The 144,179-nt window shown below is 48.5% G+C and overlaps 1 protein-coding gene, 1 long non-coding RNA gene and 1 other non-coding gene across 4 annotated transcripts; 1 reads left to right on the forward strand and 2 right to left on the reverse strand.

The window, feature by feature from the left end:
* Positions 1–5,518: 5,518 nt before the first annotated feature.
* trnag-ucc lies at positions 5,519–5,590 on the reverse strand. The gene has a single exon. It is a non-coding gene; the product is annotated as a tRNA-Gly (tRNA).
* A 5,902-nt stretch (positions 5,591–11,492) lies between these two features.
* On the reverse strand, positions 11,493–104,446 carry LOC119971899 (uncharacterized protein C11orf24-like). 2 transcript variants are annotated; one of them, XM_038808189.1, is made up of 5 exons: positions 104,258–104,446; positions 86,342–86,441; positions 20,513–20,761; positions 18,402–18,524; positions 11,493–13,520 (listed from the first exon to the last, which is right to left on the reverse strand). In XM_038808189.1, the coding sequence occupies exons 3-5, from the start codon at positions 20,721–20,723 to the stop codon at positions 12,175–12,177; spliced, it is 1,680 nt and encodes a 559-aa protein (XP_038664117.1). In that variant the 5' UTR covers positions 20,724–20,761; positions 86,342–86,441; positions 104,258–104,446; the 3' UTR covers positions 11,493–12,174. The 2 variants fall into 2 exon arrangements, with proteins under 2 accessions (XP_038664117.1, XP_038664118.1); XM_038808190.1 differs by lacking the exons at positions 86,342–86,441; positions 104,258–104,446 and adding an exon at positions 27,825–27,845.
* Positions 104,447–104,466: 20 nt separating this feature from the next.
* On the forward strand, positions 104,467–106,392 carry LOC119971900. Its single transcript, XR_005461942.1, has 2 exons — positions 104,467–104,530; positions 106,128–106,392. It is a non-coding gene; the product is annotated as an uncharacterized LOC119971900 (long non-coding RNA).
* The last annotated feature ends 37,787 nt before the right edge of the window (positions 106,393–144,179 follow it).

Below are 144,179 nucleotides of genomic sequence, written 5' to 3' on the forward strand. Positions count from 1 at the left end.
GGAGCGTGGTCTGATATCACAATTGCGGAGTATTCCACCTTGTCTATCTCTGGAAGCACCGTTTTCCCCACCACAAAGAAGTCAATTCTGGTGTACACGTTGTGTACTGGGGAGAAGAAAGAGAATTCTTTCTCCCCCGGGTGGGCGAATCTCCAGGGGTCTACTGCTCCCATCTGCTCCATATAGTGGCTGAGTTCCCTTGCCATGTTTGAGGTTTTCCCCGTTCTGGGGTTTGATCTGTCCGTCGTTGGGTCCTGTACACAGTTGAAGTCCCCCCCCATGATTAGTCGGTGCGTCGCTATGTCCGGGATTTCTGCCATGGTCTTTTGGATGAAGCTCGTGTCGTCCCAGTTGGGTGCGTACACGTTAACTAGAACTACCGGCGCCCCATCCAGGGCCCCGCTGACCATGACATACCGTCCCCCTGGGTCCGTAACCGTCTTTGTCGCCCTAAACATTGTCCTCTTGCCAATCAGGATCGCCACCCCCCTGGCCCTTGCCCCATAACAGGAATGATAGGTTTGTCCCACCCAGCCCTTTCTTACCCGCAGTTGGTCCCGCTCCCTCAAGTGCGTCTCTTGGAGGAAGACTATGTCGGCCCTCATGTTTCTAAGGTGGGTGAGGACTCTAGATCTCTTCACTGGGCCGTTAAGTCCCCTTACGTTCCAGGTGACTATTCTGGTGGGGGGCTTCTGCCCCCTTGCTCCTGTGGGGTTAACCATATTTGTCCGGTGGACGCGCCCCTGCCCTCTGGGGTTTCCCTATGTTAGGGGGCCGTCCAGGATGTCCACTATCACTGCTCTCCCCATGCGGTCGGGTCCCTGCGCTCCGGGGTTCCCCCTTGTCCCGGGGACACCCGCCATGGCCGTCCACTTTGTGTCCGCTACGCGGGTAGTCCCCTGCACTCCGGGGGGCCCCTTCACCCACAGACCGTACTGGGTGGGTGCTTGCAGCAGTTCCCTGTTTCGAGCCCTTGTCTGTGGCACTTTGTGGCCCTATTCCCTTACTGGCCTCTTTTGTCCCTTCGTCCCTGCGTTTCCCCTCCCTGGTCTCTCGCCCCCCGGGTGCCCCCCCCCCCCGCTCTATCCCTTTCGGGGATACCCCTGTGTACCCCTCCATTGCCCCTCTCTCCCCCATTCCTGTCCCCATTTGCTCTCCCACCTTTGATGGGTGATCCCCCCCCTCCCCTGCCTGGCGCCTTCCCCCCTGTTGGGGGTGCGCTGCGGCCCTGCTCTGTTGCGCGCCCCCTTCGCTAGCTTTCCTGCTAGCACGGTGGCTCCCCTCCCGGAGGTTGCTGTCCCGCTTCCCCTCTCCCCTCTCCAGTACTCCCGTTCCCTCGTGCCGGGGCCTGGCCTCCCACCTGGAGCGGGCCCTAGGGCATTGGGTTGTTTTCCGTTCTGGGTGTTTCTGCCAGGGGGGAGGGGGCTGGCTTTGCCTCGCCCCTCCCCACCCCCCCGTCGGCATGACGTGTCTCCTTGCTACAACACCAGGTTAAAGTCCAACAGGTCTGTTTCAAACACGAGCTTTTGGAGCGCAGCTCCAGACAATCACCAGACAATGACTTAATTCCCACTCTTGCCCCCAAGCATCTATCCTTGGCTCCTTCCTTGGCCCCTTAGCAACATCATCCAAAAATACACCGGGTTACAGATCAATGCTAATGCCACCATCACATCTCTTGACCCCTTCACTGGCTTTGATTTTTCACATTGCTCACTACTCCCTATCACTGTAACCTTCCACAACCCTCTAACTGTTTGATATCTCGGCATTCCTCCAATTTGAGTTCCTTGCGCATTTCCAATTCCAGTTATTTGCGGCAGTTTGTTTTTCATCACGCTTATGGTCATCTACCTTACTCACTCCTTCTGTGACGCAATACCAAATTGTGTTTCATGTGAAGCATTGTGGGATGTTTTACATTAAAGGCACGACATAGATGCAGATCATTGTTACTATCATATGATTTGGAAACCAAAATACACCAACAGTCGACAACAGTGTTTTTCAAACCTTTTTGCTTGGGACCCATTTTTTGAAACTAGCCATCCCTCAGGACCCTTGTCGGCCAACTTCTGCGACCCATGCTGGCTGAAGATCTTGACCAACCATTTTCACTTCCCTTTAATGTGACAGGTCGGCCTGTTTGGTCCTCACGATCTCACTTGCTTTGTCATTCAATGTTACATTTCTGCTAAGCTGATGCTTTAAGATCTCATAACATCCTTTGAAAAAAGTCAAGAGGTTTGTCCTCGAACAAGCAATGCTTAGTATTCAAATGCCTTTGAAGTATTGAGGGTTTAATCTTTCATTTGCCAGTATTTCTCTGTATATAACACACACGAACTTTGCATCCTGATTTACAGTGCCATAATTAATAAACTCACACCGCAAGAAACCATCTTTATCCTGCTTTGTTCCTGTTTTCAGCTTCTTCTTCACGGGTTGTTCACCAGAGGCCCTGAAGCTCACACTAGCACTGCTGGCAGCTACAAAATGGTGGAATCTCTCGCACGCCCAGAGCACGTGACGTTAGTGTACAAGGCGCGTGACCTGCTAACTGCCGCTGCTGCAGGCAGGAAGATTGTATCAATTCAAAAAGAGAATTTGCTACTGGGCCAGCATGCTGTCGTCAGGAGGGGGCTGTCTGCTTTGCTGGGCTCCGGGCCTGCGCACTGCTGAGGGGGCAAGCATGCGCGGAATGGTCGGCATTCTGAAAGCCGGATTCGGCTGGCATTTTAAAAAGCTGGTCACGGCCATTGGGCATTTCTTGGGAACGCTAAGACAGATGGCCCTGCGACTTTACCGACACTTGCCTGCGAGCCACCCGTGGGTCACGACCCTGACTTTAAAAATGATTAGTCTACAGCAACTATGATAGCAACTTTATGGGTACCATGATGGCATTGTGGTTAACACTGCTGCCTCACAGCGTCGGGGGCCCAGGTTTGATTCTGACCTCGGGTGACTGTGCGGGTCTGCACATTCTCGCTGTGCTTGGATGGGTATCTTCCGGGTGCTCTGGTTTCCTCCCACAGTCCAAATATGTGCAGGTCAGGTGGGTTGGCCATGCTAAATTGGCCTCTGATGTTGTAGAGTTATAGGGTTATGGTGGGGGAGTGGGGCTGGGTGGGGTGCTCTTTCAGTGGGTCGGTCCAAGCTCAATGGACTAAATGGCTGCCTTCTGCATTGTCGGCATTCTATGATTCTGTACCTAGATATTCTACCAACTGTTCAATTTTGAACAAGTGTCTTCCTGGTCTATGTTTTAATTTCACTGGGGAATGAATTGCAAACATACATTACAATTTAGTATCCGTTTGAAATATTTCCATTTGCCATTTTTCAGTCAGCCTAATACATTTTTCCATCTTAATCTTGCTTTAATTTTCAATTTTCTCCGATTTTAATTGAATTTGAACAGTAAACTAAAAACTTATTACAAAGGACAGGAAAACATTGTGTTACGAGCTCAAAGACTACAGTCGGTTCAGTTAAGATGCTATGCCAAAAAGAATGTTAACTGGCTGCCTGTAGGGAGTCCCTCCTGACAGAGGTTGCATGACGACGGCAAGCCACATAGGACATGGTGCAATGAATACATTTCAAAACCCAAACTATTCCCCGTTCCATGATTAACAAAATACATAAACATCCCCCTTTTCCTAATGAACAACAAACAAATTTGCAGGCACTATCATGTATGACTGAGTTAGCCAAGTTACCCACTATACCACAACTGTCCTCATGCATTAACAAGCTGCTTGTTATTCCAGTCAGTCTCTGCGCATGCAATGCGTTCACAGTCATTAAATCATGCATGTCTCTTAATGCTACATGTGCACATTATCATTGGCTGTTCATCTAGGTAATGTTCCTGTCCAGGGAGTGTCATTTACATGGCACTTATTGTTGCTGTGGTAACTGTTGATATTTCCATTGTTGGGAACCAGTAGACCTCTGGGAGTGATGGTTCTTCTATACTCTGTGCAATTGATGAGATCACATCTTCCTGATTAACAACCTGCAGTGAAGGAACCATTTCTCTACTTGCTTGTATATGCTCGTGGTTACACCAGCATCTTTGGTCATTCCACCACGTACAATCAAGGTGACAGCTGCTCTATGTATGCCCCAAGATGCCATGTGGGCTGACTCTTGTTAAGAGCATTGAAGGTTTGTACCCTGATGGGCTCTCTAATGCTCATCTCCGACAGTTATTTGGCAGTCTTTCCAAAATGAAAGTGGGCTTTCTGCTATTTCACCAATTTTTTTCATTCATGCTGGTTACAACTTCTGGTTTCAGTAGCTTTTTTTCAATTGGAAGGGTAGTTTGTGTGCTGCATGTCATTAGTCTTTGGACTGGACTACTTTCCATGCCTGCAGTTGGTATGTTTCTCCACTCAAACATTGTCTTGTATGAACTGATGAGTGGGAAGAGCCCGGATAGGGGAGGTGAAGAGAAAGTGGGAAGAAGAGCTGGGTGCGGAGTTGGAGGCCGGATTAAGGGAGTTGGTGGCCGGATTATGTGAGGAGGCCCTGTGGATTGTCAATGCATCCTCATTATGTGCCTTCGCTCAGCCTGATACAATTCAAGGTGGCCCACAGGGCACACATGACTGTGGCCCGGATGAGCAGGTTTTTTGAGGGGGGTGGAGGATAGGTGTGGGCGCTGTGCCAACCAAAACCTTATGATACAATGATCACTGTTTCCTTAAATGCTCCCCTACAGTCACATTATTTATTTGGTTCACCTCATTCCCAAAAAACAGGTTCAGCAATGCCTCTTTTCTCATTGGACTGGAAATGTAATGCGATAGAAAATGTGAATTTTCTGAGAACTCTTGACCTGCTCTACCCTTTACAGCGGAGAAAATCAAATTCGCCATGGGCGGATCGCTGTAGGGTTTTGCCCGGAGGTGGCAGCCGTTGATCAACTTCAACGGGAGACTTCATCAGGGAACACAATGAAGTTCTCAGACAGATTTTCACTAACAAATCCATGCTGACGCCCCTCATTGAGCCATACTTCTCAAAATGAGAATGAGCTTTCTTCTTATTCTGCTTTTGTTGTATCGGAATCATAGACTGATTGACACCCATATTCCACCTGTATATATGCACCAGCTTAACTAGATATGATTGATGATATGGTCACCCTGCTAATACATTGTTGTTTTGGGAACAAAGGTAGTTTTTTGTTACCGCCGGAGGGAACTGGGTACTTATTTCTGGCAATTCCCACCAGTCCATTCCACAGAACATGAAAATGAAATGAAAAATGAAAATCGCTTATTATCACGAGTAGGCTTCAATGAAGTTACTGTGAAAAGCCCCTAGTCACCACATTCCGGCGCCTGTCCGGGGAGGCTGGTACGGGAATCGAACTGTGCTGCTGGCCTGCTTGGTCTGCTTTAAAAGCCAGCGATTTAGCCCAGTGAGCTAAACCAGCCCCTAAAATTGTTTGTCTTCCTCAGCTGAAATTCAGGAAGTGGCGCAGAAATTTCCAATTTGTTATTGCGATGGCTGGGAATCGAACCCGGGTCAACAGCTTGGAAGGCAGCTATGCTCACCACTATACCACCATCGCTCACTCGAACTCACTCTTCATCGAACATGGTCAGGCTTTGACAGTTATGTAGCTTTTCCACTACTGACATTTGACGAATTAGTTTGCTTGCACCATGTTTATCCTCCTCTTTTAGAATAAAGATGGAATATTTACAATCTTCCACTTGTATTCAGAGAGAACAAAAAGATCTGTTAAAATAGCTTTCCTCGGCAACTGAGGATGCATCCCACCTGGACCAGGTGACTTTTTAAACTTTAATTGATGCATTTCCTTTTTAAATCTATTTTTATCCTATTTATTAACTCCACTGCAAAACTATCACCCCTTCCATTGTCAAGGTGGGTGCAAAGTACTCATTCACCACTGCAGTCATGCTCTTTGCCTGAACAAATGCTCTTTGTTCCGAAACAATTTGGCTATTCCTTCAAATTATTCTTCCAATCATGGAATGTTACAGCACAGAAGATGGCCATTTGGCCTGTCCTGTCGGTGCTGTCTGACTGAATGAGTAGCCAACCTTTGATTCCAAATTATCTGGATCAGATCGAATCTTATCCGACTGAAGTTGATTTCCCCCCAATTAATTATTCTTACTCTGGCTTTTTCCTTGTCCTTTTCCACAGCCAACCAAAACCTTATGATACAATGATCACTGTTTCCTTAAATGCTCCCCGACAGTCACATTATTTAATTGGTTCACCTCATTCCCAAACACCAGGTTCAGCAATGCCTCTTTTCTCATTGGACTGGAAATGTAATGCGATAGAAAGTGTGAATTTTCTAAGAACTCTTGACCTGCTCTACCCTTTACAGCACTACTATCCCACTCGATATTTGGACAATTAAATCCCCCATTATAACTGTTCTATAATGCTTGCGCATCTCTGCAATTACTTGTACCTTTGTTCCTCTACATCTTCCCTACTATTTGGTGACCTCTAAAGAAAAATGTTAACGTCACCACAGTCTCAGTGTTCTGCCCTTTGAGAACTGACGGGTGGGGATTTAACCTGAGGGTCACCACACCTCAGGCAAGTAGTAACATTGAGAAGGCAGGGCTTTTACGAATAACCTGAGTCTGTAAAGCAATTGAAGCTGCGCTGTTGGCGTGTCTCATATCACAAACCAGCCACCGAACCAACTGAGCTGACCAACTCCCTATAGACTACAGCATTGTAATTGAACCTTTCCTGTTCCTTAGCACTAGCCATATAGATTCTGTCTTTGACCTCTCTAGGATATCCTCATTCTTCAGCACTGAAATGTTTTTCTTCACCAATACCTGTCCGTCTTTTCTTTCTTTCCTGAATATCTTGAGCTGGATTCTCCGTTTTTGGGACTATGTCCCCACGCCGTCGTAAAAACTGTGGCCTTTCACGACAGAAAAACGGGCGTGAGAGGGCCACGTATTCCCAGCCCAGCAGGGGGCTAGCAGGTCTAGCTGCAGATACGGGCTCCTCTATGTCCGGGTCGGAGGCCGCGCATGCGCACGGTGGTGGCCTCCAGCGGCCGCGCTGTGCTCCATGGCGGATTCAGACCGCGGAGCTGGACCCTCCAAATAGTGCCCAAGATTGGCCGTGAGCCCGACCCTGACCGCTCGCCCTGCCCACAATTAGTCCGGTGCCGGAGAAGGCTCCCCCTGCCCTCCGATGAGTCCGCAGCCGCCACGCGAGTACCCCGAACAGCAGGACCACATTAGATCCACGCCTTCGGGACTTCTGCCGGTCAGGGGCAGAGAATGGCGGGGCGGGCCTTCAGCAATGGCCGCAGGTAGGCGATATGTGGCGCGGCGTACTCGCCGTACATGTGTGTGGAAGAGGGAAAGACACTTTTTGTGGAGTTGCCTGTAGAGAGAGGACTGAGTGGAGGCACAAAGCCTGTTTACCGGAGAGGAGGAGTGCAATGCAGGAGAAGCTGGGCAAGTCAGACTGTGGGACTGAAATGTAAAATGCTCACCAGCCATGTCCTCTTGGTGTCCTGAATCCAACTGGTGCATTGTCTCCAGGTTGAAGCGGCCATACTCCTGCTGATGACTTCCTCGGCCACTTCCATCCATTCCTGCTTGGTTGGAGAGGTTGTCCTCTTCCTCCCATCCTTGACGAGTTTAACGCATTGTAGCTTCTCAACTGGACAATGGGAAACTTGGGGCGGGGGGGGGAATGGAAAGAGGGTATGGAGTGGGGGAGGGAATGGGAAGAGGGTACGGAGTGGGGGGGGGGAGGAGATAATAGGTGTGGGCAAGGTCAGCCATTCCAGGTCAACTCTCCATTCCTATCAGTGTTGCAGCTTGAAAGCTCCAGGTGCTGTTGAGCCTTCCTGAAACAGGTCATATTTCCTTTAAATAGAGGGCGCGATCTAACCCAATTGCTGCGTGTTTCCTGGCACTCGCAGCACCAAGTAAGACCACGCTATTGAATGGGACTCTGTTGCAATCCGGGACATTAGCGGGGAATGTTTCGGTGAGGCCAAACTAAGTCCCGTTTCCTGCACTGAGGAATTCCACTCAGCAGAATTCCTCGGTGCAGGAGAAGGTCGGGATGCCATTTTTAAATGGTGCCCTGATCTGTTGACTCTCGTCGACGTAACCCTCAGATCCCCCAATTCGCCTACAAGTGGATCCTTGGTTCCCCCACCTCAGACTGGCAGGACATCCCCAGACCCGATCCCTGGCATGGGCACAATGCCAGCCTGAGTGCGCCTACCAGTGTCACCTGGCACATTGGCAGTACCAGGCTGACACCTAGGTGGCAGTGCCAGGGTTGGCAGTTGCAGGATGCAAAGGCCAGGGTGTCCAGGTGGCACCAGTGCCAAGGTGGCAGCCTACCCAGAAGGCAACCACCCAGGGCCTTCGATCTCTTGGGAGACCCCCAAGTGCTGTTCCATCTGGTCCCCATTTGTGAGGAGCAGAACTGAACTGCGCTCGCTTAAGATCTTCGAGGTGAAGGAGTTAGATCCCAAAGCCTCGGGTAGATCAAGCGGGTGCATATTAGAATGAGACTAGGTACTGTGTAGATCTGTCAAATACTGATCACACCCACAATGGGCGGCATCTAGCTCACGCCGTCTTGGGAGATCCCATTAGATCTTAAAAGGTGCAACAAGTCAGGTAAATCCCAGAAGAGGCCCCTCCCGGCTCCGTTGCGCCGCCGTTCGGGCAGGGCATGGCTGATAGATTGCGTCCAGAAATCATTCCTCTGACAAAATGGCTGTATCATACCACCCACACTCCCTTAGTAATTGGGGAGCCCAGAGAAAGGCTCTTAAATGGTTTGCTCTGGGAAAGACCCAATCATTGGAGCTCGTGACCCACAGGTGGTCCTGCTACGGTGCCAGAGTCTAAAATGTCAAGATTTCACTCTTGATGCTAGACATGGGTCCAGAGTGCAGAGTCAGTAAAATTCTGACTGAGGAGAAAGTGCCCCGAATCTTTGGATTTCTGTTCTGACAGGAGATGATATAACAAGAGTTGGGCTGCCGACCCCAGCAAGAATTCAAAGGCAGCCACAGGGACTGTTATGAGGCGCGTGGACACTACATTAGTAAAGGAGTTAGCACACATACACCTGATGTGCATTGGAAGTACTCCGAGCCGGCAGATCACTGTCTGCTGATTTGATGCCAGTAATGCTTGTTGTTTGAAAGGTCCAGTGCTCTGGGACTTCATGCCAATCCTCAATACCTCCACAGCAACTTATGCCCCTTTATCCATCCCCCCCATATCCTCAATGACCTCATGTGCCCTCCACACCAACTATGCCCATTGACATTCATATCCTCCATGTCAACCTGTGTCTAGTTTAAGGCAGGAGAGAGATGGGATCTGCACGTGGGTGAAAGATCAGGCACATGTGCAGTGCAGCTAAGTCAGGGGGAAGAGATAGCACAGGTGAGAGCACACCGGAGGTCACTCTAATTCCATTGCAGGAGGACTCAGATGATGGGCTTGATTGTGTAGGCTACCGCCGGGAGCTGATGGGTGTGCACACCCCAAATGTTTGATGTATTGGAAAGTCTGCCAGAAAGGCAGCTTCAATGTGAAGGAGAATATAGAAGTCCAGCATCAAGTTGCACACAGTTTGTAAACCAAGATGGAACAGGTGACCCCCTCCATCAACACATTTGTGCATCCAAACATGATGCAGCAACTAGTGGTTGATTTCTCAAGCCTCAAGTGCAGCCCAGGCAACACCCACCTAATGCTGAGTGCCCCCATGGAAACTCAAGACAGCTGCCATTGTGGCTCTGAATACTAGTGTGTAAAAAATCTTCACTGCACTCAAGCATTTGTTCTCCAACAGATTTACTCATGAAAAACTTCTGCAGTTATGCCCTCCTGCCGGGAGCTCTTCCCCACCTTCTACTCCCTCTCCTAGTGCTTTGTCTTGCTCTGTCTGACTTCTGCTCATTCTTTCAGTCATTATGCTCAATACCAAAAGGAAGCACTTTCTGACTACTATGACCCTTAGCATTTGTTTTGTGTACAATCCTTTAATTCAGCAAAAAAGTGACTTCAGCATCAGCTAGATCACACCATAGAGCACAGAAAATCTTAACAAGTATGAAAAAGCACCAAAAGCACACAGCATTATAATGGCCAGAAGAAATAATCCAACAACTCCTTTACCAATATCGTGTCCAGCACACCTTATATCAGAAGTGTGCACCCATGCTGCAGAAACAAATTTTAGAGCTATAAGGGGTCTCATAGTGCTACTGAGCCCAATTTCACCATTTAGTCTTGCTTATAGAATGCATCGACTTTTTTTCAAAGTCTCTGTAGTAGAGGGTGCGATCTACTCGAATGGGAACAGGGACCCGCAATATGCGCGATTAGCTGGGTGTTTCCTGATGCTTGGAGCTTCAAGAAAACTGTGCTGTCGAATGGCCATTTGGGAAGATTGGGAACTGGGAACGCCCGGCCAAGGCCGCACTTAGTCCCATTTCCTCCACTCGCCGGAACTCCTCAGTGCAGGATGAGAATGGGACCCATTTAAAAAAGGCATCCTGATCTCTCAAACCCCCTGATGCAACCCCTGGACCCCCCCCCCCCCCCCCCCCCACAGCTCCAACTCACCGAAAGGAGGGCCCTCCAACCTGCTCTTGCCCTCAATCGCACTCATTCTCAAGACATGGAATGTGTGCAGCATATGAAGCAAATGGCCATTCGACAGCGCGGGGTTTCTCCAAGCTCCAAGCACTAGGAAACACCTAGCTAATCATGCATATTACGGGTCCCTGTTCCCATTCGGGTAGATCGCGCCCTCTACTACAGAGACTATGGACAAGACGTACCGGACACGTTACGCCTGAAAGGCAACATGGTGCAACGTGGCCGGTAGATGCCAGGTGATCCCTCCTCCAGGATCTACCAGGCTTGCCACGCCTCACGGGATCTAACGTGATGCCCCCGGGCCTGATCTGGTCATGGGAAAATGCCAGCGTGGCATTTTGCAAATATGCAGGTTTGCTAAAAAGAGATCCTGTCCACAATGGGCGTGATTCACAATGTGAAGTCTCGCGAGATTGCGTTAGATTGCGCGAGGCGTGGCAAGCTGATAGACTACTGCCCACATTGCGCCACGCTGCCTTCTAGGCGTAACGTGTCCGGTATGTCTCGCCCATAGTCTCCTGCTTCATCTGCTGCACACATTCCATGTCTTGGGAATTAGTGCGATTGAGAAGAAGAGCAAGAGATATCCATCATGTGGCAATTTTGAACTGATAGCTGCTGAGCTTTGCTGTGTTGAGACTAAGCTGCTGTTAAGAGACACTATGTGAAAGACATATGCTAAAGTAATACAAGTGAAATTGTGTGAGCTCTGCACTAATAAGTCATCAGATTTGGTCTTCCATTAAGGTAATACTGCAGTTCAAAAAAGCAGAGTATTTGCGCCAGAGAGTTACGATAGTATCTCAGTAATTAATATACAGGAGCTATTTTAATCGTTGTATGATGAACGAAAACACAGGAATCGCAAAATTATACACAAGCACCTCCCAGAAAAGAGATGTAGATTTCAGAAATGTATAATTTAAAAAAATTAAAGTTTAAGGCAAGAAAACTGCATAGTGATAAATTACAATTGTACATTCTGGCTTCGTGTTCAATAGTACTGTTTTTTGTTCCGTATTGCTGGGAAGGTTATTTTAGGTTGCTGAACTGTTCTCGTTAAAAACTTATTTTATTGCAAAATTCCTTTTAAATCAAAAATACACCGAGAACATTTTAAAAAATGAGACAGTGGCTGAAGCAGTATCTTTTTTTGTTGTTGCAATTCAGCCAAGGGGGGCATTCCCCCAAAATATTTAATCAATATTAATAAAGAGGAGCACAGTTAAACTCAGGATAGCCCAAATTAGAATCACAGTACCTATTTTCATCACAGTAATATGTGGGAATTCATAATGAATGTTCAGGCAACTGAGCCCTCTGAAAGCCCCCCAGATGTTCCAGATGTGAGACAGTACCGTTTGACATGGCATAAGTTGCTGCTGATCTGCATCTTACTTTCTAACAATGTGCTTAGTTTTGATGCAAGAAACACTCTTATTACTGTAATGGAGAAGTGTTTTGTTTCCTATATTTCTCACTTTCCCTTTTCTTACATTTCTGAATCTGCATACATTCCATTTATTAAATAATCCACTTGCACATAGTCTTTTCTTTTATAGCTTTCGAAAGCTTTCTGAGCAAACAATATAACACTCACTAAGAAAAACAGCAGCCCAAATATTAGTACAGCTATTAATGAGCTGGTATCAGCTAAGTACTTGATTAGGGAGGCAGCAGGCACTGAAGGAAAGATGTAATTCTTCCCATCGTTAAAAGGAAGTGTAGTTCTGGATTTGATTTCTGGTGGCTGTGATGTTCCTGCAGCCACTGTGGGCATGGGCATGGTCCCAGGAGCCAAACTACTCACTTGGGTTGTATCTCTTAGTTTCTGCAGCGTCGTTGATTCCTGGGTGAGCGGTGTTGGCGACCGAGTTGTTGGAGCCCCAGTCAACATAAGAGTTTTGGTGGTCAATTTGGGGGTCGATGATGGGGCTGCAGTTTTCACGGCATGCGTTTGCTCTGCAGTAGTTTCAGGAAGAGCTGTAGGTGGAATTGAATGAGTATTGGGTTTTGTAGATAATGCATTCGTCATTATGGCTTGATGAACAGTTGTTGGAGCTGCCGCAGTCGGACTAGTCGTGGGAAGTTGTGTGGTATGTTCAGTTGATGATGTGAGTATCATTGAAGTTGGTTTAGTGGCATTTATTGATGAGTGATTTGTGGTGGGGGATGTTGTCATCACTGTATTTATCGCTGATGCTGCACTTGAAACATTTGAAGTTGCCAATGTGACATTAACGGTTGTGAATGTACTTGTAACTTCTCCTGACTTTGTATCTGTGGCTGTGGTTTTATTGGTGATAGCTAGTGTTTCTGTTGTTGTGGTTGTCGTGGCGACAGTTGGTGATGCTGTAGTTGTGGTTTTATTGGTGATAGCTAGTGTTTCTGTTGTTGTGGTTGTCTTGGCGACAGCTGGTGATGCTGTAGTTGTGGCTGCACTGGTGACCGTTGGTGATGCTGTAGTTGTGTTTGTCTTGGTGACAATTGGTGATGCTGTAGTTGTGGCTGCACTGGTGACAATTGGTGATGCTGTAGTTGTGGCTGCACTGGTGACAATTGGTGATGCTGTAGTTGTGGTTGTCTTGGCGACAGTTGGTGATGCTGTAGTTATGGCTGCACTGGTGACAATTGGTGATGCTGTAGTTGTGGCTGTACTGGTGACAGTTGGTGATGCTGTAATTGTGGTTGTCTTGGTGACCGTTGGTGTTACTGTAGTTGTGGTTGTCCTGGTGACAGCTGTTGGCGCTGATTTATTTGCATCTCTTGGAAGCCTTTTATTAATTATTCTATTCTTTTGTGCACGATTTATAAAAATCTTGATTGGTAAACTTTGCCCTAGAAAACACACAAGAAAAACGTCCAGTTAAAAATGTTTAATAATTCTATGCACATTCACACTAGGCACACATTATTCCTGTGTGGTTACACAGAATGCTCACATTAAGATATACAATGGGTCTGCTTGGGTGTTCAAGAACCTTCTAACCCAGGGTTTTTCAAAGTCAGGGTCACGACCCTCGGGTGGGTTGTGGACGGGTGTCAGGAAGGTCACGGAATGATCGGATTTGCGGTTGTCCCGATCGCGGGAGGAGCGCCCATCTTTTACTTTGAGAATGGTGGCCAAGCGTGAGTCTCACCCCCAAAGCCATAAAGATGTGCAGGGTAGGTGGATCGGCCACACTAAATTGCCCCTTAATTGGGAAAAGAATAATAATTGGGTACTCTAAATTTGTTTGAAAAAAGAAGAAAAAAAGAGATTGGTGGCCAAGCATGAATAGCCCCCCCCCCCCCCCCCCCCCCCGGGGGGATTCTTCACGTTGTTTCGAGGGAAATTAGGCTTTGAGGGCCCGAGAGTTCATCTGTTGAGACAGGCCCTGGTGACTGAGGCTCCCCCCCCTTCTGCCCGCTGTTCTGGGTGAGACCCAGCACCCTCTGGTTTGTGGTTTGCTTTTGGGGGGTTACTAGGCACCAGGTTTTTTTTGGGGGTGGGCTGTGTGCGGTGCTGTATCGGTAAAGCCCTGACTGTGGGGCTTGTAACATGGTTAGTCTCAGGAGTTGTGTTCACGGCTTTTTACATTTCATTTTAGTCTCTGAGGTCGCATTTGAAAATAAGTCCCGGTCTCGATTGATAATATATAACTCTTGTGATATAACCTGAACTTTGGTGTGAAATTACATGAACCCTGAAAAGTGTATCGCTTATTTTGATTTTCGCACAGGACAGCATAATGTTTGGAGAATGCAGACTTTATTTTGTACCTTCTCGAACATTAAACTTCTGTGTCACGACTCAAAATTGCTATCTTGAAGAAATTTACCATATTTTCATTTTGACGTGAATTATAATGAAATTACATTCTGGGAAAATAATGGATTTTAAAAAACAAATTCCAATTAATAGGCAATTTAGCGTGACCAATCCACCTACCCTGCACATCTTTGGGTTGTGGGGGTGAGATCCACACAGACACAGGGAGAACGTGCAAACTCCACACAGACAGTGACCCAGAGCCGGGATCGAACCTGGGACCTCGGCGACCCTAGGCTGCAGTGCTAACCCACTGCGCCACCGTGCTGCTCTCTGCACGCACACTTGACATTAAGCGCCCTTCAGGTTGTGCTTTCGGCACCCAAATCACGGGATCAGTGTTGCCTCCATTTTCCAGCTGCTGGCAAGCAAGACAAGTGAACTGTGAAGATGAATGGTTTTCTTAAAAGTAACAGCTGGCCAGAGAGTCAAATAGGCAGTTCAGCTATTGGACAGGATCTCACAAGAGAATCTGCTGGAGAGAGCTGCCCAGGAGAGTCCAGGGCAGGACAGAGCGTGTTCGCTCTGCGCACATTTCCAGGACCTCTGGTTAGCAGCCTACAAAGAAGAAACTTAACTTGGGAACAAAGCAGTGTAAAGATGATTTCTTGAGGTACGGTTTTGTTTTTCATGAGGACCCACATGTGCAAGGTTGGATTTTTCGTTTCCGTAAAGATGAAGAACACAATGACGTCGCTATTGAGGCACTGGAGCATGGCATTCCATCAGGCGCCCAGCGCCAGCCACGATTTTTGACTCAGGCAGGAGGAATTACTAACGGTGAGCTTCACTTGTGATTTTACAAATTGGAAATAAGTGGTGTGGCTGCTGAGATAGAGAAGAGGTAGGACATGTTCCCAGATGCGCGACCGTGGGCTGCTGGTCCTGCTGCCGGCCTGGGGTGAGAAGAGGATGGGGGGTGTCCAGGGGACAAGCCATGGCGTGCCAGGAGATGAGCAATGGACCGCCATTGCCACAGCCTGCAAGGCAGCCATCTTTCTGCACACCCCACTGAGTGACACCGGCCGTATGTTTGCCAAAACAAATCATAGGTTTGCACCTATGGCATTAAGGAGGACGCATGGAGGGCAGAGTGCCGGGAGAACAGCCGGGGGTGGGTATGGGGTTGAGAGAGGAAGCGGAGGGGAGAGAGGGACATGCGGGGCAGGGGTTGCAGTGCAGACCGGGGCCACCATGCAGCCCATTGGACCTGGTTGGGCACAGGGGCACCCACCATGCTAACATGTTTGCCTTTCATCCTCTGCAGACAATGGACCGGAATTCAGCCAGCCATCATCCTAGCCACGAAAGGGACAATGCTGGAAAATCTCAGCAAGTCTGGCAGCATCTGTAGGGAGAGAAATGAGCTAACGTTTCGAGTCTGATGACTCTTTGTCAAAGCTAACAGACAGAGAGAGTGGGAAATATTTATACTGTGGAGTGAGAATGAAAGATGAGTCATAGCCACAGAAACCCAGGGAAACCGCGTGCTAATGGCCACAGAAACCAAGGGGAAAGAGTGCTAATGGCAGTCCCCAGAGAGAACAAAAGAAATGAAAGGTCAAACATCAGGGAAACTAACATCAGAGGATGAACTGTAGATGTGGGGGGAGGGGAAGGGGGAAGCAAAGAGGAGAAAGGTGCAGGAGAGGTGCAGGAAAGAAAGAAATGGTAAAAGACAGTTAAAATGAAATGAAAACAAATGGGTCGAGGTGGGGCTGATCATCTGAAGTTGTTGAATTCGATGTTCAGGCCAGAAGGCCTGTAGCGTGCCTAACCGGAAGATGAGAAGTTGTTCCTCCAGTTTGCGTTGCGCTTCACTGGAACATTGCAGCAGGCCAAGAACAGACATGTGGGCATGGGAGCAGGGTCTTTTGTTAAAATGGCAAGCAACAGGAAGGTCAGGATCCTGAATGCGCACAGACCAAAGATGCTCAGCAAAGCGATCACCCAGTCTGCGTTTGGTCTTTCCGATATAGAGGAGGCCACATTGGGAGCAGCGAATGCTGATTGAAAGAGGTGCAAGTGAAACGCTGCTTAACCTGGAATGAGTGTTTTGTGCCTGGAATGTTAAGCATGGAAGAGGTAAAGGGGCAGGTGTTACACCTTCTGCGATTGCATGGGAAGGTGCCATGGGTGATGGGAGAGGTACTGGGTATGGTGGAGGAGTGGACTAGATTGTCTCGGAGGGAACGGTCTCTGCGGAATGCTGACAGAGGGAGTGAATGGAAGATGTGTTTGGTGGTGGCATCACGCTGGAGTTGGCGAAAATGGTGGAGGATTATGCTTTGCATAAGGAGGCTGGTGGGATGAAATGTGAGAACGAGGGGGACTCTATCCTTGTTCTGGGAGGGAGTGGAGGGGGCGAGGGTAGTGGCGCGGGAGAAGGACCACACGCTGTTGCGGGCCCTGTCCACAACTGTAGGTGGGTAATCAAGGTCGAAGAAGAAGGAATGTGCTTCGAAAATGTGTTCCTTCTGAGATTCCTTGCTGAGATTTTCCAGCATTGTCCCTTTCGTTTTAGATTCCAGCATCCGCAGTAATTTGCTTTTATCATCCTAGCCACCCAGAGCCCGGGGTGATGAACAGAGGCTATACGAGCAGGAGCTGCTCAGGGGAGGACCCTGCAGCAGCAGAGCTTTCCCCAGAGGAACAGGAGCCACCAGTGAGGATGGAGAGCCGCCTGCCCAACAGGCCGAGGATGAGGTGGGAAGGAAGCCCCGCATTAGGCCTCGTGTGTACCGGCAGCGTCTACCACATGCATGGTTCACAGTTGTGGGGGGAGGGGGGATGTGTGTGAAGGGAGGGCTGAGGTGGGGGGGGGGGGTATAAGGAGAGGGGGTGGGGGAAGGATGATGGTGTCTACTCACTCATGTTGCCCTGGCAGAAGCCCCCTCCCCGGCCAGCGGCACAACTGCCAGCAAACTATGCCGATGTTGGACACTTTCCACACCCCCTCACTCCCTCAGCAGCCACCACTCCGGTTTCACAATTTTTAAAAGCACAAGTGAACCTCGTCGTTATGAACTCAACGCATCAGAGACGGAGAATCGCGGAGGCCCCGGAGAATACCGGGTCAGGTCCGCTAATGAAATGCAAAGGGTGTTTACTGCATGTGTGTTCCGGACTGCATTGACGCCGCTGTCAAGGTGAGGGAGAATTGTGATGTGGCATCAAATCGGCGCATGCCACGATTTTAAAAATAAATTTAGAGTATCCAATTCATTTTTTCCATTTAAGGGACAATTTAGCGTGGCCAATCCACCTATCTGCACAACTTTGGGTTGTGGGGGCGAAACCCACGCAAACACGGGGAGAATGTGCAAACTCCACATGGACAGCGACCCAGAGCTGGGATCGAACCTGGGACCTCGGCGCCGTGAGGCAGCAATGCTAACCACTTTGTCACCGTGCTGCCCCCCCAGCTGCCACGATTTTGCTGTCGGAACTTACTCTCTGCCCAATCACGTTTTCCGATTTCGGTGTCAGCCAATGGTGAGCCCCGCCCACTTAATTTTAGAAAATGATTAAAAAATGCTAATGACTCTGGAGGATGCTTCGTCCATGTAATCTGCAGTCAAAGCAAAAAGCAATAAACTTATCAATAGGTTTCCGGACTTAAAAATCTGAAACATTTTAAACCATTATCAGGGATTTGTCAATTGTTATTAACAAGTGGTAAGTTTATGCAGTGATCCCTTAAAAAGTAAATTGATTCTGTTTCATAGTTTCATAGAATTTACAGTGCAGAAGGAGGCCATTCGGCCCATCGAGTCTGCACCGGCTCTTGGAAAGAGCACCCTACCCAAGGTCAACACCTCCACCCTAGCCCCATAACCCAGTAACTCCTCCCAACACTAAGGGCAATTTATCATGGCCAATCCACCTAACCTGCACACTGTTCGTACCTATTTGCAAAGCTTTAACATCTTCCACAGATACTCCTTCACAGATCTGAACATCAAGACAGTGCAAATAAAAACAGAGATTTTGTTTCTCTTCAATCACCACCCAGTTACACCGCAAGCCATCTGCAACAAAAGTAAAAAGTATGATTCAGCTGCATTGCTTTAAACAAATTCACACACAAATATTGTATTCACAATAATTCAAGGGCTAAAAATGGGTTTGTGGCATTTTGGGGGCACAGTGGATGTGGACAGAAGGAAATATGCCCCATAGGGGCCAGGATCCTCTGATACCACCCTCAGAAAGGATTAGGAGCAGGTGGCCACTGAGGACAGTTCCTGGAGTCTCGTCCGCAGGAGCTGGCCGCTAGGCTACAAGAAGTCTATTGGTCTCATGTGGGTGGTCAAAGTCAGTGCACGCATCCTCAGATGAAGGATTTGAAATTTGGATGGTTAACAATTGATTTCCCTCGGGGGGGGGGGGGGTCACATTGCGTCACCAGCTTAGCCCGTGGGTGTGCATCATGTTGAGACAAGTAGGTGCCAGAAGGGCTGTGTATCTGTATCAGAACAAGAACAGTTCAGTGGCTTTTTTCCCTTTCATGGGATGCGAGCGCCACTGGCAAGGCGAACCTTTGATGTGATTGGACCACACAGGTCCACTCTACAAACCTGCAAGGCATTCACCGAAGATCAACTGTTTCGTGACAAGAAGGGCCCTTGACTAGTGTTATGTAAAGGGCCGAGCAACCGACTTGCAGCCAGGGTGATGTTGAAGGGACTCTGCTGTTGCAAAGTGTCTGAAACTACCCTGGAGTCGCTTTGGAGTTTCTGTGGTGAGTTTCTGGATTTGTGGGATGGGCTGTTGCTGCAGCCTCACATGGAGGACAGGGGTAACCTGCCCACACAACTGTATGGGGTTGCAGTTGCAGTGTTGATTTTACTTAATATTCAAGTTCTCTGAGCTTTATCTTCAAGGGGTGTGGCACAATTCTTTGCTTTTCCAAGAACTGGGGTTGCTGGGTTCACAGGGGTCCTGTCTTGGAGTAACTAAAAATTAAGGCTAAGGCCTGATGCTTGCAATGTTGCCCCTGCAACCCCTTATAGCAGCTTCAATAGCCAGAATGCCTTGCCTGATCCTCTCCCCCCAAAATCAGATTCTCCACCGTGACCGGACCTGAGCTCCAACCGTTAACCTATCATGGGAGGAGGTGTCCAATCGTGATGGTGATGGGGATCAAGTGAGATTGATTAATTAATTAAAAACATATCCAGCCAAATCAATGTTAAATAAAGCGGGTTTCTCCAAGTCAGTGCCGTAGAAATGCTTTAGAAAATACCAATTCCCTCACCGTGAGGGAATCCATCCCTGCCGTCGAGGACAAAGCCTCAACAACTTTACCGTGCCCAGTTCCCATTCATCACATTGGCTTCCCTTTCACTGTCTCATTCACCCCCACCCCCCCACCCCCAATTGCCAACGTGTTCAAAGGAAAACTCCTTTGCTCAGTGTCTCTCTCTCACCCAGAAAATACAATAACATTAATTTCTGTTCATGCATTCTTTTTCGTCAAAGTGCCTATTCTGATACTCAGCTGAAGTACCATTTAGGAAATTAGGATTTGAACTTTAAAGGGAGATGAATGTAAAATATCGTGTTAATAGCATCATTAAAAATAGATGATAATAAAGTTGCGTTTTCTGTATGAGAATTTGACACAGGTACATCTTTGGGATTATAAAACAGAGAGCTGCTTTATTATGATGTGGTATATATGTGGTTTTAGGTGTTCACAGGAGGTTTGTTACAGCCTCATACAGCAGTACAAGAGACAAAATGTGATGGTACATTTAAATCGGCAGGAAAGAGTTTGGGTTAATACATGCTGCTCGGATTGGTGGTGTATGCTAGGGTTCAATTTGTAATCCTATTTAGAGTTGAACTATCAATACCAAAATCTCCTAATAACACATATGTAGGAGGCTAAGCAAATACTAAGGAGGAATGCAAAATACTAAAGGAGGTCATTCGCAGGTTAGCAGAATGGCTAAAGTGGATAAAACATCCTCTTGACAATATTCTCTTGCTCCCATATTCGTGCACACTTTACCTTGATCTGCCACGTTGTCACAAGTTTGGTTACATTCCTCTGCACCACTGACATGAAGTGACTTCAGCACTTTGATTCCATTATTTTGTAAATTATACATTGAGCTCGCAGTCAAAGAGGAAATGGATATGTAAAGAATCAGAGTCCACATTTTTGGGGGCAATCCAGACAAGTTCCTGGCTTGGCCTGAACAGCAGCTTAAAGGAGTCATCGGTGGAATGATCTAATTCTGTTTTCTCTTTTCCAGATCTGAAAGAAAAGAATAAACATAAAAAATACGGTTACAGATTTTAAAAATAAAGTAGTTTGCCATCAGGGAGCCTGACAATCTGTATGTGCAGCTCAGGCTGTGGAGCCAAGTTCAAATCGCAGCACTGATAAATATTTGATTACTGTTAGTCCCAGTGGGGAATATTTTCCAGTTCCCAGCTTGGCTGCTTGCAAACAAAGTGCCTCACAGCACCAACTTACCCTCGTCTCTGACAGTAGATAAAGACCAAATCTCACCCAGAAAATCACACCTGCTGTCAAACGATAAGGAACGACAGTAATGGCTGCCAAGGAAAGATCTGTGCCCTTGATCACATGGCTGCGTACCTCTGTGGGGCTCCTTTCTGCCGTGTCACCACACTTGCTTTAAACCTATTTTTCTAGAAAATATCCTATCTTCTTTTAATATCACAGAATCATAAAATCCCTGCAGTGCAGAAGGAGGCCACACGGCCCATCGAGTCTGCACCCCTCTGAAACTCCACTGCCTGGAGGCCACTCGGCCCATCGAGTCTGCACTCCACTGAGGCCCAACCCCCCGCCCTATCCCCGTAACCCCACCCTGGGGCAATTTTAGCGTGGCCAATCCACCTAACGTGCATATCTTTGCACTGTGGGGAGGAAACTGGGGGAAACCCACGCAGACACGGGAAGAATGTGCAGACTCCACACAGGCAGGCACGCGAGGTCGGAATCGAACCTAGGTCCCTGGCGCTGTGAGGCAGTAAGTGCTAATAACTTTGCCACCATTTCGAAGTATAACAGACCAATACATTTTAGGGGTAGCACTTCCTGTGTGTGTGTGTGTGTGTGTGTGTGTGTGTGTGTGTGTGGAGGGGGGGGGGGGGGGGGGGGGAGGTTTGTGCTTTAATTTTTTTCAAATTTACAGTACCCATATATTTCTTTCAATTAAGGGCCAAGTTAGTGTGGTGAATCCACCTCCCCTGCACATCTTTGGGTTGTGGGCAAAACCCACACAGATACGGGGAGAATGTGCAAATTCCACACAGACAGTGACCCGGGGCCGGAGTCGAACCTGAGTCCTCAGCGCCGTAGGCAGACGTGCTAACCACTGTGCGGCTGTGTCGCCCTTTCTGCTTTAATCTAACCCAGCATGGGCAACAGTGCTCCATCTAACAGTAAAAGCTTCATATTAATTTGGGGTAAGTTTTAAAAAAGTGCCAAGGAGATCCTTTCAATCCCCCTGAGATTTTTAAAACCCAGTTTGATACTTTATCAGATTCAACCTCACCTCCTGATAGTGAAACAAGCTTCTGTCTGGCCTCTTGGACCTTGACTCTGGATTTATAATAGAACTTGTGTTGTTGCTGTGCAGAGGAAACTGCTAATGTAGAAAAATGAGTGCAATTAAGTCTAGAAAATGGAAGTGTGTTATAGCACAAAAGTAAACCTTCCATGGAGATTCTGGACTCTTAGTTGAACTAACCATGTTCATGATAATAAAGGAAGGTAAAGAAGAAACAAACAAAACTGAAACCATTCCAGGAGAGAATATCACTGGACTGGTAATCCGGAGGCCCAGGTTAATGCTTTGGAGACCCGACAGTTGGTGGAATTTAAATTCAAATGAATAAATTAGGAATTGAAAGTTAGGGCGCGATCCAATGGCCACGCTGCGCCCGGAAAGCAGCTCGCCATGGCGCAGCGTGACCAATAACAACCGGGAGACCCCGCTCCCGGGATCTACCCGGCTCACAACGCCTCAGGAAATCTAAAGCGATCTTGTGAGACATTGCGATGTAAATCTCACCCTTTTGAGGGTGGGATTATTTATTGGCAAATCTGCATATTAAAGCGAGACAGCTAGTCTCACTTCCTGAAGATTCCCGAGGTACCGGAGGCTTTGGGATTTATCCCCTTTGCCTCGAAGACCTCGGGCGAGCACCGTTTGGTCCCACAGATGGGGACCAGGATGGAACGGCACACGTGGGAGCTCTCCCAGGTGATTGGTGGCCCCCAGCTGCATGCCGTTTGGGAAAGGTGGTATCTTGGCACTGTTGGTGTCACCAGGGCACCCTGGCAGTGCCACTGGGTGCCAGACTGACACTGTCAAGGTGCCAAGCTGGCATTTTGCACATGCGTGAGCAGGCTGGGGTATGCCCTGCCTGGGTGTGGGGGGAGCTGGGGACCATCCCATAGTCGTTTGGGCTGAGAGGGGTTGCTTCGGGGGCCTTGGAGATCAGACCATTGAAAAATGGCATCCCGATCTCTCGCTACATTAGGCAGCTCCCGTGAGCAGAGTTCCTCAGTGTGCAAAACGGGTCAATGTGCGGCCTTGGCCACGTGTTCCCCATTGAGGCCTCTTATACCACGTGAGTGACGGTGTATAGCCATGCATTCCTCAGTGCTGCGAGCGCCGGGAAACACGCAGCCAAACTGCTCGGCCCAAGACCGCAAGGATCTTCCGAGTCGTGAACACAGCCCTGTCCATCACACGAACCTGCCTCCCATCCATTGATTCTATCTGCACCTCCCGCTGCCTGGGGAAAGCGGGCAGCATAATCAAAGACACCTCCCACCCGGCTTACTCACTCTTCCAACTTCTTCCATCGGGCAGGAGATACAAAAGTCTGAGAACACGCACGAACAGACTCAAAAACAGCTTCTTCCCCGCTGTTACCAGACTCCTAAATGACTCTCTTATGGACTGACCTGATTAATACTACACTCCTGTATGCTTCATCCGATGACAACGTATTTACATTGCGGACCTTGTGTTGCCCTATTATGTATTTAATTTTAATTTTATTTTCTTTCATGTACTAAATGATCTGCTTGAGCTGCTCACAGAAAAATCCATTTCACTGTACCTCGGTACACGTGACAATAAAGAAATCCAAATAGGAACCAGGCTTTACAGGATGGACAAGAGTACCACCTTTATTGGGAACACAATTACCAGTTCTTAAGTTGTAATACTTTCTTTCATATTTCCTCCTCCCCTATCATTTCTTTCTTATCCAATTTAATTTGCATTATTTCTTTTGTTGTTTCTTTAAAATTTATTTTCTTGCTTGTACTGAGACTTCGGGGGAAAAAAATTGTCTTTTTTGCAAACACCAATCTGATCAAAATCAGAAGATACCAGCTGTTATTCTTCTTAATCTTGGTCACTATTGCTGCATTTTTCCTTTTTGAGGAGTTGCTGTTCTTAAAAGGGGGTCTCTCTCCACGGGTTAGAGGATCTGACGCTGCAGCCCACTGCAGCTGGAAAAAAGCCCCAGCTTGACAAGCAACTTTTTTTTTTACGGCATATCCCCTTCGGGCTGCACAGTAGCATAATGGTTAGCACTGTTGCTTCACAGCACCAGGGACCCGGGTTTGATTCCTGGCTTGGGTCGCTGTCTGTGTGGAGTCTGCACGTTCCCCCCGTGTCTGCGTGGGTTTTTTCCGGGTGCTCCGGTTTCCTCCCACAAGTCCCGAAAGACGTGCTTGTCAGGTGAATTGAACATTCTGAATTCTCCCTCTGTGGACCCGAACAGGCGCCAGAATGTGGCAACTAGGGGCTTGTCACAGTAACTTCATTGCAGTGTTAACGTAAGCCTACTTGTGACGATAAAGATTACTATAAATATTATTATTTCCTGGTCTTCTTCTTTTCTAGGAGGGTTTTTTTCTGAGCACACCGGTTGTACAAATTGACTGGCACAACAGTCGATGCTCTGGCTGAAAACACTCTCCTTTATCGTCGCCGACCCTCCGAGTATTCCCGGGTCGCTGTTGCGTATAACAAATTTAAGGAATGGTCCTGAGTGCATCCTCTCACTTTTGAAATTAATATACACTCTTAGCAATGCTAAAACCATGTTCCCGATGACCGGTTTTACCGCACATTTATGCAAATTTGATCCTTGACTCGAGGTCCAAGTCTGACTATTTCACTGGGGGAAAAACATCCTCGTCGCCAGCTTTGTCTTTATGTAAGACAAGTGTTTTATGGGGGTTTTGCTTTTACTTCACAGTAGAGGCAAAGAATAGCCAGGTTGCCACATCGAAGGTAACTTAACCAGTTGTCAGAGTTTATTACAGAGGCATTGCTTGCTCACAGTCTAAGATGGAAGTGATGGAAAACTGCCCAAGTGCCTCTGACGATGTCACCATGTAATCATGTGACACCCTACACAGAGGGCATCGGTTACAATACATAGCAAGTACACTTACTGATATCTAGAAATTTTGACTATTTTAATTTTGTGTCAAAGTGCTGAGAGTGGAGCACTTTCGCTGAGGATGGGGCAGGAGCTACACTAATCCAATTCGCCTAGTATCTGGAACTTTTCAAAGATAAAAGGATCTTGAAATTGTGCTCTCCATTCTGGGTGCTTTATGCAATAATACAATCGGCTGCTTCATATAACATTCGGGCTACGTTTATGTAAGACACATACTTGGCGAAAGATGAATCAATGCTCTTAAGAACCAATTAAACCGGCCTGAATTGGCTTTTTTGGAGCACATCTCCACAAATTTAAATTGTTGAAAGAACATATGAGGAGCGGACCCCCCATTGTGCAATGGATTGTGCCACAGTGCACACCCATAATCACACATACGTTTTACCAATCTTGGCAGTGTTGCTGAGCCAGGACACGCGGCCCAATGCTTCCTTATAAAGAAATAAAGTAAATAAAATTTAGTCAACAGGTGAGTCACCCCAAGCCTTTTGGCACGCCTTCCAGCAGCTGTTTAAAAAAGGACAGAATATGCCGGAACCTGCCTAATCTCGCAGGGAAATAGTATGCAGCATGTACGAGGGGGTAGGGAACAAGAACAGTGTTTGAAGCTGTAATCGAGTTCCTGATCAGATCTGTCTGCAGTCTGATTCGGGTTTGAGCACAAATTTATAGCTTTGACTCTGTTATGCAACGAAAAGGCACAGGAACCGCACGAGTGCAAGCAACATTGATTCAGCACTGCAGTTACCTTAAAAACGGTTTGTGACTCAAGAGTGCCCCCAGCAGGAAAGTACCAATTCCCATCACAATCTTCACTAAAAGTCAGCTTCCTGTTTCTGGGCTACATCAAATAATCTCACTGTTTCTCACCTAAGCATTTGTCCACACAGCAAAACAATTATTTATTTCCCTCCATCTGGATGGGGAATATTTTTCCAAAGCAAGACGATGCAAAATTCCGTGCAGAGCACGGAGTGATTTGTCACACTGCTCAGCCGACATCCAATAATGACCAGTAGGAGCACAGTTGTTAGCACAGTTACTTCACAGCTCCAGGGTCCCAGTTTCGATTCCCGGCTTGGGTCACTGTGCGGAGTCTGCACGTTCTCCCCGTGTCTGCGTGGGTTTCCTCCGGGTGCTCCGGTTTCCTCCCACAGTCCAAAGGTGTGCCGGTTGTGCAGCACGGTGGCCTAGTGGTTAGCACAACCGCCTCATGGCGCTGAGGTCCCAGGTTCGATCCCGGCTCTGGGTCACTGTCTGTGTGGAGTTTGCACATTCTCCCTGTGTCTGCGTGGGTTTCTCCCCCACAACCCAAAGATGTGCAGAGTAGGTGGATTGGCCACGCTAAATTGCCCCTTCATTGGAAAAAATAATTGGGTAATCTAAATTTATAAAAAAAAAGATGTGCCGGTTGGGTGGATTGGCCATGCTAAATTGCCCTTAGTGTCCAAAAAGGTTAGTTGGGGTTACGAGGTTATGGAGATAGGGCGGAGGCATGGGCTTACATAGGGTACTCTTTTCAAGAGCCGGTGCAGACTCGATGGGCCAAATGGTTTCCTTCTACACTGTAAATTCTATAAAATGTCTTCCGATTAACAATGAGGAAGACTGAAGCCGCTATCTTCAGTCCCTGCCACAAATTCAAAACGATAATTCCAATGATCCCTCCGACCAGCATGCGAGGCTGCACTAGACCATTTGTCACCTTGACATTCTATTTGACTCTGAGCTGAGTTTCTGACCCGATGGGCAGCATTGTAGCACAGTGGTTAGCACTGTGTTGCTTCAGAGTTCCAGGGTCCCAGGTTTGATTCCTGGCTTGGGTCACTGTCTGTACGGAGTCTGCACGTTCTCCCTGTGTCTGCGTGATTATCCGGGTGCTCTGGTTTCCTCCCACAAGTCCTGAACGACGTGCTGTTAGGTGGATTGGACATTCTGAATTCTCCCTCCGTGTACCCGAACAGGCGCCGGAATGTGGCGACTAGGGGCTTTTCACAGTAACTTCATTGCAGTGTTAATGTAAGCCTACTTGTGACAATAAAGATTATTGTTATCATATCTTCTCTACCACCAAGACTGCCTACTTTTCACCTTTGTGACTATGGCCATGTCTGTCCCTATCTTAATTCCTCTGCTGCTGAAATATTCATGCATGCCAATTGTTACTTCGAGACTTAAATAATCACATGCTCTTCTGCAGCTTCCCATCTTCCATAAACATGAGCTCGTCCAAAACACTGCTTCCCACATGTCCATTTACATCGAGACCTTTCATACCTCACCCATGTGTGCATTGACCTAAGCTCTGGAATTCCTTCCCTAAAAATCTGCCCCTCTCTCCTCATTTAAAATGCTCCTTACAAATTACCTCTAACTAAATATTTGTTCGCTTGTCTCCTTATATCCTTATATGGCTCAGTGTTTGACAATGTTCCTTTGAAGCACCATAGGATGTTTTATTACAATAAAGGTGCTGTATAAATGCAAGTTGTTGTTGACGATGAAAGGAAATTGTTGAACAAACCATTGTGAAAACATTCCAACAGGTTTCACTTTATGCTGTTATTATGCTCTGTCATCAGTATGGTCCTTCACTGCTATTAAACTGGAAAGGAGCTGTTTGAGATGGCACAGAACACGTCGTTGGAGTTTGCTTTACTTAAGACGCCATTAGCAGATAAAATGTTGCTGTCACTTCTTGCCTTAATTACATGAGGTGATTAACGCTTTGGTTGCTATTTGTAAGATTAAAAAATTCTTCATCACGTCACCCCCCCCCCGCCCCCCCCCCCCCCCCCAAACATGACTGGTGGCGCTATGTGCATAGTTTCGGCTGGTGAGCTTACGTTGGCAGGATGCAATCTTTACCCGAGCGTCCACCACGTTATGGAATAAAATCACTGTCGACCAAATTAATGTTGCCAATCCTGCAAGAAGGAAGCAGCCATTTCTTTGAAGCTGTTTCCTGAGGCAGGCTGGTTGAAGATTGACACAACCTGTTAAGAGAGGCAGTAAACTGGGTTTGAGTTTCAAGCAACCTCAAAACTCAAGATCGCTACTTTATAGATCAAACATTGGAAAATTCATTAATGCAATTTATTAGATCAGAATGGTGGTTAGGGAAACTTCCGGACACAGGCAGTGCTGTAGTTCAAACTGGAAATGTTAATCTGCAGACATTATCTCATTGCTCTGGAGGCAATATCTTCAGTCTGGATAGAGTATTGTGGCGGTTATGTTACTGGCCCAGTAATGCAGAAAACATGAATTCAAATCCCACCACTGCTGTTTGACAATTTTAATTATTTTTTAAAAATCTGGAAATAAAATATTTATTTCAGTTAAGTAAACGTGATGACATTGAAGCTGTCAGGTTTCATTCACTAATTTCCTTTGAAGAAAGAAAGGCTTGAATTTATACAGTTGTTGCGAGGCTATTTTTAAAAATTTGATTTCTCCGGCGCTGAGGGCCCCGGAATGGATCCCAGCTCCGGGTCACTGTTTGTGGGGAGTTTGCACATTTTCCCCGTGTCTGGGTGGGTCTCACCCCCACAGCCCAAAGGGTTGGAGGATTGGCCATGCTAAATTGCCCTTACTGTCCAAACAAAAAGGTCCGGTGGGGCTACTGGGTAACGGGGATAGGGTGGAGGTGTGAGCTTCTGTAGGGTGCTCTTTCCAGGGGCCAGTGCAGATTCGATGGGCCGAATGGCCTCCTTCTGCACTGTAAATTCTATGAATTGGAAAAAAAAATAATTGGGTACTCCAAATTTATTTTAAAAATATATGATTTGTCAACTTTCAACTGACTAGTAATTTTTAAATTTGAACAGAGACAGAGCAAATTGCCTAAAAATGCAAGGCTACATTTCAAAGTGAAGGTGAATAACCAACAAACCACCTTCAGGGGAGTGTGAAGAGAGAGCTATTTCCTACAGTCCAGACACACATTGAAACTTGTAACTGTCTCAGGAAGAGACATTATAAATGCAAAGTACTGGATATTGAAACAATAGCTGTCATACACAGACGCACTCAAATTTTTTGGAAATACACAATCTATTTCAAGGTAAGACTGCCTAGACATTGGAGTGATTGCAAGTTGGCAGTTTCCAAAGCCTACATCAGTGGAAACAAACCGAGGGCTTCTCGCACCCTTTCCCTTTGGGAATAAGCATGTTGCCCGGTTTGAGAAGCCAACCGGGATCTCATAATAATTGCAACATTCTCTAGTAAAGTCGCCATAGTGCCAGGTGACCATCGGCTGCTTTCCCTTTTGAAGGGGAAAGCTGACTGGTGGTGATTTAATCTGAGGATCACCACACCTCAGGCAAAGGGCAAGGTTGAAAAGGTGGACCTTCATGAATAATCTCAGCTGGTGCGGGAATTGAACCAGCGCTGCTGTCCTCATTCTGCATCATGAACCAGCTGCCCAACCAGCTGAGCAAAACCGGCCGCCATCACATCTGACTGCATCCAAGAAACCAGATAACTTAATTCAGCTGCAATGTTTAAAAAGATGCTTCATGCATAATAAAAGGACACATAATCATCTATTCTTTTACCTTTGTTATTGGACTTTACCTCTCCTTATTTCTGATTTCTGTGTGTGAGGACATGTGTGCGGACCCAAAGGACGGCATGAGGGTCAAAAGCTTGGCGCTGTGTTTCTATTATTTTTCCTCCAGTTTAGCGCTTGATAAATTTACTCTTTCCTTGATTGACTCCTTATTGCTCACAGTTTAAATAGTTAAATACATTCCGATTTGGAATAATTTATATCCTCGTAAAAAGATACTTAAACATTTGTTGTGACCAAAAAAGAAGTTGAATAATTGGGAGCCAGTTCGTCCCTCCTCACCTGATCGTAGCACAGCATCTATCTCGACCACTGCATGTCTCAAAAGCGGTTTACAGCCAACAAAGTGTTTTTGAAGTGTAGTGACTGTTGCAAACAGCTGCCAATTTGCACAAAGCAAGCTCCAACATGCAGCAACTGAATATAAACCAGATTCTGTTAATGTGATATTGAAGGAGGAATTCTGGCCAGTTCACATGGGATAGCTTCCTTGCTCTTCTTCAAACAATGTCATAGATCCAACTGACGAGACAAATGAAAGAGCATTTGAGGCCTCAGTTTAACATCTCATCTGATGGTGCCTCTGACAGTGCAGCTCTCTCTCACGACTGCACTTGATTTTCGTGCTCAAGTCCTGGAGTGGGACTTGAACGAAAAAAAGTCTGACTTATCTACCAATTAAGCCATGACTGACATGGCAAGGGAAAATGAGTCGAGCTCATATATGACTCCAGTACACAATGGGCAGAATTTAATGATCACAGTGGCGAGCCTGTCCACTGGCTAAAGAGTCAGTGGCAACGCTGACGCAGGCATTCCCGGGAGCCCTGATGGGATTAAATCCCACTCAGGCAGTCACCTGCCTGACGCCGGAGTTCCTAGGACCTGTCGGGCATATGTTCCGCCTGCGAGACCTGCTGGCCAATCAGAGGCCCAAAGCTCTTCAGTACCAATAATGTCATTGGGAGAAATGGTGCTGCAGTAATCTCGAGGAGAATGATCATTGCTAGAGTCCTGGAACACAGGTAAATGGGATGGGCTTGCTGAGGTTGGTGTAAAGGGCAGTGAGGGTCTTACTCTGTGGGTATAGACAGCCTGAAAAGTCCCCTCCCCCCCATTAACTGGCTGAAGGCTTCCCGGTGCCTTGCCCACATGACATGGCCTCCAGCTCTCACTGCTGGTTGAATACGAGTGTCAGTTGGCTGAGGCCCTTAAGTAGCTACTTAATAGTCTTAATTTGCCTCTGATAGGAAGACTATATTTGACTCTTCCTACCATAGACTTAATTGGGGTGAGTCAGGAAGGTGATGAGCTTTACATTCTGAACTTTCCCAGCCCCTTATACAACCCCACTGGCCTCCCAACCCGCTCCCGTGGAGACATTACATTTCCCCCAATTCATTTGTCTCTTAAGTGCTCCCTAAGGTGGTCTGGCAAGTCACTCGGTGATTCAAGAACATAGACTTAGGGCAACTTGGGATAGGAAAATATATGTTATCCTCGTCAATGATACCCACATCCAAATAATGTTATATTTTTATAAAAATGAAAGCTTTAAGAAGCCAATCAGAAACTGAGCGAGATCTTCCGGCTGTTCATGCCAGTGGGGTCTTCGGGTTCCGCTGACGATGTACCCCTGCCGTGGCTGTCCTGGCGGCATGGGGTGGATTCAATGGGAAATCCCATTGACAGCGGGGTGCAAGATCCCGCCGCCGGCCAACGGTGGTTCCCCTCCCGCTGCCGAGTAACACCCCGTGGAGGCTAGAGAATCTTGTCCTATTTCTCGGTTGGCTGGACTCCGATAGTTATTGTACACACACGTGTGTGCGACATGCCTGAAGTCAGATACATTCACAAAGAACATAATCAAATGTATGAATGAGAGAAAGAGAAAATAGACAATTAGTACAGGACCAAAAATGAATCAAAATCCCAAGCAGCCGGTGATGTACCATCAATTCGACTCAAGACACATTTAGGATCCGTATAGTGGCTTTAATCTGCTAGTTGTTATCCCGGTGGTCGACTACAGAGAATGGCCAACCGCCGGGAACTCTGGGTACTTATACCCCGCCTCGGAGGCGGGGTCTACTTGCCTCGCGACCAATTGGAGAGCAGTCACATGACTAGTCCCAACCAATCGGACGAGAGGCACATGACCAGCCAGAGCCAATGGGAAGCCAGTGCTCTGCACCAATGGCAGTGCTCATATCCATACCACCACATTCACCCCTTGTGGAGAAAGAAAGGGGTGGGGGGGGTCCGAGGACTGGTGGTATGAGCAGCGAAAATCGGTAGGGGTGAGCTGCCCACTGGCTCGTGGCAAAACAATACTACTACTACTACTAATAACGACAGAATAATACAAAATGTCCAAAGAAAGTCCCATGGCTGCATCAGATGGAGACGATCAGCCTGTTGGGTGCCCGTGGTGTTCTGGAGGACCGTCGCAGTGGAGCCGGTGACGTCGGGCGATGGTCGTCCTTGCCTCCGGGAGCGTTGGTCGTAGATGTGTCTCCGTACCCCGGGCCGGTGGTGGAGATGCTGTAATCGGGGAAGAGGGGGCATGTGCGCTGGGTCGTGGGGGCGCTGGGGGGAATTGGGGTTGGGGGGGAGGTGTTGGTGTAGGGGAAGAAGGCCGCACGCCGGCAGGTGCCAGGTCCCGGAGCGAGACGGTATCCTGCCGACCGTCGGGATACTCCACGTACGCATATTGCGGGTTGGCGTGGAGTAACTGGACTCGCTCAACCAACGGGTCGGACTTGCGCACCCGCACATGCTTCCGGAGCAAGATGGGCCCGGGGGTGGCCAGCCAGGTCGGGAGAGGGGATCCTGAGGACGACTTCCTGGGGAAAACAAGAAGACGTTCATGAGGTGTCTGATTAGTGGTAGTACAGAGGAGAGACCGGATTGAATGCAGGGCGTCGGGAATGACTTCTTGCCAACGGGGAATAGGGAGATCTCTGGACCGTAGGGCCAGCAGGATGGTCTTCCAGATGGTGCCATTCTCCCGCTCGACCTGACTGTTACCCCGGGGGTTATAACTGGTCGTCCTGCTAGAGGCTATGCCCCTGCTGAGCAGGAACTGACGCAGTTCGTCACTCATAAAGGAGGACCCCCAGTCGCTATGGATGTACGCGGGGTAACCGAACAGGGAGAAGATGGATAGGGGGGCCTTTATGACGGTTGTTGTGGTCATGTCGGGACAGGGAATGGCGAAAGGGAATCGAGAGTATTCGTCGATAACACTCAAGAAATAAGTGTTACGGTTGTTGAAGGGGAGGGGACCCTTGAAGTCTATAGGTGTTCAAAGGGGCGGGATGCCTTGATCAGATGCGCTCGTTCGGGGCGGTAAAAGTGCGGTTTGCACTCGGCGCAGACGTGGCAGTCCCTGGTGACTGTCCTGACTTCCTCGACGGAGTAGGGCAGGTTGAGGGTCTTAATAAAATGGTAGAAACGGGTGACCCCTGGATGGCAGAGGTCCGTGTGGAGGCGGTCAATCTGCGCGCTGGCGCAGGTACCGCGGGATAGGGCATCGGAAGGCTCGTTGAGCTTCCCAGGACGATACAAGATATCGTAGTTGTACGTGGACAACTCGATCCGCCACCGCAAGATCTTGTCGTTCTTAATCTTGCCCCTCTGTGCATTGGCGAACATGAAAGCTACTGACCGTTGGTCTGTGAGGAGGGTAAACCTCCTGCCGGCCAGATAGTGCCTCCAATATCGCACAGCTTCGACTATGGCCTGTGCCTCCTTTTCCACCGAGGAGTGGCTGATTTCGGAAGGGTGGAGGGTCCGGGAGAAGAAGGCCACGGGTCTGCCCGCTTGGTTCAGGGTGGCCGCCAGAGCTACGTCAGACGCGTCGCTCTCGACCTGGAATGGGAGGGACTCGTCGATAGCATGCATCGTGGCCTTTGCGATATCCGCTTTGATGCGGCTAAAGGCCTGGCGGGCCTCCATCGACAGGGGAAAGGAGGTGGACTGGATGAGGGGGCGGGCTTTGTCGGCGTAGTTGGGGACCCACTGGGCATAGTATGAGAAGAAGCCCAGGCAGCGTTTGAGGGATTTGAGAGAGTTGGGGAGAGGGAGCTCCATCAGGGGGCGCATGCGTTCGGGATCGGGGCCTATCACTCCGTTACGCACTACGTAGCCAAGGATGGCTAGACGGTCGGTGCTAAACACGCACTTATCCTTATTGTAAGTTAAATTAAGGAGTTTTGTGGTTCGGAGGTATTTTTGGAGGTTGATGTCGTGGTCCTGCTGGTCGTGGCCGCAGATGGTGACGTTATCGAGATACGGGAAGATGGCCCGTAAACCGTGCTTGTCGACTATTCGGTCCATCTCCCGTTGGAAGACCGAGACTCCATTTGTGACACCGAATGGAACCCTGAGGAAGTGGTAGAGGCGCCCATCTGCCTCAAACGCGGTGTACTTTCAGTCACTCACGCGAATGGGGAGCTGGTGGTAGGCGGACTTAAGGTCCACCGTGGAGAAGACTTTGTACTTCGCGATCCTGTTAACCAGGTCGGAAATACGGGGGAGTGGATACGCGTCCAGCTGCATAAACCTGTTGATGGTCTGACTGTAATCGATGACCATCCGGTTTTTCTCCCCAGTCCGAACTACCAGCACTTGGGCTCGCCAGGGACTGTTGCTGGCCTCAATAACTCCTTCCTTAAGGAGCCTCTGGACCTTGGACCCGATGAAGGTCCGGTCCTGGGCACTGTATCGTCTGCTCCGAGTGGCGACGGGTTTACAATCTGGGGTGAGATTAGCAAACAAGGAAGGGGGGTCCACTTTGAGGGACGTGAGGCTGCAAACAGTAAGAGAAGGAATAGGGCCGCCGAATTGAAAGGTTAAGCTCTGCAGGTTTCACTGGAAGTCCAGGCCCAAGAGTGCCGGAGCGCATAGACGGGGAAGAATGAGGAGTTTGAAATTTGTGAAAACCCTCCCCTGAACTGTGAGGTCCGCTATGCAGCACCCGGTGATTTGAACGGAATGCGAACCTGAGGCCAATTCAATTTTATGTTTAACTGGGTGGATGGGGAGCGCGCAGCGTCTTACCGTATCGGGGTGGACGAAATTTTCCGTGCTCCCGGAGTCCAGCAGGCACCTCGTTTTGTGTCCGTTGAGCTGAACCATTGTTCTAGTCTTGGCGATCGTGCGTGGTCTCGACTGGTTGAGCTTGATGGAAGCCAGTCGTGGTGAGAGTTCCAGATCCTCTTCGGTGGCAGAGTCGCTTGCAGGGCCTTCTGAGTTGGCCCAAGATGGCGGCGCCCAGGACCCGCACGTGGAGCCGGGGCCCCAAGATGGCGGCGCCCAGGACCCGCATGTGGAGCCGGGGCCCCAAGATGGCGGCGCCCATGGCCCGCACATGGCGTCCGGGCCCCAAGATGGCGGCACCCGTGGGAGCCTCGTGGCGGCTGGGGGCAGTGTCAGTGGTGTCCGCGAGCCGGTCGGGGCAGCTGAGGGCGCAGGTCGGGAGGACCATGGGGCCGTTGCGGGGGCCGGAGAGGTTGGTGGGCAGCGTGGGGCCCTGGGGGGCCCGGGGGGGGCGATCCGCGGTCGCTGCGCGGAACAGCAGCGACCGACTTGGTCTGGCAGACCACCCCGTCGTGGCCCTTCTTCCCGCAGCATTTACACAGAGCGGAGCGGGCCGGGCAGCGCAGGCGGGGGTGCTTTGAGAGGCCACAGAAATAGCAACGGGGCCCCGCTAGTTTGTCGGAGCGACCCGCGGCGCAGGCTTGGGGGGGGGGGGTCGGGGTCCACGGAGGATGGAGGTGGTGCGTGCCATGAAGTCCAGGGGGTTGCTGCGTGGCCGGGGGCGTATGCGCGGGCGTTCAGGTCAGCAACCTCCAGGGAGGTTGCCACAGCTAGGCTGAGGGCGTTCTTCTCTAACAATCGATGGCGGATAGAAGGAGACTGTATGCCAGCAATGTAAGCGTCTCTGATTAGAAGTTCCATGTGCTCCGTTGCCGAAACTTGGAGACATGCGCACGTTCTCCCTAGAGCTGCGAGGGCCTGGTAAAACTCGTCGAGGGACTCACCAGGGAACTGTTGTCTGGTCGTCAGGAGATGTACGTATACTTCGTTGACCGGCCGGAGAAAGTGTCATTTAAGAATCTCCATGACCGCATCAAAGTCGCCGTTGTCTTCGATCATTGCGTAGACCGATGTGCCCACGCATGAGTGGAGGATGTGGAGTTTCTGCTCCTTGGTGGGCTTGCCGGCTACAGTCGTCAGGTAGCTATTAAAACACGCCTGCCAGTGTTTAAAAATTGCAGACGCATTTGCAGCATGCGGGCTGGTGCGGAGGCAGTCAGGCTTGATGCGAAGCTCCATTCCAAAGTTCTAGCTGATTAAATTGATGTACCATCAATTCAACTCAAGACACATTTAGGATCCGAATAGTGGCTTTAATCTGCTAGTTGTTAGCCCGGTGGTCGACTACAGAGAATGGCCGACCGCCGGGGACTCTGGGTACTTATACCCCGCCTCGGAGGCGGGGCCTACTTGCCTCTCGACCAATTGGAGAGCAGTCACATGACTAGTCCCAACCAATCGGACGAGAGGCACATGACCAGCCAGAGCCAACGGGAAGCCAGTGCTCTGCACCAATGGCAGTGCTCATATCCATACCACCACAGCCGGCACCTGTTTAGATTTTATCAATCCTTATCTAAGTTTGGCAACAGATTTATTGGCACAATTTGACAGTGCCCATGTCAGTTTATTCTGCCTATATTGATGTACTGACAATTCTGTGCTACATATTTGCATACACATAACAAACATCCTTGTAGTCATAGCGATAAATCAGAAGAGTATAAACAATGACTATTTGTGATTTGAAGATAGTCTCGACAGTCCATACCCTGGGGAACAAGAGCCTCAGCAACATAACAACCCTAAATCATGCGATCCAGAAAACTATACTGTAAGGAAGTTCACAGTGGGAATAAATGGGGTTTGTATTCAATTATTTAAAAAAACTGGGTTCACCCTGCATGTTGATTTTAGTATAAAAATTGAATCGCATTAAAAAAAGTTATTATTAACAGTATTTGGTTCCAAACAATCCTGTGGCCTTGCTGAACTGTACAGTGAATCATCGAACAAATCCATTAACTACTTTGAAATTGTTTATTTTTTCGTTTTGTGTATTGTGCGGACAGGCTCAGTTAAAAAAGAAATAAGGAACTTAAAAGTAAAAGAAAGCTACTGCAGATGTTGGAAATCTGAAAGAAGGAGAGAAGATGCTGGAAATACTCAGCCGGTCAGGCAGCATCTGTGGAGATAAAAACCGAGCTAATGTCGCAGGTTTAGGACCTTTCTTAAAATTTGAAGGTTTGCGGTCTTGGATTTCAATATGTACGCATGCCTTTCTCAGCTCACATCTCTGCTGGACAATACACACAGCAGTTCTTCAGAATGGAGAAAGGGTTCAGTTACTTCCCGATCATCAAACCGTCAAGGAAATGAAAGCTACTGTGTAAAAACAGTTCAATTTGCAACAATGAATTTTTAAAAATGACATGATTGCCAAACACAGAGGGCCCGATTCTCCGCCCCCCACGACGGGTCGGAGAATAGCGGGAGGGCCTTTCCGACATTTTTCCCGCCCTCCCGCTATTCTCCCCCCCCCCCCGCCCAACTCCCGACACGAATCGCTGCCGCCGTTTTTTTACGGCCGGCAGCGATTCACAGCTGTTCGATGGGCCGAAGTCCCAGCCCTTTACGCTGTTTTTACGAACGGCAAACACACCTGGTCTGGCCGTTCGTAAAAACGGCGGGAACAACTCGCTTTTTATAACCATGGCACCGATTGGCACGGCAGTACCACGGCCGTGCCAAGGGTGTCATGGGCCCGCGATCGGTGGGCACCGATCGCGGGCAGCGGGCCCGATGCCCGCACACTATTTGTCCTTCCGCCGCCCCGCAGTATCCATTCGCGGGGCGGCTGAGGGGCAACCCGGCCCGCGCATGCGCGGGTTTCGCGCAAATACGCGATGATGTCATCCGCGCATGCGCGGGTTGGAGTCTTCCAATCCGCGCATGCGCGGCTGACGTCATATGACGCGTCAGCCGGCGCTAACTCCGGCAAGCGGGCTTAACGAAATTCGTTAAGCCCGTGATGCCGGAGCTTGCGGCGTCGGGCTGCTAGCCCCGACCGGGGACCAGAATCGGTTCCCGGTCGGGAAGGGGCGAACTTACGATTTCTCCCGTTTTGGGAGAATCGCGCCCAGAGTACTCTTCCATTGTAAATTTGGGCAACATATTGAATCTCATTCCTTTCTTATATAAAAGGCTTTGTAGGTTGTATGGTTTCAGACCGTGAAGCAGCAACATCAACGTTGGTATCACAAAACAGGGAGGATGTATATTCATTCTCAAAATCTGCTTAGTGTCTGATCTGCGGTCGACCACAATGGCTGCAGCATTTTCCTTCAGCTGCTGAGGGAGAAACAGGGGTTCAGCTTTGGGAGCACCAAATGTACCCAGCTGCCAGCTAAATAGGGATGTCAGGGTAGGACTAAACCCAGGTAGCCACTTGTTCACTTTGCAGTAAAATCGTTAATTAATTAATTTAAGAAAACACAATAACCTATTTTGAAAATTGTTTCCTTTTAAGTGTTGCAAACTTCAGCCATGGTGCAAGCAGGATGATGTTAAAATGAGCCTCAGTACCACCCTGGGTGGGGTGGGGGTGAGGGGGTGGGGATTGTTGCTGAGATGAGGTAGAGACCAGAGAGAAGAGGTGAGGGGGTGGGGGTGAGGATTGTTGCTGAGATGAGGTAGGGACCAGAGAGAAGAGGTGAGGGGGTGGGGGTGAGGATTGTTGCTGAGATGAGGTAGGGACCAGAGAGAAGAGAAAGTAAATCACTCAGATACCCACTGTTACTCTGATTGTGTGGAGACCAGCAGAGGCAGGATTACGTTCAATTGTTCCGCCTGGCCCAAGTGACCAGCCTGCTAACTGTGGAGAATGGTCATTTGCCTGAGGTATCAAAGGACACTTCACATCAGTGGTCTCTTACCTGGCATGGAGAGGAAATGATAAAAAAAGCAGCATATAATATTGGTGAAGGGAGTAAGGCAATTTTGGTTTAAATCTGTGGGTACTTTTTTCCTTATTAACCAGAAACATATTTGTTGTTTATCAGACTGTTATGAGAATCTTGGAAACATATACTCTTTTGTCAGGAGCTTATATTGCATAAAGCATATTGCCTTTGTCTGGTGCTATGGTGGGTTGTGCACATCTTGCTTAACTTATAAGGCCATGTTCTCGTTGTTTTCAGTACGCACATCCTGAAGTCAAACAAGGGCTCATAAGCAGACTGCAAGGTCAATTAATGGAGATCTGACTCAATAAAGGGCTGGACTGGGCGCTAAATATTCCTAAACCTGAGATGTTCAGGTAAGGTAGGGAAGGAAAGCAGAGAGGAAGGGGGTGCAGTATGAATGAGGGAGAATATTACAGTGCTGGAGGGAGAGTCACAACTACGTCCCTGAGTAAGCGGTGATATTGCGGGAGGCTGACGGTTGATCTATGTGAGATGAAATGGGCTCATAGTGAATCCACACTGGATTTTTCATCAGGCCCAATCTTCTTTCCATTGAGGCTTACAGACGACAGGTCAAACTGGTTTTGAAGATTCATTTCCTGGTCTCAACGTCACTTTTCCTTGTTTTGACATTAAGCATTTTGGCAAAGTTCTCCAAGTCGTTGGAAAATAAATAGCATTGTTAAAAAAAAAATATGCTGCCAATTTACGACAAGCCTGTTGGCATATAGACCAATTTCAGCAGCATCCCTTCTCTCGAATTCCTGTAGAGGCATCGGATAAATTCACTGATGAAGGACGGTTTCCTGTTCATTATCTCCAACTTCTTATTGAAACCTAGTTCACTATCGGGTTTAGTGTACATATTGCGGAAGCCACACAGAGTTCAGACGTAGCTGAGAACAGTCAGGCAGTAGCGACTGTTACCTTGCAGCAACGCTCATTTCTGTAGATCTTACCATTAGTATGTTTTACAGTGATATAACTGCAAACTGCTGTTGTTTAAGCATGAGAGATAGGGGGAGATGAGAAGGGAGCTACTGAAGTCTACTCTTGTACTCTATCTCCATTACAGCTTTTATAACATAATAATCGTTATTTGTGTCACAAGTAGGCTTACATTAATACTGCAATGAAGTTACTGTGAAAAGACCCTAGTCGCCACACACCGGCGCCTGTCCGGATACACAGAGGGAGAATACAGAATATCCAATTCACCTAACAAGCACATCTTTTGGGACTTGTGGGAGGAAACTGGAGCACCCGGAGGAAACCCACACACACAATGGGAGAATGTGCAGACTCCACACAGACAGTGACCCAGCCGGGAATTGAACCCGGGTCCCTGGAGATGTGAAGCAATAGTGCTAGCTTGCAGGCAAAGGTGGTTCCATTCTCTATTGAACCAGGTCACGCTACCACCACCTCTTATCTAAAAGGTGGGTGATGTACCATCAATTCACTACAAGACGATGAGAACGAGTGAACATAGGCTTTATTATCCAAGAACCTGCCTGCCTGTGACTGCTGTAACAATGAGCGCCGCCCACAGGCAGCAGGTCTATATACCGCCCTGGGAGGTGGGGGGTGGGGGTGGGGGTGGGGGGGGGGGGGGTGGAGCACGAGGCGGAGCCCACCAGAGTTCCAGTACGACACATGGAAGTAGAACATAGAACAGTACAGCACAGAACAGGCCCTTCGGCCCTCGATGTTGTGCCGAGCAATGATCACCCTACTCAAACCCACGTATCCACCCTATACCTGTAACCCAACCCCCCTTAACCTTTCTTTTTAGGACACTACGGGCAATTTAGCATGACCAATCCACCTAACCCGCACATCTTTGGACTGTGGGAGGAAACCGGAGCACCCGGAGGAAACCCACGCACACACTGGGAGGACGTGCAGGCTCCGCACAGACAGTGACCCAGCCGGGAACTGAACCCGGGACCCTGGAGCTGTGAAGCATTTATGCTAACCACCATGCTACCGTGCTGCCCCGTGCTGTAATCATATTACCATTCCCTGGCCATAGGCCACAGTACTATACAGACAACTTATATTATGGTGAATACATTCACCACAGTGGGGAAGTAGGAGAGAAAAAGAAACAAAAAAGGTGAGGCAGAGTGTCTGGAGCTGAAGACAAGGTGCACAGCAAAGTCTTCAGAGATTGATAAGAAAGTGCCATATTCCTCTTTTGTACTGTAAGCAATGCTAAGGATGATTGTGTGCATATATAATGAAATTGAGCTTTTCCCCTCTCAAAGTATACTTATAAAAAAGAAAGCCAATGATTTCAACTCTATGAGAGTAACCTCTTGCACCACAGAAAGTATCTCTTATCATAGAATCTCGGAATGGTTACAGTCGATGAGGCTATTCACCCACCATGACCGCACCGACTCTCTGAAAGTGCAACACAGAGAGTTCCACTAACTCTGCCCTTATCCCGTAGCCTTGCAAATGTTTTCTCTTGAAGTGCTTATCCAATTCCCTTTTGAATCTACCTCCACCACACTCTCAGGCAGTGCATATCAGAACCTAACCACTTGCTGTACAAAAATGTTTCCCTCATGTTACCTTTGCTTCTTTTCCATTCACATTAAACCACTGATCGCTGGTTCTCAATCCTTCTGTCAATAGAAACAGTTTCTCACCATCTGATTTTGAACACATCTATCAAATCTCCTCTCAATCTTCATTTAAGCCAATAATCACAGCTCCCCCAATCTATCCCGGTAACTGAAATCCCTCATCACTGGAACCATTCTTGTAAATCCTTTCTGCACCCACTTTACTGCCTTCCCAGCCTCTCTGAAACCTGGTGCCCAGAATTGGACACAGCACTCCAGTTAAGGCTGAATTAATGTTTTATAATCGGCTCGATCTTCTCAAAAGGGAACAAAGTTCTTGAGCGAGAGCGTTTAGTTTCGTGTTTCCGGGTACTGGCAGCCCCGAGGAATACATGGCTATTCAGCACGACTCCCATTGGATAAGGGGCATAAACGGGGAATGCTCCACTCCCCCCCACCATCCATTCCCCCCCCACCATCCATTTCCCCCCCACCATCCATTCCCCCCGCCATCCATTCCCCCCCACCATCCATTCCCCCCCCACCATCCATTCCACCCCCCCCCCCCCCCCCCCCCCCAAACACCCACAGCAGGCAACCCCGGTCTAATTGCCCACATGCAAAAAAAAAAGCCAGTTTGGTACCTTGGCAGTGCCAATTTGGTAGTATCCCTGCCAGGTGGCAGTGTCACCTGGGCATCTTATCTGGCACACAGGTGGCACTACCAGTGTGGCAGGCTGGCCATGCCAGGGTGGCACTGTCAGGGTACCCAGGTGGCACAAGCAGTGCCAGGGCAGCACACTGCCCAATGGCATGCAATCCCCTTGAAGACCCACACAAGTGCCATTCCATCTGTCGGGACCCGACAAATGGGGACCATTACCAAACAGTGCTCGCCCGAGGCGAAGGGATTGAATCCCAAAGCCTCAGGTAGCTGAGGAACCTGCACATTAGAGTAAGGCTTACTGCCTCACTCTCATATGCAGATTTTCCAAAAGGTGATCCCGCCCATTGCCAGCCAGGTAGATCCTGGGAGCAGGGTCTCCCGGCTTTCACCGGCCACGTTGTATTGCGGTGAGGTGCTTTGTTGACGTAGCGTGGCCGGAGGATCGCACCCACAGTTTCACCAGAAATTCCTTTTGTTTGTGCTCTTATGTCCTTATTCATAAAGCCTAGGATCCCATATGTCTTCTTAACTACATTCTCAACCTGCCCTGTCACCTTCAATGACCATTGGGTCCTTCTGTACCTGACCAACCTTTCGAATTATATCCTTTATTTTATATTGCCTCTCCTTGTTCTTCCCACCAAAATGTAACACTTCACACTTTTCGGCATTAAATTTCATCTATCAAGTGTGCTCCCATTCCACCAGCCCTTCTACCCTCTCGAAGTCTATCACTCTGTTCATCACAGTTCCAAGTTTGGGGTCATAGAATCATAGAATTTACAATGCAGAATGAGACCATTCGGCCCATCAAGTCTGCACCAGCCCTTGGAAAGAGCACCCTACCTAAGCCCACGCCGCCATCTTATTCCCGTAACCCAGTCGCCCCACCTAACCTTTTTGGACACTAAGGGGCAATTTAACATGGCCAATCTGCCTAACCTGCACATCTTTGGGCTGTGGGAGGAAACCGGAGCACCTGGAGGAAACCCACACAGAGACGGGGAGAAAGTGCAAACTCCACACAGTCACCCGAGGCTGGAATTGAACCTTGGGACCCTGGTGCTGTGAGGCAGCAGTGCTAACCACTGTGCCGTTGTGCCGCCCACACCAGGTCACTTGCTAATTTTTGAAATTGTGCTCTACTCATCCAAGTTTAGGTCATTAATATGGATCAAGGAAAGCAGTCTTAATGCTGATCCCCAGGGGACCCACTGTAATCTGTTGTCTGGTCTGACAAAAAAACATGATTGTACTCTATTCCCTGTCACTCAGCTAATCTTGTGTCTCGGCTGCCACTCTTTATCCCTTGGACGGGGAACTTTGCTGACAGGCCTGGTATGCACTTTATCAAATGCATTTTGAACGTCCATTCACATCACATCATCTGCATTCCCCTCATCAATCCTCTCTGTTAACTCATCAAAAAGCTGCCCGCAAATTTAGTTTAACAAAATTTGCCTTTCCCAAAACTGTGCTGGCTTTCCTTAGTTAATCCATATTTCTCCAACTGACTGTTAATGTTGTGCTGGATTATCATTTCTAGAGGTTTCCCCGCCACTGAGATTCAAGTGACTGCTGTGGAGTTGTTGGGCTTATCCTTACATCAACAAAATTTCAACATTTGCAATTCTTTCCAAAGAATGGAAATTGTATCAGTCAAAAGTTTCTCCAAACAGCCAAATTTTCATGAAGGAAATTTCCAAGTTGCCATTCAGTAACGTCAAACACCGAACAATGATCAACAAACATTCTTACTGAGGTTTTATTGAATTTGACAGTTTTGGCATTTTCTGACGTTAATTTATAAATGGAGCAAAATGACAAAATGCGATACCAACTCTGAGCTCTGTAACCTGGAGGTGGAGAAACTAGCAATATTAAAAAGCTTGAATGCAAACTGTGACCACCAGTCTCTACAAGGACACTACTTTGCAATAATAATAACCTTTATTAGTGCCGCAAGCCTACCTGTGACACTAATAAAGATTATTATTATTGCAAAGGAGCTTCCTTGCCAGATGTAGCTTGGCCAAGTAGGTATTTCTTGTACATTTGTTGGTGACTGGTGTGGGAGCAAAGGAAGAGGGTGGCTAAGTTAGAGGACCAGTGGCGTCACCAATCTTCCACTCGCCTATATTTTCAGTGAACGAATGTCAATCCTGCATTTGAGCGAACACAGAAAGAACAGAATTCCAGTCAGCAGTGCAATTGGAGAGAGCCCACAGGCAGCAGAATCAATATTCGAAGCTGCAGCTCTGGTAGTCTGTGCAGACCTTTCAGATCAGTACAGAATAGTAATGTGGATCTACAGGTTGTAAAGATAAAGGCAGCTATGACAAGCAGTGAGCAATTCTTTTGGTGCCACTTTAGGTCTTAAACTAATGAAAAACTGACAGATCATTGCTCGGATTCTGAAATGGCCATCCCCTATACAGCATTGTCAAGATAAATACAAAGACAGGTTTGTCTGTTCCTGGAAGCCAACCCAAAAGATAATGTGGAGCTGATAATAATTAGTCCCTGACAGATAGTAATTAATTCAATTCAGGACAAATTCATTTCAAAATATACTCACAGATTTACTTTAGTTCGGATGACTGTAGGAATCTTTCATCCGTCTTTTGCATTAACAAGAGAAAGAAAGTGAATTGATTTCACAAACAGATAAATACTGCGTTGCTCATCAATCCTGGTGACATTGAAGGGGTCATAGAACTGCAGGTTAGTGATGCAGCTACTAAAGAAGCTGCTTACCATCCAGAGGTAGTACAATGCCTAATCAGGTTCCTGCAATAGGATACAGTTGTTCTTATTTTCTGTTAAGCCCAAATTTAATTAAATTTTAAAAGCCTACATATCTAATATTTTTTTAAGATAAATTTAGATTACCCAATTATTTTTTCCAATTAAGGGGCAACTTAGCGTGGCCAATCCACCTACTCTGCACATTTTTGGGTTGTGGGGGCGAAACCACGGGGAGAATATGCAATTCTGCAGAGAATGTGGATTTGGAAGATGCTGTTGAAGAAGACTTGATGAGTTGTACATCTACTTTATGGTGCACACGGTTGTCACTGTGCACTGCTGCTGGAGTGAGTGAATGTTTGAGGTGGTAATACTTTATCCTTGATGCAATGGAGCTTCTTGAGTGTTGACCACGCAAATGTGCCTTGTAGATGGTGGACAGCCTTTGGGGAGTCAGGAGGTGAGTTACCCACCACAGAATTCCCAGCCTCTGGCTTGCTCTTGTAGCCACATTATTTAAATGGCTGGTACAGTTCAGGGTTTTGACACCAGCATATTGATGGTGGGGAATTCAGCAATAATAATGCTGTTGAACATCAAAGGGAGATGTCACATTCTCTGTTGTTGGAGACTGTAATTGCTGGGTATTAGGGCACTTGCCACACACCAGTCCAAGTCCAAATGTGCCACAGTCTTGCTGCATGCAGTCATGGACTTCTTCAGTATCGGAGGAAACAAAACTGGTACTGAACCATATTCAGCAAACATCCCCACTTCCTTTTTTAATTTATTTTTGTTTTTATAAATTTAGAGTACCCAATTCATTTTTTCCAATTAAGGGGCAATTTAGCGTGGCCAATCCACCTGGCTTGCACTTTTTTAGGTTGTGGGAGCGAAACCTACGCAAACACGGGGAGAATGTGCAAACTCCACACGGACAGTGATCCAGAGCCGGGATCGAACCTGGGACCTCGGCGCCGTGAGGCAGCATGGCTAACCCACTGCGCCACCCTGCTGCCCTAACATCCCCACTTCTGACCTGTTGCTAAACATCTGGGGCTGGATTCTCCAGTCGGCGACGCCAAATCCGCGTGCGGTGATTGGCCGGAGGATCACAGTTCCCAACCAAATCGGGTGTGGCGCCGCTTTTGCGATGCGCCGCCCCCCTCCAAAGCGCCATACTCGGAGGGGCCCTGAGGACCCCCCCCCCCCCGATGACATCGGTGGCGTGTGGTCTAGTCCGTCGGGAACTCGGCGCGCCAGCTGCAGACTCAGTCTAGCGCCGCCACAGTCAGGGGAGGGCCGATCCGCAGGCGGGGGGGGGGGGGGGGGGGACTTTATTAGGGGCTGGGGGCACTGGGTGGGAGGTGGTTCAGGGCACGCAAGCCTGCCAAAGAAGGGGGGCTCTATTTTGCAGGCTGGGTCCACGAGCGGCCCCTGCCATGTAGGATGGCGCGGCCACTACAGGCTGCCGCCGTGCGCATGTGCAGCCATGGACTTGGCAATTCTCCAGGCCGTATCGGCAGCTAGAGCCGGGTGCTCTAAGCTGCCTTCCTGCTGGCCCCCAGCAAAACGGGGAATCGGTGGCCGTTTTACACCATTTTTTCTGGCATAAAACGCCACCGTTCCCACGGAATAGCCCCAGATTCGGAGATCCCGGTCCCTGGTCCGCACCAGTTATCGTTCATAGCCACCAAGTGAAAATGTCAATTTTGTGCCAATATAAAGCTAATATTGCTCAGTTGGATCCGACCCATCAGCAACTGGATCCCATCACTTCAAATAGGATCCAATAAGCCATCAGATATAAGCCACTTTTTCCTTGTGGAATCCTCCCTCATGCTATTTGAAAGTGTTGAATCTGCTGCAGTTCAGTCCCACAGGACCAGTAGCCTTCGAGCAACTACCTCAAAATATGAGCTTTGGAATACTATTCCGAATTTCACAGCTGAGCTTGAACCTTATCTCATAGAATTATCATGGAATTTACAGTGCAGAAGGAGGCCATTCAGCCCATCGAGTCTGCACTGGCTCTTGGAAAGAGCAGCCTACCCAAGGTCAACACCTCCACCCTATCCCCACAACCCAGTAACCCCACCCAACAATAAGGGCAATTTTGGCAATTTATCATGGCCAATCCACCTAACCTGCACATCTTTGGACTGTGGGAGGAAACCGGAGCACCCGGAGGAAACCCACGCAGACACGGGGAGAACGTGCAGACTCCGCACAGACAGTGACCCAAGCCGGAATCGAACCTGGGACCCTGGAGCTGTGAAGCATTTGTGCTATCCACAATGCTACTGTGCTGCCCCTTTTCAAACATCCACACGCAGCAGGGATCACTTAATATCCACTGGAAGCAGGAGCACTTGTCCACCCTGGAACACTGAAGATGTCTAATATTACTGCCTCAGGTGGGACAGACTAGATCACCATGGTCCAGGCATCTGTCTTGCAATCTTCTGTATAAGCCAGGTTCAATTTTAACTTTTGCTTTTCAAAAATCTGCTGCCAAGCTTAACAGCAATAACAATCCTTGAGATAAATTTATTTTTGAATTAAAGCTTGCTTTTTTTGAAGAATGGCATCAATTGATTGCTTCTTATCTCTCTTCAGTGACCCTTGCTGTCGGCGAATCTGTGGTAATGTTGAATGAGGGCATGATCAGGTTTGGCTCTTATCTTTCCATGCATAACGAAACCTGCCAAATCTACTGTCAAAGCTGACACATAATCTTGAATATTTTTACACCATACTAGAGGATGCTTGGCATCCACCACATCTATCCTAGCAAGGAATCAACACTTTCAAGGAGGGGAAGGAGATGGGATGAATGTGTGAGAATAGGGGGGGAAATCCTCATGTTGTAGTGTACCACAGCTTTCGTGGAATCATATATCAGAGAAAGAAGCCATTTGGCCCATCATTAACATGCTAGCACTTCAGTATCCTTAATTCTACATAATTTGCTTAATGCCACCAACACAATACAATATAGGTGTTCCTTAAATATATCACAACATTTTCAATCTGTCTTTAAATAAACTGTTGAAACATAATTTGGGGATACACAACAAGCAAAACAACCCATCACTTGCTAAATCCAAGCAAATAAAAAGCAATTAAAGTACAACTGAAGTACAATGGGCGGGATTTTTCGTCAGTCTAAGCCGGAATCGCGAAACGCAATTGGGTGGAGAGTCGGTTTTAGAACATAGAACATACAGTGCAGAAGGAGGCCATTCGGCCCATCAAGTCTGCACCGACCCACTTAAGCCCTCACTTCCACCCTATCCCCATAACCCAATAACCCTTCCTAACCTTTTCAGTCACTACGGGCAATTTTATCATGGCCAACCCACCTAACTTGCACGTCTTTGGACTGTGGGAGGAAACCGGAGCACCCGGATGAAACCCACGCAGACACGGGGAGAACGTGCAGACTCTGCACAGACAGTGACTCAGTGGGGAATCGAACCTGGGACCCTGGCGCTGTGGAGCCACAGTGCTATCCACTTGTGCTACTTTGCTGCCCTGGTTTTGACGCTGAAATCGTGGCGGGCGCCGGATTCACGGCAAATCGCGGATTCTCCGGTGCCTCGACTGTGGCGTTAATGCGTTGTGCTCCGCATCTACAGTAAATGCCGTTTGCATATCATTAGTGAGATTTGAGGAAAAACGTTTTTACCTCGAGAGTGGTGATGGTCTGGAATGCACTGCTCGAGCGGGTGGTAAAGGTGGGTTGCCTCACATCCTTTAAAAAGTACCTGGATAAGCGTTTGGCATGGTATAACAATCAAGGCTATGGGCCAAGTTCTGGCAAATGGGATTAGGTAGGCAGGTTCATGCATTGGTGCAGGCTTGATGGGCCAAAGGGCCTCTTCTGCACTGTATTATTCTGTGATTCTGATTCTGTGTAATCATTAGACTTTTTAATTCCAGATTTTTATTGAATTAAAATTTAAGCGTCTGTCATGGTGGGATTCGAACCCAGAACATGAAATGAAACGAAATGAAAATCGCTTGTTGTCACGCGTAGGCTTCAAATGAAGTTACTGTGAAAAGCCCCTAGTCACCACATTCCAGCGCCTGTTCGGGGAGGCTGGTATGGGAATTGAACCGTGCTGCTGGCCTGCTTTCAAAGCCAGCGATTTAGCCCTGTGCTAAACCAGCCCCTATTACTCTGGGTCTCTGAATTACTAGTCCAGTGACAATACCACTAGGCCACCACCTCCCCTTTATATCCAAACGGAATGCGAAATTGAAGATGGAATGACTGCATACCTAGAGGAAGAGAAAATAATTAAAAGCAGCCAACATAGATTTTGGAAAGGAAGATCATGCTTGACAAACTAGAACCAGTGTCCCCAAAGGATCTATGCTAGGCCCATTTCTATTCCCCATCTACATGGTGTCCCTAAGCAACGTCATATGAAAACAGGTATTGGATTTCACATGTACGCTGGCACTACCTGCCTCTACCTCAACACCATCTCAATATCGTCCATGCCAATGTCTAAGCTTGTTCACATAAAAGCCTGTATTTAATAAACAGCAATTCCTCCCAATTAAACATGAGGAAGATTAAAACCATAGTTTTCAGCTCCTGGTACAAAATCTGCTCCATACCCACTGATTCCTTCCTTCTGGTCATTGTCTCAGGCTGAACCAGGCTGTTCACAATCTTGGTGTCTTACTGGATCCCAATTCAGCTCCATTACCAAGACCGTGTACTTCCACTCCCATAATAATTGCCATTCTGTGCCCCTTTATCAGCCTATCTGCTGCCAAAACTGTCATCCATGCTTGTTACATCCAGACTTGACGATTCCAATGATCTATTGCCTGGATGTCTATATTTCAACCTCCATAAACCTGAGCTCTTCCATGCTCCACCACTGCCCATATCCTACCAAGTCCTCTTCATTCATCACTCCTCTGGCTGCTGACTACATTGAAGCATTTGGTGAAAAGGGAGCCAAATTCAAAATTCACACCCTTTGTTCAAATCTCTGGCTTCATCCGACCCTCTCTACAACTTATTCCAGTCTTTGAAAACTTTGCATTCCTCGAATTCATGGCTTTGCTGCATCCCGATTTCCATCTCTCCACCACTCTCAGCTCCGCCTTCAGGTGTTGAGATCCCAAGCTCTGGAATTACCTCTCTAAACCTTTCCACCTCTCTCTCCCCTACTTTGAGACGCTCCCTAAAACCTGCCTTTCACAAGAAGGTTTTGATCACCGACCCCAATATCTCCTTATGTAATTTGGTGTCACATTTGTTGTCTGACAATGCTCTTGTGAAGCATCTTGCCATGTTTTATGATGTTTAAGACCCTATCTAAATGCAACTTAGCATTAATGCTGTTGCCAGGCAGCATCGTACCTGAAACCACAATTCTCTGCCACCACATTTGAGGTTCATCCTTATCTGGAAAGTTGTGACTGGCGACATTATCTGGCGCAGGTAGGCAGAATATTCTGCCTCCCTTCTGGTTGTTGTAACAGCCAGCAGCCACCACTGTCAATTGTTTGGCCGGCACGGTAGCACAGTGGTTAGAACTGTTGCTTCACAGCGCCCGGGTCCCAGGTTCGATTCTCGACTTGGGTCACAGTCTGTGCGAAGTCTGCACGTTCTCCCTGTGTCTGCGTGGGTTTCCTCCGGGTGCTCCGGTTTCCTCCCACAAGTTCCGAAAGACACGCTGTTCGGTGAATTTGACATTCTGTATTCTTCCTCTGTGTACCTGAACAGGAGCCGGAGTGTGTTGACTCGGGGCTTTTCACAGTAACTTTATTGCAGTGTTAATATAAGCCGATTTGTGACAATAAAAATTATTATTATTATTTGCATTGCTGCACACATATATACGTCGTTGCTTCTTGATGGGTGATGGTGTTCCGCACTTAAAAATCCTCAACACTGTTGGGTTCTTGATATCAATTTTACTGTAGTACTGGAGCTTTGAACATTACCTTCCCTCTAAAAAGCACAGTCAGAAGGAACAGTTAATATAGGTTACTCTCACATAACCTAGCACTGAAGCTAGGATTGGAAAACTCTGGGAGCATATCTCCTAATTACCCTCTCGGCTGTAAACGGTTCACACCCCAGGGAATGGTGGAAAAAATAGAATCAATTAAGAAAAACTGAATGCATTCAGAATACTGTAGAATTATGGCATACAGTTCAAAATGTTTAATCATTAAGAACAGTGCATGTTAACATTTTGCCCTGCCAACTATTTCAAAAATATATTCTCTCTCACACACACACAGACCTTGGATTCCACGCCATATGAAAGGCCAGTCCATCCTCATGGATAAAGATTCATGCTCTACTCTTTCTGCAGCCTTCACTATACACTATAACCACAGAAAAGGAACCGATTGTCACATTCAGATGTACAATTGTGTCAAAAACCTAAATATGAGTACTATAACACATTTTAGCCACTTGAGACAGAATATAGGCTCACATTAAAGCCAGTTTTAACCGACTTGCAGCTTCGTTTCAAAGGGAAAGTGCTCATTTTTGAACCCAATTTTGTGTTTAAGACTGAATTCTCTGCAAATATATAACTCAGATGGGAGAATAATTGCGGAAATTTCAAGATGAGAACCAGCAGCTGGTTGTACGAACAGAAGGTAAAGTCCGCAATTCATGATCCAGTTATTTAGAACTGTGTGCAGATTGGAGGGTAGATCACGTCACTCCGATCTTCAAAAAGGGAGGTAGAGAGAAAGCAGGGAATTATAGACCAGTCAGCCTCACATCGGTCGTGGGGAAAATGCTTGAATCCATTATCAAGGACTTTATAGTGGAGCATTTAGAAATCAGTGGCAGGATCAGTCAGAGTCAGCATGGATTTATGAAGGGAAAATCATGCTTGACAAATCTGTTGGAATTCTTTGAAGAGGTAACCAGTAGGTGACAAGGGGGAGCCATTCCATGTGGTATATTTGAACTTTCAGAAGGCGTTTGACAAAGTCCCGCATAAGAGAATATTGTGCAAGATTAAAGCGCATGGGATTGGGGGAAATGTATTGAATAGAAAACTGGTTGGCAGAGAGGAAACAAAGAGTACAAAGGGGATTAATGAGTCCTTTTCAATTGGCAGGCAGTAACTAGTGGGGTACCAAAGGGATTGGTGCTGGGACCCCAGCTATTCACAATATATATCAATGATTTGGATGAGGGAACAAAATATAACATCTCAAAGTTTGCAGATGATAGCAAGTTAGGTGGGAGGATGAATTGTGACGAGAATGCAGGGATCCTACAGCAATATCTGGACAGGTTGGGCGAGTGGGCAAACTAATGGCAGATGCAGTATAATTTGGATAAGTGTGAGGTTATTCATTTTGGAAGCAAAAACAGGAAGGCAGATTACTCTCTGAATGGTTGTAAATTGGGAGAGGGGAGTGTGCAGCGGGACCTGGGTGTCTTTGGGCACCATTCGCTGAAGGTAAGCACGAAGGTGCAGCAGGTGAATGGTATGTTAACCTTCATTGCAAGAGGTTTCCAGTATAGAAGCAGGGATGTCTTGATGCAATTGTACAGTGCCTTGGTGAGGCCACACTTGGAGTATTATGTGCAGTTTTGGTCTCCTTCTCTGAGGAAGGATGTTCTTGCTCTTGAGGAAGTGCAACGAAAGTTTACCAGACTGATTCCAGGGATGACGGGACTGTCATGTGAGGAGAGATTGACTAGGTTGGGATTGTTTTCGCTGGAGTTCAGAAGAATGAGGGGGGATCTCATCGAGACGGATAAAATTCTAACAGGACTAGACAGGGTAGATGCAGGGAAGATGTTACCAATGATGGATGTGTCCAGAATCAGGGGTCACAGTCTGAAGATTCAGGGTAAAGCATTTTGGAAAGAGGTAAGGAGACATTTCTTCACACAAAGAGTGGTGAGCCTGTGGAATTCATTACCACGGGAAGTAGTTGATGCTAAAACTTTGAATATATTCAAGAGGCAGCTGGATATGGCACTTGGGGAGAATGGGATCAAGGACTATGGGGAGATAGCAGGATTAGGCTATTGAGTTGGATGATCAGCCATGACCGCGATGAATGGCGGAGCAGGCTCGAAGGGCCAAAAGGCCTCCTCCTGCTCCTATCTTTTATGTATCTATGTAACCGTGTTTTATAAAAGATGAATTTTTTAACACAATTTCCTCCAAGACAGCAAAGTAAATTACAAAAAAAAGGCATAAAATGTGATAAACTTTCCTGGCTTCAAACATTCCTGCCTTCATATAAATAATAGTTACACTATTTATATTTTGTACAAAAAAATGGCTTTGTGAGCAACATAGTTTACTAACTGTCTGCCTTGAGCCAGATGGCTACAAGCTTCCAAAGCCTGTCTGTCACTTCAAAGACAATTTAGGAGGAGACATTTTCAGCTCTCAGTTGGCACATTAGGTGAAAATAGAAATCTTTCTGGTCAGGTTTATCCAACTCTTTATTAGCTGACAAAAAAAATCAGCACTGACAGCCATTCAAGAGAATTGCAGTCAAGCTAGAGTTTCCCATCTGTACAATTCCTAAGGGAAATGGCTGCTGTGGGTGGTGGTGGTGGTGGTGGTGGTGGGGGGGGGAGGGAAAGAAAAGGGTCTGGATTCTCCGTTGTCGGGATTCTCCATAACGCCAGCAGCACACCCACACCCAGGGATTTCCCGACCACATGGGGCTGCCCACAGTGGGATGCCAAGGGCTGGATTCTCCACTCCCTGATGCCGAAATCGTGTTTGGCGACAGGGCATGGAATCCGTTTCGGCGCCAAAATCGGGAGTGGCGCCGGTTTTCACGCCCTGTCGCCAAACACGATTTCGGCATCGGTTTTAAAATCCCCATCCCCCCGAAAATCGTCATACATGGAGTACGCCCCGCCGAATATCCACCGCCTCAGGCCTTTGCCTGAGGCCCACTCCGCGATGCTCCGTTGCCGACCAGCCGAAATCCCGACAGCATGGAATTCGTGTGGTCTCACCGGCCGGGATCCTTGCATGGCAGCTGCGGACTCAGTCCGGGGCTGCTACAGTCGGGGGAGGGCCGATCGGTGGGCAGGGGGGTTCTTCGTTTGGGGCTGGGGGCAATGTGGGTGGGTGGGTGGGCGGGCGGTCCGGGGCACGCGCGCGGCTGATGGGGGCCACTACTTTGGCGGCCCAAAGTCCGCCATGGAGCACGGCATGGCGACTGCAGGCCGCCGCCGTGCACGTGCGCGGCCTCTGACCCGGAAGTGCTGGGGGCCGTATCGGCAGCTAGAGCTGCGAGCTCCACGACGGTTGCCTGCTAGCCCCCAGCAAAACAGGGAATCTGTGGCCTTTTGACACCAGTTTTCCTGACGTAAAAGACGTCAGTTTTCACGACGACGTGGGGACTTAGTCCCGAAATCGGAAAATCGAACCCCCCCCATTGGCTGGCTGGCGAGACGGAGAATCCCGCCCATGAAGTTGGAAATACGGAGAGCAGAGACAAAGAAAAGATAAACTAGAAGACACAAGCAAACAAGCTGGTCATTTAAAAATCAATTGTCAGATAGAAGCAAACTGCAATTAGACAGAATTTTAAAAGTTAACTCCTCTATCGCCAGGGATTTATTAGTTTTGTGGCACAGACCCATCAACATGTGTTAACATCACAAAATTAGCCCTAATGCTCTGCATGTATGTCACCAAAAATGCATGAATAGTATCCACACAGTGAGGCTCAAAATCTCATCTCAATAATTAATATACAGAATTTGTAATCCAGAACGAGGGATCGGGAATACAAGTTCAAATCCCACCATGACAGCTGGGGAATCCAAGAGCAATAATGGACAAGAAAGGATTCTCTGGTCCACCCAGCCTGTCCCACACAATTGAGATATCTTGACCGGAATTCTCCGGCCATTGCGATTCTGTGTTCCCACCGGTAGTGCACCCCTACCTGCGGCTTCCCATTGGCGTGGGATGGCTTCAATGGGAAATTCCATTGACAAGCTGCGGGAACAGAGAATCCCGCCGCCAACGAGCGGCACGCCAATGGGAAACATGCAGCTGGGGGCCCAGAGAATCCGGCCCTCATTATATACAATGTCCAACCACAGCCATGTGTGATCTCCTTGGAGAGGCAATGTGGATAAAAAGTCAAACCAATTTGTAGGGCAAAAAATCTGGGAAATTCTTCCACCTGACAGGCAATTGAAAGTAGTCCAGGAAATGACCCTGGCCCTTACAATGCTATGCAGTACCTACCCCCTTTTAAAATCTAATCCCGAGCGAGAAACAATTCCAACTCTTGTCTGAAGGGGTTCCCCAAACCGCTGTCCACTGCATGAGCTGGCAGCCTTTAGCATTCTGATCCTTGGTCCTCCCTAACCTATTAATTTGGAACAAGTTAAGACAATCTGTAACAATTTCCTCTTTACTCCCTCGTCAGGGGTCTGGCTCTTCTCGTTCAATAATTATACTGATTAAATGTGCCTTGTTGTATTTTTTAGTCAGTCAGTGAGAATGTCTCATTCTTTAAAAAAGCAGGTATTTTCCACTGGGGCCAGAGTGATCCTGGTTAGTTAATTACCAGACTCAACTCTTCATTGAATCTTATTTCCTTATCTCATACGTGCAAATCATTTTTTAAAAATCATTAAAAAAAAAAAATTCAGAGTACCCAATTATTTTTTTTCCAATTTAGGGGCAATTTAGCGTGGTCAACCCACCTAACCTGCTCATCTTTGGGTTGTGTGTGGGGGGGGGGTGAAACCCACGCGGACACGGGGAGCATGTGCAAACTCCACACGGACAGTGGTCCGGGTCCGGGATCGAACCCGGGCCCTCAATGCCATAGGCTGCAGTGCTAACCACTGCGTCAATGTGCCTCCCACATCATACTTAAAAATCATGTACAGAATAGAGGATTGGATGGTCAATAACATAGAGAAACTTGGTTATTACCAGCAGATGTAATTACAACATAGGTCTATGACAATGAATAGGTGTTTGGTTTTTGCACTGCCCTATCTGTGTTACACTGGAGACGCTGGGCACGATTCAGCGGACTCAAGTTAAAGTCTGATGAACGGTGCATTTAGTGAGTTGTATCTAGGCAGCTGCGGTGTCGAGAAACACCTCGCTATCCAACGACATATTGCCGTTTCTTTTGGCCTCACCCCACCTCATGAGGACAGAGCTGACTGGTAGTGATTTAGCCAGAGGGTCAACACACCTCAGGCGAGGAGTAAGGTTGAGAAAGTGCGCCTTCATGAATAACCTCGACCGGAAAGGGCATCGATCCAACGTTACTGGCCTCACTCTGCATCACGAACCAGCTGTCCAGCTGACTGAGCTAAACCTAGAAACAGGAATGCAATGGGGAGAATACGGAAGTGCAAACGAGCAATTTGTTATACACCTGTACCCACTCAGTGGCGAATCCTTCAAGTTATTAAAGGGCCATCTATAATATTTATGAGAGGAGAAAAGAAACCGCGCAGATAATCCTTGTTTCTTCAGAAAAACGTCAATTTTCCCGTTCTCGGCCAAAGCTAAAGTAGCTTGATAAATGTTTGATCATTTTCGTGCACGATTCGCTGTTCTAGTTTCTCACATGGGGGAATCATAGACTTTCACAATTAAATTACCAAATACTAGCAAAGAATTTAAAAGAGGGTTTGAAGAATCTACTTGTGAGTTGGTAGATTTCCATCTGAAGTTGTTGTGCAGGCTAATAAATCATGACAGGATGAGAAATATTTCTGCTCATGGCACAAGGCAGAACTTGCTCGCACGATGCCAGCCGCACGTTATTGGTTCAGCACTACTTGGGAGATATTGATCTCAGTTCACTGTTGGCCAGAACATACACGATGTGCACTTAATGCTGTAGCAATGCTCACCATGCAAGATTCTGACAATTCTGAGTGTGTATAGAATTTGTGCTTTCAGTCTGTGTTCACAGTGAAAACCTAGCCTTTCTGTGAACTGTTTATTCCAGAAGATGCTGCATGCAATTACAGTCACTGTAGTGTAGAAAGTGCCAGGCTGACAAAATACAGCATGACGAACAGCAGGTTAGTGCTTCTCTTGGACTTACACAGCCCAGCACCAAGCGAGGTATTGATTAAAGAAGCTTGCACAGTATCAGTGGATGAACAGAAGAACTATTATTTGCATCACTCATGTTGACTAGGATGTAATTCACTTGATTCATCGACTGGTAACAGGTGTCCTCTGGAACATTCAAAGCACATGTCCGATATGAATACCGTCATTCTCTGAAAAACTTGATCAGTGAACGTCGGCAGACTCAGGAATTTGTGACGCGCCATATTGGAGCTCAAAGCACGGTGTCACAGTAAAGCCCTTGGAACAGTATTGCCGTTAGTGACGCTGAATGCAGAACAGGCAGTTTCCCAGGCTGCAGCAGAGTGGATCAGATATCTCGCCATCTTGCATTGTGCTGGTACTGCTCAGACAGTAACACTGGGAATAGCTTGGTTATCATTCCTCCAACATAGCCTCTCAAGTCAAGGAAGGTGTGTGGCACAAAGACAAAAGAAAAGGAGAAAGAAATGAAGGAAATACCCGAGCAGCATAAATAATAATCTTTATTGTCACAAGTAGGCTTACATTAACACTGCAAGTGAAGTTGCTGTGAAAAGCCCCTAGTTGCCACATTCTGGCACCTGTTCAGGTACACAGAGTGAGAATTCAGAATGTCCAAATTATCCAACAACACGTCTTTGGGGACTTGTGGGAGGAAACCGGAGCACCTGGAAGAAATCCACACAGACACGGGGAGAACGTGCAGACTCTGCACAGTGACCCAAGCCGGGAATTGAACCTGGGACCCCGGTACTGTGAAGCCACAATGCTAACCACTGTGCTACTGTTCTGCCCATGTGTCCAGAGCCAAGTTAGTGCTGGTTATCCACCAGATGAAACCGCCACTCTTTGTTGCTAATTAGGATAATTGAATATGGGACACTCTCAGATATCTACCGGATATAACATACTGCTGAGTGTCTCAACATGGAAAAGATGGTGGTGGGGGTTCATAGAGTAATAGAATCCCTACAGTGCAGATGGAGGCCATTCAGCCCATCGGGTCTGAACTGACCCTCCGAAAGAGCACATAACCCAGGCCCACTCCCCTGCCTTTTACCCCTAACCTTTTGGACACTAAGGGGCAATTTAGCATGGCCAATCTTCCTAGCCTGCACACCTTTGGACTGTGGAGGAAACCAGAGTACCCGGAGGAAACCCACGCGAACATAAGGGGTGGGATTCTACGTCTCGCCAGCCGGCCAATGGGGTTTCCCATTGTGGGCATGCCGTCGGTAAATTTCCAGCGTGGGTGCGTTACCGGCACAACGGAAAATCCAGTCAGAGGCGAATCCATCTCCCGGAGAATGTGCAAACTTCACATAGTCATCAAAGGCTAGAATTGTACCCGGATCCCTGGCGCTGTGAGACAGCAGTGCTAACCAATGTGCCAACCGTGGGGTTGTGGAGTAGTCATCAAAAAATCATCTCCTTTTGTTTTGTGACACAGCATTTTTATTTTACTGTGTTCTTTAAATAAAGTTCAATTTATTAGTGTTAACCTTTGATCCAAATACATTGCAGTCTTCAAAGTGGATCTGAGTTAAAGCAGGGGGAGAACTTAAATACTATGGATTCAATGAATGTTAAAAATAACTGTGGAAATAAACATTAATTCAAAAGATGTACAGATTTAATGTGAACTAAAGAGAGGAAAGGTCAAACCACAGAAAACAAGAATGGACCCTTCAATTTTCTTCTTTGTTATTTTGGTCAGTGGATTCACATTTTCTGCTCTGGCGGTTTGCTGATTGTTACAACCCGCAAGTATATTATGGGGTGGGACAATTAACTTCCCCGTGGACCTTGCAGAATACCAGCCCCCCGCCCCAGTAAAGGGGGCGAGGGACCTGTAAACAATGTTTCGTTGTAGGGTATATAAAGCCGGCCAGTTAGACTCCGGCAAGGCACACCCAGTTGGGATCTACCGAGTGACGTATATAATAGTTATTGTAAATAAACTAAATTTCTTTGAACTACTCAGTGTGGACTCCTTCGGGGCCTTATAAATCTGATGAAGTTTCATATTGGACAAGTACGATTTTTATCTGGCGCCGAGAATCCGGGTTCAATCTCGACCTCGGGTCACTGTCCGTGTGGAGTCTGCACACTCTCCCCGTATCTGCGTCTCACCCCCACAACCCAAATGGTTGTGCAGGCTAGGTGTATTGGCCACATTAAATTGCCACTTAATTGGGGGGGGGGGGGGGCGCGAAGAATTGGGTACTCTAAATTTCAAATTAAAAAAAAAATAAACAAAGTAACAATTTTTATCAGCTCTCATTAGCAAAACTGTCCATCCTCTTAATCTATTCAGCACAGGAGAACAAAAGTGTTGCGACACGCATTGGGGGCCAAGGACTGTGCTCTATACGATTTTCCCCTTACACAGCTGAGTATGAACTCCCCTGTTAATTGGGGGCGGGGTTTCCCCTTAACAAGAGGGAAACTACTCTTTATATGACCCCTGACCTGGGTGCAGGTCATGGAGGGTGGTCCTTTGGAGACAGAAGTTATAGTTTTGTGATTATTGTGTATACCGTAATAAACCTGTTGTTCATTTCTACCCCATCGTGCGTTCCTGTTGTCTCTCCCCTTTGGGTTCGACAAAAGGATATTGCAGAATATATTTAAACTGACATATTGAAGGATCTTAAATTGAGGCAATGTGGCGATTATCACAATGTAAATGTTGCATGTTCCTGGTGTGATCACGACATTCAATCCAGTTTTTCTGCATGGAAATTGAACTCTATACGCTGAACTGACAAATAATTGAGAAAACTAAATATTGAATGGATTCTCGGTTCATCAAAGAGTCAAAGCAGAAATAGAAGTTCAAAGTCTCAGGGTGCGGAGTGTAAAATTATATTTTCAACATTGAGGGGTACTTTTAAACTCATGGTTCCAATTTGAAACAACTTCATAGATACATTGGACACGATGTTGGCTGGCGGCGAGATCTTCCCACCCCGCCGCTGTCAATGGGATTTGGCATTGAATTCACCCCATGCCGCCAGGAAACCCGCAGCAAGGGACAGGAAGATCCCATCGGCATGAAAAGTCGGGAGATCTCACAATAAGTTAAAACATCGGAATCAAAATAATTATTTCTCCCTTCCCTTGATCTGATGCCCGTAACATTTTTTAACACAGAGGTTCTGCAACTGTATTTATTATTCAAGGTCCTTTTTTCCCTCTCTTCTCAAATTTTCTTCACATTTTGATGAAAATCTTATCCTCCCCAGTCCCTCCTCTCCTGGAGATCTTGCCCTAGTTAAGATATATAACCATGGTATTGTAGTTCTCCAGTAACTTCTCCAAGTAGTTACTCTTCATGACTGAGCTTGGAGATATTGGGCGGGATCTCCGTCCATTCTCGGCAGCGCGATTCTCCGTTGCCATTGCTGCGAATGGGAGATTTGGCGGAGTGTCAGATTCTCCGTCCTTGCTAGCAGCGGTAGCGGGGCGCGCTCGCAACGGAGAATCCCGGCATCCCATCTGAGCTTCAACCTATTATCAGCTGGTATCTACTTATATCTAGACACTGAGGCAGTTGTTGTATATCCAACATGGGTGGGACTTGCCAGAGCACTGGGCACCAGTTCTTGTATTCCAACTGCCAGCTCCAGTTTGGTCATCTAATTCATGTCATGTGAATGTTCCTTTAAGAAAAGTGTACCTTATCAAATGGCTGCAGTGATGTCATTGTGTGGGTGGAGCTGAAAGCTCTTTTTGGCTCTGTGTTTAGTTTCGCTTTCAGTTGGCGAGATGCATTCAAACCAAGCAGATGTGTATTGATCCTTCTCTCTGCAACTAAAGAATGTCTCCAGGTCACTTGATGATTTCAAAGTAATACCTGTTTCTGTAAGGAATGCAAACCTATTGTTTTTGTTAAAAAGGGTTTTTTGACTTATGGATGGTGTTTGAAAAGTTATTAAGGGTTATTTATAGAGTATTGTATCTTTTTGGGGGGTTATCAGTGTTGGTAGTTGGTAAGATGTTTACTGTGGGTTTATAAAATGTTATCTGGATTCATAAATAAACATTGTTTTTGTTTAAAAACACTTTTAGTTCTCTGTTGCATCACACATGTAAAGTGGGCCCTTGTGCTCCCCACAACCAAAATCTATTCAAAGTTGTGCGTCAGGTGAACTCCATGATATACTTTGGTGTTCTCTAAACCCTGGCCCATAATACTCACCACAGGCCAGGAAGCCTTTTGGTTTATTGGGTACATCATGTGGTTGTCGTCTTTATTTCAAAAGGGAATTCCTAGCTTTGGAAAATTACTACGCCAAGGTTAAATGCCATGTCCTGAGTATAGTAGGTGTCAGCACAATACAACTCTACAAACTGATTCTAAACAGAATGACTCTGAACAATGTGACTTAAGCATAGGGCTGGATTCTCCATTCTGGAAACTAAGTGCTCGTGCCAGTGGAGACTTGCTAGGGCTGGCGCTAGGAGTGGTATCCAGGTGCGAGTCTCTCTCTCTCTCTTTTTCCATGCTAGTTCAAGTCAGGGCTATGCTTGGGAAAACCAAGCACCAAATCCTGCCAGGAGCATTTCCTGCGATGGCAGTCAGTGCATAATTGGGGGGGGGGGGGCTTCCAGCCCATGAATCGGATGCAAATGACCGATATGCATGCTTCCGCAACCGCAGGGCACGAAGCTCACTGCCGCCACCAGCGGGAGACCGGAGGTGCCAATCCCATTTTTCGGCCAACGCTCCATTATTCGCCGGCTCGGTAAGCCACCGGTGTTGGGCAATGGAGAATCCACCGTTTTGGCTGCATGTTCTAATTAATCAGCTGATAGTGTGAAAATAGCCATGTACTCTATATTTAAAAAATATATAAATTTAGAGTACCCAATTCATTTTTTCCAATTAAGGGGCAATTTAGTGTGGCCAATCCACCTAAATGGATTTGATAATCCACCTACCCTGCACATCTTTGTGTTGTGGGGGCGAAACCCACGGAAACACGGGGAGACTGTGCAAACTCCACACGGACAGTGACCCAGAGCCGGGATCGAACCTGGGACCTCGGCGCCATAAGGCAGCAGGGCTAACCACTGTGCCACTGTGCTGCCCCCCTGGCCATGTACTCTAAACATGCAATTTTATCTCATTGAACTTTAGCTCCATATATTCAAAATTGATTTGCTTTCTTTCTGTGAAAGAAATTAAGTGAATAGGGTTTATCTTCAAATCCTCTTAATTGATGCTGGAGTATAAGGATTTGCCTCAACAGCTCCATATGGCTCATGTACCCGACATGAAACTCCCCAGCTGGCAGCTCAAGGTGACATGCTGCTACTAAGAATAAGAATGGAAAGCATCACTGAGATAAGAGCTTTCGACCAAACCTTGACATCCAAGTATTTAATAATTGTATTATATTGTAATATGGAAACTATACTTGAAAATAATACTTAGCACTGGCTACGATAGCAGACAAGCAAGTTCCTATTCAATTTCTCTTTGAACTCAGGAATAAAGCATTAGATTTAAATATGTTACCACCTTTGGTAAAATATTTCACATGAATACATCAGATAGTAATCGCTAATTTCTCGAATGGTAATTTTGAGGCTACAGTTTTCAATACAGTTTGAAGGTTGGTTCGTACTGAGATAAGAATTTCTCATTTATTTTACCTTGTAAAGGTTGCATTTAAAACTCAGTTAAACACTTAAATGATTCAACTGTGCACAGACACTGACAAAGGGATTTTAAAAAATGATATTTACAGAAGGCTTTTCATGCTGAATGATAGCGCTGGATAACGTTTTGCCAGCGATCCAGACTCGTGGCTCCAATTTGAAACAACTTCATAGAATTATAGAATTTACAGTGCAGAAAGCGGCCATTCAGCCTATCGGGTCTGCACCGGCCCCTGGAGCTGTAAGGCAGCAGTGCTAAACACTGTGCTACCGTGCCACCCTACTTGACATATTCATCTGGCCGCTGTTCAACCATTTGCAAGTGGGTGTCTGGTGGCAAACCTAGAGATATGTGGGTTAAACAGTTTCTATCAATGTAGTTTGTTGAGTTGTTTAACTTATATATGGGTAGCCTGGGGCTGAATCTTCAGAGGAGTGGTAGCCACCATTGAATTACTACTACACTCCTATTTACCTGCCCTGCACTGGAGTTCCACATTTCTCCCCATGCCTTCCGAACCAGGCCTCCTGAGAAATTGGGAGTATACCGGCTCCTAAAGTCCTTCACTCATAGTGTAGGGGTGGTGGGGGAAGCCAAGCACTAGCTGGTATTATTTGGTACGTTTGAATGTCCCACAGCCACTTTGACAAGCTGGCAGAGAAGTTAAGTGTGTAGATTAAGTGAGTGAGGGAATAGGAGGGAGGGTGAAGTATTCATCGGGCTTGTGGGGATAATCGAATGTCCAGGCTGGGTGGTCAGGGAGGGGTGTTGACTTGGTAGGGATCGTGGAGTGTTCAGGTGGTTGGGGGAGGTTCCTTTTTTTTAAAATAATTTTTATTCAAACTTTTCATATTATAAATAACAGAAAGGAAAAATAGAACCCCCCCCGCCCCTTTACACAAATACTAAAACAACAAGAACAGAAATGCATAGATAAATAAATAAACGTTAACCAGTAAACAATAGTAAATCCCCAACCAAACACAAACATCCTCCCCCCCCGGTTGCTGCTGCTGCTGACCATCTCCTAACGCTCCGCCAGGAAGTCTAGGAACGGCTACCACCACCTGAAGAACCATTGCACAGATCCCCTTAAGGCAAATTTTATCTTCTCCAATTTAATAAACCCTGCCATGTCGTTAATCCAGGATTCCACGCTTGGGGGGCCTCGCATCCTTCCACTGAAGCAGAATCCTTTGCTGGGCTACCAGGTGTTATGTTTCTTGAAAGAATGCTAGAAGTCGTTCAGCAGTTGAAGGAAGGTTTATTGTGCTACACAATAAATGACTGCTTTAGCTTTTTACTTACAGAACTGTACTTGTAAAGATAATGCTTCTCTATGCTCTGCAGCTAGGCCTGACCACACTAACAGCCCTGAGCGTTAGTTCCGTCCCTGTCCTCCTCGCCGTCTCTCCACCAAGTGAGGAGGAGGGCCTTCTGCGTCACACTTATATGTCCCCGTGCTGCCCCCTGGTGGTGCTTCCATTTCCCATCAGCCCCTTATGTACATACTCAAGCGAGGATCACTACACCCCCCTTTTTCACTTTTTTTTGTATTCTTTTTTAAATAGTTGCAGAGTTGTAGCGAAACATAAATTCAAACACAGTTAGTTTTATACACAGAAACAAGGTAGAGCAATGATAGTGTCAGTCCATGTTCACAAGTTCAGACGGCTGGGTGCAAGTCTGATCCGGGTAGACCTCCTGAGTGGGCATGGAGATCCAGAGTCTTTGACGTCCATTTGGACACCTGCTGCTGGAGTTCCAGGAAGTTGCCTGACAGCGTCCTGCAGATCTAGTGTGGGTCGACGAGGTGTGACCTTTAGAAGGTCTCGGCGATTGCGTCGAAACAGTGTTCCATCGTCGGACTTGACAACGTAGGATCGTGGCGATATTTTGCGGAGAACCGTCGCCATGTTAGACCAGCCCCCAGCCGGGTGTCGCCACCTCACCATATCGTTGATTGCCAAAGGATGCAGTACTTTTGCCTGCTGGTCATAGTGCTGCTTTTGCACCTGACGTTGGTGACGCATCTTGTCCAGGACTGGTGAGTGATCGGGATTGGTGAATTGTAATGCCGGTAATGTTGTCCGCACATCTCTATTGAAGAGCATTTGAGCCGGTGATAGTCCAAAGCTCAAAGGCGACGAACGGTATGACAGGAGGGCCAAGTGTATGTCGGACTTTGAGTCCGCAGCCTTGCTGATTAGTTGTTTGATAATGTGGACACCTTTCTCCACCCTGCAATTCGATTGCGGAAAGTGTGGACTCAATGTCACATGCTTGAAATTGTACTGCTTGGCGAATTCCATCCATTCCCAGCTGGCAAAGCAAGGACCATTGTCGGACATGACCGTCTGTGGGATGCCATGCCTGGAGAAGGTTTCTTTGCAGGCCTTGATGACTGACACTGCTGTGAGATCCGGGAGTTTCAGTACTTCCGGACAGTTGGAGTAGTAGTCGATGAGGAGAACATAGTTTCGGCCCATGGCGTGAAACAAGTCTATGCCAACTTTGTCCCAGGGTGACGTGGCCATCTCATGCTGCTGCAGTGGCTCTTTGCATTGTGCCGGTCAATGCCTTTGGCATGTGTCACAGGCGAGCACCATGTTCGTTATGTCCTCGTTTATCCCTGGCCAGTAAACGGATTGTCGTGCTCTCCTTTTGCACTTTTCGGCACCAAGGTGCCCCTCGTGAATCCTGTGGAGCATGTCCTCCCGGAGCGTCAGTGGGATGACGATTCTGTCATTCCGCAGTATGATGCCATCCACTACGGACAGTTCAGTTTGGACGTTTTGGAACTGTGGGCACCGCCCTTTTGGCCAGCCATGCTGAAGGTTGTGCATGACTTGTTGGAGGGTGGCATCTTCCCGTGTGGCCTGCCGAATTTGCTGCAGCCTCTCGTCCGTTGCTGGGAGTGTCTCCCTGCACCACTGTGCATGAACTTCCACATCATTGATGGAAGCCGGCGGCGGATTGTCAGCGTCAATGGCTCGGGATAATGTGTCTGCCATCACTAGGTCCTTACCAGGGGTGTAGACCAGTCATACCTCCGCAACTTCACCATCATGCGTTGTAGGCGCGGCGTCATATCATTGAGATCTTTGTTGATGATGTTTACCAGCGGTCTGTGATCAGTTTCCACGAGAAACGTGGGGAGACCGTACACATAGTGGTGGAATTTGGTCATGCCTGTGATCAACCCCAGACACTCCTTCTCAATCTGTGCGTACCTGCACTCTGTGGCAGTCATCGCTCGTGAAGCGTAAGCCACTGGGACCCAGTCCGACTGGTCATTCTGTTGCAGCAGCACCGCACCAATTCCATGTTGACTGGCATCGGTTGAGAGCTTTGTAGGTTTTGCTGGGTCAAAAAAATGGCAGCGTTGGAGCTGCCATCAATTGGTGTCTCAGATCATCCCATTCATCTTGGTGATGTTGGGTCCAGGCAAACTCCGTGTCCTTCCTTATCACTTGCCTTAACGCCGTCGTCCTTGCTGCCAGGTTTGGTATGAACTTTCCTAGGAAGTTGATGAATCCCAGGAACCTGAGCATCGCTTTCTTGTCATGTGGCCGCTGCATGCTCTGAATTGCCGTGATCTTCTCAGCGTCCGGCTTCACCCTGTGCTCTGATATTGTGTCGCCCAGGAAGGTCAGAGAGGACAGTGCAAAGGTGCACTTGGCCCGGTTGAGCTTCAGCCCAAAGTGGTGGATTCTTTGGAAGACTTGCTTCAACCTCGCAATGTGGTCTTCCTCTGTCGTTGACCATATCATGATGCTCCATTATTCGGTGAAATATTTCGGATGCAGATATAATGCCAAAGGGCATCCGATTATAACAGTACCTTCCAAACGGCATGTTGAAGGTGCAGAGCAGGCGGCTGGAATCATCGAGCTGCAGTTGCCAGAAGCCCTGTGAGGCATCAAGCTTGGTAAATATGCGAGCTTGTGCCATTTCGCTCGTTATCTCCTCTCGCTTGGGGATAGGGAAATGTTCCCTGCGAATATTCGTGTTCAAATCCTTGGGATCTAAACAAATTCGGAGTTCACCAGACGGCTTCTTAACACACACCAACGAGCTGACCCAGTCAGTCGGATGTGTGACTCGCGATATAATGCCTTGAGATTGGAGGCGTTGGAGTTCAGCTGTTAGCTTGTCCCGCAATGGAGCCGGCACCCTCCGTGGGGCATGAACGACCAGTATGGCATCCTTTTTGAGCAGGATTTTGTATTTGTAGGGTAGCGTACCCATGCCAGAGAAGACGTCGGGGTACCCGCTGAGTAGCAGCTGTATGTCCTCGGCAATGCGTGATGATTCAGCCGCGTGCATGAAGATCCTTTGAATTAGCCGCAAATCCTTGCAGGCTTGAGCACCTAGCAGTGAGGTTCTTTTGTCGTTCACAATTTCAAATCGTAGTCCTGTTGTGACTGTCTTGTTGGCTACTTGTGGGTGGCAGGACCCCTTGAGGTGATCTGGTTTCCATTGTAATCAGTCAACTTGCATGCGGCAGGTAGCATTTTGTGCGTCCCTGGGACGGATGCAAGATCTTTGCTCGTCATCAAGTTTGCGGACGCTCCCGTGTCCAGCTTGAAAGTGATGGGGAAGTTGTTGACTTGCACCGTGGCACTCCATTCGCTTGTGGACTCGATGGCATGCACGTGTCGAGGCTTCGTGGTCAGCTCCTGTGGTTCCGCTGTGTCGTTGATGATTCCAACGCCATACGTGTTCTCCCAAGAGTGGAACTATTCGTGGTCGGAGAAATTTTCTTCGGGTGCCGGAGTGTCCATTACATCAACTGTGTGTACCTTAAAGTTTCCATGCCGTTGCATTGTAGAGTAATATTTGGCGGAGGACTGACATTGGGAGGCAAAATGGTTCATTTTGGAGCATTTTCTGCACCTTTTTCCTTGTGCAGGACATTGCCCTTTTAAATGGGCGGAGCCACAGCGATGACACGGCATGACATCCGTGACATCACGCGTTTGTGACGTTCGCGCATGCGCAGCGCGACATCCAGTCTGGGGCCGGTATTGCGAGAAGTGCACATGCACGTACCGGGTACTTCCGGGGTCGCGTCGGTCGGGATTGCGCGCATGCGCAGACGCGTCGTTATGGGCGCCAACGACCGGAAAAGAAGGCCTGTGAGGAGAGGCCACCATGCTTACATCTGCCTCGTGGTGAGTTTTCTCCATGTTTTGTTTGTCCAGCAGCTCCAGTAACTGCTGCTTTTTCTGCTCCTGTTGTAAGCATTTTGCGACAGTGTTTTTTAGTGTTAAGTCATTTTGCAGCAGTAATGATTCCCTTAGATTTCCATCGGCAAGACCATAGATTAATTGATCCCTGATGATTGAATCTGTTAAATCAGCATAATTGCAGCCTTGTGCTAGCAAGCGCAGATCTGTTACAAAATTGGAGATAGTCTCCCCGTTTTTTTGGAATCTGTTACGCAGAATGAAACGTTCCATGATTTCATTGGATTGTGATTTACAGTGGTCATCAATTTTGCTACTATCACTTGATACTTAGTTTTATCTTCAGTATCACCATACGTAAAAGAGTTATAAATGTCTATCGCCTGCTGGCCTGCCGTTGTGAGTAAAAGTCCAATTTTTCTGTCATCGGTGGCTGCATTTAAGTCCATAGCTGCCATGTATACCTGAAGCTGCTGTTTAAACATTTTCCAGTTACTATTTAAATTACCGGTAGTTCTCAGCATCCCTGGAAGTAGCGTGTGCTCCATCGCTTCAGTAGGTTGTCTGGAATCGAAATGCTGCGAAGTCTTCCACAGTCAGGCGGCCGGCCTGTTGCTTTTGCTGGTGCGTTGGTTCTTTCTGGTTAATAACTTGATCTATCTAGTGCTGTTCAAAGAAGCCACTCCTGTACCATGTTATGTTTCTTGAAAGAATGCTAGAAGTCGTTCAGGAGTTGAAGGAAGGGTTATTGTGCTACACAATAAATGACTGCTTTAGCTTTTTACTTACAGAACTGTACTTGTAAAGATAATGCTTCTCTATGCTCTGCAACTAGGCCTGACCACACTAACAGCCCTGAGCTTTAGCTCCGTCCCTGTCCTCCTCGTCGTCTCTCCACCAAGTGAGGGGGAGGGCCCTCACTTTTTTGGGATTCCCCAAACACCTCACACATCTGTCCTCACTCCCAAAGAACCGGCTCAGCCTTGCCCCGGTCATGTGCGCCCTGTGCAGCACCTTAAATTTTATCAGGCTGAGCCTTGCGCAAGAGGAGGAAGAGTTTACCCTTCCTAGGGCCTCCGCCCACATACCCTCTTCGATCTCCTCCCCCAGCTCCTCCTCCTACTTACCTTTTAACTCCTCCGCCGAGGCCTCCTCCTCGTCCTGCATCACCTGATAAGTTGCCGAGATCCTACCCTCTCCAACCCACCCCCCCGAAAGCACCTTGTCCTGGACCCTGCATGCTGGCAGCAGCGGAAACTTAACTACCTGATGCCTAACGAACGCCCTTACCTGCATGTATCTGACGGCATTTCCAGGGGGGAGCCCAAATTTCTCCACGAGCTCCCGAAGGCTCGCAAACTTCCCGTCAATGAACATGTCCCCCATCCTCCTAATACCTGCCCTGTGCCAGCTCCGGAACCCCCCATCCAATTTCCCCGGGACAAACCGATGGTTCTCCCGTATCGGGGACCACGCCGAAGCCCCCACCTTCCCCCGTGACGTCTCCACTGCCCCCAGATTTTGAGGGTCGCCGCCACCACCGGGCTCGTAGTATACCTCGTCGGAGGGAGCGGCAGCGGTTCCGTCACCAGCGCCCCCGGGCTCGTGCCCACACGGGACGCCATCGCCTCTTCCATGCCGCCCCCCCCTCAATTACCCACTTGCGTACCATTGCCACGTTGGCAGCCCAATAGTACCGGCAGAGGTTAGAAACCCCCCCCCCCCCCCCAAATGTCCCTGTTCCGCTCCAGAAACACCCTTCTCACCCTCGGGGTCTTCTTCGCCCATACAAACCCCATAATACTCCTGTTAACCTGCTTAAAAAAGGCCTTAGCGATCAGGATGGGGAGGCACTGAAACAAAAACAAAAACCTCGGGAGCACCGTCATTTTAACCGACTGCACCCTACCCACCAGGGAGAGCGGCAGCATATCCCACCTTTTGAACTCCTCCTCCATTTGCGTCACCAGCCTCGTTAAATTTAGCTTATAAAGGAGGCCCTAGGAAGGGTAAACTCTTCCTTCTCTTCCCCCAGGCATCTAAAACTCCTCTCTGCCCTTTTTAGCGGAAGCTCATCAATCCCCCTCTCCTGGTCTCCCAGGTGCACCACGAACAGCTCGCTCTTCTCCATGTTGAGCTTATACCCGGAGAAATCCCTAAAATCCCTAAGGATCCTCATCACCTCCAGCATTCCCCCCACGGTGCCCCAAGCCCTGCCACCTGCCTCTCCTCTACCCTCGGGAACCTCAGCCGGTCCAGAAAGCGACCCATCCCACCCTCCTCCGATGGGGGTTCAGACCGATACAGTCCCTCGTAAAAGTCCCTGCAGACCCCATTAATACACTCCGCACTTCGCACCGTGCTCCCCCCCTCCCTCCCTCCCTCCCCCGATCTCCCTCGCTGCCTCCCGCTTCCGAAGCTGGTGTGCCAGCTTCCGGCCAGCCTTCTCGCCGTACACCTTCCCTTGCGCCTTCCTCCACTGCACCTCCACCTTCCTGGTGGTCAACATGTCAAACTCGGCCTGGAGGCTGCACCGCTCCTGGAGTAATCCCTCCTCAGGGGCCTCTGAGTACATCCTATCCACCCTTACCATCTCCCCCACTAGCCTCTCCCCCTCTCATTCCTCTCCTTCCCCTCTTTGTGGGCCCTGACCACTGCCTTCAGCGCCTCCCAGACCACCCCTACCTGCACCTCCCCATTATCATTGGCCTCCAGGTATCTCTCTATACACCCCCGGACCCGCCCGCTCACCTCCTCGTCCGCCAACAACCCCACCTCCAAGCGCCACAGCGGGCGCTGGTCCCTCTCCTCCCCCAGCTCGAGGTCCACCCAATGCGTGGCATGGTCAGAGATGACTATCGCCGAATACTCCGTGTCCTCCACCCTCGGAATCAACGCCCTGCTGATTACAAAAAAGTCAATCCGAGAGTAGGCCTTATGAACATGGGAGAAGAATGAGAATTCCCTGGCCCTTGGCCTCGCAAACCTCCACGGATCCACTCCTCCCATCTGGTCCATAAACTCCCTCAGCACCTTGGCCGCCACCGGCCTCCTGCCCGTCCAAGACCTAGAGCGATCAAGTGCCGGGTCCAGCACCGTGTTGAAGTCCCCCCCCCCGTTATCAAGCCCCCTGTCTCTAAATCCGGGATCTGGCCCAGCATGCGCCGCATAAACCCCGCATCATCCCAATTCGGGGTGTATACATTTACCAAAACCACCCGCACCCCCTGCAGCTTACCACTCACCATCACATACCTACCTCCATTGTCTGCCACGATGCTCAACGCCTCAAACGACACCCGCTTCCCCACCAAAATCGCCAACCCCCGATTTTTTGCATCCAGCCCCGAATGGAACACCTGCCCTACCCACCCCTTTCTCAGCCTTACCTGATCTGCCACCCGCAGATGTGTTTCCTGGAGCATGACCACATCTGTCTTCAGCCCCTTCAGGTGCGCGAACATACGGCCCCGTTTGACCAGCCTGTTCAGGCCTCTTACGTTCCAGGTTATCAGCCGGATCAGAGGGCCCCCCCCCCCCCCCCCCACCCTGCAGATTAGCCATAACCCTTTCTAGGCCAGCCACGTGCCCCCGCCCCCCGCACTTCCCGTTCCCCCCAGCGGCAGACCCCCTTGGCCATTCCAGCAGCAACCCGGTTCCGCGCTTTCCACCCACCCGACCCCGCCCCCTCTGGCATAGCTCCCTTTCCAGGCCCAGTCCCAATTCCCCCGGCTCAGGCCTCTCCCCCCACGGTGCCCCATCCCCATTTCCAGCCAACGACGCCCACAGGCTTTTACCTGCCCTCCCCCTACGAACCCACCCGACAGACAGAGAAGAAACGTTGCTCAACCTAACCACAAAATCCCCCCCAAACACAACACAACAGTCCCAACCATCCCCCCTCAGCGTCCCCTCGTCCCCAGCCCTCAATCCAAGTCCAGCTTTTCGGCCTGAATAAAGGTCCCGCCTCCTCCGGCGTCTCGGAATAATGGTGATGGTCCCTGTAGGTGACCCACAGTCGCGCCGGCTGCAACATGGTGAACTTCACCCCTCTCCGGTGCAGCACCGCCTTAGCCAGATTATACCCGGCCCGCTTCTTAGCCACCTCCGCGCTCCAGTCCTGATAAATCCAGACCTCAGCGTTCTCCCACCTGCTGCTCCGCTCTTCCTTGGCCCACCTTAACACACATTCTCTGTCCGCGAACCGGTGGAACCGCACCAGCACCGCCCGCGGCGGCTCGCTGGGCTTGGGCCTCCTTGCCAGCACTCGATGGGCCTCCTCCAGCTCCAGGAGCCCCTGGAAGGCCCCCGCGCCCATCAGCATGTTCAACATGGTGACCACGTAGGCACCCACATCCGATCCTTCCAGCCCCTGCGGGAGACCCAGAATCTGCAGATTCTTTCTTCTCGACCGGTTCTCCATGTCCTTGAACTTCGCCTGCCATTGCTTATGGAGTGCCTCGTGCGCCTCCACCTTCACCGCCTTCTTGTCCTCATTCTCCGAGACCTTTTGCCGGACCTCCCGGATCGCCGCCCCTTGGGCAGTTTGGGTCTCAAGCAGCTTGTCAATTGACGCCTTCATCGGCTCCAGCAGCTCTGCCTTCAGCTCCGTGAAGCAGCGCTGGAGGAGCTCCTGCTGCTCCTGTGACCACTGCACCCACGCTGCCTGGTCTCCACCCGCCGCCATCTTGGTCTTCCTCCCTCGCACCTTTCTCGGCTCGAATTCCACTTTTTTCACCGCTCCACTCCTGGTCCAATCCATACAGTGCCGGGGGAATATTGCTGTCCCCTTCCCACACTGGGAATCGTCGAGAAAGTACCGTTGGGGGCCCTAAAAAAAGCCCAAAAGTCCGTTTCTAGCGGGAGCTGCCGCACGTGTGACTGAGCTCCGCACAGCTGCAACCGGAAGTCCGGTTGAGGGTGGAGGTTCTTGATGGGCGGGGGTTAGTCAGTACCCAGGAGGGTAGTCAGGCGATCCAGTGTAGTCGAGGGATCAGTACTATAATTACCCAGGAGTTAGAACTGGAATGAATCAGTCTAACTTTTCCTGCACACCTATTCTGCTAAGTGAGTCAGAACCATCGGAAGTCTCCAATTTTAGCTCAGAGTTTTGGAGGGTTCCCGAGACAGGGAAATTGCCCAATGGAAGTTGAAACTTCCCAGGCAATTCCTGCAAAGTCACTGCATCTTCCAGGCTACCAACCGGTGGACAGGAAGATCCAGGCCTGTGCTTTACAATGCAAAAGGGACAGTTTGAGGTTGTGAGTTTGCTGCCTATGTGGATGACTGCAGGGAGGATGAGCAAACTGACCACAGCAAGGTAACACAGGGCCAGGAAGTAAGAGGAATAAAAAGGAATTTAGTAGCAGTAGTGGATAGTATTGTTCAGGGAATAGATACTGTTCACAGCAGCCGAGGGTTTAAGTCTCCAAGGCTGCGTTGCCCGAGAGGAACTTGCAGTGAGAGGGAAAGGATCCAGCAGTCGTGGTCCACGACACAGCAGAACCTCTTTTTTTTTCCCGTGTGACTTAAGGCAGAACGAGTAGCTTGGAACTAAATTAAAAAGCAGAACCATAAGGGTAATAATCTCTGGATTACTACCTGAGCCAGGAGCAAATTGGCACAGGGTAAATAAGATCAGCGAGTTGAAAGCATGGCTCCACGGCTGTTGTGGGAGAAATTAGTTTTGATTCATGGGGCTCATGCACCAGTACTGGAGAAAGAGGAAGTTGTACCGCTGCGATAGGCTTTACTCGAACCAAGCTGGGACCAATGTCCTGCATTATAACTACGGCTGTGGAGAAAACTTTAAAATAAATTGGGGAGGCGTGGAGGGACGGGGTACACGCGAGAAGAGATTTAGAAAGTTAATACAGAAAGGAAAAGGCAAGACAAGAGTGCAGGGTGGCGATACAGTTAATGATGACCAGAGTATGACAGGAAGAGACACAGCATACAATCATAACAGGGCACCAACCGATAGTCAGAGTAGGACAAAATTATAAAAAGACAGAATTAAAGGTTGACTATCTGAATGCACATAACATTTGTAACAAAATGGACGGACTAATGAATCAAATAGGAATAAATGGTTGTGATTTAATAGCCCTTACAGAGACATGGTCGGAAAGTGACAAAGGCTGGGAACGAATATTCAAGGGTATATGACATTTTGGATGGGCATGAAGAGAGGAGGAGATGTTGGGGGGGGGGGGGGGGGAGTATCTGCGTTAACAAAAGGTGAGATCTGTCCAGAGTGAGAAATTATCTTGGTTTGCAAGATCAAGGAGTAGAATCAGTTTGGTTGGAGGTGAAAAATAGCAAAGGAAATAGTGAACTGGTTAGGGTAGTTTAGAAGCTACCGTCCCTGGAGAATTATGGAAGTTAATGATGGTGTTGAATTGAAAGAAAGGTTACACAATGCTGCAAACATTAGTGGGAGGACAGAGGAGTGAGAACATTTTAGAAACCAGCAAACAATAACTAAAAAAAGGGATAAAGTAGAATATGATTGTAAACCGGTAAGAAATCAAACAGTGGACTTCCGGTTGTGGCTATGCGGAGCTAAGCCGCACGTTCGGCTGCTCCCGCTAGAAACAGCCTTTGGGGCTCTTTTCAGGGCCCCCAGCGGCGCTTTATCGACGATTCTCAACGTGGGAAGGGGTCTGCAGCAGATCCCCAGGGTTCTACGGTCCGGACCAGGAGTGGGGCGAGCAGAAAAGCGGTGGCAGTGCCTCTGGAAAAACGGGGGAAGGAAAACAAAATGGCGGCCGGCAGAGCCCTCGAGGAGCTGAGGCAGTGGGCGCAGGAGCAGCAGGAGACTCTTCAGCGCTGCTTTCGGGAGCTTAAGGTGGAGCTGCTGGAGTCGCTGGAGGTTACCACCAGAGAGCTGATGGAGACTCGGACAGCCCAGGGGGCCTCAATCCGGGAGCTGCAGCAGCAAGCCTCCGAAAGGGAGGATGAGGCCGCGGCCCTCGCGGGGAAGGTGGAGATGCACGAGGCGCTCCATAAAAAGTGGCAGGAGCGGTTCAAGGAGATGGACAACCGGTCGAGGCGGAAACATTTACGGATCCTGGGCCTCACGGAGGGGCTGGAGGGGTCGGATCTGGTGGCCTATGTGGTCGTTTTGTTGAACTCGCTGATGCGAGCTGGGTCCTTCCAGGGGCCCCTGGAGCTGGAGGGGGCCCACAGAATATTGGCCAGGAGGCCCAAGCCGAATGAGCCACCGCTGGCAGTGCTGGTGCGGTTCCACCGGTTCGTTTACCGGGAGTGCGTGCTTTGGTGGGCCAAGAAGGAGCGGAGTAGCAAGTGGGAGAACATGGTGGTGGGGATCTACCAGGACTGGAGTGCGGAGGTGGCTAAGCGGAGGGCCGGGTACAACCGGACGAAGGCGGTGCTCCACAGACAGAGTGTGAAGTTTGGCATGTTGCAGCCGGCGCGTCTGTGGGTCACCTACAAGGACCCTACAAAACCTAATTGGACTCAAACTGAGGGTCAGGGATGGGAGTTTTGTATGTAAATGTACTGTGTCTATTTCTTTTGGAGGGGGGGGGGGTTCTCTGTTTCATGCCAGATGTGTGTTGGCTTTAAGGTGGGTGGGCGATGTCTTTATGTCTTTTTGTATGGGTCTGGTGGACGGGTTCGGGCAGGGAGGTAAAATGGGAGTGCGGGGAGCTGGTGGTGGGGACAGGCAATGGGAATTGCCCTAGAGGAGGCGGGGTTGGGCAGGGCGAAAGCGCGGGCTTTCCTCTGGTTTCCCGCGCTGCGGGGTAATGGGGGCGGAGTCGGGGCTGAGAAGCGCGGGCCTTTGCTGGTTTTTATTTTCCCGCGCAAGAGCGGGGGGGGGGGGGGGGGCCCTGCTGATGGGCACGGAGGAGGAGGAGTAGCCCCACGTGGGGAGGGGTCGGAGGTGTGGCGGGAGTCGCCAGGGTCAGCAGAAGTTAGCTGGCTCACGGGAGTGCTATGGAAGGGGGGGGGGCGCAGCTAGAGGGGGTCCTAGCCCGGTGGGGGTACCAGGTTGCTGCTGGAATGGCCAGGAAGGAGCTGGAGAATACAGGGGGTGCTGGGGGGGGGGGGGGGGGACGTGCCACAGCGGGGGGCGCTGGCCAGTGGCGGGCAGGGGATGGGTTATGGCTAGTCGGCAGGGGAGGGGGGCAGGGAGCCCTCTGATCCGGCTGATCAGTTGGAATGTGAGGGGGCTAAACGGGCCGGTCAAGCGGGCCCGGGTGTTTACGCACCTGAAGGGGCTGAAGGCGGATGTGGCCATGCTCCAAGAGACGCACCTGAAGGTGGCGGACCAGGTTCGACTGAGGAAGGGATGGGTGGGCAAGTAATTCATTCAGGGCTGGATGAGAAGAATTGGGGGGTGTCGTTTGAGGCGTCAAATGTGGTGGCTGACAGTGGCGGGAGGTATGTGATGGTGAGTGGTAAGCTGCAGGGGGAGCGGGTGGTGTTGGTGAATGTTTACGCCCCAAACTGGGACGATTCGGGGTTTATGCGGCGCATGTTGGGCCGCATTCCGGATCTGGAAGCGGCGGGCCTGATCATTGGGGGGGGGGGGGGGGGGGGGACTTCAACACGGTGCTGGATCCCCCATTGGATCGATCCAGATCCCGGACAAGTAGGAGGCCGGCGGCGGCTAAGGTGTTGAGGGGGTTTATGGATCAGATGGGAGGGGTGGATCCCTAGAGGTTTGTGAGGCCAAGGGCCAGGGAGTACTCATTTTTCTCCCACGTGCATAAGGCCTATTCCAGGATCGATTTTGTTGTCCTGAGCAGGGGGCTGGTTTCGAGGGTGGAGGATGCCGAATACTCTGCCATAGCCATTTCGGATCATGCCCCGCACTGGGTGGACCTTGGGCTGGGGGAGGAGAGGGACCAGCGCCCGCTCTGGCGCTTGGAGGTGGGGCTGCTGGCAGATGAGGAGGTGGCCGGGAGGGTTCGGGGGTGTATTGAGAGGTACCTGGAGGCCAATGATAACGGGGAGGTCCGAGTGGGGACGGTCTGGGAGGCATTGAAGGCGGTGATTAGAGGGGAGTTGATTTCCATCCGAACCCATAGGGAGAGGGGAGAGCAGAGAGAGAGGGAGAGACTGATAGGGGAGATGGTGAGGGTGGACAGGAGATATGCGGAGGCTCCGGAGGAGGGATTGCTGGGGGAGAGGCGTAGCCTTCAGGCCAGGTTCGACCTACTGACCACCAGAAAGGCGGAAGCTCAGTGGAGGAAAGCACAGGGAGCGGTGTATGAATACGGGGAGAAGGCGAGTAGGATGCTGGCACACCAGCTCCGAAAGCGAGACGCGGCCAGGGAGATTGGGGGAGTGAAGGATAGAGATGGAAAGGTGGTGCGGAGGGGGGTAGACGTTAATGGGGTCTTTAGGGCTTTTATGGGGAACTGTACCGGTCGGAACCCCCGGTGGGGGGGGGGGGGGGGGGGGGGGGGGGGGGGGGGGGGAATGGGGCGCTTCTTGGACAAGGCGGGGCAGGTGGAGGGACTGGGGGCACCGATTGAGTTGGAGGAGCTGGTCAAAGGGATAGGGAGCATGCAGTTGGGGAAGGCGCCGGGGCCGGATGGGTTTCCGGCTGAATTCTATAAAATGTATGCGGACCTGTTGGGCCCCCTGTTGGTCCGGACCTTTAACGAGGCAAGGGGGGGAGGGGGGGGGGGGGGACTTTGCCCCCAACTATGTCACGGGCGCTGATTTCCTTGATCCTGAAGCGGGACAAGGACCCCCTGCAGTGTGGGTCATATAGGCCGATCTCGCTGCTAAATGTAGACGCCAAGCTGTTAGCGAGGATAGAGGATTGTGTGCCGGGGTTTGTAAAGGGAAGGCAGTTGAATACCAACATACGAAGGCTTCTGAATGTCATTATGATGCCGGCTGTGGAAGGGGAGGCGGAGATAATGGTGGCATTAGATGCGGAGAAGGCCTTTGATAGGGTTGAGTGGGGGTATCTGTGGGAGGTGTTGGAAAGGTTTGGGTTTGGGGAGGGGTTTGTCCGTTGGGTGAGGCTGCTCTATGAGGCCACGATGGCGAGTGTAGCCATGAATAGGAGGAGGTCGGAGTACTTTCGGCTGTACCGGGGGATGAGACAGGAGTGTCCCCTGTCCCCCTTGCTCTTTGCGTTGGCAATTGAGCCCCTGGCCATGGCGTTGAGGGAGTCGGGGAACTGGAGGGGCCTGGTGCGGGGTGGGGAGGAGCATCGAGTGTCGCTTTATGCGGACGACCTGCTGCTGTATATGGCGGACCCGGTGGGGGAAATGCCGGAGGTGATGAGGATTCTCAGCGAATTTGGGGGCTTTTCTGGGTATAAGCTCAACCTGGGTAAGAGCGTTGTGCACCCGGGGTATCAGGAGGAGGGGATTGGTAGGCTCCCACTGAAGCAGGCAGGGAGGAGCTTTAGGTACCTGGGAGTCCAGGTGGCTAGGAGCTGGGGGGCCCTGCATAAGCTTAACCTCACAAGGTTGGTGGAGCAAATGGAGGAGGAGTTTAAAAGGTGGGATATGTTACCGCTGTCACTGGCGGATAGGGTGCAGTCCGTCAAGATGACAGTGCTCCCGAGGTTTTTGTTCCTGTTCCAGTGCCTTCCCATCCTTATCCCGAAGGCCTTTTTTAGGAGGGTTAACAGGAGTATCACGGGATTTGTATGGGTGCATGGGACTCCGAGGGCGAGAAGGGTGTTTTTGGAGCGGGGCAGGGATAGGGGGGTGCTGGCGCTGCCCAACCTCTGTGGGTACTATTGGGCTGCCAACACTGCGATGGTGCGTAAGTGGGTAATGGACGGGGAAGGGGCAGCATGGAAGAGGATGGAGATGGCGTCCTTTGTGGACACGAGCCTGGAGGTGCTGGTAACGGCGCCGTTGCCGCTCCCTCCAACGAGGTATACCACGAGCCTGGTGGTGGTGGCTACCCTCAATATTTGGGGGCAGTGGAGACGGCATAGGGGGAGGTGGGGGGGCTCGATGGAGTCCCCGATATGGGGGAACCACCGGTTTGTTCCAGGGAGCATCGATGGCGGGTTTCGGGGCTAGCACAGGGTAGGTATTAGGAGGTTGAGGGACCTGTTTGTAGATGGGAGGTTCGCGAGCCTGGGTGAGTTAGAGGGGAAGTTTGGGCTCCCCCCGGGGAACATGTTTAGGTACATGCAGGTTAGGGCGTTTGCCAGGCGGCAGGTGGAGGGGTTCCCCTTGCTGCCCCCACGGGGGGTGCGGGATAGGGTGCACTCGGGGGTGTGGGTTGGAGGAGGGAGGATTTTGGACGTATACCACGTAATGCAGGAGGTAGACGAGGCCTCGGTTGAGGAGCTGAAGGGTAAATGGGAAGAGGAGCTGGCTGAGGAGATTGAGGAAGGGACGTGGGCGGATGCCCTGGAGAGAGTGAATTCCTCTTCTTCTTGTGCGAGGCTTAGCCTCATACAGTTCAAAGTGCTGCATAGGGCTCATATGACCGGGACGAGGATGAGCAGGTTCTTCGGGGGCGAAGACAGGTGTGCCAGGTGCTCGGGGGGCCCAGCGAACCACGCCCATATGTTTTGGGCATTCCCAGCGTTGGGGGGCTTTTGGAATGGGGTAGCAAGCACGGTGTCGAGAGTGGTAGGATCCAGGGTTGAGCCAGGTTGGGGACTCGCGATATTTGGGGTAGCAGCGGATCCGGGAGTGCAGGAGGCGAAAGAGGCCGGTGTTCTGGCCTTTGCGTCCCTTGTAGCCCGGCATAGGATTTTGCTTCAGTGGAAGGATGTGAGGCCCCCAAGCGTGAAGGCCTGGACCAATGACACGGCGGGGTTCATCAAGTTGGAGAGGGTGAAATTCGCCCTGAGAGGGTCGGTGCAAGGGTTCTTTAGGCGGTGGAAGCCTTTCCTAGACTTCCTGGCGGAACGGTAGGGAAATAGGCCGGCAGCAGCAGCAACCCGGGGGGGAGGTTTGGTTTGGTGGGAGGGAGAAATGTTTACATGGGTTTGTTGGATGTGGCGGGTGTTACCTCTTTCCTTTTTGTTGTTTGCTTTTTTTTGTTTTTGTAGTTGCTGGGGGCGGGGGGATTTTTGGTTTTTACTATGGTTGTTTTGTTAATATTGTTCTGTTGTTTATATTTTCTGAAAATCTTAATTAAAATTATTTTTTAAAAAAGAAATCAAAGAGTAAGGCAGAAATCTCCCATCCTCCTTCACAGCAGGGATTTTCCAGTGCCACTGAAAGTTATTGGAGTTTTGGCTGGCATGCTGAATTCTCTACCCTCGCTTGCAACCGGTCCTGCCATGGATGAGACCAGAGAATCCCTCCCTTTTGAGTTTCTACAAGAATATAAAAAGGAAGAGACTAGCTCAAGTAGACATTGCTCCCTAGGAGGATGAGACTGGGAATTAATGTGAAACAAGAAAATGATGGACTTTGAATGAGTATTTTGTATCTGCCTTCACGGCAGAAGGTACTAAAATCAAGGGGCAGCAGGGAGGGAGGAACTTAAAACAACCACGTTGACTAGAGGAAAAGTACCAGGTAAACAAATGGGATTAAGGGCAGCACGGTAGCATAGTGGATAGCACAATCGCTTCACAGCTCCAGGGTCCCAGGTTCGATTCCGGCGTGGGTCACTGTCTGTGCGGAGTCTGCACATCCTCCCCGTGTGTGCGTGGGTTTCATCCGGGTACTCCGGTTTCCTCCCACAGTCCAAAGATGTGCAAGTTAAGTGGATTGGCCATGATAAATTGCCCTTAGTGTCCAAAATTGCCTTTAGTGTTGGGTGGGGTTACTGGGTTATGGGGATAGGGTGGAGGTGATGACCTTGGGTAGGGTGCTCTTTCCAAGAGCCGGTGCAGACTCGATGGGCCGAATGGCCTCCTTCTGCACTGTAAATTCTATTAAAGGCTGACCTTGGCCTGGTGTCCTGCATCCTCGGGTCTGAAAAGAAGTTGTTGCAAAGACCATGGGTTCATTGGTTGCAATTTTCAAAATTCCCTTGATTCTGGAAAAGTCCCAGTGGATTGAAAAACTGCAAATTTAATACCTCTGTTCAAGGAAGGAGGGAGACAGAAAACAGGAAACTATAGACTAGTTAGCTTAATACCTGTCGTTTAGAAAATGCTGGAATTCATTATTTTAAAAAAAAAATAATTTATATTCAAATTTTTCAACAACAAATTTTCTCCCAACAATAAAATAAACAAGGCATTAGAAAAAACAGAAAGAAAATCCCCCCCCCCCCAATACAAAGCAATAGATCAATAACAAAAATGAAAATAACAAACGTATAGTTGCAAAAACAAACCCCCTGAACAGACCCATAATCCCCTCCCCCCCCGGGGTTGCTGCTGAGACTGACCACCCCCTAACACTCCGCCAGGAAATCAAGAAAAGGCTGCCACCGCCGGAAGAACCCCTGCACCAACCCCCTCAGGGCAAACTTGACCCTCTCCAGTTTGATGACCCCGGCCATGTCGTTAATCCAGGATTCCGGGCTCGGGGGCTTCGCGTCCCTCCACTGTAAAATAATCCTACGCCGGGCTACTAGAGATGCAAAGGCCAGAATACCGGCCTCTCTCGCCTCCTGCACTCCCGGCTCCGATGCTACCCCAAAGATGGTGCACAGTGGCTTGTTGGTCTAGGGATATGATTCTTGCTTTGGGTGCAAGAGGTTCTGGGTTCAAATCCTGGACAACCTTCATTTTTGGGGCAGCACGGTAGCATTGTGGATAGCACAATCGCTTCACAGCTCCAGGGTCCCAGATTCGATTCCGGCTTGGATCACTGTCTGTGCGGAGTCTGCACATCCTCCCCATGTGTGCGTGGGTTTCCTCCGGGTGCTCCGGTTTCTTCCCACAGTCCAAAGATGTGCAGGTTAGGTGGATTGGCCATGATAAATTGCCCTTAAGTGTCCAAAATTGCCCTTAGTGTTGGGTGGGGTTACTGGGTTATGGGGATAGGGTGAAGGTGTTAACCTTGGGTAGGGTGCTCTTTCCAAGAGCCGGGGCAGACTCAATGGGCCGAATGGCCTCCTTCTGCACTGTAAATTCTATGATCTATGATAGCGAGCCCCCAGCCCGGTCCCACCCTGGAACTGACCACCTTGGACAAGGTCCCCGCCACCCCCTTCCAGAACCCCTCCAACGCCGGACACGTCCAGAACATGTGGGTGTGATTCGCCGGGCCTCCCGAACACCTCCCACACATGTCCTCACCCCCAAAGAACCGGCTCATCCTGGCCCCAGTTATGTGCGCCCTATGCAGCACCTTCAGCTGAATTAAGCTGAGCCGTGCGCAAGAAGAGGAGAAATTCACCCTCCCCAGTGCGTCCGCCCACGTCCCCTTGTCGATCTCCTTCCCTAGCTCCTCCTCCCACTTTGCTTTCAGCTCCTCCACCGAGGCCTCCTCCCCCTCCTGCATCACCTGATAAATTGCCGAGATCCTACCTTCACCGACCCACGTCCCCGAGAGCACCCTGTCCTGCACCCCCCTAGGCGGCAACAGCGGGAACTCCGCCACCTGCCGCTTATCAAACGCCCTAATCTGCATTTTCCTGAAAGTATTCCCAGGAGGGAGACCCCACTTCCCCTCCAACTCCTCGAAGGTCGCAAACTTCCCATCGAGGAAAAGGTCCCCCATCCGCCTGATGCCTGCCCTATGCCAACTCAAAAACCCACCATCTATTCTCCCTGGTGCAAACCGGTGGTTTCCCTGTATCGGGGTCCAAACTGAGGCCTTCACTTCCTCCCTATGCCGCCTCCACTGCCCCCAAATTTTGAGGGAAGCCACCACTACTGGACTCGTAGAGTACCTTGCCGGGGGAGTGGGAGCGGGGCCGTCACCAGTGCCTCCAAACTCGTGTCCACACAGGACGCCACCTCCAACCTCTTGCACGCGGCATCCTCCCCCTCCATCACCCACCTACGAATCATTGCCACATTCGCAGCCCAGTAGTACCCACACAGATTGGGCAGCGCCAAAGCACCTACCCCCCTGCCTCGCTCCAGGAATACCCTCCTCACTCTCGGGGTCTTCTGCGCCCACACTGGAATTCATTATTAAGGAAATAGTAACAGGACATTTAGAAAATCATATTGTAATCAAGTAGAGTCAGAACCATAATCAAATAAGGTTTTGTGAAAGGGAAATTGTGTTTGACAAATTTATTATAGCTGTTTGAGGATGTAACACGCAGCATAAAGGGGACCCAGTAGGTGTTGTATACTTGGATTTCTAAGAGGGATTCAATAAGGTGCCCCACAAAAGATTAATGCACAAAAAAGGGCTCATGGAGTTGGGGGTGTGTATGTTAACATGGATAGAGGATTAGTTCATGGACAGAAAGTAGGGATAAATTGGGCATTTTCAAGTTGGCGGGCTGTGATCAGTGGAGTGTCGCAAGGCTGGGCCACTGATTATATTCTAGGCTGAGCTGGACAAATATTTGGACCACAAGGGGAAAAAGGGCAATGTGGGGCAGGCAGGAAAGTGGAGTTAAGGTCAGCCAGGAAATAATTGAATGGCTGAGCAGGCCCGATGGGGCAAAATGGCCTCATCCTGCTCCTATTTCTTAAGATCTTATGGTATTAGTACAACAAAATACTCTGCTACTTGATATCATTTATTAAAAATTAAATTATGTTTTAGGGCAGTGCATCTTTCACCTGACTTATTCAGTCAGTCCCTATTTCTCCAGAGACAGGCAATGGCAGCAGAGCAGCGAGTTAATTATGCATGTTCCTATGAGGCGTTCAACGACGGAACCAGAGCAGCAGGACAAGTGGAATTGCAGAACCCCAGCTCCTTGCACTAGATCAGCTGCAATGTAGCAAATTGGACATGAGTACAAGCAATTATCCACTGATTTTAACAATTATTCAATGTCTACAACACATATTATAGCCTTTTTTCCCAAATTGGAGCAAATCTGATCTTAACACAACTCATTTAACCAAGCTTAATTATGCAATAATCCCTCACTAGCCAAATGCATTAACACTCACATTCTTCATTATGAGAGGAAACGACCATAGCAAGACAGACGTGAATTCCACAACAAAGCAGTTCTGATAACAAAAATAAACTAATCATGCGGCTTATTGTATATCTGAAACATTCCTGCCAGGTGCTGGTGGTATAACCCATGAACAAATAGCAACTTAACTCCCCAGTCATTTTACTGCGGCATCGTAAATACAGCTCCAAGACAGAAAGCTCCCTTAGTTTCTGATTTCTGCGTAAAATAACTTGATGTTCTGAGCACAATATAACATCAGGGCCGGGATTCTCCCCTACCCGGCGGGGCGGGAGGGTCCCGGCGTGATGGAGTGGCGTGAACCACTCCGGCGTCGGGCTGCCCCAAAGGTGCGGAATGAAAAGTGTGCCCCCACGGCACAGGCCTGCCCGCCAACGGTGGGCCCCGATCGCAGGCCAGGCCACCGAGGGGGCACCTCCCGGGGTCAGATCGCCCCGCGCCCACCCCCAGGACCCCGGAGCCCGCCCGCGCCGCCTGCTCCCGCTGGTAAGGTAGGTGGTTTGATCCACGCAGGCGGGAGAGGGTTGACAGCGGCGGGACTTCGGCCCATTGCGGGCCGGAGAATCGTCAGGGGGGGGGGAGGGGGGAACGCCGACCAGCGCGGCGCAATTCCCGCCCCCGCCGAATCTCTGGCGGCGGAGAATTCGGGACACGGCGGGGGCGGGATTGACGCCCCAGATGTCTAACAACCCAAGACATTTTTATTTCGGTATGACTGGCACACTTGTCATGAATGTAATTTTTGAATCATACTTGGATTGAAAAATCTATTGGCCCCGTCGCGCTCTAACGGGAGCGTGACGTGGCCGGTAAATGCCAGGTGAAGCCTCCCGCAGGCTTCCCAGCAGCCACAACCCCATGCGGGATCAGGGGCTCGCCCACAATGGGCGGGACCAAGCCAAGCTCACTTAAGTAAGTACTTTACTTACTTAAACATACTAAGGCCTACTTACCACGATCTACCGGCCTTCCAGCATTGAAGGGCCTCCCTCAGGAGTCCTCAGCCGGGCGCCGTTCAGTACTGCTCCACAGAAACGTTGGCCAGGCCATCGGAGGTGCCCGGGTGGTCAGGGATAGTGCAGAGTGCCCCCCCGCCCCCCCAACCGTCCTCCCCCTGGAATGTGGGAACCTTGATACTGTCCGGCTGGCATCTTAGCTCCTGCTCCTAATTGGTATATTCATATAACATAGTCCTCATTTAGTGAGCAAATACCCAGGAGATCCATTTATGTCTTTACATGAGTAATAATGGAATGATCAAGGACTTGTGTTTAAAACCAAAGGCTACTGTTACCAACACTCACAAATATGTCGACTCAAATGGAATTGTCTGGAATGAAATAAGGAAATCTTAATATTTTCTGAGAGGTTGGCCCTTAAACACATTGTTATTTTCTGTGATGAAAATTACCTTGTGTTTTATCCTTCACATTTTCCAGTATTTATATCAAAATGTTAACTCGGTTTCTCTCTTCACAGATGCTGCCAGACCTGCTGAGTTTATCCAGTATTTTCTGTTTTACTTCAGATTTGGGATGTTGCTGTCCATGTACCACACATTGAGGTATATTTATCCAGTGAGTCATTGGAAGTTAAATATCTTGCAGTCTGGACTTCATAACGCAGGCACAAAAGAAGCGATGTAAAGAAAGAATTTCCAATCGCTTCAAAAATAATCCTTAGGTTCCACTAAGCTTTAGTTATTAAACAGTCTAAAGTTAATTGACTATAATATATCAGCAAATGCTACAGAAAATTAATGGGCAATATAACCTGTTATCCCCGATTGAAGGTACTCAGTGAAATTCTACAAGTAAATGAAATTAAATGACCAGAGAGAAGACCAAGCTATATTTTAAACTGTGAGAATTTGGATAAATCAATTATTTAAGTGGCACATCTAAAGGAGCTTTTGCATTTTGGATGATAAGTAAAAATTGGTCATTAGATGTACATTTCTACATTGCCTTTTGATTCCATAATTGTAACTGTAACAATTCCCCAGAAGTTGACAAGCGGAGCAGTAATTAACACTACCAATCGTTCAATTATCAGGACTAGGGGCAATTTCCAAATCAATCAACTGCCCTGTCCCAAAGGGTGGAGTTTACAAAAGCACCACAGACGTGCAGGTGTGGAACGGGAGCAGTCCTTCTCAGCATACTCCAAAACAGGAAGGAAGAGGGGAAAAAAGCTCACTGGGGCATCACCCAAGCACCTTCTACTACTCGCATTAAAGCCAACTAGAAAATTCAATGGTCAAACTGGACTGTACCATCTCTTGATGGATTGCTTCACGCCTATCTCTGACACATCAACAGTTCTTTCTTCCAAGCCACAACTCTATCTTCCAATGCTAATGTTACCTACTACGTAAGATGTCATCAGATATTCCATCAGAGTAGCATTCTGAGATCATCTGATACTATTTACACATTCTTAAGAGTACAAATTTAAATCACAGAAAATGCACTCCTGCACAAATAATAACTTGCCTTTCCAGTGCATATGCCAAGTGCAACTGTGCTCCTGAGCAGAAGATGAAAATCAAACTGCTGCTAGCTGTGCACACAGAAAGATCTGCCATGCAGAAATTAAATCTTCTGCTCCAGAAAGCTCATAGTGGCATGATTAGAGTCACAGATGACACAAGTTTGTGGAGAAACATTAACCCTTTCACTTGCGAGTCACTGTGGTCAGTTTCGAACATCTTGAGCTGGAGTCTTCAGATCTTTCATCAGTAAGATGCGATTTTGTGGGAGTAAAATGAATCTTACCTGAAAGAAAATGGGGTAGAGATCCAGCACAAATAAATGGGATCGCCGCCAATTTTGCATATTTTCATTGGGGGACTTTGTGGATGTGAATAGCTCCAATCTGAAAAAGCCAGAAAATTGATTTGAATACTTCAATACAGCTCGAATAATATCATTTAGATATATGTATACTACTACCTCTGAACGATCTACGTGCTCACATAGTATTAGTCCTAAGCTGTTAGGGCCCTGAGTTTTAGCTGGAATTAAGAAGCCATTAAGTGTGCTTATGTGGTTTTTCAACCAATCTCCAGACCTTTAGTTAATTGTTTCCTCTCCCACAATGTTGCTTACTGTACCGAAACAACTGTGGCATTTGTGGTGGAATCCTTTCTCTTACTCACTGGAACACACAGCTCGTATCCAACCATCAACAACAGTCCACTCCAACATTTGAACCAGACTCATCAAGGCTATCGTGCCTGATATTCCAAAATATCAGTTCAATCATGAGCTGCAAAACAAACACCAAAGTACTCACCATAAGGCAAGCCATGTGAATGTTAAACCATCATTTCAGATGCCTGGCTGGGTCTGTTGTGTCCTGCAGAATTGTCTGTTTAAAATTTCAAGGGTCACTGCGTTATGTTGCGTTTTGCACAACTTCATCCTATAGGGAGGTTGAAGGCCAACAGGTACTGGCATTGTCATTGACACCTAGAAGGAAGAAGGGCCCCATGGCACAGGGACAGGATAAGCCTGAAGATGAAATGAAATGAAAATCGCTTATTGTCACAAGTAGGCTTCAAATGAAGTTACTGTGAAAAGCCTCTAGTCGCCACATTCCTGCGCCTGTTCGGGGAGGCTGTTACAGGAATCGAACAGTGCTGCTGGCCTGCCTTGGTCTGCTTTCAAAGCCTACGATTTAGCCCTGTGCTAAACAGCCCCAGTCGTGCCCAGATGTGGCACAGCACAACAATATTTGGGCCCTGGAAGCTATTTGATAAACATTCACATCGGTCTTTTCTTCTATGAAGGCTGCCACTGTATTAATAATCCTGTGTACACCTGCCCATGCCCAATGCAAATAGTATGTTAAAGCTCATAGGTAACTCACAAATATTTAATAATGATGAAACAGACTCACAAACCTTTGCAACAACACTTTCCACAAATAATTCAATGCAATCAGATTTTAATTGCAAAACACGCCACATGCAGGAGTGTCTGATTTTTGTTTACATGGTGCTTCCTTTTTGCCAGCATTTAATGATTATTTCTCAAACCCAGGCTTGGATTTTCCCAAGACAGATAGTGTGAGTCAGGAAATTTCCCCGCACCGCCTCACTAGAAGCCAAATGGCATGGCCTTCATTTCGCGAGAGGTGGGTGCTGGATGGTGTTGGTCCCATGGCCCCTCTAAACAGATTGAATGCATACGCAAAGTCCTGGGGTGGGCTGTTTAAAAGGCCTGTCTTGGTTATTGGAGATTCCATCCTCGTTGTTTGTTCATATCATAGGTCCTCTCGGCCTCACCTCTCAAACTCCCTTCTCATCCCATGTCCATGCCAACTCATGATCCCCAATGGCCCGTTGCACCTTACATGCCAACTTATGCTGCCACCCACCCCTATGTGGGCCCTCATATCCTCCATGCGAACCCAAGGTCCCCACCCACTTCCATGATCCCCTATAGCCCCTGGTTCCAATTTATGGTTAATTCATGGCAACTGGTGCCAACCATCCTTTGCCCTACAACCTTCACTGTATAAAAAAGCTTCCATTCAAGAAAGCCAATCAAAACTTTTTGATTCTCTCAAGTACTTAATCCCTTATAAAACAATCACTGCATTCATAAACCCACATCAAAGACAACTAATCTTTCATAACCTATTTTAACTGTCAATCAAATTGTGAACTGTTGGGATAATTATAGGTTGTGGAAAGCTGCCACGCATTAATAATGGCATAATGATAGCCCTTAGGGTAACATCAACAACTGCTAGGCTCGACTTTTGCAACAGTGAAAATGGGTCTGTTTGAACTCAGTACGAGTTCAAATGGCCCTGCTGAGTTCAGGGTTCTCTCATGTATGAGCCATGCTCCGACTTCTTTCCCTTACCAACAGAAAAAGAGTCTGTCAGAAATACAGGCAGGACATCTGGATTAAGGTCCTGTCTACCATTTTGGAGTGCCTGCAGAGAATTCTCAACTCTGCGAAAATCCAGGCTCCAGGCCCAGGTATCTTAGTGCAGAGAATACGTGAGCTAGGGCAGGTGCTGTGCACACATGAGCCACTTGCAACTTAGGATAATCATCAAATGGATCCATTTCATCAGGATCACTGATCTACCTGGCAGAAAACCTAATTATGCCAATGACCAACAACAACAGCTTGTATTTATATCGCACCTTGAACATAAAATATCCCAAGGTGCCTCACAAGCGCATTATGAAGCAAAATTGGACACCAAGCTATGTAAGGCAATATTAGGGCTTGGTTTTAATGAGCATATTGAATGAGGAAAGGGGCAGAGAAACTGAATGCCAGAGCGTTTCACAGCAACTTCATTGAAGCCTACTCGTGACAATAAACGATTTTAATTTCATTTTCATTTAGGGTCTGGGCAGTTGAAGTCACGGGCACCAATAATGGAGCAATAAACATCAGGGCTGTTAAATAGGCCATAATTATCTGATTGCAGTTATCTCACGGTTGTGGAGCTGGAGGAGATTACAAATAAGGGAGGGGCAAGACCATAGTCAGGCTTGAGAATTTTGAAATTGCAGCTTTGCTTGACTGAGCCAACAGAGGTCAGTGAGCACAGGGGTGTGGAGGGAATGGGACTTGGTGGAGTTCTGGATGACTTCAGGCTTACTGAAGTTAAAATGTGGGAGGCTGGACACAGGAGTGTGTTTCAACACTCAAGCCCAGAGGTACATGGATCCACTAAACAAGCAATCAAGTGTAAATTGTTACGAAAATACAAGAATAAATGAAAAGAAATGGGAACCAGTCAATATTATTCAAAATATGGAACAGGCTGCTTTGCAAGAATGCGTTTCAGTGTCTAAAATGCCTCATTTGTTGGTTGCATCCCTTGCACCTAGAGCAGCCGGAGAGAATGGGTACTTTAATGGGTTATTTTATAGACAGAAGGTTGTTGAAGGAAAAGCGGTGAAGGGAGTGGGTAGAATTGGGTAGCTCTTTCACAGAGCTGGTACAGGCCAAGTGGGTTCCATCTATGCTCTCCAATTATATGAATACATGCAAGCAGACATCAGTGTTCTAAATTCTGCAGATGACAGTCAATCATTTGTAAAATTGCCACACACTGCTTTCTATAACGACAGTTATCAGAGTTCAAAATAGCTGCAAAATTAAAGTCAATGACGTTCAACAACAAAGTAGTGAGCATGGCCGGAATTCTCCGGCTGCAGGGATTCTCTTTTCCCGCTGTCGGCAGCGGGTTTCCCGGCGGCGTAGTGTGGCTTCAAGGAGAGATCCTGTTGACAAGCAGCGGGAAGAGATAATCCCAGCACTCGCGAAAAACAGGCAGCTGGGGGATTGGAGAATCCCGCCCTATATCCGGATTTGTGTCGATCTTCACCCCTCCACAAACAAAAATGATTGCGACTGACTAACATGTAGTTTAACCATCGAAGGAAAAAATATATATTTGGAGGCAATTAGGTATCACAAACGTTAATGTGAGTTATCAATTCATCTTTTGGGTAGGTTGTTCCAGGTCGTAGGGTAATGCATTTCACTGTCCTTAAAGCTGTTGTTTGAACATTGAAAAAAGAACAGAGAGGTCTGGCATAAATGACTCCAACACATGAAAATATTTGACAAGCACAGATACAGCAGGAGGTAATTTTGTGAAATGCAAACAATAATTTGAAAAAGTCTTGGAAGGATTATTGATGTTTTTTTTAAAAACAGAGGTAATGATTGCAGTGCTACAGGGCTGACTTGAATGAAATAGAAAATGTTGTTTTGCTCCCACCAGGTAGGGTATTCTGCGTTGTGAAAGCTAAATGCCAAACAAGATCAGTACGCTTTCATCGTCAGAAAGCTCTTGGGAACCAAAAGAATTACCTCTTAAAAACCTGTCCAGGTAGTGAAGAAGGAGGTGATGTGCCTAATCTGAGATTACAGAATAATACCTTACACTGTCTTCATCACATAAAACAGGTGAACATTGTACACCGGCATCTCCACAAAGTTTAAAGATTTGCATACATCTGCAATCCTTGATGTCAAGATAAGTGTTTACAAGTTAAGTGAGTGAAGTGCGAACAGATTACAAGGATTTTATCGCTATTGAGAAATAGAGGTGTGTTTGGTTGTATGGTACAAACTTTATTTCTGGGCACTCCCTTGTGCTTTTCAAAAAATGTATTCATGGGATGTGAGTGCCTCTAGCAAGGCCAGCAGTCATCGTCCTTAATTCTCCAATTGTGCTTGAGAAGGTAGCACTGCAGACCTTCTGGCGAAGATGCTGTGAGGCTGGGCGTTTCCACAATGTTGACCCAGCAGTGATGACAGTACAGCGATATATTTGCAAGCCAGGATGCTGGAACGTGGAGAGGAACCCACGGGCGGTGGTCCCATTTACCTGCTGAGCCCCCTGTGGAATTTGTTACCACAGAAAGTTGTTGAGGTCGAAACATTGTAGGTATTCAAGAAGCAGTTAGATATAGCACTTGAGAAAAAGGATCAATGAAACACTAAACAGCAGGCCTTCAGCATCCTCTCGCGACCAAAGGGTAAGTGTACTGATGAGCAGAGGACATCTGAGCACAGCCTTCCTAATGTTCCTGGCAGAGATCTGGAATCCAAAGGCTCCTGATGTGTCTGGGGGTGAGTGTTCAGTGAAAGGTTTGCCAGCACCACTGGCTTGCTGGATGGCACTGAGAGAAGGCGGGACACGTAACAATGGGGGAGGCTTGGGCGCTTTGAGGGTCCCAGGCTGATAATCCTAACTGATTGTCCGTCTATCGCCTTCTCCAATTCCTTACAGATACAAAAATATCTGGATGCTGAAGTTGCTGATGTTGACCCCGCCGCGGCTGCCCTCGTGTTGCTGTTGGCAGCCCTGCAGCCAGATGGCAGAGAAGGCAGCAGCGTCGACACAGGCTGGAGGAGGCACCCCATTGTGCAAGGGGCCGCCGCACATCCTGAAGCCCTGGCCGCTAATCAGGCTGAGGAGGGACACAGAAGTGGAGGCCAGCGATGGCCCATGGCGTACAGGCGTCCTTGGTCATTCAATCATATGACAGACAGCATTTGGCACAGAAGACTCCATCTCCGATAGTGCGTCACCTGTGCCACGTCCTCACAGATATGGCACCCCATGCAGGAGGAGGACACCTGCTCCCGGCTCTGAAGGTCACCGCTGCCCTCAAACTTTATGCCACAGGTTCATTCCAGGCTCTTGGGGGACAAGGGATACTTGCTGAGGTCATGGCTGACGTGACCAGTGCAGAAGCCTCAGACTGATGCGGAGACCCAGTATAATGAGGCCCATGTTGCCACCCGTGCTGTCATTGGACTGCTGAAAATGCGGTTTCGGTGCCTGGATCGCTCTGGTGGTGCCCTGCAATACACCCCACAGAGGGTCTCCCACTTTGTGGTGGTCTGCTGTGCCCTCCACTACCTTGCACTGCAGTGACACGCTCGAGGTGGAGGGAAATGCCGCTTCGTCTGAGGAGGAGAAGGAGGCAGACCAGGAAGGGCTGGAGGACGCACCCAAGGAGGAGCCGAAGGATGGAGGACAGGCTGCAGCAAGGGTCCGATAAGCCCGGAAGACCAGGGAGGCCCTCATCGTTTCCAGATTCTCATAGGACGAGGCTGTGTCCTGCGGCTCAATGCCCCCCTCAATTCCCTCCTTCCCCCTCCCCCACAATTCCCTCCTTCTCCCACCACCCCATTTCCCTCCTACCCCTCCATTTGCTGCCCCCCCCCCCCCCCCCCCAATCACGTTGCCCCATCCCCGAACACCCTGTTCCATCCTCCAAAAGTCTGTGTAACATCACTCCAGAGTGATGCAGCTGTGTCGGCAGTGTCAGCAGGTCAATACTAGTGTCAGCGGGTCAATACTAGTGTTTTGTGTTTAAACAAAGGAGATTACAAGGGGATGAGAGAAGAACTAGCTAAGGTAGACTGGGAGCTAAGACTTTATGGTGGAACAGTTGAGGAACAGTGGAGAACCTTCCAAGCGATTTTTCACAGTGCTCAACAAAGGTTTATACCAACAAAAAGGAAGGACGGAAGAAAGAGGGAAAATCGACCGTGGATATCTAAGGAAATAAGGGAGAGTATCAAATTGAAGGAAAAAGCATATAAAGTGGCAAAGATTGCTGGGAGATTAGAGGACTGGGAAATCTTTAGGGGGCAACAGAAAGCTACTAAAAAGCTATAAAGAAGAGTAAGATAGAGTATGAGAGTAAACTTGCTCAGAATATAAAAACAGACAGTAAAAGTTTTTACAAATATATAAGACAAAAAAGAGTGGCTAAGGTAAATATTGGTCCTTTAGAGGATGAGAAGGGAGTTTTAATAATGGGAAATGAGGAAATGGCTGAGGAACTGAACAGGTTTTTTGGGTCGGTCTTCACAGTGGAAGACACAAATAACATGCCAGCGACTGATAGAAATGAGGCTATGACAGGTGAGGACCTTGAGAGGATTGTTATCACTAAGGAAGGAGTGATGGGCAAGCTAATGGGGCTAAAGGTAGACAAGTCTCCTGGCCCTGATGGAATGCATCCCAGAGTGCTAAAAGAGATGGCTAGGGAAATTGCAGATGCACTAGTGATAATTTACCGAAATTCACTAGACTCTGGGGTGGTCCCGGTGGATTGGAAATTAGCAAACGTGACGCCACTGTTTAAAAAAGGAGGTAGGCAGAAAGCAGGAAATTATAGGCCAGTGAGTTTAACTTCGGTAATAGGGAAGATGCTGGAATCTATCATCAAGGAAGAAATTGCGAGGCATCTGGATAGAAATTGTCCCATTGGGCAGACGCAGCATGGGTTCGTTAAAGGCAGGTTATGCCTAACTAATTTAGTGGAATTTTTTGAGGACATTACCAGTGCAGTAGATAACGGGGAGCCGATGGATGTGGTATATCTGGATTTCCAGAAAGCCTTTGACAAGGTGCCACACAAAAGGTTGCTGCATAAGATAAAGATGCATAGCATTAAGGGTAAAGTAGTATCATGGATAGAGGATTGGTTAATTAATAGAAAGCAAAGAGTTGGGATAAATGGGTGTTTCTCTGGTTGGCAATCAGTAGCTAGTGGTGTCCCTCAGGGATCCGTGTTGGGCCCACAATTGTTCACAATTTACATTGATGATTTGGAGTTGGGGACCAAGGGCAATGTGTCCAAGTTTGCAGATGACACTAAGATGAGTGGTAAAGCTAAAAGTGCAGAGGATACTGGAAGTCTGCAGAGGGATTTGGATAGGTTAAGTGAATGGGCTCGGGTCTGGCAGATGGAATACAATGTTGACAAATGTGAGGTTATCCATTTTGGTAGGAATAACAGCAAACGGGATTATTATTTAAACGATAAAATATTAAAGCATGCCGCTGTTCAGAGAGACTTGGGTGTGCTAGTGCATGAGTCACAGAAGGTTGGTTTACAAGTGCAACAGGTGATTAAGAAGGCAAATGGAATTTTGTCCTTCATTGCTAGAGGGATGGAGTTTAAGACTAGGGAGGTTATGTTGCAATTGTATAAGGTGTTAGTGCGGCCACACCTGGAGTATTGTGTTCAGTTTTGGTCTCCTTACTTGAGAAAGGACGTACTGGCACTGGAGGGTGTGCAGAGGAGATTCACTAGGTTAATCCCAGAGCTGAAGGGGTTGGATTATGAGGAGAGGTTGAGTAGACTGGGACTGTACTCGTTGGAATTTAGAAGGATGAGGGGGGATCTTATAGAAACATTTAAAATTATGAAGGGAATAGATAGGATAGATGCGGGCAGGTTGTTTCCACTGGCGGGTGACAGCAGAACTAGGGGGCATAGCCTCAAAATAAGGGGAAGTAGATTTAGGACTGAGTTTAGGAGGAACTTCTTCACCCAAAGGGTTGTGAATCTATGGAATTCCTTGCCCAGTGAAGCAGTTGAGGCTCCTTCATTACATGTTTTTAAGGTAAAGATAGATAGTTTTTTGAAGAATAAATGGATTAAGGGTTATGGTGTTCGGGCCGGAAAGTGGAGCTGAGTCCACAAAAGATCAGCCATGATCTAATTGAATGGCGGAGCAGGCTCGAGGGGCCAGATGGCCTACTCCTGCTCCTAGTTCTTATGTTCTTATGTTCTTAATATACAAAGCGGGAGAGTGATGATAACTCACTGTTAGGAAAGCTCTTGTGCTCCTCAGTTTGTGCCAAAGTCTGACTCCTGTCTTTCTGCTGACAGCTCGCTCACATTATCCTGTGAACGGGGTCTGAATCGGGGGCTTTTGATCTTGGACCACTGTGCCTGGGGGTTGGGGGGAGCGGTGGGCAACAGAGGGTGGGGTGCAGACAAGGCCCGCTGTGAGGATTAACGGAACAGAGGTTTCACATGTGCTACATGTTTTATAGTGAACATTTTACATTTCCGTTCACCCTCACTACAGATAATGAACCTCCCACTGCCCACTCAGTGCTCCTCTTGATCTTTTGTGGTCTAGTGCTACATCTAGGTGTGTCTTCAGGATGCATATCAGAGATGGAGGCAGCCTGCTGCTTTCTGAGCCCTGTGGCCTTTGATAGCCTTGACAGATGTCCTCTAGTGGGCTTGGAGCCGGAGAGCCCTGGCTGATGTATCGGTGGCCACAGGCATTGCTGTGCTACCCTGTTCTGCCTGCTGACCTTGAGATGTACTGTGTCAGGAGGGGAAGAACTGGAGTCTGCTGTCGTCTCCTTGGTGGCTGGCCCCGGATTGGCCTCCGGTGCTTCCTCATCCCTGACAGTGCCCACAGGGCCCTGGGGTACTTCATGGGATGGAAGAACAGCTAGAGTGAGTCATCTGGCTCCGCCAGTCCTGATGGCTCCCCATTGTCTGCACCATGGTGTTGACGCCCTCAGCTATGTCCCTCAGTGACAGGAACGTGATGCTGATGCCCTCAGTCATGGTCGACACAGACTGGGCCATGGCTTAAACACCATCACTCAAGAAGCGGGCGTCATGCTGCAGGCTTTCCACTGTGGTCGCCACCCAAGCAGTGTTGGCCTCGGTGCCACGCATCGTTGGCACCATCTCCTGTGCCCAAAACCTTTGCAACTCCACCAATCGGCTATGCAGTCTCTGGAATGTCACTGACATCCCCTCTTGAATGTCATGCCGGTGTTCCTGAATGTCACGCCTGTGTTCCTGAATGTCACGCTTGTGTTCCTGAATGTCACGCCTGTGTTCCAGAATGTCATGCCTGTGTTCTAAGGGCAGCACGGTAGCATTGTGGATAGCACAATTGCTTCACAGCTCCAGGGTCCCAGGTTCAATTCCGGCTTGGGTCACTGCCTGTGCGGAGTCTGCACATCCTCCCTGTGTGTGCGTGGGTTTCCTCCGGGTGCTCCGGTTTCCTCCCACAGTCCAAAGATGTGCAGGTTAGGTGGATTGGCCATGATAAATTGCCCTTAGTGTCCAAAATTGCCCTTAGTGTTGGGTGGGGTTACTAGGTTATGGGGATAGGGTGGAGGTGTTGACCTTGGGTGGGGTGCTCTTTCCAGGAGCCGGTGCAGACTCGATTGGCCGAATGGCCTTCTTCTGCACTGTAAATTCTATGTTCTATCATCTGCACCAGCTCTGGGAGAAGCTTGACCAGAGGCTCGGCATCTGACTGGGACCCAGCTGAGTCCTTGGATCCAGCAGACCTCCGACTGGTGTCTCCCTGGATGTTCCTGCCTCCACCTGATATGTATCAGCAACTGTATGGTGCTCACCAGATATTGCCCCCGAACCCTGTCTACGAATGCCACCCACAGAGGTATACGTCGCTGTGCTGGCGGAAGATGGGGTTGATAGTTGTGATGCCTCGCCGCTGCTCTCCTCGGAGCTCTCCTTGGGTGGCAAGGGGTGGAAAACAATTCCGGATGGCCCGGCTTCATCCTGCGAGATAATGGACATGTGGTCAGTGAGAGGGAAGGATTATTTTGTCTGACATAAAATAAAGAAAGGTCATCTGGGTAGAGGGACAGTGGATCCTCACCTCTGTGGCGCAGGCCTTCGCTGTCGGTGACTGCTCTCTCCTCGGTCATCCCCACAATCACCAGGACCTGTTCCTCACGGGGCGAGGGCTCGAATCTCTTGCATCCCGTCCCCTGTTTTGGCCCTTTGCTGCTTAATATCAGCTATCTTCTCTTGTGGGGACAAAGGGAGGGCTTTGACTCATGCGTGATGGGTCGGTGGGGGGTCTATAGCAGGTGGCATTTGTGGACATCACACCTGGACATGCTGCCCATACTGACAGTCACTGCCTGTGCCTCCCAGGTGGCATTGCTGACCCTGCTGCTGGTCCCCCGACCCCCTCGAAGTCCAGAAGCCTGGCCAGGCCGGCATCCCAAAAGCGAGGAGCAGGTCTGTGCGCTCCTATACTTGAGTGTTAACTGGGAGTGAGTAGTGAGGGAGCGTTTAAAAACTCTCTCTTGTTAGCGGCGAGAAGCTGATGCGTGAACCTGGCGAATCAGACAATGAGGCAACCAATAACGATGAGAATCTCACGGGGCCCCCATTTTCGGCACAAAGTGCTGCCAAATATGGGCCGCGATCTCGCCAACGTGGTCGTCAAGAAACATCCCGCCAAACGCACCCAAAATTACACTTACAAAATGTTTCCGCTGAATCGCGACCTATATCTCCAACATAATCTAATCTGCACATCCCTGGACCTTAAGGGCCAATCCATCTAACCTGCACATCTTTGGACTGTGGGAGGAAACTGTAGCACCCGGAGGAAACCCACATGGGGAGAACGTTTAAACTCCACACAGACAGTGACCCAAAGCCAGAATTGAAATTCGAGGGGCATGGTCAGGGAGCCGCTGTTCCCCTTAGTTGAAGAGTCAGTCACGGCGGGACACAAGTTCAAGGTGAGGGGCAGGAGATTTACGGGGGACCTGAGGAAAAACATTTTTCTCCAGGGTGTGGTGATGGTCTGGAATGCACTGCCTGGGAGGGAGTTGGAGGCAGGTTGTTTCACATCCTTTAAAAACGATGAGCACTTGGCATGTCTTAGCATGAAAGGTTATGGGTCAAGCGCTGGAAAATGGGATTAGGTAGGCAGGTCAGGTGTCTTTCATGCATTGGTGCAGACTCGATGGGCCAAAGGGCCTCTTCTGCACTGTATTATTCTGTGATTCTGTGTATCCAGGTTCATGGCGGTGTGAGGCAGCAGTGCTAACCACTGTGCCATAGCCATTACCTGGTTTGGCCTATATGTCATTCCAGACTCAGAAATGTGACTGACTCTTAACTGCTCTCCGAAGTAGCCTACAAAGGCAGTCAGTGAAGGGCAACTCGGAATGGTCAAATGCTGGCTTTCTCAGTGATGCACACACCCCATGAAACAGTGTAAAGGAGAAAAATCCCTTTGAAGGGATGGCAGCATGCCATCACTAGAGGGGAAGTATGGCATGTGATCCAGCCTCAGTTTCACTTTCGCCTGTGAGCAGAACACAGCTGACACAGCCCTGCTGCCATCTTCAAGTTTACTGTCCATGTTTTTACATTCTTATGTGCCTAGTCTGAATGAATGAACCCACAACATGTTTACACCATCCCTACTGAATGGTGCCTTTATACCATTATAAAAACATGACAAGACTAAGTAGCAGAGCATTTCTCAAAAGGTATCAATTCAAATTGATTATTCTGTCCATGTAAACTTAGGGAGGAAGAGTATTTAGACTCAAGGCTGCACAAGCAGGCACTTCTGAAATGTAATTAACGTGGGTAGAAATCCTCTAGCTTAGATGAGATGTGGTAACATTTATTCACAGTGGTAACATGCTGCTTTTAATATTAGAAGTGTAACTACAAAGCAAAATGATGAAGCCTTGCTGAATATAATAATTGGTAAATATAATAATTTGATATGATTTTGATATACTTGTAGGAGTGTTTGTGCTCGACAAAACGTTAACCTTTGTCTGATTAAATATTGAAAAACCATGTTTTTCTGCACTGAGAATAATGGCAGAGATAAGGAAGGTCAAGAGAAACAATTGTGAGTCCTCAAATCTGTTAATTTTATTTCAATCAGGCTAGCTTACTGAATGATCATAGGGGAACAATGATGGAACCCAAATGTAATATATTAGTACGATAAGGTACCAGCATCCTGAAAAAGGATAAAAGTAATACTTTGAGACATCAGTGTGCACCGACAAGAAGAATCAAAGATCATCAGCCAATTCAACACTTGAAGAGATGGTGCCACAGCTAAGTGGGAGGCAAGGACTGGGAGTCGTAGATGACTGGCTACCTAATATTAAGTGCCGAATAGTTTAACCGGTTACTTAATAAATCTATTCTCACTCATAATCACTGTCTGTACCTGTGAGGACCTTAAATCAGTCATGAACGAGTCTCAAATCGAAAATCTAACATTTCTTTCCCTCTGATCACTAAACACCGGCCCAGTCTGACAGATCTTTCATTCAGGACTCGGGTCAGTAGTAATGCTACCAATCCATCCTTGCTAATAGATGCTGAAGTTTTCCACCCGGAATACAGTGTGGCCTGGGTACCTTCAGCATTTACAAGTTCAGTTTATCATGGAGGGCGGGGGGGGGGGGGGGGGGGGGGGGGGTGTTCCCTGGGGGTACCCTGGTGGTAAAGCAGCAGGAGGGGGGGGGGAGGGGTACCCTGGTGGTAAAGCAGCAGGAGGGGGGGGGGGGGGGGGGGGAGGGGTACCCTGGTGGTAAAGCAGCAGGAGGCTTCCTTGCCTAAATCTGAGATCACCAGGTTAAAGTCCAACAGGTTTGTTTGGAATCACCAGCTTTCGGAGCGTAGCTCCTTCATCAGGTGAGGTCATTCCGAAAGCTAGAGATTCCAAACAACCCTATTGGACTTTTACCTGGTGTTGTAAGACTTCTTACTGTGCCGACCACAGTCCAACGCCTGCATCTCTACATTATATCTGAGATGCAATGAGACTTAAATGTTGGAAGACTCCCGTTGACGCTGCCTCCTGACTGTACGTCACAATACTGTGATGAACATTGATCACATTAGTGATCAGATACACGTTTATCAACCCTGAATGAAATAACACAAATTCCGTCAGGGAGTAAATGTGCATCGATGTCAATTTCCACACCAATTACCAAGCACTAATATGCATTAAGCAGCAAGTTATGGAAGTCACACCTCACAATTTGAGGGTTTGAAATGTTTCAATTATAGACATTAACCTGGTTGTTAGGACACGACTGCGGAAATTTCTGCAGCAGCAACATTAATTTACGAAAAGAAAGTGGAATCCAATATGACCGGTTTAACCAGATGCACAATTACTTTTGCACAGTGGTTTGTGAAGTTCCTGAACTTTTATAGGCAGAACGTGTCTATTAACATCAAGATGTCAACACTGCATGCCAACGAAAACCAGATTTTGATGAAAATGTACAGCCCATTCTGGTACTGAGTCATATAATTCATGAAGAACCCAAGTACAAACTCAAGGCTATTAATCTATTTGCTACAAGAGTGTTTCAATTGGCCTCAGCTACCAGTTAAAGAGAGAAAAAAAAGAAACCAAGGGTTCCATTACTGCTATCCAGAAATCAGCACTGGAAATAACACTTGATGGAAATCAAAAAAGAACAGGATATAGGTCAGAATATAACACCCTCTATGGTTCAAAAGGGTAACACCACCACTCACTTTGGAGTTCACATGTCAATATTTTTGGATAATGTAATGGCAGAAAACTACCATGATCAAGCCATGCTGTAACATAAATCAGCAGCTTCTGGAGTAAGGGGACAATATTGAAAAAATACACACCAGCGCGATGAATGTAGGAATTTCAGATGTATTGTATTATATGTATTTGATACGGTAAACGGTTAAACACCTGGATTAGTGTGCGCATGACTGCTGCAGTAGTGTTTTAAAAAATCCTGGTTTGCAAGACAGCTCGGCTTTTTAGAACTAGAGGTGCAAATAAAGCATCGTAAAAAGTTTGGGCTAATGGATTTCTATTTATATTAAGAGGGTCTCCTGGGGATCAGTTAATTGGAGACATTGTGTTCAGTTTGTAAAATGATGTAGTTAATGGGGGGAGCCAGGGGTTTAAGCAGTCAGGTGTTAAGGGTTTTCGGAGAGTTTTAGTTTGTGGCTGGAAGGCAAGCTGAGAAGGGTTTCTGAAGAAATACAGCCAAAGATTCTGCATTGTTCTGACAGGGTTCAGGTCTTTCCCTTTAAAGCAGTCGCCAAAGATCACTCTTTCTGAAAGTGGAATATTCAAGACATCTCTGTACAGCCATTATTCCTAAGTGCAAATTGTATTGGGATCGGAGGTGGTTTTGTTGTTTGAGTGGAAATAAAGATAGCAGTTAAAGGTTATTGTGTCACCGCATTGATTAGCATTGTTTAAGGGGTATTTGTAAGCTATTTTCTTATGTGATGTTAAAGATATTTTAATATTGTGTTAATAATAAAGTTTGTTTCAATATACCATATCTCTAGCGAAGTGGGAGGAAGAATTGGGAGAGGTTATAGAGGATGGGGTCTGGCGTGAGGTGCTCCGGAGAGTGAATGCCTCCACCTCGTGTGCGAGGTTGGGGCTGATACAGCTGAAGGTGGTGTACAGGGCACACCTCACGAGGGCAAGGCTGAGCTGATTCTTTGAAGGGGTAGAAGATGTGTGTGAACGTTGCCGGGGGGGGGGGGGGGGGGGGGGGGGGGGCTCTAATCACGTTCATATGTTTTGGTCCTGTCCAAAGCTTGGGGAGTACTGGAAGGAGGCGTTTAGGTGGTGCATGTGAAGCTGGACCCGGGTCCCCGGGAGGCCATATTCGGGGTGCCGGATCAGCCAGGGTTGGAAATAGGTGCGGAGGCAGATATCATAGCCTTCGCCTCGTTGATCGCCCGAAGGCGGATCCTGCTGGGATGGAGAACGGCCTCTTCATCCTGTGCCCTGGTGTGGCGAGCGGACCTGTTAAGTTCGAACTGAGGGGAAGCTCGGAGGGGTTCTACAAGTCATGGGCACTATTTATCACGCATTTTCAAGAACTGGATAACATCGAACATTAGTTGGGGAGGGTGGGAGAAGGGTGGGTGGGGTGTGGGGGGAGGGGGGCTATGTATGTTGAAGATGGCTATGGGTAATCCCTGATTCCTTTTTTTTTCTTTGTCATTTGTTCATGTTAACATGCAGGCTGATGTCTGGACATGGTGGGAGGATGGGATCGTTGTTGCTGTTATGGCGTTTGAGATATTTGTTGTTGGTTATTGATTGTTGTTGGGTGTAAATTCGGGACAAAAATTGTGAAAAAAGGAGAATAAAAATATTTAAAAAAAAATATACCATATCTCTGTTTTGTATGAAATCACTCCTGGAGTGAGGTATCCTTTTCACAGTTTTACAAAATTAAAACATTGGGGTTTCTGTCCAGTATCCTAGCCACTGTTGGGGTCTGGTCTGGGATCATAATACCAGGGAGACTTGTGTCATTCACAATTGATCTAATATATTGTAAAAATTATGAACATTGTGTAATGAATTTTGCAAATACTGGCCTCTACTTTATAAACAGAGAAGCTAGACTGGCGAACAGTACAAGTTAACTGTGGAATCAGGGTACTGATCTAAATTAATCACTGAATATATCACAATACCAGCAAATTAATACTTTATTCCCGTGCACAGAAAACATCAAATAAGCTATTATTTGTCATATGCAGCTTATTTTTCCAATGGGCAGTTCTGACATTTGCCCCTGATGACTCTGCTGCCCAGCAGTTCTGTAATCCAAATCAGTAGGATAGTGTAACCACAAACATCAGGGTAAATTGTGAAGCCGGAGAAATCTCTCCCCTGGCTGCCGTCATACCTAGCACAAAGGAAGGTGGCTGTGGCTATTGGAGACCAATTATCTTAACCCTAGAAGATCGCTGCAGGATATTCTAGGTCCAACCATCTTCAGCTGCTTCATCATGCTTATTGCATGGTATTCAATCCTAATTGTAATTCCTCAGAAAATGAAGTAGTTTCTGCCCTCATGCAGCAAGACCTGGAGAACATTAAGGCTTCTGCTAAGTAGCATTCATGCCACACGTGTGCCAGGCAATGATCATAGAATTTACAGTGCAGGAGGCCATTCGGCCCATCGAGTCTGCACCGGCTCTTGGAAAGAGCACCCTACCCAAGGTCAACACCTCCACCCAATCCCCATAACCCAGTAACGTCACCCAACACTAAGGGCAATTTTGGACACTAAGGGCAATTTAGCGTGGCCAATCCACCTAACCTGCACATCTTTGGACTGTGGGAGGAAACCGGAGCACCCGGAGGAAACCCACGCACACACGGGGAGGATGTGCAGACTCCGCACAGCCAGTGACCCAAGCCGGAATCGAACCTGGGACCCTGGAGCTGTGAAGCAATTGTGCTATCCACAATGCTACCATGCTGCCCCTCCAACAATAAATAATCTAACCGTCACTCTTGACAGTCAATGGCATTACTCTAGCTGAATCCCTCACCAACAACCACCTTCCAGTTATTATTGATCAGAAACTTCACTACAGGCAAATCACATAAATACTGTTACTGCAAGAGCAGATCAGAGGCTGGGTATTCTGCACCAAGTAACTCACTTCCTGACTCCCCAAAGCCTCCACCATCGAGAAGGCACAAGTCAGGATTGTGATGGAATGTTGAGTGCAGCTCCAACAATACTAAAGAAGCTGAACAGCATCCAGAATAAAGCACCCCGCTTGATTGGCACCCCACCCATCACTGTTGGATTTACTATCTGCATCACTGGAGCACAGTGGCAGCCGTGTGCGCCATCTACAAAATACACTGTAGTAACTCACTCAGGCTCCTTCAACAGCACCTTCCAAACAACCTCTGCCATCCAGAAAGGCAAAGGCAGCAGGCCCATGGGAACATCGCCATCTGCAAGTTCACCTCCAAGTCAGGCACCATCCTGAGTTGGAAATGTATTGCCGTTCCTTCACTGTCACTGGGTCAAAATCCTAGAGTACCCTCCCTAACAACACTGTGCATGTTCCTACACTGCAGGACTGGAACAGTTTCAGAAGGTGACTTGTCACTACCTTCTCAAAGGCAATTAGGGAGGGCCAATAAATGCTGGCATTGGCATCAATACCTACATCCACATCCCATGACTAAACATAAATGGCATGAGACGGCATAGATCCAATGAAGCTGAGTGGCATGTCGCAGCAATTTGGCGAGTAGCCAATTACTAGGAATCAATGTATCACCAACAAATATGGAAGAACAATGGCATTCATGGTATAATCTGGGGAAGAGAAAGTATGGATTACTTGAAATATTCAGCTGATCATCAACATTAATGTTTCTGCTCATGAACTTGTTGGTCAGATCACTCAGTGAATACATGTCATTGAACGTCAATATCTCATAAACCCTCAAATCAATGCAAGGATTTATACAGAACATACTTGTATACTTACTTTGGAAAGAGGAACGGAGGGAGGCATATACTATGAGACCACAAGCTGTAGAAAATAAAATTCCCATGAACTGCCACCAGATCACACACACACACACACACAAGTGATCAGTAAACCAGATAGATAAGCTTTGAAAGACTGAGGCACTCCCGGGGCAACTAAGGGAATCGTATCCGTGATCAACCTAGATTCTGTAAATCAAGTTATTGAACTAGGCCAGGCAAAACTTTCGGGTCTTAACTTTCCCTTTTCTGTAACTTACCATTCCTGGGGTGAATCAAAAAGTCTCCAACTTGGGCAAAAAGTCACCCCTGCAGCGAGCCGCAAGGCTAGGCGAGCCCCTCCAGCACTGGAGGCTACAGGAACGAAGCGCACCTCACATTGGGTGGACCTGGATTCGGCGTCTGGAGGAAGCTTTTTTTTTGCTCTCTCTCTCTGCACTCGGGCTTGCAACGTCATCGCATGCCTGCACTCGGATTGTCAAGAGTGGAGACTGGGCGGGGAGAGGGAAGGCAGACGGGCCAGCGGAACTGAGGTAAACCCAACCCAACAAAGCACTCACAAAACATACGAGGTGCAATGTAGCTGCTGGTGTGGAGGAGCACTCCGCCCCGGGGACCAGGAAGGGCTTTGCGCTCCCTCGCTGATTTCCAAGCGATTGTATTTTCAACGCATGACTATTACGTCTGCGAATAATAATTGCAGCACGTCTGAACCGGACGCACACGTCCTGCCTCTTTCCCCAGGCAGAGATTCCTATTCCCGGCCTGTCTGCTCCGCAGGGCCGCGCCAATTCTGCCAGCTGGATTAAAACATTTCAAACTCAATGTGTTAATCCACAGTATGTTTTATTAAATAACAAAATGCCCATTTCCATCGAAGCATCGAAAAGTTACAGCGCAGAAGGAGGCCGTTCGGCCCATCTTGTCGATGCCAGCCCGAGTTCACCCAGGTGCCCTTTCTAGTCCCATCCTCCCTGCACCCGGTCCATAGCCCTGTGTCTTACAGCACTTAAGGAGCAGATCCAGGTACTTTTTATAAAGTGTTTAGGGTCTTTGCCTCCACCCCCAACCCGGGCAGCGAATTCCAGACATCCACTGCCCTCTGTGTAAAAAAAAAAGTTCTTCCTCGTGTCCCCTCTACACCTTCTGCAGCTTGTCCCCTGGTTCTAGAACTTTCCACCAAGGGAAACAATTTTATCCTGTCCACCCTACCTCTTCCCCTCATAATTTTTTACACCTCAGTTAAGTCACCCCTTGGCCTTTGTTCTGAGGAAAATAATCCCAACCTATCCAATCTCCTCGTAGCCACACTTTTCTAGCCCTGGCAACATTCTTGGAAACCTCTTCTGCACTCTCTTCGAAGCAGGCAGTTTGAAGGATGGCCATTTAAAACTGTTATGCCCCCCCCCCCCCCCCAAATCGTGCTTTCAAGACTCGTGAATGATATTAACCTTAAATGTTGAGCTGGATTTAGGAAGAGTTGTGGACCTTTAAAAATTGTGGGCAGAATCCAGTTTGGGGATTTTGCACCCTGCATTCCCAGTCTAGCTGGCCCTATTGCGGGGGTTAGTCATAGATATAGACATAGAACATACAGTGCAGAAGGAGGCCATTCGACCCAGCGAGTCTGCACCGACCCACTTAAACCCTCACTTCCATCCTATCCCCATAACCCAATAACCCTCTCCCAGCTCCCTACAGTTTTCGTCAAGTTGGCCAGCTTCTCCGGGGCTTGTACCTTCACGGCCCCCCAAAATGTCTTAGCCCTTCCCCACCCCATGTCTACTCCTGCCACCCCACACATCCCCAATGGCCCCTCACACCCTCCTTGCCAACACATAACCCTTCCACAGCCATTCACCCAGTTAATATTCAGCATAGATCCAATCAACCCTGTAGTAACAATGGCACGTGTGGAAATATTTTGTTTATAAACAGCCAAGTAATGAGAGCCCATCAGAGTCCATTAAGGCTTCATTTTGTTAAAATAGGTGCACAGGAAGAAAAACATTGCATGATTGATAGCTTTACAAGCTTTTTCTGTGATCTATTTTGTCACTGGCTCAATGTTATTTGCACCAGATAATGAGGTGTCATGTGATTATAATTAATTTTATCGATACTTTAAAGATATGCTCCAGGATTCTCCGTTGCCGGGATGCTCCACTTCGCCAGCAGCACACCGACATCTGTGGATTTCCCAACGACATGGGATGGTCTCAATGGGAAACCCCATTGGCCGGCTGTGCGCATGGAGAGTCCTGCTGACACCAGCGCACGCCGCACAGTGGCTGGCAGGATGGAGAAACCCGCCCATGGTTGATTGACACATTGCAGCAGCAGTTTTTTTTAGCAAAGAAAATTATGAATGGCTTTTTTAAAAAGCATTTCCACACCTGCCATTGTTACTTTAGGGTTTTGTTGGGTTCACAGAAGCGGCCACACAGGAAGGGTAAGGAGCGAAAGATTCATTTATAGAAGAATGGAGTCTATATACACTGATCCCAGAAAGGATGACCCAGCCCACACCCAGGCCAGGGTTTCTATGTTCCACTTTGCTCTCCCACTGATGAGGGGGCTCTGCCCCCCCATCCCCAACCACTCAGCAGGGAAGGTCGTATTCCACGAGACCCATGGGGAGCCTAATTGGCCCAGCCTCGTGGGTCTCGTGTAAGTTACAACACTGCTCTCCCCACCAATGTCCAAAAACACGTCCAACAAAGGAGGACCTGGAGGAGGGGCCCTGCACCTCATTTCCTGTGGCTATATCTCGGGTGTTATCTGGCCAGGGCCAGGTGGCGTATAGCGGTTATGTGACCAATGTTTCCTTGTTGATTGTCACAACCGTACCACCGTCGGTGGTTGGTCGTTAGGAGACGCGTCACTGGAAACGTGGGGCAGCGGCACCTCGCATTTCGGAGTCTGAATCCTCGGCATCAAAACCCCCCGTGGGATGGTGCCTGCGGCGGCTTAGGGGGGCGTCCAGGATGTGCTGGGCCTTCTAAAAGGACATCACTCATAACGGAGCTCCTACCCTGGAGATGAGCAAGGTGCCTGTTTGATCCCTGGTCCCACACATGCACCCGGTACGACACTCGCCTGGTCTGCCGAATAATAGTGTCAGGAACCCACCTGGCACCGTCTCTGAAACTGCGTACATGGGCCATGTAGCCTGGTGCAAATCTTATAGGTGGGGAATGCTTGTCAGGGCCAAACCGTTGGAAGCAGGCACTGCATATGTGGTGTACACCATTGGTCCTCATGAAAATTTCAATCTCCACATTCGTAAATGGTGTTCCGTTGTCGGAGACCAGTACCTCCAGAATGCTGTGAGTATTAAACGAGAGCCTGAGCTTCTTGACCGTCGCCCTCGTGTTTGTTGATGACATCCTGTGGACATCCAGCCACTTTGAATGTGCGTTGACAAGGAACATGGACCCCTGGAAAGGGCCAGCAAACTCGGCATGGAGGTGTACCCATGGGCAACCCGGCCACTCCCAGGGATGAAGCGATGTGGCAGGCGGGAGCATCTGCTGCTTCTGGCCACAATCAGCAAAGACAGGCAACAACACCTCCTCCATGATCATCCTCAACGCCAGTGCCCCACAAGGCTGTGTCCTCAGCCCCCTACTATACTCCTTATACACCTATGACTGTGTGGCCAAATTCCCCTCCAACTCGATTTTCAAATTTGCTGATGACACCCCCGTAGTGGGTCGGATTTCAAACAATGACGAGACAGAGTACAGGAATGAGATAGAGAATCTGTTGAACTGGCGCGACGACAATAATCTCTCCCTCAATGTCAACAAAACAAAGGAGATTGTCATCGACTTCAGGAAGTGTAGTGGAGAACATGCCCCTGTCCACATCAATGGGAACGAAGTAGAAAGGGTCGAGAGCTTCAAGTTTTTAGGTGTACAGATCAACAACAACCTGTCCTGGTCCCCCCATGCCGACACTATAGTTAAGAAAGCCCATCAACTACTCTACTTTCTCAGAAGACTGAGGAAATTTGGCATGTCAGCTCTGACTCTCACCAACTGCTACAGATGCACAATAGAAAGTATTCCTTCTGGTTGTCTAACAGCCTGGTATGGAGCCTGCTTTGCCCAAGACCGCAGGAAACTACAAAAGGTCGTAAATGTAGCTCAATCCATCACACAAACCAGCCTCCCATCCATTGACTCTATCTATAATTCCCGCTGACTCAGAAAGGCAGCCAGCATAATTAAGGACCCCACGCACCCCGGACATACTCTCTTCCACCTTCTTCCGTCAGGAAAAAGATACCAAAGTTTGAGGTCACGTACCAACCGACTCAAGAACAGCTTCCTCCCAGCTGTCATCAGACTTTTGATTGGACCTACCTCGTATTAAGTTGATCTTTTCTCTACACTTTGCAATAACTGTAACATTATATTCTGCAGACTCTCCTTCCTTACCTATGTACGATATGCATTGTTTGGACAGCATGCAAGAAACAATACTTTTCACTGTATACTAATACATGTGACAATAATAAATCAAATCAAAAAATGTAACTGTGGGTGAGCTTAATTTTTGACATGCTGAGGTGCCCATTGAGATGGGGTCTTGCCCCTTATGTGGAACCACCACGTACCAAGCACCCCCCCCCCCCCCCCCCCAAAGGAGTACACCATCCTCCACCCTGAATTCAACGATATTTGTGCTAAAAGCCTTCAGTTTGCTGGGGAGGGCGAGAGGCTAGGCCCTATACAAGACAATATGACAACCTTTGATAACAGGGGTCAGTCTGGGTCCATGCACATATCCGGGCTGCCGTGACCGGCAATGTATCCATAAAATGCATTGTAGCGACCTCGTCGGCCCTGAGGGGTGTCGGTGGCCTCCTTGGGAGCGGGAGTCTACTCAAAGCATCCGTGTGTGTGATCTGCGTCCTCGGGCAGTGTTCCAGTGCATATTCTTACACCGCCAGTAAAAGGGTCCATCGTTGAATTCTGGCCGACACTATGGGTGGGATGGCCTGACCATTTGAATAACCCCAGCAGGAGCTGGTGATTGGTCAGTACTGTGAACCGACGCCCGTGGAATTTGTTGATGGCGAAGACCACGGCCTGACCTTCCTCTATTTGGGCATAGTTGCGCTCAGCTGCAGCTAGTGGCCTTGAGGTGAAAGTGATGTGGTGCTCCTTAATGTTGCTCATCCGATGCAACAATACGGCTCCAATGCCGTACGGCGAGATGTTACAGGTGACCAAAAGCGGCTTTGCGGGGTCAAAGTCAGAAGCCTTTTTAACTCAGCGAAAGGTGATTTAACTCAAACTCAGGTGATTTTCCCCATGCTCATACCTGGTTCTTTTTGAGGAGACTGCAGGGGGGCCACGGAGTTGCAAGGCCCAGGATGAATTTCCTATAGTAATTGACGAGCCCCAGGAACAAACGGAGTTCCATCACTCCTCCCGACATGGGGGCCTGTCAGATGGCCCGCACTTTGTCTTCAACCAGGTGAAGGCCCTCCCGATTAATGTGGTAGCCTAGATAGGTCACCACCTGGGCGTAAAAACACATTTGGCTCTATGAAGGCGATGGAATGCCCTAAGGGATGGGACATCTCATCCAGGTTATTCAGGTGGTCATGTTCAGACGTTCCCGTGATCAACACATCGTCCAGATAAACCGCCATGCGCGATAGGCCCCAGAAAATGTTCTCCATCACATGCTGGAAAATGGCGCAGACCGACGACCTACTGAAAGGCAATCGGGTTGACTCATACAATTTCCGATGCGTGTTCACCATTACGTATTTATGAGACTCCGTGTCCAATGCCAACTCAAGGTACTTGTGGCTCATGTTGAGTTTGGTTAATGAGTGACCCCTGGCCAACGTGGCTTAAAGGTCCTCGATCCATGGCATCGGATACCGGTCCAGCTTGGAGGCTCTATTCACCATTATTTTATAGTCCCCGTAGAGGCGGTTAGTGCCATTGGGTTTCATTATGGGGACGACCGGCCGCTGCAGCCCAATCTGCAAACTTCACCGGGCAGATGACCCCCAAGCCTTCGAGCCGACCGAGCTCCGTTGCCACCTTAGGCAGAAGTGTGAAAGGAACTGGGCGAGCACGAAAATATCTCAGTTGTGCCGTAGGGCCCATGTGGATCTTTGCCATGGTCCTATGGATTGTCCTCAGCCCGGTCTTAAAAAGTTCGGGGTACTTTGCCAATACCATGTTGAGGCCTTCCCAGCTCATTCGGAAAAGGTGCAGCCAGCCAATGGGAAGGCGTTGTGGCCATTCGGGGTCGAGCAAACCGGGGCCATCACCTCTCACCATGGCCAGGGGTAGGCAAGCGGACTGTTGCCCAAGGACCACCGAGCCCATGGTGGACCCTGCTATGGCCAGTGGCTGTCCGGTGTACGTGAGCAACCAAGCTTCTGTATCCCGCAATGACAGGAGATTCACTTCTGTCCGGAATTTCTCAGAAGGGAGGCACCTGTGTCCAACTCCATTAGTAATGGGTGACCATTGACTCGCAGCATGACTGTTCGGACTCTTATTTTACCTTCTAATAAAAATCTGTCGTCCGGTTGTTGGCAGGTGTCAAAAATACAACTTTATTATTGTTAATTCCTCACTGGTACTGTATGCACTTGAATAAGAACTGAATAGAAACTTAGAAAAAAATATCAAATAATACATAAAAATGTCAAGCACATGGCAAAAAGCATAAGCACAAATAAATCACTTTAACAAACAGATAGATGATTCAAGAATTCAGGAACAAAAGACCTCGGCCACGAGGTTCTACTTTTAAAGGAATTCTTATCTCTGGCTTAACCCCTGATTTACTTTCATTGGCTTCTAATTCTCAGCTGAGACCTCCTGGTTTGTTCAAATGAATATCTGTTACTTAGAGGATAATTTGTTAATCAAACATTGGACATTACTTAAGGTTGACTGGTGCTGATCCAAACTAGCTTAGCATCTGTGTGCGCAGTCTTAGGAAAAAGGATATGCTTTCTCACATTGTGCTATGTCTCATAGCTTGGCGGAGACCTTAAGAATTGATCAGTTGATTAGACAGAAAACAATACATTCTCAGTGCTGAATACACTGGAATACAATGGTAAAATCATTATACGAGACAATGACTGAGCTCCCACAGTCAAAACACTTAATATTTTGCTCTTTTAGCTATATGCATTGAGCTAGCGCCTATATGAATGAAACTATGAATAAAACTATATCAGCGACCTTAATGGGGTGACCCTGGGTGCAGAATCGCAGTTCAATTGCAGACAGCCATCCATGGACTCTTCCATGAAAAGGTGCAGGACCAGGACAGGTGGCCAGTCCTGGTGGGGCGATGAGCGGATGGATCATCCCGCGAACACTGCTCCCTGCGACCATGCCCGACCACATGTCCCACAACGCCTGGGGCCTACCTTGTCTGGATAGGGGGAGGGGTCGCGCCTGATCGGCAGGGTCCTAGGCCACTAGCATGACCTCCGATGAATTTCCGCCCGTGGTGGAGAACCCCTGTTACCTGGTCGAGGGGATGCCGAGCTCCGGTGAGGCATGTGGCTGAAGCTGAGGACTTCCTTCCCCTGTAATTCTTGTAGACCCTGTTCTGCTTTTCCCACGACAGGGCGATTGCTACGGCTTGCTTGATGTCCAGTTGAGGTTCAGCGAGCAACCTTCACTCGGATGCTGTGTTACGGATGCCGCAGACCAATCTGTCTCGCAACATTTTGGAGAGGGCTGCACCATATTCTCAGAATTTTGCACGTTTCTGGAGTCCTACCAAAAATTCCATAATGGACTCCCCAGAGGTCCGCTTGGCTGTATTTACTGGTAGCGTTGCACAATTACTGATGGCTTGGGGTTGAAGTGATCCATCACAAGCTCTACCAGGCCCGTGAAAGACTTCACGTACGGGGCGGCGGGGTATGCTAAGTTCTTCGTCAGACTAAAGGTGGGCGCTCCACAAGCTGTCAAAAGAATCCCGTCTGATGGTTACAGTGACCCGGGGCCAGCATGCAACCCGGGTTCTCGGTGACGTGAAGCAGTAGTGCTAACCACTGTGCCGCCGTACCACCCCCTGCCTTGGTGAGATTCAACAGAAATCTTGTTGGAACAGGTACAAATTAGGTGGAAACCTCCTTTTCCAAATTGGACAACAGGTGGATAAAATAGCCCAATGGCAGACTCTGTAAATCTGCAGCACACATCCTGGCGTTTTCCATAGAATCCATACAGTGCAGAAGGAGCCATTCGGTCCATCGAGTCTGCATCAACTCGCTGAAAAAGCACCCCACCTATGCCCACTCCCCTGCATTATCCCTGTAATCCCACCTAATCTGTACATCGTTGGACATAACTGTCTGGAACACCCGGTGGAAACTCACGCAGACGGGGAGAATGTGCAAACTCCACACAGATAATTACCCAAGGCTAGAATTGAACCCAGGTCCCTGTCGCTGAGAGGCAGCAGTGCAAGCTACTGTGCCACAGTGCCGTTTTGTTGCTTCCGGAATTTTTATTAAATTAATTTATGCGATGTGGGCGTCTCTGGTTAGACCAGCATTTATTGCCCATCCCTAATTGCCCTTCAGAAGTTGGTGGTGAGCTGCCTTCATGAACCGTTGCAGTCCTGAAGTGTAGGTATACCGACAGTGCTGTTAGGGAAGGAGTTCCAGGATGTTGTCCCAGTGACAGTGGAGGAACGCCGATATATTTCCAAGTCGGGTGGTGCGTGACTTGATGGGAAACTTCCAGATGGTGGGGCTCCCACGTATTGGCTGCTCTTGTCCTTCTAGATGGTAGCAGTTGTGAGTTTGGAAGGTGCTGTCTAAGGAATCTTGATGAGTTACTGCAGTGTATCTTGGAGATGGTACACACGGCTGCCACTGCTCATCCATGAGCAGGTTATTGCTGAGTAAGTGCCGCTTGAAAGCACTGTTAATGACTCCTTCCATCACTTTGCTGACGATTGAGAGAAGACTGATAGGGTGGTAATTAGCTGGGTTGGATTTGTCCTGTTTCTTGTGTACAGGACACACCTGGGAAATTTTCCATATTCCCGGGTAGATGCTAGTGTTGTAGCTGTACTGGAATCCCTTGGCTAGGATTGCGGCAAGTTCTGGAGCACGAGTCTTCAGTACAGTTGCCAGAATATTGTCAAAGCCCATAGCCTTTGCAGTATCCAGTTTCTTGATATCACATGGAGTGAATCGTAGTGGCTGAAGAATGACATCTGTGATACTGGGGACCTCTGGAAGAATCCGAGATGGATCATCCACTCGGCACTCCTAGCTAAAGATTGTTGCGAATGCCTCAGCCTTGTCTTTCGCACATTTCTGCTGGGCTCCTCCATCATTGAGGATGGGGATATTTGTGGAGCCTTCTCCTCCATTGAGTTGTTTAATTGTCCACCACCATTCATGGCTGGATGTTACAGGACTGCATTGGTTATGGAATCATTTAGCTCTGTCTGTTACTTGCTGCTTATGTTGTTTGGCACACAAGTAGTCCTGTGTCGTAGAATCATGGAATCCCTGCAATACAGAAGGAGACCATTCAGCCCATCATGTCTGTACCGACCTTCCGAAACAGTACCCTAGGCCCACTCTCCCGCCCTATAGCCATAACTCTACCTCACCTGTGGACACACATGGGGGCAATTTAGCATGGCCAATCTACCAAACCTGCACATATTTGGACTGCCGGAGGAAACCGGAGCACCTGGAGGAAGCTCTCGCAGACAGGTTGGATTCGAACTCGGGTCCCTGGCGCTGTGAGGCAGCAGTACTAACCACTGTGCCACCGTGCTGCCCACTAACCATTGTAGTTTTACCAGGTTGTCACCTCATTATTCGGTATGCCTGGTGTTGCTCCTGGTATGCTCTCCTGCATTCTTCTTTGAACCAGGGTTGATCCCCTGGCCTGTTGGTAATAATAGTCTTTATTGGTGTCACAAGTAGGCGTACCTTAACATTGCAATGAAGTTACTGTGGTCGTCACATTATGGCGCCTGTTTGGATACACTGAGGGAGAATTCCGAATGTCCAGTTCACACTACAAGCACGTCTTTCGGGACTTTGGGAGGAAACCGGAGCACCCAGAGGAAACCCACACATACATGGGGAGAACGTGCAGACTCCACACAGTCAGTGACCCAAGCCGGGAATTGAACCCATATCGCTGCCGCTGTGAAGCAACAGTGCCGGTATGCCGGGCCATGAGGTTGCAGATTGTGGTGAATACAATTCTGCTGCTGGTGATTGTCCACAACGCCTCATGGGTGCCCAGTCTTCAGTTTCTCGATCTGTTCAAAGTCTATCCCATTTAGCATGGTGGCAGTGCCACAAATGCGATGGAGGGTACCCTCAATGTGAAGACGAGTTATTTCAGTCTCCAGCTGTTCATGAGAAGCTTTCTGCAATGTATTGTAAATGTGGGTATTGAACTCTTCTTAATTCACCATTATCTCAATCATTTACGTGGAAATTGTTTTCACCGGTTGTATGTAAGACACCGAGGTCTGAATCATTATTCTTTTTAAAACTAGATCTCTGACATCTAGATCCCTCGGTTCATTAGTTGAGGATGGTAATTTCTCCAACCACTGTGGAGGAATTGACTCTCCCAACCTTCCACGCCCAATCAACCTACTGACTGACTCACTACTCACTTTCTCTCACGGAGGTGCATCCAAGCTAGTGCTGAGGCAATACAGAGTTGGTGAACTTATCTAACCTCTTCAGTCATGCCCCAGGATTTAGAGAGTGTAGAATCTTCTTTGTTATGCGGTTATATCACTCCTTGGCCAGGTGCACCAATGATATATGTTGATAATCCACATAAATCCAAAAGGACCTCTGTTTCTCCTTGCCCTGCCTCTAATAACCTGATCTGCGTAGACCTCTATTTCTCTGTCTTGGAGTATGTGCCTCCCAAGGATTTTGAAAACTTGCTTCTCACATGGACTTAATGTTTTCGAATTTGATGCTCCTCCACCTTGTTTAACACTGGTTATTCCTTTTTCAATGTAAAAAGACAGGCTTAAAATTATGGACAGCATGTGCGGGATTCTCCGTTGGCTCACGCCAAAATCGTGAAACGTGATTGGGTAGAGAATCGGTTTGGACACCAAAATTCCGGCGGGCGCCAATTTGATGACAAATCGCAATTCTCTGTCACCTTGACGGCGACATCAATGCGGTCCGAAACGCACCTACAGTAAACACCGTTTGCATGTCAATAGCGGGGCCTCCGCGATTCTCCTCTGTGGAGGCCTGGGTGGTACACATTGTCGCCACCACGTCCTGCTGCACCTGCAGGTGCTGGATGCTCGCAGACAACCCCTCATGTAGTCTCTGGCTCTGCGACTGCATCTCCATGATTGATGGGTCTGTCCGTTCCAAAAGCCCGAAACCTATCTGGACGGTAGCTAGTTCCTGGGGTTGGCCTGCCCTCTGACAGTCCGCCCACTCGGGAGTTCCGACCTCCATCTGCTGTACCGGATCAGCTGTGTGGTGTACACCAGAGAGTGTCCCAGGAGCCTCTTCACTAAAGTGTCCAATCACGGTGAATGTCTCTGAGATTGTGGAGGGTGTTGGAGACAGCTGTGATGGGAAATCCGTGTCCTCCGCCGACTCGAGCTCCGGCGTCCCCTGAGTCTCGGGCTGAGGGCTGCTCTCTGAGCTGCCCTCGTTGCTGCTCGGCTCACGGCGGGGGGGTGCTCCGGCTCTGGCATTGGCAGGGGGTGGGGGAGACCAAATCAATCCGCCCCATCTCCAGCTTCACCAGCAAGGCATAACACAAGACGCATGATTAGACTGTAGGTGGGGTGTGGTGGATGGTGAGGATGGGAGTGGTGTCAGGTGAAGTCCACTGTTGCACGCAATGGAAGTTCTTACAGTGGTTCAGATTTAACAAGATGCAGTATTGTATCCAGATACTCCTTGTGAATTAGTTGGTTTTCTTGTCACCTGGGTGATGACAGCTAAGGATGTTTGTCATGCCCCTGTCCGTCCGACTGGATGTGAGTGCAGAACAGTCTCTTCAATCACCTTGGTTAACTTTGAAGTGATTAAACTGCTTCCTGCATCATTTCCAATTCATGGTGTGGTTGAATTTTCTGCCATTGCCTCTGCCACCTGTGTCCATTAAGTATAGACTTTCATAAAGAACAAAGAAAAGTACAGCACAGGAACAGGCCTCCAAGCCTGTGCCAAGCATGTTGCCCTAACTAAAAACAAAACCTTCTGCCCATACTCGGTCCGTATCCCTCTATTTCCTCCCTATTCATGTACCCATCTAGATGCCTCTTAAATGTTGCTAATGTGTCTGCTTCCACCACATCCTCTGGCAGTGCGTTCCAGGCACCTACCACTCTCTGCATGAAAAACTTACCCCGCACATCTTCCTCAAACCTTGGACATGTGCGCTCTTGTAATTGACACTTCCACCCTTGGAAAATGCCTCTGACTATCCACCTTATCTATGCCTCTCAATTTTGTAGACCTCTATCAGGTCTTCCCTCAGACTCTGTCTTTCCAGTGAAAATAATCCTAGTTTAATCAACCTCTCCTCAACCAGGCAACATCCTGGTGAACGCTTCCACGTCCTTCTGATAATGTGGTGACCAAAACTGCATGCGGCCGACCAAGGTTTTATACAGTTGCAACATGATTTCCCAACTCCTGTACTCAATGCCCTAGCTGATGAAGGCAAGCATGCCATATGCCTTCTAATCACCTCAGCCACCTGTGACCAGTGGAACTGTGGACCAGCACGCCCAGATCCCTCTGTATGTTAATAATCCTAAGGGTTCTGCCATTTACAGTATAATTCATACCTAGATTTGATCCTCCAAAATGCATCACCTCGCATTTGTCCGGATTAAACCCCATCTGCCATTTCTGTGCCCAAGTGTCTAATCTATCTATTTCCTGTTGCACCCTCTGACAATCCTCAACACTATCAGCATCTCCACCAAGCTTCGTGTCATCTGCAAATTTACTAATCGGACGACCCACATTTTCCTCCAGATTATTTTTATATACTACAAACATCAGAGGTTCCAGCACTGATCCCTGCGGAACACCACTAGCTACAGATCTCCATTCTGAAAAACACTCTTCCACCATGACTCTGTCTTCTGTAACCAAGCCAGTTCTGTATCCATCCAGCCAGCCCAGCCTGAATCCCGTGTGATTTTAGTTTTTGTACTAGGCTGCCATGTGGGACCTTGTCAAACGCCTTGTCAAAAGTCTATATAAACTACATCCACAGCCCTTCCCCCATCAATTTTCTTTGTCACGTCTTCGAAAAACTTAATCCAGTTGGTGAGACATGACCTTCCCTGTACAAAACCATGCTGCCTCTCACTAACTAGTCCATTTCTTCCAAATAGGCATAAAACCTGTCCCTCAGTATCTTTTCCAAAAGCTTCCCCACTGATGTCAAGCTCATGGCCTACAATTTGCTGGATTATTCCTGCTTCCTTTCTTAAACAAGGGAATAACATTGGCATTCTCCAGCCCTCTGGAACCTCACCTGTGGTCAAAGAGGATGTGAAGATATCTGTTAAGGCCCCAGCTATTTCTCCCCTTGTCTCCTGCAGTAATCCATCCGCCCCTGGGGACCTGTCTACCTTAATGCGATTTATGATACTCCACATTTCCTCCTTTGATATATTGACATTCTCAAGAGCATTCACACAACTTTCCCTGACCTCAACATCCATCGCGTCCTTCTCCTGATGAAAACTGACACAAAGTACTCATTAAGGATTTCACCCACTTCCCGTGGTCCCTGGCATAACTTCCCTCCGAATGTCCTTGACTGGACCTACTCTTTCTCTTCCTACCCTCTTGCTCCTAATATCTGTATAAAAAGCCTTGGTGTTTTCCTTGACCACATTTGCTAAAGATATTTCATGGCCCTGTTTAGCCCTCCTAATTCCACGTTTAAGTTCCTTCCTACTTTCACTGTACTCCTCAAGGGCTTCGGCAGTTTTTAGATGCCTAGACCTATGGTATGCTTCCTATTTCCTTTTGACTAAACTTATAATTTCCCTTGTCATCCATGATTCCCGAATCCTGCCATTTCTATCCTTCATTTTTGTGCAGACATCCCTGTCCTGCACTTCAATCAACTGGCCTTTAAAAGCCTCCCACATGTCAGATGTGGATTTGCCCTCAAATAGCCGCTCCCAATCCACATTCCCCAGTTCCTGTCTAATTTGGATGTAATTGGCCCTCATCCAATTAAGCACCCTCACCCGCAGGGCCACTCTCGTCCTTATTCATGACTACTCGAAATCTTATGGAATTATGGCCGTTAAGCCCAAAATGCTCCCCCACTAATACATCAATCACCTAGCCTGGCTCATTCCCCAATACCAAGTCTAGTATGGCCCCCTCCCTAGTTAGATTAACATACTGTATCAAAAAGCCCACCTGGACACATCTAACAAATTGCTCTCCATCTGACCCCTGGATATAAGGGATTCCCAGTCAATACGGGGGAAGCGAAAGTCACCCATCACAACTACCCTGCTTTTTTCATACCTTTTCAGTATCTGACTACACAACTGTTCCTCTGTCTCCTGCAGGCTGTTGGTGGGTCTATAGCACATTCCCAACATTGTGATTTCACCCTTCTTATTCCTGAGCTCAACCCATAATGCCTCACTACAAGATCCCTCAATGTGTCATCCCCCAACATGTGATCTTTCATAGATTTCATAGAATTTACAGTGGAGAAGGAGGCCATTCGGCCCATCGAGTCTGCACCGGCTCTTGGAAAGAGCACCTTACCAAGGTCCACACCTCCACCCTATCCCCATAACCCAGTAGCCCACCCAACACTAAGGGCAATTTTGGACACTAAGGGCAATTTGCCATGGCCAATCCACCTAACCTGCATATCTTTGGACTGTGGGAGGAAACTGGAGCACCCGGAGGAAACCCACGCACACACGGGGAGAACATGCAAACTCCGCACAGACAGTGACCCAAGGCAGGAATTGAACCTGGGACCCTGGAGCTGTGAAGCAATTGTCCTAGCCACAATGCTACCATGCTGCCCACTGTAGCACTGCCATCTGTTCCCTAATCAGCAATGCAACTTCCCCACTTCTTTTGTTTCCCCTTCTGACAACCCTATCCCTCCTTTAACCATGCCTCCGTAATTGCAATTACATCATAGTTCCATGCAGTAATCCAGGCTCTCAGTTCATCTGTCTTACCTGTTATACTTCTTGCATTGAAGCAAACACACTTCAGACCTACAGTCCCGCAGAGTCCTGCGGCTTCCCTTTGCCTGCTCTTACTCTGCACTATGTTTATCTCAGTCTCACTCTTTTCCCCAGTCTCTACACTTAGCGGCTTGCTGTTCCAGTTCCCACCCCCCTGCCACACTAGTTTAAACCCTACCGAACAGCACTAGCAAACCTCCCACCCAGGATATTGTTGCCTCTCCAGTTCAGGTGCAACCCGTCCTTTTTGTATAGGTCCCACCTTCCCCAGAAGACATCCCACTGATCCATAAGTATTTTACATCCTGAGTTCCCTAAAAACCTTTAATTCTGGATTTTATTTTGGTGAGAAGGATATCCACCAAGGCATCAGTGAACCAAGGACCCCTTCCTTTTATTGACTCCAACAGTGGCAGCTCCTTCCTCACCCTCTACTGCATTCTGCCAAAAATAGTGTGCCCTTTAGACCAGCAGCAATGGTTTAAATGCTACAGCCCCACTGAATTCTCCCTCCTAAAAGCAGGAAACAATGAGCAGTAGTTTTATTGCTTCCAGTCCACAAAACTAATGAGGCTAGTCTAGGAAGCTTGAGCAGGATGGTGATGTCTTCGAGATGGGTGGGGCCCGGTCACACCACTCATCCACCAATGGGAAAACGATCGAGCCCTTTTTGTCTCAAGGATCTGAAAATAATGTAATCCACACCTGCCGGCCTGCAGTCAAGTTTAGTTTCTAAAGAGAAGGCCTGTGTTTGTTTATGAATTTGTAAATACTCATTCATTGCGCTGCTCGCCAAATCCTTTGTGTATTTTTCTATATATATCAGTGGCCTATACAATTTAAGGATTGGTGTGGCCTGTTTATGACCGATAGCTAAGTCTGAGCTATTGGTGAGCTAATCAGCAATCTTGTCGTCTTTGCAGAGCGTTGCATGAATTCCTGTCATATATATGTTGGGGCTGGAACAGTGTAACACATCGGAAAATTGTCGGGATCTGATTGTGTCAGGGCTCTGCTGTTTCGGGAATTCTCCAACCTGTAAGGAGCAGAACTTCCACAACTGTGAGACTCGGCAGGGACTAACCTGGTGAGGCAGGGATGGCTTCTTTTGTCCATCATGGTGACGCCTCAGTCGTTCTCTACTCACTCTCTTTACATGTACAGGGTTCACAAACCTGCCCCCTCCGGCTCCTGTGAGTACGTTACTTTCGCATAGAATAGAATCTCCACAGTCCAGAAGGAGGCCATTTGGTCCATCGAGTCCACATCGACCCTTGGAAAGAACACCCATGCCTCTACCCTATCCCTGCAACCCAGTAACCCCAAAATTTGGTTCCAACTCCATCTACAAGTTTGGCCGGATCTCGAATAACGACGAGTCAGAATACAGGAGGGAGATAGAGAACCTAGTGGAGTGATGCAGCGACAACAATCTATCCCTCAATGCCAGCAAAACTAAAGAGCTGGTCATTGACTCCAGAAAGCAAAGTACTGTACACACCCCTGTCAGCATCAACGGGGCCGAGGTGGAGATGGTTAGCAGCTTCAAATTCCTAGGGGTACACACCACCAAAAATCTGTCCTGGTCCACCCACGTCGACGCTACCACCAAGAAAGCACAACAGCACCTATACTTCCTCAGGAAACTAAGGACATTCGACATGTCCACATCAACTCTTACCAACTTTTACAGATGCACCATAAAATGTATCCTATCTGGCTTCATCACAGCCTGGTATGGCATTTGCTCGGCCCAAGACCACAAGAAACTTCAGAGAGTCGTGAACACAGCCCAGTCCATCACACGAACCTGCCTCCCATCCATTGACTCCATTTACATCTCCTGCTGCCTGGGGAAAGCGGGCAGCATAATCAAAGACCCGTCCCACCCAGCTTATTCACTCTTCCAACTTCTTCCATCAGGCAGGAGATACAAAAGTCTGAGAACAAGCACAAACAGACTGAAAAACAGCTTCTTCCCCGCTGCTCCCGGACTCCTAAACAACCTCTTATGGACTGACCTCATTAACCCTACACCCCTGTATATTTCACCCGATGCCGGTGTTTATGTAGTTACATTGTGTACCTTATGTTGCCCTATTATGTATTTTCTTTTTTTTTGCTTCTCTTTTCATGTACTTAATGATCTGTTGAACTGCTTGCAGAAAAATACTTTTCACTGTACCTCGGTACACGTGACAATAAACAAAATCCAATCCACCGAACCTATTGGACACTAAGGAGCAATTTATCATGGCCAATCCACCTGACCTGCACATCTTTGAACTGTGGGAGGAAACTAGAGCACCCGGAGGAAACCCACGCAGACACATGGAGAAAGCGCAAACTCCACACAGTCACTCGAGGCTGGAATTGAACCCGGGTCCCTGGAGTTGTGAGGTAGCGGTGCTAACCACTGTGCCACTATGTCGCAGCAACCCCACTACTCCATGCATGGGCGCAGATGGATGCAGGAGGTGTGCCCAAGTGGCATGGGCTACCACCAGCCCCATATAAAAGTCCTGGCAGGGTCAATGCATCAAAAACTGATTCCCAACATAAACATACGGGCCATGGTCCACAGATATATACAGTTGTTCAATTGTTGCAGATTCTGCTCTGCAATATATTTGGATGATTTAACACAAGTGGGAGCTGGCATCACTCATGAAGGTTTCCAGTGCAAAAGAGCCATTGGAATGAAGTGTTGGCTGCTCACACACGCTGCCTGCTTACGTCAAGTATCGGTTCACTTTCACAATTATTTTTTCACTGAAATGTTAGAATTCGGAGAAGAATGATTGATGACAGTTTAATGATTTGGTTTAGAAAAGACTGAAATAATATTGCGCAAGAACAACGGTGAAATTAATGTAAATTTCAGGCACTTTCAGTAATAGCTCAGCTGAGAAGGCCAGAACATGCCGAAATGTTGGACCTGATTAAACAGTCAGTTAGCATACCTTGTTCAGTACTCTTCATAACCAGGAAATAGTTCAACATCTTACTTAATAATTCATTGATATTTCAACATTAAGAATTTTGTGCTTAAATATTGGAGGGGTTTGGGCAGTAGGAACATTAGTACAAATTCATAGGGCAGCACGGTGGCACAGTGGTTAGCATTGTTGCCTACGGCGCTGAGGACCCGGGTTCGAATCCCGGCCCTGGGTTACTGTCGTGTGGAGTTTGCACATTCTCCCCGTGTCTGCGTGGGTTTCGCCCCCACAACCCAAAAGATGTGCAGGATAGGTGGATTGGCCACACTAAATTGCCCCTTAATTGGAAAAAATTATTGGGTACGCTAAATTAAAAAAAAATTAGTACAAATTCATTAATCCTGCAGAAATTAATCAAGGCAGCCAAGGTAAGGTGGCTGCAGCACTGGGATGAGTATCTCAAAGGTGGTGGGGTAGAAATTGCCCAGTTCCCAGAGTTAGAGGTTCAAGGATCACAAGAAATTATTCCTCTGGCCTTATGTAAATATTCAGGGTGAGTTACCAGGATCACAGCCAATGGAGGGGAGTGGTGGTGGGGGTGTCCTGGGGGAGAGACAGCAAGAATGGGGGAACCAAATGCCAAGTTACAAATCTATCTTCGAGGGAATCATTGCAGTTATGTCCCTGTCTGTTAATGCATTGGGAGATTCCCTCCCGATGCTTAGCTTCAGCTACTCTGCAATCAATGCCCTCCAATACCCTTGAGTTTACACTTAACCTCAATCGTTACAATTTGTGCAGTTCTGGTCACCTCACTATAGAAAGGATGTGAAAGCATTGGAAAGGGTGCAAAGGAGATTTACCAGGATGCTGCCTGGTTTGCAGGATAGGTCTTATGAGGAAAGGTTGAGGGAGCTAGGGATTTTCTCTTTGGAGTGGCGGAGGATGAGAGGCGACTTAATAGAGGGTTATAAGATGATGAGAGGGATAGATAGAGTGGACGTTCAGAGACTTATTTCCTCGGGTGGATGAAGCTGTTACAAGTGGGTACAACTATTTTTTTTTAAAATTTAGATTACCCAATTATTTTTTCCAATTAAGGGGCAATTTAGCGTGGCCAATACACCTACTCTGCACATTTTTGGGTTGTGGGGGCGAAACCCACGCAGACACGGGGAGACTGTGCAAACTCCACACGGACAGTGACCCAGAGCCGGGATCGAACCTGGGACCTCAGCGCCGTGAGGCGGTTGTGCTAACCACTAGGCTACCGTGCTGCCCTTAGGGGGTACAACTATAAGGTTCAGGGTGGGAGATATAGGAGGGATGTCTGGGGTAGGTTCTTTACTCAGAGAGTGGTTAGGGTGTGGAATTGACTGCCTGCTGTGATAGTGGAGTCGGACACTTCAGGAACTTTCAAGCGGTTATTGGATAGGCACCTGGAGCACACCAGAATGACAGGGAGTGGGATAGCTTGATCTTGGTTTCGGACAAGGCTCGGCACAACATCGAGGGCCGAAGGGCGTGTTCTGTGCTGTACTGTTCTATGTACTCTTAATAGTAGAGGTTGGAACACAAGGCCGAGGTGAGGCAGGCCACTAGTAGCGGACCTCAGAGGGGAGTTAATACATTTCAAGGAATAGGCTATTATGACCCAGGGAAGAGAGGTGGTTTTGGCCGTCACTGATTGCCCGCGTCGGCTATGGCTGACTTGTAGGGAGGGTGCCTGTGACAAAGTTGAGAAGTGTGTAGATTTTGACCATCATGAGCAGACAGTTCTGATACTTGATTGGCAAAGCTGGTTACAATGCAGAAGACTCCATGGCTCTTTTAGTACTTCCCTAAGCAAGCATATTAGCTGACGGCAGAACTTATCACTGAGTTCCTCGCAAGATCTGCTGGGCCTATTATTATTGTTTCAGTGGGGGTGGGGGCGATGGGTGGTGGTTATGAAGATTAGAAACAGGCTAATCTCTGTAGTGGTATTCAGATGTCAATATACATGATCAATGTATGTAAATGCAGTACAGTCATTTCAACACTAGATGTCTCCCAGTCAGATATTATAAGGGGCATCTTGACAAATACATGAATAGGATGGGAATGGAGGGATACGGACCCCAGAAGTGTAGAAGATTTTAGTTTAAATGCGCAGCATGGTCGGCGCAGGCTTGGAGGGCTGAAGGGCCTGTTCTTGTGCTGCACTTTTCTTTGTTCTTTGTAAAAGAAGTGGAGGCGGGATTCTCTCAGCCCGGGGCCAGGCCGGAGAATCGCCGCAACCGGCACGACTCGTGCCACGCTGCCCCGACACGATTCTCCGCAGAGCGGTGAATTGGCGCCGGCGTGGTCAGCGCGGTGCCGGTCAGGGAACACTCTACGCGGCCCTCCGGCCGATTCCTGGCCCGGGATGGGCCGAGCGGCCATCATAAAAAAAACGAGTCCCGCCGGCGTCATTCAAACCTGCTCCTAGCCGGCAGGACCTCGGTGTGGAAGTGTCCGTGGACAGCCTGTGGGGGGGGGGGGGGGGGGAGGGGGGCATCCGTTGTGGCCTGGCCCACGATCGGGCGGGCCAGCCTCTCGGGCTGGGAGCCTCCTTTCTTCCATGCCGGCCCCTGTAGCCCTACGTCATGTTGCGTCAGGGCCGGTGTGGAGAAGGGAGACACTGCGCTTGCGCACGTTGGCGCCGGAGACACTGCACATGCGCCGTCCCCGCAGCGCCCAGTTGTCGCCGGGATCAGCAGCTGGAGTGGCGTGGGTCGCTCCAGTGCTGTGCTGGCCCCCTGTCGGGACCAGAATTGCAGATCCTGAGGCCATGTTGACGCCGTCGGGAAATGCAACGGCTTTTGCGACGGCGTCAACACTTAGCCTCAGGATCAGAGAATGTCGCCCCAGATTGGTTAGTTAGAGAGTGTGATCTAGAACAGTGAACAAGCAAGACATACAATAGCTAGAGTGAGAAAAGGTAGAACTAGTTTGTTATAATAGTTATATAGTTATCTGTATTATACTTTATTTCTTTATAGTTAGTTTAGTATTGAGTAAAAGGACTCACAGTTTATTATTTTATTACTCATTAAATAGTTCATCTTTCAACAAGAAGACTATTGGTCATTTTATCATCCTGGTGGATTCAAGAGTAATATATATATTTTAGATAAGTCATTATTTAAAATATAACATCGTACCAGCAAGTTTTAAATCGGTTAAGAAAGACTAACGAAGATTTAGTATAGAAAAGAAAAAAGAAAAAACGGATTCAACTATTCGAATTTAGCAATCATCGCAACTTTGAAAACTTCAACGCAAACAACCTATCAATGGACCAAGTTCAAGCACCAAGACATCTAAAGACCACTGGTAATTGAAATTTAAATTGGAAGTTGTTCAAGGAACAATTTCATCTTTACCTAGAAGCTACTGATTTAAGTGCAGCAACAGAAGCACAAAGAATCGCGTTCTTTCTGTCCCTGGCAGGACAGCAAGCAATCAAAATATTCAACTCATTTAATTTTAGTGCTGGTGATGATGAAACTAAATTTGATCAAGTAATAGTGAAGTTTGACGAACATTGTAAAATGCAGACAAATGATATTTTAGAATGACTGAAATTTCATCGGAGAATTCAAAACACTGGGACTTCTGGTGGCGCTTGAGAGCGGGACGGCCGCATCGGGAAGAGCTCCCGCCGGTGGCCATGATTTGCGGCACATTCGGGGTTTCCCCAACTTTTCAATCGCCCCCCCCCCCCCCCCCCCCAACTATTGACGGCCTTTGGGACCGTCACGGGCAGCTAGCGGGGCCAGATTGAAAACCGGCGAAGAACCCCGCACGGGTGTCGGGCGCCGAGGCGTCAGGCCCAGCACGCGCTCGAAGGGCAGAGCAGTGGGGGCGGGGCCAGACGGGGGCCGAGGTGGCAGGCCCGAAGCCAGGGCGGGATGTAGAAGAGATGTCCCACGTCGGATGGCTCCCACCTAGAGCGTGCAAAGAAGGTTGAAGTCCAATCCCAGGGAAAGTCTGGAGGGATGCAAAAAAGAAGAGAAAGAAGAAGTTTTAAATAAGTTTGGTGAAAGTTTTTCTTCCCCCTTTGAAAAATTGACTGTTTTTCAAAGGAAAAAACGGATTGAAGAAGGACAGGAGGGCGAAGGGGGGAAAAGGGGAAAGAAAAAAGAAGGAAAGAAATATGCCGTTAAAGGATGCGAAAAGCAGTGTTGAAGAAGGGAGGAAACGTGGGCTCGCCGCTGAATGAGAAGACGAGCAAAAGTGCTGACAGGATGGCAGATGCCGAACCGCATGGTGGGGCAGCACTACTTACGGCGGAGAAGATGACCGAGGTGATGGCGGTAGAGCTGGAAAAACAGTTTGCGAGGCACATGGAGGCCTTGAGGAAGGAGACGGCTGCCGCATTGAAACCAATGGTGGAGGAGGCAATCGCCCCGGTGAGGGTAGCTGTGGCAAAGACATCGGCCGAGGTCAGAGAGCAGGGCCAGAAGATAAAGGAAGTGGAGGAGGCCGTGACACAGCACAGCGACCAGCTCACCTCGATGAGGGACGAGCTGCGGAGGGTGGTGGAGGTCAACAGAGGACTCCGAGCAAAGCTCGAGGACTTGGAGAACCGCTCGAGATGGCCCAATTTGTGAATTGTGGGCTTGCCCGAAGGGACAGAGGGCCCAAAGCCAACAGAATACTTCGCTAAGAAGGTGGCGGAGCTGATGGGGGATGGTGAGAACCCCTCCCAAAGTGAACGAGCCGCCAAGAGCAGTAATTATCTGCTTCCATAAGTACTGCATGAAGGAGAAGGTGTTAAGCTGGGCGAAGCAGAAGTGCGAGGTGCAGTGGGATGGTGCAGTAGTTTGGATCTACCAGGACTTGACGCTGGAGTTGGCAAAAAGACGAGCGGCGTTTGGGCGAGTGAAGGTGGCACTGTACAAGAAGGGGGTGCGATTTGGTATGGTATACCCGGCGAAGCTGAGGGTAACGTATGAGGCCAAAGACTTTTATTTCGAGACAGCGGAGGCGGCTGAGGTGTTCGTGAAAGCAGAAGGCTTGGGACAGACGTGAGAAGCAGAGCTGGAAGAGAGACTGTGGACTGTGATTGGGGAGCTGGAAAATGTATAAATGCTACAGCTTTCTGTTTACTGATTGTATTGTAATTTACTTCTCTTTACATTGTTATAGAGTTCGAGTTAATGGTTGGGTTGATTGGCGTTCTGTGTTGCGACGGTTATATCTTATTTTAGTTAATTGTATGGGTTGGATTGTTGTTTTTTCTTGCTCTGGGACTGGGTGGGAGAGGACGGTATATCTTGGTGGGGGGAGCCACCCGCGCTAGCTAACTAAAGTCGGCTAGTGAACGGAGGTGAGGTGAGAGGAGGACTGCGGACATTGGAGCCTGGTTAGCAGGTTTCAATGGGCCTACGAGGCGAGTGAGGGGAGGGGAAGGGATTGATGCTGGGAGATGTTTTTTCAAGAGGAAATGGAGGGGCGGACGGGGTTCGATGTTAATAATGGATAGGGGCTGGTCAGGCTTATGGGGCAGGGCCCGGTGGTATGATGATGGTGGATAAGAAGGGTGGGGGGGGTTGAGAGACCCCCAGTTAGGATAGTCATGTGGAACGTGAGAGGGTTAGGAGGACTGGTCAAGAGGTCAAGGGTGCTTGCGCATCTTAAAAGTTTGAAAGCCGATGTGGCAATGCTGCAGGAGACTCACTTGAGGGAGAAAGACCAGGTGAGACTTAAAAAAGGCTGGGTTAGTCAGGTGTTTCACTCTGGATTTGACGGAAGGGCTCAAGGGGTAGCGGTAATGGTCGGCAAAAGGGTACGCATCCAGATGGAGAAGGTGGTGGCAGATCAGAGGGGTAGATATGTGATTGTGGCCAGGGCGCTGGAGGGGAGGTTAGTGGCGCTGGTAAGTGTATACGGTCCCAATTGGGACGATGTGAGATTTGCGAAGAAGGTCTTCGGGGGCATCCCCGACTTGGACACACACAAACTGATTGTGGGGGGGGACTGGAGCCAAGGTTGGACAGGTCACGGCCATGCTCGCTGATCCCATCGAGTGGGGGGGGGGGGGGGGGGGGGGGGGCGAAGGCGCTGGCTGGGCTAATGGTGGAAATGGGAGGGGTGGACCCTTGGAGGTTTCTGCACCCGAGGGAACGGGGGTGTCCTTATATGCCGACGACTTGCTGCTGTATGTGTCGGAACCGAGTGTGTCAATAGGGGGAATATTGGAGTTGGTGGGAGGATGGGATCGTTGTTATTGTTATGGGGTTTGACATATTTGTTGCTGATTATTGTTTATTGTTGGTGGGTGTAAATTCGGGAGAAAATGTGAAAAAGGAGGAGAATAAAAATATTTTAAAAAAAGAATTCAAAAAACTGGTGAACCTGTGAATAATTTCATCACAGATCTCAAGCTCTTAGCTACAACGTGTAATTGTGAAAATCTACATGATTCACTTGTCAGAGATCAAATAGTATAATGCCAGAGAAACGTTAATTCGTCAAAATGATTTAACTCTACAAATTGCGATTGACAAATGTATGTCAGCAGAACAGACCAGAAGCCTGTATCTAGCATTTTATCTGAAAGATAAAAGCGCGAATCTCTACCACGAGGTAGAGAAAATTAAAATGGTATCACAAGTAAAGCAGAAATCTGTAAGGAACGGAAGCTATCCTCTGCAAGCATTTTCGAGCTCTGCACATATGTGCTACGCACCAAAATGCAAGACCATAAGACATAGGAGCAGAATTACCCTCTCGGCCCATCGAGTCTGCTCCGCCATTCAATCATGGCTGATCTTTTCTCATCCCCATTCTCCTGCCTTCTCCCCTTAACCCCTAATCCCCTTAGAGACGTTCAAGAAGACGTCTGCGCCTGCGTGTATGTCACAATTACGTCATGACCACAATGTAATTACGTGTCACAGATGTGGTGACTCCCACTTAAAGGGGAATTGTCCAGCTTTTGGCAAACGATGTTTAAAATGTGAGAAACTCAACCATTATGCTTCACAGTGTCAATCAACTGCTACATACATTCCTCCTACACACAAAAAGTATCACAAAGTACGAGCTGTGGACAAAACAGAAGAAATCAACACTGGAGAAGATTTCACGGAAGATGACAATATTTTCTCATTGGAAAATACTTTCTTCGTTGGTGTAGTTGATTCGTCCATCAAAACTTTTTTTTAAAAAAAAATTTCTATTGAAATTTTTTTTCAAAATATATAACAACAAACAGTAACAAACAACAATAAAACAACATAATAAGCATAACACCCCCAAGACCGTAACAACGCATATATCGAGCCCCCCCAGCCCCCCAAACCCGGTAAACAACAAGAGAACTTGAAAATAAATTAAATTAAATAAACATAGTCAACACCGCCCCCCCCCCTTTCCCCCCCTCCCCCCCCCAGGTTGCAGCTGCTGCTGACCTAGTTCCCTATTGTTGAGCCAGAAAATCGAGGAAAGGCTGCCACCGCCTAAAGAACCCTTGTACCGATCCTCTCAGGGCAAATTTGACCTTCTCCAGCTTAATAAAACCTGCCATGCATTGATCCAGGGCTCCACGCTTGGGGGTCTTACATCCTTCCACTGTAGCAAGATCCTCCGCCGGGCTACTAGGGACGCAAAGGCCAAAACACCGGTCTCTCTCGCCTCCTGCACTCCCGGCTCCACTGCAACCCCAAAAAGCGCGAGTCTCCAGCCTGACTTGACTTTGGATCCTACCACTCTCGACACCGTCCTCGCCACCCCCTTCCAGAACTCCTCCAGTGCCGGGCATGCCCAGAACATATGGGCATGGTTCGCTGGACTCCCGGAACACCTGACACACCTGTCTTCGCCCCCAAAGAACCTACTCATCCTAGTCCCGGATATATGGGCCCGGTGCAGCACCTTGAATTGGATGAGGCTAAGCCGCGCACATGAGGAGGAAGAGTTAACCCTCTCCAGGGCATCTGCCCATGTCCCATCCTCGATCTGCTCCCCCAGCTCCCCCTCCCACTTGGCCTTTAGCTCCTCTACTGACACCTCCTCCACCTCCTGCATTACCTTGTAGATATCAGATACCTTCCCATCCCCGACCCAGACCCCTGAAAGCACCCTGTCCCTCACCCCCCTCGCGGGCAGCAAAGGGAATCCCTCCACCTGCCGCCTAGTAAACGCCTTTACCTGCAGGTACCTGAACATGTTCCTCTAGGGGAGCTCAAATTTCTCCTCCAACTCTCCCAGGTTTGCAAACCTCCCTCAGCTTTCTGATGCCCGCTCTGTGCCACCCCAGGAACCCCCCATCAATGTTCCCCGGGACGAACCGATGGTTCCTCCTTAGCGGAGCCTCCATCGAGCCCCCCACTTCCCCCCATGTCGCCTCCACTGCCCCCAAATCTTGAGGGTAGCCGCCACCACCGGACTCGTGGTATACCTCGTAGGATGGAGCAGCAACGGCGCCGTTACCAGGGCCCCCAGGCTTGTGCCTCCACAGGACGCCATCTCCAACCTTTTCCATGCTGCCCCCTCCCCCTCCATCACCAACTTGCGCACCATCGACACATTGGCCGCCCAATAATACCCCGAGAGGTTGGGTAACGCCAGCCCCCCACCATCTCTGCCCCGCTCCAAGAAGACCCTCTTCACCCTCGGGGTCCCATGTGCCCAAACAAAGCTCATGATGCTGCTAGTCACCCTCCTAAAAAAGGCCCTAGGGATAAGGATGGGCAGGCACTGAAAAAGGAACAAGAACCTCGGGAGCACCGTCATTTTGACGGACTGCACTCTACCCGCCGGCGATAGCGGCACCATGTCCCACCTTTTAAATCCCTCCTCCATCTGCTCCACAAGCCTGGTAAAATTAAGCTTGTGGAGAGTCCCCCAACTCCTGGCCACCTGCACCCCCAGGTACCTAAAACTCTTCACTGCCCTCTTAAACGGGAGCCTACCAATTCCCTCCTCCTGATCACCCGGGTGCACTACAAACACCTCGCTCTTACCCAGATTCAGCTTATATCCCGAGAAGCCCCCAAACTCAGCCAACAGCTCCATCACCCCCGGCATTCCCCCCACTGGGTCCGCCACATACAGCAGCAGGTCGTCCGCATACAGCGATACCCGATGTTCCTCCCCAGCCCGCACCAGACCCCTCCCCATCTCCGACTCCCTCAACGCCATAGCCAGAGGTTCAATTGCCAGTGCAAAAAGCAAGGGGGACAGGGGGAATCCCTGCCTGGTCCCACGGTAGAGCCTGAAGTACTCTGACCTCCTTCCATTAGCAGCTACAATCGCCATCGGGGCCTCATAAAGCAACCTCACCCATTTGATGAACCCCTCCCCAAATCCAAACCTCTCCAGCACCTCCCACAGGTACCCCCACTCAACTCTATCAAAGGCCTTCTCTGCATCTAGCGCCACCACTATCTCCGCCTCCCCTTCAATCGCCGGCATCATAATAACATTTAACAACCTCCGCACATTCGTGTTAAGCTGTCTTCCCTTGACAAATCCTGTCTGATCCTCATGTATCACCCCTGGCACACAGTCCTCTATCCTGGTGGCCAGGATCTTCGCCAACAACTTAGCATCCACATTGAGGAGCGAGATTGGCCTGTATGATCCACACTGCAGGGGGTCCTTATCCCGCTTCAGGATCAAAGAAATCAGCGGCCGTGACATCATTGGGGGCAAAGCCCCCCCCATGCCTCATTGAAGGCTCGGCCCAACAGGGGGCCCACCAGGTCCGCATACTTTTTATAAAATTCCACCGGGAACCCATTCCCACCCTGATCCATCACTCCACCAATTTCCCTAGCCGCATCTCGCCTGCGGAGCTGATGCGCCAGCATCCTGCTCGCCTTCTCCCCATACTCATAAACCGCGCCTTGCGCCTTCCTCCACTGTGTCTCCGCCTTTCTGGTGGTCAGCAAGTCGAACTTGGCCTGCAAGCTACGCCGTTCCCCCAACAATCCCTCCTCCAGGGCCTCCGCGTACTTCCTATCCACATCCAGGAGCTCCCCCACCAGTCTCTCCCTCTCCTTCCTCTCCCTCCTTTCCCTATGGGCCCGGATGGAAATCAGCTTCCCCCGGATCACTGCCTTCAGAGCCTCCCAAACCATCCCCACCCGGACCTCGCCCGTATCGTTGGCCTCAAGGTACCCCTCAATACTTCCCCGGACCCTCCTACACACCTCCTCATCAGCCAGCAACCCCACGTCCAGACGCCACAGCGGGCGCTGGTCCCGCACCTCCCCCATCTCCAGATCGACCCAGTGCGGAGCATGGTCTGAAATTGCTATGGCCGAATACTCGGCATCCTCCACCCTCTGGATCAATCCCCTGCTCAGAACGCAAAAATATATTCGGGAGTAAACCCGATGCACATGGGAGAAAAAGGAATACTCCCGCGCCCTCCCAAACCTCCAGGGATCCACCCTTCCCATCTGGTCCATAAACCCCCTCAGCACCTTGGCCGCCGCCGGCCTCCTACCCGCCCTGGAACTGGACCGGTCTAGTCAGGGATCCAACACCGTGTTAAAGTCTCCCCCCATGATCAGCCCCCCGCCTCCAGGTCCGGAATGCGGGCCAACATACGCCTCATAAAGCCAGCGTTATCCCAATTCGGGGCATACACGTTTACCAGCATCACCTTCTCTCCCTGCAGCTTACCCTTCACCATAACAAACCTGCCCTCCTTGTCCACCACCACCTCAGACGCCTCGAACGCCACCCTCTTCCCCACCAGGATCGCCACCCCCCGGTTCTTCGCATCTAATCCTGAATGGAAAACCTGCCCCACCCACCCCTTCCTCAGACGAACCTGGTCCGCCACCTTCAGGTGGGTCTCCTGGAGCATAGCCACGTCCGCCTTCAGCCCCTTCAAATGAGAAAATACCCTAGCCCGCTTAACCGGCCCATTCAGCCCCCTCACGTTCCAGGTGATCAGCCGGATCAGAGGGCACCCCGCCCCCCTCCCCCGCTGACTAGCCATAGCTCATTGACTGCTCGCCCCAGGCCAGCACACCCCGCCCGACCCGTTCCCCATGACGCTAGCGCCTCTCCTCTACCACCCCCCCCCCCCCCCCCCCCCCCCCCCCCGGCCCACACCAGCTCCTTCCTGGCCATTCCAGCAGCAACCCGGTATCCCCCCCCAACCCCCCCACCCCCCCAGGCTAGGACCCCTCCTAGCCGCGACGCACCCTCCATGGTAGTTCCATGAGCCTGCTGACCCTGGCAAATCCCGCCAAAACCCGACCCCTCCCGACATGGGGTCATCCACCCTCCTGCCACTCCTCCTTGGCACCGCTCCAGCGCGGGAAAAAAACCAGTAGAGGCCACGCCCCCACCGCCAGCTCCGCCCCCCTGCCCTGCAGCGCAGGAAAACAGAGGAAAGCCCGCGCTTTCATACTGCCACACCCCACCCTTCTGACACAGCTCCCAAATTCCAGCTCCACCCCATCCCTCAGCCCCGTACAAAAAAAAACAAACCCCCAACATCCCCCGCATAACACAAAACCATACCCAACAGAACCACCAGGAAACAGAGCAAGAACCAGCATAGAAAAAACGTATCAAAATTACAAAAACAGCAACAGCAAAAACAGCAACAACTGTAGTACACAAGACCCCGCAGCCCCCAAACCCTAGTTCAAGTCCAGCTTCTCCGCCTGCACATCAGCCCACGTCTCCTCCGGGGACTCGAAGTAGTGATGCTGGTCCTTATATGTTACCCACAGACGCGCAGGCTGCAGCATTCCAAATTTAACCTGCTTGTTATGCAGCACCGCCTTCGTCCGGTTAAACCCAGCCCGCCGCTTAGCCACCTCCGTACTCCAGTCCTGGTAAATTCGCGCTACCGAGTTCTCCCACTTGCTGCTCCTCTCCTTCTTGGCCCAACGCAGCACACACTCCCGGTCACTGAACCGATGGAACCGCACCAGCACTGCCCGTGGGGGTTCATTCGCCTTGGGCCTCCTGGCCAGCACTCTGTGGGCTCCCTAAAGCTCCAGGGGCAGATGGAAGGATCCCGCCCCCACCAATGAATTCAGCATCGTGGCCACATAGGACGGTAGATCCGACCCCTCCAGCCCCTCCGCAAGGCCCAGGATCCTCAAATTCTTCCGCCTCGTGCGAAAGTCCAGCTCCTTCAAGCGGTCTTGCCACTTTTTGTGAAGTGCCTTGTGCATCTCCACCATCTCCACAGAGGACCACGGCCTCCTCCTCCCGATCAGCGGCCTGCTGCTGCAACTCCTGAATGGCCGCCCCCTGGGCTGTCTGGGTCTCAAGCAGCTTGCTGGTAGTCGCCTTCAGGGAGTCCAGCAACTCAGCCTTCAGCTCCGCAAAAGAGCGCAGAAGAGCAGCTTGCTGCTCCTGCGCCCACTGCCTCCAATCCTCGGGTGCTCCGCCGGCCGCCATTTTGTCCTCCTTCCCCCGTTTTTTCTGGGGAGCTGCTGCCGCCTTTTTCTTTGCCCCACTCCGGGTGCGCACCATAAATTCCGGGGAATGTTCCTCCAAGCACCTTCCTCCACCGGGAATCGTCGAAACAGCGCCGTTTGGGGCCCTAAAACGGGCCTGAAAGTCCTTTGATAGCGGGAGCTGCCGAACGTGCAGCTTAGCTCCGCATCACCGCAACCGGAAGTCTCGTCCATCAAAGCTCGATCTACAAGCAAGCAAGGATCATCTTAAAACAATTAAGTTACCTCATCGAGAGTCTGAGACAAATCTTCAAGCAACGGAAGAACAAAAAGTCAACAAAGTGAGCAACGAATGGATGACTACTGTGTATATTAACACAATACCAATCATTTTTAAATTGGATACCAGCGCCTTGGCGAATCTTTTGAATCCCAAGGACCTGTCCAAGATCATTCTGAAATGATTCCTCCAGAATGCTCATTGCGTGATTACAATGACAACCCCATTTTTTCACATGGACCCTGCTACCTAAGAGTCTCAAACAGAGACATTCAACAGCAAGTAAGGCTCGAGATTGTCAATGATACTCGTTCATCATTACTTGGAGCACAAGCATGCAAAGATTTGCAACTCACACAGAGAATCTTCATGAATACCTGTCAATCAAGTGCACTCACTGATGATGTTCAGCAACTCTTACAACAATACCCAAATGTTTTTCAAGGTATGGCCACGTTACCTTTTCAATACAAAATCCAACTGAAAATTTGGTGACCCATCCACCTAGACATGTTCCCGTTCCACTTAAAGATCGACTGAAAGCTGAGTTGGCAAGTCTTCAAACTCAAGGAATAATCTCTAAGGTTACTCAACCTACTGACTGGGTAAGCTCCCTAGCCTGTGTAAAAGAAACCTACAGGTGAAATAAGAATCAGTATGGACCCAAAATATCTCAATGGAAATATCAAGAGAGAGCGTTATCCAATACCAAAGAAAGAAGATATCACTGCTGAGATGGCAAATGCTAAAATATTTACCAAGCTTGATGTGTCTCAAGGATTTTGACAGATGCAATTAGAAGACTCCAGTAAACTTCTTTGTTCTTTTAGTACACCTTTTGGAAGGTACTGTTTCAATAGGATGCCTTTTGGTATCAGATCTGCTTCTGAAATTTTTCACAGAACAATGATGACCGGGAACATAGAAGGAGTTTGGGTTTATGTTGACGACATAATCGTCTGGTCAACAACGCCTGAAGAGCATATCAAGCCTCTACAGGAGGTTTTCAAGAGAATTGACAACTATGGTTTAAAGTTAAACAAGCCAAGTGCATGTTTGCCGCCTCATCTTTAAGATTCTTAGGTGACAACATAACTGCTGAAGGCATAAAACCAGATCAAGACCATGTGCAAGCTATCAAGGCAATGCAAATTCTTAAAGGTAAGAAGGCTATCTTGTGCTTTCTCAGATTTGTCAACTTTCTAGGAAAGTTCATTTCAAATCTATCCGCGAGAACAACTGCTCTATGTTGATTGATAAGAAAGAACACAGAATTCATCTGGACTGACAAACATACTGCAGAATGGACTGATTTGAAACAACAATTGATACAAGCTCCATTCTTATCATGTTTTGATCTTGCAACAAGACCGTTTTGATAATTGAGTTCCTATTGCCGATGGTTCAAGATCAATGGCTGACGCTGAGTGTAGGTACGCCCAAATCGAGAAAGAGTGTCTAGGGTTAGTCACGGGGATTTCCAAATTCCACGACTATGTATACCCAAATTCACAGTAGAAACTGACCATCGCCCATTAGTACACATCATAGAACAAAACTTAAATGACATGACTCACAGACTTCAACGTTTAATGATGAAAGTGAGAAAATACGATTTCACACTGAAGTATACACCAGGTAAAGAATTAGTAATTGCTGTTACTTTATCTAGGTCAGTCAACATTGACATTCTCGGTTAGCACGGGGCCGCAGTGGTAGTACTGCTGTCTCACGGTGCCGTGGTCCCAGGTTCAATCTCGGCGCTGGGTCACTGTCCGTGTGGAGTTTGCGCATTCTCCCCGTGTTTGCATGGGTTTCACCCCCAGAGCCCAAAAAGTGCAATTACGTAAATTGCCCCTTAATTGGAAAAAAATGAATTGGGTCTCTAAATTTATTTTAAAAAACATTGACATTCTCCAAGAAGAATCCATCAATGATGATGATTCACATTTGATTCACATTGAAATTCAAAGAATTGCTACCTGTATCAGATGTCAAATTTCAGCAAATTCGCATCAAAACACAAAAAGATACCACGTTGATGAAAGTTATGAAACATCTTCAAGAAGGTTGGCCCAAAGGCAATTGTCTGCAATATTAATCCATTCAGTCAGAACTGACTATTGTAGACGGTATACTGCTGAGACAAGATCGCATTGTAATTCCACAAAGCATGCGTTCTGAAATGCTGTCGAGATTACATGAAGGTCATCCAGGGATTGAAAAATGTAGAAGACGTGCCAGACAGTCTATCTATTGGCCTGGTATCAACAATGATATTGTGAACATGATATCGTGTTCAACATGTCAATCCCATCAAAATCAGCAATGCAAAGAACCACTAGAACCACATGACCTAGTAACATCACCATGGATCAAGGTTGGTGCCGATCTTTTTCACATTTTTGGAAAAGACTATCTTGTAGTCGTTGACTATTTTTCCAATTTTCTTGAGCTAGTGAAACTGAACAACATCACATCCAACAATGTCATAAAGGCATGCAAGGAGATATTTGCCAGACCTGGTATTCCCAGTATCATAATGTCTGACAATGGCCCTTGTTTCTTAAGTCATGAATGCCCTGATTTCTCAATGAAATACAACTTTCAACATGTTACTTCAAACCCACATTTTCCGCAATCAAATGGAAAAGCAGAGAAAGGTGTTCACATCATGAAACGGCTACTTAGCTAATCTAAAGAATCTGATTCTGATTTTTACTTCGCTTTACTCAATTACAGAACATCTCCTCTATCAACAGCTTATCTCCATCTCAAATGTTATGCAACAGAGTGTTGAGGACAACATTACCTCAATTACACTTTCCTGATCAAGAACAACAAAATCTTTTTTGAAAGAATGCAAAAACAGAAAATCAGTCAAAGATATTTTGATCAACATTCGAAAGAACTGTCGACTCTATCTGATGATGATATAGTTAGATTCAGACTTCCTGAAGGAGGTTGGTCTGACAAAGCTCACATAGTAAGACAATTCTTAGCAAGATCTGATCTGTTCAGAACTTCTGATGGAACCATTCTAAGAAGAAATAGAAGAGATCTACTCCAAGTCAAAGATACTGTCAATGTTTTTCCAGATCTTGATTTGAATCAGACTGTTTCCAAACAACTTGAAAGAAGAATGCAATCAAATGTACTGATTCACAACGAACTGAAGAATTCTTCAGCACTTTTGAAGTTGAGAAGATCGACAAGGAGAAGAGGACCCAATTGTCTGAATTTGTGAACGTTTTCAATAATCTAGTGATTACTGTATACTGTTCACACTACATTTCTTACGTAAATTTTCTTTTCAGATATTTCAAAGAAAATGTTAAAAAGAAAGGGGATGTCGTGATATTCAGATATCAATGTACATGATCAATGTATGTAAATGTAGTACAGCCACTTTAACACTAGATGTCTCACAGTTAGATATTATAAGAACTGGATTCCTGTTCTTTTTAGTTAATTAGAGAGTGTGTCCCAGAACAGCGAACAAGCAAGACATAGAATAGCTAGAGTGAGAGAAGTTAGAACCAGTTTGTTATAATAGTGTATAGTTATATGGTTATCTGTATTGTACTTTATTTCTTTATAGTTAGTTTAGTACTGAGTAAAAGGACTCACAGTTTATTATTTTATTACTCATTAAATAGTTCATCTTTCAACAAGAAGACTATTGGTCATTTAATTGTCCTGGTGGACTCAAGAGTAATATATATATTTTAGATAAGTCATTATTTAAAATATAACAATCTCGTCCGTCTTTGCTGCCTCACTGTCCTTTGCTCTTTTGTCTCTCCCTCCCCCACATTCAAGACATCGCTGAAGGAAATGTCATTGCTGCTGCAGGATACCCTCACCATAGTTTGAGAGTGAAGATGCCATCTTGACCAGAGAGCATTTCACCCTGGCAGTTTGAAGTTCAGCACACCAGCTCACCACGGCAACAAAATCAGATTTACATAATATGCAGGTAGCCCTGAAAAAGGGGCGATAGTTCCTGGATTAAATGAATCAATTCTGACAAACAGATCACTTTCTGAGATCATAGAATCCCTACAATGCAGAGCAACCTAACTAGGCCCAATTCCCCGCTCTATCACCATCGCCCCACCTAACCTTTAAACGCGTTGGGACAATTTTAGCATGGCCAATCCACCTGACCTGCACATCTTTGGACAGTGGGAGGAAACCGGAGCGCCCAGAGGAAACCCACGCAGACACGGGGAGAACATGCAAACTCCACACAGGCAGTCATCCAACGCTGAAATTGAACCTGAGATCCTGGCGCTGTGAGGCAGCAGCGCTAACCACTGTGCCACCATGACACCCTAATGGGGTTGTGATAGTGATGTCTTACCTATATTCGTGCAAATTAGATTGACAGAAGCAATGTCTAATAGGGAGAATAAATTAAGGAATTTTAACACCTTACACCATGGAGGTAATTTACAGGTGCATATCGCATCAGGTTTGAGGTGCGGACACGAGGGGATAAAACCGAGGTGTTTCCTGGGGACTAATTGGGATCAGAGAGAGGTGATGAGAGGGAATAGTGAAAACATGAAAAAGCCTGAGATTTTTCCAGCACCTGATGACTTGGTGACATTTCCTGCTCTCACCCAGAACTGGTAAACATAGTCAACTTTGCTTCCAACTTTCACCCTTCCCTCTCCTCCACATCTCAGACTCTTCCTTTCCATTCCTTGATTCTCAATTCCATTTGAGCAGTATTCGTGGTTCTTATGCCAATATTTTGCCTTCAGCCAACAGTTACCACGACTACGGTTCCTCATACCTTGCTGAGGACTCTGTTCCATTCTCCCAGTTTCCCTGTCTCTATCTATGGTCTGATGATGCGACCCTCCATACCTTTGATAGATCTTCCCTTTTTCCTCAACGATGGATTCCTCTCCACCCTGTCAGCCACGTATATTCCGGGGGGGAGGGGGGGGGGGGGGGGGTCATGTGATGAGTGTGTGGGAGCAGCTGCATTTTCACGGGCTCTGGCTCTGCTGATGTTTCAATCTTTGTTTTTATCCTAGTGCGCAGCCCCTTTATGTCTTTTTTCGGTTGACGTGGCTTTTACTATTTGTCGATATTTGTTCTTTAAGGTTTCAGCATTTTTAGATGCCTTCATCCTCATTGATTCATGGTGGCTGGAGGGGTTTGGGGTGGGGCCTGTTCTTGATGGCGCAGCTGCCTTTGGGAGTTTTCCCGCCCTGGCGATAGGGTGGCACAGTGGTTAGCACTGCTGTCTTACAGCGCCAGGGACCTGGGTTTGATTCCGGCCTCGGTGGCTCTGTGTGGAGTTTGTACATTCTCCAGGTGCTCCGGTTTCCTCCCACAGTCCAAAGATATGTAGGTTAGGTGGATTGGCAATGCTAAATTGCCCCTCAGTGTCCAAAGGTTAGGTGGGTTACAGGGATAGGACGTGGTATTGGGGCCTAGGTAGGGTGCTGTAGGGATTCTATGACACTTTGATATGGTGAACAATGATGGCTGTTGGCAATGAAGGTGATCCATCTGATAGCCTTTACTTTGCAGTGTGGGCCGTTGGAGCCCAGTTTTAAAAGTTGCGAGGCATCTTTGTGGATGTCGGGGTGGTGCACGAGGCGTTTCCTGGAGTAGAGAGAGCACTGTCTTTGGTGGAAGCCTGCCTCCACACGGAGGAGTTCCTGTTGTGTGGCCTGTGGTCCATCCTAAGGGGTTCGCATAAGGACAAAGGGGTACCGATGAGGAACCCGGTCATGCCTGGTATCTCCAGTGAAGTGGCGGAGATGTTTCTATCCGAGTTAGAGAGCTGGCTGCCACGTTTCAGGAATCTCGATTTGGAGGCTGGGCAGCTCAAATTCAATGGAACACATTTCATCCTATCTCCGGGGCCCGAGGTTGGGTTGGCCTTCGACCTTTGGATTTGTGTGGTCTTGTTCCTCTTGTCAGTTGAGGGGGATTGGGATTGCTTGAGCCAGCCGGGCTGTCGCCCCACACCAGAGCTTGGGTAGTTGGCTGCATGGACTCGGTTGAGTCGACATGTTAGAAGTAATGAGGTTCATGTTCCGATCGTTGGAATCCTTGGAAGATCCTGAAAAGTGCTCTCCATTTTAGATCCTGGATGTCTACGTTCTTTGTGCACCAATGGTGGTTGTTATCCTGATGACTGCCTCGTTCCTCAGTTGCTATCCTGGATTTTACCCCTTGATAATCACATTGTTGTCTGTTAATCTTGTCAATTTATCTGGTTGCTGGAAATAAATATTTCGGGTGTGATGTCCTGCATCATTTGTTATCCTGATTTAATAAGGTTTTATCATGTTAAGCTGTGCTTTCGGGATTTGTGCAGTTTCTTTATCCGAATATATCTTTGGGGGCAGAGGTGAACTTACACTTTTGGGGGCCCTGCACTCTCCCTCTGTGCATGGGCTCCAGTTCAGGCCCCACCCCCTTGTGATGTGGCAGCCCGCCCCCAATGACACCGCAATTGATCAGAGAGAAATGACTGACACCAGAAGAGGGCAGTAAATTCAACATACAAAAACCACAAGAAGAAAGCAGATGTTGGTTGCTGCCCAGCCCTCTCACTCTCAGCCCTGCCTGGCTGCCCTCTGGCTCTGGTTGAGTTGCCCTGTTCCTGCTGGCTGTTGCTTCCCGATTTCCTGAGACTCAACGCCGGCGCTTGCCTGGCCTTCTTCGTACCTCCTGGCTGTTGCTCTGCTCACCTCTTGGGTCTCGCTCGGATGGCCGGGCCTCGAGCCTTGCCGACTGCACGTGGTCCTGGCTGGCTGTTGCTGCTGGCCATCTGACCGAGTGGCCTCTATTCTTTCTGGGTGGTTGGCCTCCTCAGCCTGGAGGCTGGGAGTTGCCTCGCTGCTCCCCTCAACAGCCATTGGTCAGTGCCTCCTCCTTGCCTCACTGGAGACCTTGCAGGCTCGCACCTCAAAGTTAGCTTAGTGACCTCACCTTTGCCTCAGGCTACCCGCCAGATCGAATGCCAAAGGCCTGGCTGCTGCTTTACATCTTGATTTATTGAAAGTTCAGAAACTTCACACCACGAGAAGAGATCTGTGTCTGAACTGCTCTAAGTCTCCACCACTGCGTAACTTCTGGCAAACTGTTCTAACGCTCTAAAGGGGAGTCCACCAATCGGAGCCCGATGTTCATTTTTAAAAAAAACATTTGGCTGTACCTTTCCTTCCTCAAGCCCCGGCAGACTGTGTATTATCCGGTTGAGGACTGTGGTTAGTTGGACTCCTCTTTAGGGGGGAGTCGGTTGTTTTTCCTGATGTGGGTCTCCCTCTTTGACTATTATTAGTGGCTGTGAGGGCTGGTTGTGGTGGTGTTGAATGGTGAGCCTTAGTGTCAGGGACACTCTGATACAGACCTACGTTGGCTTTTGGGTGGCATAATCCTTTCTTCTTCTGAGTGGTCCTGGTTATGGGAGGGGGGGGGGTGTGTCCTGCAATTCCGGGGGTGCAGTATTGGGTTGACCCACCCTCCCTCACAAGGTGCTCTCCAGTTTGGGGGTCACTCTGACGGCCCTCCCATCCTAAAATGGGTTTCCCCCCTGTTTTATGATTGGGACCAGTTCATATTGTTTGTTACATATATGAATGTATAATTAGTAAGTTTGCAGCTGACACCAAGATTGGTAGTAGGGTGATTAACAGTGAAGAAGAGGGTCATAGGTTACAGGAAGACATAGATGGGTTGGTCAGATGGGCAGAGCAGTGGCAGATGGTATTTAACCCTGATAATTGTGAGGTGATGCACTTTGGAAGAAGAAACAGGACAAGGGGATATGTAACGAATGGAGGGACAGTAGGAAGCTCAGAAGAAGAGATGGATCTTGGGGCACTAGTTTACAGATCCCTGAAGGTGGCTGAGCAGGTGAATAGGGTGATTAAGAAGGCATATGGGACACGCCTTTATCAGTGTGGCATAGAATACAAGAGCAAGGAGGTTATGTTCGAGCAGTACAGAACGATAGTTAGGCCTCAGTTGGAGTATTGTGTGCAGTTCTGGTCACCTCACTATAGAAAGGAGGTGAATTCACTGGAGGAGGTACAGAGGAGATTTACCTGGATATTGCCTGGGATGGAGCATCTGAGCTATCAGAACAGACTGTATCGGCTTGGATTGTTTTCTTTAGAGCAGGGAAGGCTGAGGGGGGACATGATTGAGGTGTAGAAGATTATGAGGGGTTTGGACAGGGTAAATAGGAAGCTGCTGTTCTACTTGGTTGAGGGGTCAATCACATAGTTTTAGGGTGAGGGGCAGGAGATCCCAAGGGGATTTCAGAGAAACAAAATTCACTCAGAGGGTGGTGAGAATCTGGAATGCACGGCCTGGGAAGGGAGTGGAAGCTGGTTACCTCACAACCTTTTAAAAAACACTTAGACGAGCTCTCGAAACACCATCATATTCATTTTTAATGTTGTGTTTACTGATCACAATGCGGTCTCCTCTGGAACGGGGAGACAAATTCACCCAAGTGTGGCTGGCGGTTGAAAGTATTCTTCCTGCATGCTGCAGTTTACAAATACATGTTCTCAAGAGTCCTTCCAACGTTTATCCTTCCAGTCATATCCCCTGACTGTTTCTGCATGGGAGATTGGCCCCATTTAATCCGTGCGTATGACTCGGCATCCAGTCAGCTGTCATTTCAATTCACCCAACTCCCAATCAGACTTCTCCATCCTTCGTCTCCTACATTGTTCCAGTGTAGCTCAATGTAAGGTCAAGGAACAGCGCCTCCTCCTTCAGTTTGCCCTTTACTGCCTTTTAACTTAATATTGATTTCAGCAATTTCAATTCATAATTTCTGTCCCAAATTTATTCGGACACCTGCTGTTCGTCATCGTTCTGCTACTTATGTTCACTCCAGACCCATCTTTTATTTCTTTGCTTATCCCATTCCCATTTCCTTTTACCTTGCACAATCATCCCTGTTATCACGTCATCTCTTCTGCCTCCCACCCTATCTCAAACCTTGCCTTTTGTTCTTCACCGTCACACCCCACCACACCCCTCTCCCTGTCTCTGTACTCGCTTAAAACTGGCTACATCTTTTAATTTTTGCCAGTTCTGGTGGAAGGTCGCAGGGCGGCATTGTGGCACAATGGTCAGCACCGTTGCTTTACAGCGCCAGAGTCCCAGGTTCGATTCCCGCTCGGGTCACTGTCTGTGCGGAGTCTGGTAACTAGGGGCTTTTCACAGTAACTTCATTGCAGTGTTAATGTCAGCCTACTTGTGACAATAATAAAAGATTATTCAAGATTATTGAAATGTTATTAACTGT

Source organism: Scyliorhinus canicula, chromosome 9 (assembly GCF_902713615.1).
Source record: "Scyliorhinus canicula chromosome 9, sScyCan1.1, whole genome shotgun sequence".
Taxonomy (NCBI): Eukaryota; Metazoa; Chordata; class Chondrichthyes; order Carcharhiniformes; family Scyliorhinidae; genus Scyliorhinus; species Scyliorhinus canicula.

Excerpts from the sequence above, each read along its gene's own strand:
- LOC119971899 (XM_038808189.1), bottom strand. The coding sequence starts at position 20,723 with ATGACTCCTTTAAGCTGCTGTTCAGGCCAAGCCAGGAACTTGTCTGGA. Across the intron at positions 18,525-20,512 it reads TGACAACGTGGCAGATCAAG|ATGGCTTGCGGTGTAACTGG; the intron begins GTAAAGTGTGCA and ends CTTTTGTTGCAG. Across the intron at positions 13,521-18,401 it reads TGTTAAAGCTTTGCAAATAG|GGCAAAGTTTACCAATCAAG; the intron begins GTACGAACAGTG and ends TGTGTTTTCTAG.